Source organism: Hylobates moloch, unplaced genomic scaffold, assembly GCF_009828535.3.
Source record: "Hylobates moloch isolate HMO894 unplaced genomic scaffold, HMol_V3 SCAFFOLD_14, whole genome shotgun sequence".
In the NCBI taxonomy this organism is placed as follows: Eukaryota; Metazoa; Chordata; class Mammalia; order Primates; family Hylobatidae; genus Hylobates; species Hylobates moloch.
Window position 1 is genome coordinate 58966603 of NW_026652289.1, and position 144179 is coordinate 59110781.

General features: G+C 46.7%; 2 long non-coding RNA genes across 2 annotated transcripts in view; both read right to left on the reverse strand.

Annotated features, from left to right (window-relative positions):
* Positions 1-8292: 8292 nt before the first annotated feature.
* Positions 8293-116442, reverse strand: LOC116482490 (uncharacterized). Its single transcript, XR_009209852.1, has 6 exons — positions 116329-116442; positions 93503-93623; positions 75718-75852; positions 26206-26300; positions 19585-19730; positions 8293-8376 (listed from the first exon to the last, which is right to left on the reverse strand). It is a non-coding gene; the product is annotated as an uncharacterized LOC116482490 (long non-coding RNA).
* A 20898-nt stretch (positions 116443-137340) lies between these two features.
* The window catches only part of LOC116482489 (uncharacterized), a 7400-nt gene continuing 561 nt past the window's right edge, over positions 137341-144179 (reverse strand). Inside the window, exons 2-4 of the long non-coding RNA XR_004251879.2 lie at positions 143969-144179; positions 142242-142575; positions 137341-138037 (exon numbers count right to left, since the gene is read on the reverse strand). The exon at positions 143969-144179 is cut by the window's right edge and continues 4 nt beyond it. This is a non-coding gene — a long non-coding RNA (uncharacterized LOC116482489). The remainder of the gene's footprint in view (positions 138038-142241; positions 142576-143968) is intronic.

Here is a 144179-nt window from a genome sequence, read left to right on the forward strand (position 1 = left end):
TCAATCTCATTGTTACTCCTGCTTCAGATTGATTACAGACGCTGACTGCTCAATTTTGATTAAATACTAAATCATAAGCTGCTTACAAAATGCCTGCAAAAAGCTGACATTTATGAAGTCCAATAAACTACTTGTAAGAACAGGAGTGCTAGATTGGGAGAAAAAAATAAAATCTTCATCCAAACAAACATCGGTTGACAGCAGACAGATGGTCAGAATCCCTTACTTGTAAACTGGAAAAATTAAGATTTGGCAAGAGTTGTCTGAAAAGAACTAGCAAACATCAAAGTTTCTCCTTTCAATGCTGGTGTTTTTCTGGGCCCGACTTCAATATTTTCACAGGCTACTGCACGGAAAAGGTGTTGCAGGCCTCCGCGTTGCTGGCAAGGAAAGGCTAAGAAATACCAGCAATGATTTATAGGAAGCAAGGTTGCCAACATTCCAAAGAGTGAGCGTTTAAAAGCCAGCAACTGCACATTCCCATAAATCCCCATAACTCAGCATCAGGCCTTCCCCTTAATCTGCTGAGGTGTGAGGGAAGGGAAGGCGGAATTTTCTAACTCGATTTTCCACTCAGATCAGCTTTCACAGGGGTGACTGTTGAGTTAATCTTTCAAGGGCCGCAGAAGTCTTAATAGTAATGGAATCCACCCTTAAAAGCACAGGGCCGGGCTCTCCTCATGTTTGTTAAATGAAGGAATAAGGGTGCTAAGAGGGGCTTTGGCTCTGGCAACAAGCCCCATAGCTTCAGGAGGGGCAAAGGCTTTGACTATCCTGGCTCTCATTTTTCCCTGACTTCTGGGTGACCTTAGAAGTGTTCAGAGAGTGAGTGTGTGCAGATGAGGTGAATTTGTCTAGTTATCTGGCTATGTACAGAGTATGCCAAGGATTGGCAAGATGGCATGGCTCCAAACATGGCCCTCGTGCACCCCTTGGGGGCATTGCTTCTGCTGCTTTGATTGCTCGGGACTTACACAAGCCCATGACTTTACAAATGACAGAATTTGGGGGCCTGCAGTGTTCCACACTGGACAGATCATGGTCTTTAGGCTTGGGAACCAGACCTAGCCATCTTTGTCTCCTCTTGGCTGCAAGGGCGAGGTCCTGAGCCTCGGTTTTCCATCCCCCAAATGGAAATCATGTCTGCCTCACCTGGTTATTGAAGAGGGTGGTGACATAGACAGAACCTAGAGGAGACAAACTCATAAGCAGTTTATTGCAATATATAGTGGGTGTAATGATAAAGATATGCCTGAGACATTATGGGAACACAAAAGACATCTGGCCCAGTCTGGGGCTGGGTTGGGGTTTACAGGGAAGCCTTTCCAGAAGAAGTGACACCTGGACTGAGTCTTAAAAGTTGAATAGGATTAACTGACAAAAGGGATAGAGATGAGCCTTCCAGGAAGAGAAGACCAAGTGAGCAAATTGTTGTCGATCAGTTTCTGTTTGGATACCCCCAGTGATGGCCTGTTGACAAGCCCATTGCAGCTAAGACAGCTCACACTATTAGAAAATTCATTTATAAAGAGGAAAGTCTCCCTGTGGTCCTAGTCCCCGCACAGGGAATATATTGAAGCCAGCTCTTCTGTCTTTACTTCTCCTTGCAAGAGGGTCCCGGCCTAGCAGGCATTGCTCATGCATCAGAATGAAGTCCTACACCACACAGGCTTCCTACCTGAATCCTAGCCCAACATTCCAAGAGAACAGGGGTCAAAGCCCTGAAAATGCCCAATGGGCTCATTTGGTAAATGAGTAACCTTGGAATTGAAGCTGGATTTCAGAGTGAAGGATCTAGCACATGCTGCAGGATTAGCTCAGGATAGAGGGTCTGGCCCAGCTCTGCCTCCAAGGGTCCATCAGAACTGTAGTCTCAAGTCCTGATTGACAAACAGAGATATGAGGAAAGCCATAGCTCAATCTACCCTCAGGGAGTAGTGGGTAAGGCAGGTGTGTCCAGAGTCAATACACAACACGATTTAGAAGCAGACCTGGCACACAGTCAGGGCTCTGCAAGTGTTTGCTGGTGTTATTATTACCTCTCAGAGGTGGAGTAGGTAAACCTGTGTGACCTAAAGGGCCCAGCCCTAGACTGTCTCCTCTACCTGCCTGGCACAAGCCTGAAATTCACTAGGACTTGTCCCTTTGTACAACACAAATAATAGATGTTCCTGGCAGAGCTAATTCTGTGCCTCAGATCCCTCCTCTAGACAATGGAAGCAACAGTACTTCACTTACAGTACTTAACTCCGATGACAATTAAATGAGCTAATCAATATAAAAGCACTCAGAACAATATCTGGCATGTAGCACCACACACATATTTGTTAAGATGATGATGATGGTGATAACTATTCATTATTCCAGGTACTCAGTAAATGTGTGTAGCAAAAAAGAAAAATAACAGAAGTGTGTGATAGCTCAGAGGGAGACCTATGGTTATTTACTATGTACATGAAAAACCCAGTAAAATATCGCTCTATTAAAAGACCAGGTGTGTTCTCACCTCCCACAATTCATGACTTAGTTCCAACTTGCTGGTCATTGGAATCGGCTACCTCTTCTTTACCTCTCCTGGGAGTTGCCAAAAGCAGTGAAAGGAAAGAGCTCTGTGCTTGCTGCCAGGAGACTTCTGTTTGAGTCCCTGTCCCATCCTAGTTCTCCAAGCTCTGCCCCTCCCAGGGCCTCAGCCACCTCCTGTGTAAAGTGACAACTGGTGGCTATGGCCATAATAATATTTAAACACTTACATACTGCAATTCACCTTCCGAATCCCTCAGTAACGTCTCCTAATTAATCACCTAGTATACTGCATTCTAAATTAATTAAATTAAAAGTAATTAAATCCAGGAAATTGAAATTAGTCTAATTAGATTAGAGGCACATCCAGTGATGGTGGTGAGGGGTGCCACATAAATTGGCCAATTTTGGTGCAGAAAAGATAGACTTAGATTATATACAGGCTGTTCAGAGGGAAAGGCAAGCCTTACAAAGAATAAGTCCAGGTGGGCAGAATAATGATATGGATGATAATAATAATGGTAAACATAAATAACAGGTGCTACCTTCATCAGGGCTTTCCTGATGCGGAGCCATACTATTGAATCCCCACAAAACCCCTCCAAAGTAGGTGCTGTTGTTATCCCTGCTTGAAAGATGGGAAAACAGAGGCTGTAGGGTATGGAGGACCATGAATAGAAACCCACATGGTCTGACTCCTGAGGCCCCTCCGGCCCTCTCCGGCCAGCCTCCCGGATCTTTATGTAGAACTGATTGCCTGCATTGGACAGTGGAAAGTGGTGGATGGTGACCCCCACACCTATCATCCAGTATGGTTTGGTGATGTCAAGAGCGGCTGACTTTTATCTTCCTATGATGCACACACAATGGATGATGTTCACAGACATGCCACAGTCAAGCATGGTTCTGGCCAGACATGGTGATCAAGAACTGTGAGGTGTCTGAGATGACTTTACTTGGAGGCTAGCAGAAGACACAAGACTCCTGGGTCAGAGATCAAAGATTTCATGACTCACAGAAGTAGCAGGATCCAGAAGCAGTGCTTCTTTGCATTGACTCCCTAAGCTCCAAATCTTACAAGGCAGCACAGGAAGGGCCACAAGGCTCCTGCACACACCTGCGCTACAGGAGAGAAACCCCAAGTGAAGGGAAGATGAATCTTTCGTAAGGAACACTAAGCCTGCCTGCTCTTGGTTTCAGAGAGAGACATTATCTCTCACACTTGTAGTACAACATTCTTGGAAAGATCATCTGGAACAAAGGCAGTCAGTACCTCTACTCACAAACCATGCAGAAACTTGAAAGACCCATGGAGAACTGTCTCAAACCAACTCTAGCCCTTGTTTTTACAGCCTTAGCTTCTGGCACATCCTCCCTTGAGTGCATCACTCTATCAGCCACTCTGATTAATTTGACCAACAGAAGGTGGGACAAAATCGATTTAGTTAGTCTCCTATAGCATTTAATTAAGCTTACTACCAACAGGATCCATGCAGCGAAACAAGACTAACCCACAGCACTGGCCTCAGCCATGACCTCTCCAGGGTCCTGCATCCAGCCAGGTGAATGGATGCCATCAACAACCTGGGTCTACCTTAGAAAGCCAGGTGGATACATTTCTCTACTGACCTTTCCACCCAGCTCAAGGCAGTGATGCAGGTAGAGCAGGATGTATTTGGAATTGCAGAGACTCCATCTCGGCCTACAAGGAAAAAGTGTAGGGTAATTCTATTGTCGTCGATCACAACCCTGGTCAGTGAGAGGAGGCTGACATGAATGCTTTACAGGGCCCAGGCCAAGGTGGGGTCAGCTGAAGTCAGGATCAAATTTCATGCCTCCTTTTCTAATTGGAGGGGTCCCATTATAGGGAAAACAGTTCATAAGGTACCTACAAATAATGACTCGGTTTTCTGTCTGGGAAGGTCACTATGTTTACAGTAGGGAGACAATTTAACATCTGGCTTCCACACAATTCACAATTACAGTCCCTAGGATGCATATGGTGCCCCTAGAAAGGAAGTATTGTTCACAGTTGTTGGGGATCCCCAAATGGGACTACATCAGCCAGGGGCACAGGTTGATTGCCTCCAATATGGCCTCTCCGTGGATGGTAAGACATAGGGTTTTCAGTGCCACTAATGGAGTCCCTGTTTTCAAAGATTCTGCCTGAGGGCTGTCTGTCCCACTTGTCCTGTCTGTCTACACTCCTAGTCGGGTGACATTCTCTTGCCCCATGGAATGATTGAGCAAATAGTAGGAGAATGTGGTTGGGAAAGTTATCCAGAGGTGCTGGTAGGTGCTTTGCATGGGAAGTGCAGGAGCTAGGGTTATGGGGAGTGGGGACCAAGCCATGGTTGGAGCCAGTGGGAGGGGCCAGCAGAGCCAGCAGGCAGTTACATGAAGGCACTTGAACAGTTTGAGAGAGCAGCACCAGTGCCTCGCTCTTGGGAGGAAGACTCCAGGAGCGGTTCTGAAAGACAAATTTCATCAGTGTCCCTCCCTTCCCTGTACCTCTAAGTATAAGTACAGGCTAAGGTATTCCCTCTGTGGGTGCCACGGTCAATGCCCTTCCTCAACTGCCCTTCCAATAAATATAACATCACCTTTTTCCCAATAATCTTCTACTTATATATACATCTTTAATCCAGAAGTTTCAGTTGCAAGAGTGACAAAAGCATTTTCATAAAACATGAGAGATCCATTATATCCCCCACTTTTGTTGATGTGGGCCACAATAGGGGGCTGAATGAGCTGTGTACTAAGACAAGTGGTCACTATCCTAATGACCTAAGGTCAGGTCAATCCAACAAGAGAATCCAGGTGGCCAAACCAGAATTACATTTAACTCCTCCAGGCCTTCTTTGGGCTAGCCTGGGGTTGCTTTTAAGGGAAAGGAAGATGTGTCAAGCCTAGGAATGGTCAGGACAGAATCTTGAGTTTTCAAAAATAGGTCTGATTACCTGCCCCTTCCACTTCATCACTTTTACCTTGATCATTACTCAGGAAGCAGCCGAGGGGAGAGAATCCCTTTCTGGACAGCAGCATTCAATGACCACACTGCCTTACTAAGGTGTGTGGACCAGGAGGAGGTGAGCAGAGCACAATCAAAAACAAGGAAGGAAGGGAGAGAAGGAGACAAAAAGGAGAGACCTTGCTCTGGCATAACCATAACCACACGCAACAAATTAATCTCCCATATTCCCATCTAAAATATCAGCATTCAGACTACTGCCCAGTTGTCCCCAAGGGTCCATTCTGATAATTTCAACCACACAAAGGAAATGTCTGCCCTAAAGGTGAAAATCTCCACCTCTGTCAAGAGAGGAACCACTTGCTGTTTTGAAATGACAATTTTTCCATCTTCTACCCATCACGGGGTCAAGCACTCCCAGTTCCTCCTCTCAGGTAGCTGGCATCCTGCCAGCATGCCACTCATTCAAAAGAGCTCTACCAGGGCCCAAAACAGCACAGGCAAGCTTCCCAGATGGCTGCTTAAATTTGATACAAAGGTACATTTGAGATTTTCTAGGGACAAGAACGCATTTCATATCTTTCAAGGAAGCCTCCATGATATTAATTTTTACAACTGAGGTGATGATAAAAATGAGGCAGCAGGAAAAAATGAGGCTACACTCACTAGCAAATACCTACCCTGCTAATGTTGCAAATTAAGAACAGCATTATGGGATATCTTGGGTGTGTTTCAAGGTTTGCCACTCTTTTAGCCCGACTTGGGCAAAGGGACCATATCTTACCTGCCGGAATGCATGGCATGGTATAGGAATGCTGGTGGTTAGAACAAGGGGCCTTAGTTTGTAAAGAAAGCCCACCAAGGTGGTCGTGTTTGGAAATGCCAAAGTGACATTATGGGGAGCAGAATGGAGCAGGAGTGAGAAATATCAACACCTAGAGTGTATGCCTTGTCTCTACCACCCCTCCCACCAACAATTAGCCTGACCTTGGCCTGAGATATTATACCAATTACAACTTTCACTGTTTCTTTGCTTAATTTGCTTCACTGCTGGGGGGAAAACAAGACCTGAAGAGGAATAAAAGCAGCTGGTTTCTTTCGACCATCAAAGGCAGAACTGGATACTGCTGCATGGTGATTTTCAAGGCAATTCAAAATTCCAATTAGCCAAAGCTGACTCCCTCCCTCCTCACTCTCCTGCGCTCTCTCTATCTTTGTCTCTCTCTCTCTGCCTTTTGCACGACTTTGTTCACAAAGCAGAACTATTCCTAGCCTCCTGTGCTCCACTTTGAAGCCAGCCTATGTTTTTCCACTTCACCCCTTCATCCTTCTGGGCAGTGGTTTCTGCCTCATCCAAAGGAATCAATGAGGAGGCTCAAATGCCAATCATTTACTTTTTCCAAGAAGGGCTTCCAAGGTGCCAATGTGCTTCCCAGCCAAGATACCGCCTCTGGTGTGTGTTTGCTGGTGATAATAATACATCAGCCAGGTAGAGTGGACTCCGGAGGCCTGACTGGGCACAGCAAGGCATTCCTGAGTGCTCTCCAGCCGGGGAAGGAAATGATGGGGAAAGGAGAAGTGACAGAAGCAGAATAGTGCTGGAGGAATGAATTTCATGGCCCATTATTTCAGTGGTGTGTGTTCAGAGTCCACGGTGCACCTGGAGCCATTCCAAGTCCATCTCCTACAGGAAGCCTTTTCTCATCCCCTCTGCTCCTCAGAGATCACCTGCTCCCCTTCCTGGGCAGTCCCAGCCCTCTCTGCCTGGCCAGCCCCTTGGGTCCAGGTACACACAGCCTGCTGTGTGTTAATTGCTCTGCATGTATGGAAACCCAGACACAGCGCCTGATGCAGCATGGTGCTCCATGATGTAGTCCCTGCGCCCTTTGCCTCTGCCCTGTCTCCATTCCTAGAAGTCAGCTCCATGACAAAAGGGGCCTCTTCATACTCCAGTAGCTCCAAAGCTCAGCCCAAGTCCTTCAATGTCTTGGTCAGAGACAGAATCCAATAACTACTTGCAAATTGCATGATGGTTTCCTTCAAACATTGTAAGAGCTAGTTTTTCTTTTTTAATGACTAAAGAAAGCCTACATGTTAAAAATCTTTCTAACCTCATCTCTGTTGCTACTTGCCCCAGGCCTCTAGACCAAGTAACCAAATTTCCCTTTATTGTTCTACCAAAGGGTTAGGCAGTTTCCAGCACAATTAAAAATTCAATGGTAAAGGGCTTCTCTTCTCCACTTGGTAACTGACTAACTTGGAGGAGCTAGGCCAGATTATACCCTCCTGAGTTCCTCCAACTCAATGCCCGGTTAGGATGTACTGTAGCCAGGCCAATGAGGTCTCTAGACATCCCTGAGATCATGAAAATTGAAAGTAAGACCCCACTGCCAGGTTGAGTTGTGCAAAGGGAAATTTGAGTAGTCTGCAAAGAGCCTCTAGGCTGCAAGAGGAAGGCCTGGCCCCTGAAGCCAGGTGTAGTGATGTCTCCGGTACAAATTTAATTAGAGTGGTCCAGGGAGGCCCAACACAGCAGGTGATGTGGGAGATGAGGTTTGAATAGCAAGAAGAACCAGCCAAGGCAGGTTCTAGGGAAGGCCATTCCAGGCAGAGGGAACAACTACCACACAGGCTCTGGAGCAAGAGTAAGCTTGACATGTACAAGGAATCAAGAGAGGGCCCATGCAGCTAGAACGTGGTGGACCAGAGGAAAATGGAAGTTAGAGAAGAAGACAGGGCCAATTGTGTGGGGCCTTTCACTCCGTGGTAAGAAGTTTGAACTTTATATGCAACAAAAACAATTGAAGAGTTTTGCTTTTTAATTAAAAAGAGTGATATTTCAAGGTCCTTCTGGCAGCAGTATGGAGAGTGGCTGTCAGGGCATCCTGGGTGGAAAGAAAGAGGTGTGTTAGGAAACTGTTACAGTTGGTCATGGAGGACTTAATGGCTTGGGCCAGAGGGATGGAAACGGAAAGGAGTGGACAGATTCAGAACGTATTTTTGGAGCTAGAACCAATAATTCCTACTGACAGATTGTGAGAGGAGAAAAGGGGAGAATCAAGGAGGACTCTGGTGATTTTGTCTTGAGAAGTGGGGTTGGAGGTTAATACCACTCACTCAGATGGGGGAGGCTTGGAGAGGACCAGGTTTATGGGCAAAACAACTAGCTTGGTGTAGGTGATGGCCTGGTGGTAGCTATTGACACCCTCATCGCCATTGTAGTGGATGCAGTGGTTGGTATGCTGCCCAGATCTCCTCTTCAGAGCCAAGACCCCAATCCTCCAGCTGATGGGAAGGTCACAGTTATTACTCATTAGAAACCTGCTCTCCTTCCGAGGACATGCCTCCTCCCAAGGGGGACCATGGCCAATAAAAGGCTGATGTGTAGACACACAGCCCAGGCTTCTTACCTAAATTGGAGACTACCCTAAAGGGCCATCCTTGTTCCAGAGGTCCCCGGATCAGCCAGGGCCTCTGGTGCAGCTGTATGTCTCTCAGCTTCTTCCTCTGCCCTGTCTGCCTCCTCACCTCCTCACAGATGATTTCCCACTAACACCCACCAGCTTCTCACACCACCTCTGTCTCAGTCTGGATCCAGAGAACTTAGTGTAAGACAACTATTCTTATCACCATAATCATTATTACCAGGTCATTTCTAGACTCCCAACCAATTTGAAAACTCTGTTATGAAGCATTCTGAAATAGCCTTTCAAGCTTCTTGAACGCCTACTGTCTAAAAAGGCCTAACTCCCCATCTTTGTTCACCACAGCCCCCTCAGAAACAGCTTCTCATCCTAGATTTACTGAGAAAATTATGTGAATGTTGTCAATGCTCTGTCTATAGATGCACATTTGTACAAGTCAGACCCTGGGTCCTGATGTTGAGAAGGGGCCCATACCCAGTGAGTTGATACAGCAGGGATCACAGAGGCCTCCTGATTGATATACCATCCCAAACCCTTGCTCCCAAAGAAGAAAAGAATGTGCTTTCATGGTGTGTGTGTGTGTGTGTGTGTGTCTGTGTGATGCCCACACGTAACCAAATGCACTATAATGCTTATAGCTGGACAGATGCAGGGCCATTACATACGACTGCACTCGGTTGTACCCTGTACAAATACACCTGGTGAAAAGGATAGTTGGGGGCTAAAATCCAGCCCATATTCTCCTGCCTACCTTATGCCCAGGTATGGTGCAGCACCTTTCTCTACCCACCACACCATACACCCTGACCCAGGGCCAATTCTGCCCAGAGGGTATACTTTTTTCTAATTTGTACAAAAGCTCCAGATGAACAGGAACAAGGTGCACTGGTTATTAAACTCTTGTCCCTCAGCCCCAAATCCACCCTTCTGTTCTCTACTTTGTGCTCCCGGAGATGAAATCCTGCAAGCCACATTTCCCCTCCGCCAGTTTCTCCTTACTAGGCCCCTCCCACTGACTCTTGGAGGGACAAAGGCAGAAGGAGAGACCCCATCTATCCCATTTGCTGCTTACTCCTGGCCGCATCACTCCACCAGCAGTGAATTCCAATTCACCTGCTTTTTGCCACACCCTCAGAACCCACCTTGGCATGTCCAGCAACATCAGCACCAATCAGCCAGCACCAGCTTCTCTGAGTTTTAGGTCCTAGCATTGCAGTTTCTTCTCCAAGCTTCTAGGTTCTCATAATCCCGATCTCTTTCTTTGTTCCTCTGTCCTAAAGGTATAGCTGCCTTTTGGCAGTTACTATCTCTGTAAGTCCTCGATGGCCACTTTCTGTCTTTCTGCACCTCCAATTCTTGTTTACTCAATTCTCTACATTAAAATCTCTCTGTTCAAACAACTTATGTGAGCTCTGTTTTCCTGACTGACAGTCGTTGGGGGCATAAGTGAGAGCCTTTCACAGTCAGAGCCCCCCAGTTACTGTTAGTCACTCATTTATTCATTCAACAAACATTTGTACTATAATCCCTATGTATAGAAGAAGGAGGCTTTGGTTGTATATATACACATACCTATGTAAATACTGTTTATATATTTTGGTATACGTATAGAACATAAATGGGAGAATACACGAAAAATAGATGATGGTGATTCACTCTGGGAACTGGAGGTATTAGATGGGGAAAAGTATGTTTCATGTAGCCTTTTGAGTTTTCAACACTCCAGATATTACTGTTATATTTTGAAAAACTGATGAAAATTCATGTATTCAATGCCATCTGAGTGCCAGCAAAGGGGAAGCCCTGCACATGCAGAGGTTTTGCCCCCAGAAATCTTCTTCCTTCCTAGCCCGGGCTGACACCGCAAACCAGCAGGGCACCATATCTCGGTTTCCACTTCTCCTTGCCTTCAGATTTAGAGGAACAGTCTTGGAAGATTAGAATTTGATGGTAGACTCTCCAGACAGTGTGACTAAGCTAAAGTAAATGAGTGGAACAAAAATGTTAAGATGGGGGTATCCTTTGCAATGTCATGTATGGGAGTTCAAAACGTAGAAACAAAAAAGAGAAGGGAACTTAGAGCTAGTGGAGCACATTTTGGTTGCACCCCTGTATGCAATCCCACCCATCTGTAGTGAGCATGCAATTTGAGTAAAACTGACCTCAACCCCAGTTCTTGGAGTAGGACTAATAGTTCCAAGCCAAGTGGGGCAATCCTAAGCCTCCTGCCACGGGATTTGTTCAGGTAACTCTAGCTTAAGCCAATTAGCTTGAAATTTGGACTTTTGTGTGATGATTATTAGAAATAACACTCTTTCCAGGAATGGTGGTTAAAATATTTGCTAACCTCTCCAGATCAGGCTCTGAACCCCTGGAACCAGCGTAGGCTCAATTGGAATAGACCTGGCTCAGAGCAACCAGTTTGGGAACTGAGCTTAATGCCTGAAGTAGCTCCATCTCTCCCACTCTGGCTGTAAAGCATGTGATTGCAGATGCTGCTGGCTGCCTTTTTGTGATCATGAGATAAGCCACCCTGAAAATTAAAAGGATACCGAGAGGAGGACTGAATAAAGAGAACTGTACAGCCAGCACCCTGGGCAGACTGTGCCAAGGCCCACACTCTTTATTGTTCAGTCCTGTTTGTATCAGGTTTCAATACTTTGTGATGATGGTTTTTGCATCCTCTCAATTATCTTCTTACTTCACATTTGGTTAAGGTTAAACCGAGGTCCAGAGCAAAAAAAAGGCCTTGTCTGAACTCTTACAGAACCAGGACCTTAATCTTTTGTCTGTCAAACAAACCAGTGCTCTCCTAATAAATCATAAAACCTCTTCCACCACATTGTGGGAAGCAGCAGGGACTCCAACAGTGTTTGTTGAGTGAATTAATTACTAAATGAGAATGAGATCAGAGGGAAGTTCTGGCAAGGGCACAAGGTAATCAAGGGTTTGGAGTGAAGGAGGGACAGTGCGGAGACGGGCAATGAAAAGAAACCCTCAAGAGTTTATTCTATTTTAGTCACATGAACACATTGGCAGTACAAAAGGCTTTCTTAAACTCCAGGGAGTTTCTGTGGATAAATATCTGATTGCCACTTGTCCAGAAACAATCAATATCCAAAGCACAGAAAGCATTTGGAAGTTTATTATAAAAATAACTGGAAGGGGTCTAGAAAGATCTCAGAGTGCCAAATCCCATCAAGAACTTGTGATCCGGGTGGGGACAGTGGGTAGGTAACAGAGTCTCAGTATTGTGACATAATTCTCCTCTGAATAGGAGGAAGAAAAAGGCTGTCACTGTGCAATTAGAAAATGTCATCACTCTTCATGAAACTTCAGTTTTTCTTATATGTAAAATGGAAAAAATAATAATACAGTCTCACTGCTATGGTTTGAATGTCCCCTCCAAAATTCATGTTGAAATTTAATTGATATTAAGTGGTGGGTCTTTTAAGAGGTGGTTAGGTCATTCGGGACCTGCCCTCATGAATGGGTTAATGCCATTATGGCAGAAGTGGGTTAATTGTCATGGCAGTGGGCAGTCCCCATCCTCTCTCTGGTTCATATGCTCACTTGCCCTTCTGCCTCCCACCATGGAATGATGCAGCACGATGGCCCTCACCAGATGTCAGCACCATTCTCTTGAACTTCCAAACCTCTAGAATCATGAGCCAAATACGTTTCTATTCATTGTAAATTACTCGGTTTCAGATATTCTGTTATAGAAGCAGAAAATAGACTAAGACGCCCACTGTACTTTATCTTTGGACCAGATGTTTCAACATTCAGAAATGCTGGGTTTTAGAAAAGTTATATGGTACATAACACTATATTATGGAGCACTCAGTGGGTTCTGGGGAACACCCTGTAATCAAACGCATTAATATTTTTGTAGGGAAACTTATAGATATTTACAGTAAATGGCATAATTAAGACCATAAATAGTCTCACATCAGTTCAGTCCAGGACTTGCCACCAAGTGAGTTATAAAAATCTTTTGGTTGTCAGAGCTTTTGGAGTTATTTTTAGAGACAGGGTCTTGCTCTGTCACACAGGCTGGAGTGCAGTGGCGTGATTATGGCTCACTGCAGCCTCAAACTCTTGGGCTCAAGCAATGCTCCTGCCTCAGCCTCCCAGGACGGGGGTCTCACTTTGTTGCCCAAAGTGCCGAGATCATGAGCCACTGCGCTCTACCACTTTTTGGATTTTTGAAACTGGGGTTAAGGGATGATGAGTATATCATGCATTGGGCTGTTGGGAGAATTGGATGAGGTAAACCAATGGTTGGCTTGGAGGAGTCACTCAATGTGTTACTAGTGTTATTTTCCTTCTGCTTCTATATATGAATGTCCCACATGGGCTCCAATCTCTACCTCGAGGAAGGCCATTCTCTCGTGGCCCCCTCTGGGACTGTCCTACACCCCTGAGGCCTGTTTGCAACCTAAGGTCAAGGTGTCACAACCACCTGATGCACTCCACCACTAAAGGCCTCTCTACTCACCTCAGGGCCAACGTGAGGACCTGCTGGGTTCCAGAATTCTATGAGAACTGCCTCCACTTGGTGGTGCTCAGCCCTGTCCTCCTTTTTTTTGCCTGCAGTCTTAAAGGACCACAGGGGTGTCCACTTGACTCCACAGGCTTCTCTACAGGAAGCCAAGTAAGGCACAGGGGGCTGGCAGTAGTCAGGCTGCAAGGTTAAGGGCAAGATCACCAGGGGCTGACTTTTTATCAAACCATGCAGAAACTAGACACAGGACTGGGGCAAGGGTGAAACAAGCAAGACACCTCAGGCACAAAATTGAAGGAGGCCCTATGCACCCCCTCACCTCATCTTCATCCTGGTCCTGCTCACAAATTGAATATAAGGTCAAAAGCAAGAGAGTTTACCTAAGAAAACGCAGAACAGAGAAGACAGGATTGGCTGTATTAGTTATCTATTGCTGCATGACAAATTACCTCCAAAAATAATGATTCAAAACAACAATAATGACTTATTATCTCATGCAGGCACTAGATCAGAATCTCTCACAAGGTAGCAGTCAAGATGTTGTCCAGGGCTGCAGTCCCTGAAGCCTTGACAGGAACTGAAAGGTCCATTTCCAAGGTGGCTCACTCTCATGGCTGGCAAGTTGGTGGTGGATATTGGCAGGAGGCCCTAGTTCCTCTCATGTGGGCCTCTCCACAGGCTGCCTGAGTGTCCTCCTGACATGGTGGCTGACTTCCCCCAGAGTGAGCAATCCAAGAGACCAATGCAAAAGTTGCAATGCTTTTTATCACCTGGTCTAAGAAGTCACACACCCTGTCATTTCTGCAGAATTCTAATGGTCACAAAGCACTAATCATGTAGGAAGGAACTAACTACACAGAGAATGGATACCATGATATCAGGCTCATTGGGAACCATCTCAGATACTTGCAATCATGGTCTGCCTTCTTGCCCTCTATAATTCACATCTCTCTTAAATTAAAATTAGCAGACTCCCAAGCCTTTCAACATGCCCAAAAAGTCCTTCAATGACAACATCAGCTTGAGGTCCAGTATCTTATTACTTAAATCAGGTCCTGGCATAAATGAAGGTCCCATGATGTGGCTTCTCAAGTACAGCTCCTAGAGTATAGTTCCTCTCCATCCTAAAACTATAAACTAAAGAGATACATTATCTGCACCCCTACACACCCAACTTCCAATGTCAGGCAGGCATTACTCTAGATTCCCTTTCCTCATTCAAAAATGGGGAAAGCAAGAGGCATATGGAAGTCATTGGCCCATAGCAATTTTGAAATCCAGCAGAGCAGATGTTAATCATTTCTGATAGGGACTCACTCCTACCACTACCCAGAAATGATACTCTATGTTTCTTCAACACTTCCTGGAACTCTTGTTTGTTGGATCACCCAGTTCATTACGACCACTTGCTATTTTCCAGGTTATCACAAGTGACGGAATTTCTAAACTTTTTACCATTACATAACAAAGAACCTCTTCTCTCAAGTGTCTTACTCTTACTTTTATTTTTTTAGAGATAGAGTCTCACTTGTCACCCAGGCTGAAATGCAGTGGCATGATCATAGCTCACTGTAACATTGGACTCCTGGGCTCAAGTGCCTCAGCCTCCTGAGTAGCTAGGACTACAGATGCACACCACCATCCTCCACTAATTTTTTAAAAATTTGTTGTAGAGATGGGGTCTCACTATGTTGTCCAGGCTTGTCTTAAACTCTAAGCCCCATGTGATCCTCCCAGCTTAGCTTCCTAAAGTGTTGGGATTACAGGCATGAGTACCTGACCCTCCTCACTTTCTTTTAAGCTCTTATTACATCCTTATCGCAGCCATCAGGCTTCTCTTGAAGTGAAGTCTCCTGAAGTCCCTTTAACCTATCGTGCACCCTCTCCTCCCAGCTTCTGCCCAAATCCAGTGCCAAAGCCACTCCCACATTTCTTACGGCAGCACCACATTTCCAGGCACCTAAATCTACACTATTTCTACTGCTGTATAGTAAATACCCCAAAACTTGGTGACTTAAAACAATAGTAATCATTTATTCTCTCTTACGTATGGGTCAGGAATCCAGGAGTGGCTTGGCTGGGTAGTTCTAGTTCAGGATGTCTCATGAGATTGCAGACATATATCAGCTCAAGCTGCAGTCATCTGCAGGCTTGACCAGGGTGGAGAATCCTTTTCCAAGGTGGCTCATTCACATGGCTGGTGAGTTGGAGCTGACTAAGGGCTTATGTTCCTCTCTATGGGAGCCTTTCAATAGAGCTGTCTGATGATCCTCACAACAAGCCTCTAATGAGACAGGTAATCATCACCTTATCATACAAATACTGTAAAACTACAGTTGAGATGAGTACAACGAGAAGGATGTACTTTTGCTCATATGAGTGCAAATAAATAGTTGACCTAATCAGGAAAGTCATGGAAGACTTCCCTGGGGAGGTGATGCCTGGGCTGAGCTCTGGGGGATGAGCTCTTCTAACCAGACATAAAGAGAAGGAAGCCAAGCACAATGGCTTATGCCTGCAATCCCAGCACTTTGGGAAGCCGAGGCAGGTGGATTACCTGAGCTCAGGAGTTCGAGACCAGTCTGGACAACATGAGAAAACCCCATCTCTACCAAAAATACAAAAAAATTAACCAGGTGTGGTGGTGCACACCTGTAATCCCAGCTACCTGGGAGGCTGAGGTGGAAGAATTGCTTGAGCCCAGGAGGTAGCGGATGCAGTGAGCTGAGATTGTGCCATTGCACTCCAGCCTGGGCGACAGAGTGGATCTCATCTCAAAAATTAAATAATAATAATTTAAAAAGAGAAGAGTGTTACAGGAACAGGGAACAGCATATGTTAAGGCTCTGAGGCAGGAAAGAGGATAACTCTTTCTAGAACCTAATGAAGGCCAGTGAGGCTGAGGACAGAGTGAGGTGGAGCAGGGGAAGATTAGGCTGGAGATAGAGAGAGAAGAGCCAGACAGGAGATGAGGACATAACATCCAACCCTTTCATTTGTGTAACAGTGGAAACATCTCAGCATATCTTTTTACATACTCTTATTTTGACTTTCACATTCTAAGTAAGAATGCCAGCACGTTCCAGTGCACACACTGGAACTCAGAGTGGTTAAGCAAATAAGTACAGGTCACATTGCAAGACTGAGACCAAGGTAAGACTTATTTTCTCACTAAAATAACCACATTGTGCCACCTCCCTAAAAAGAAATGGCCCCCTTCCTAACTTTCCTTCTCCCTTAGTAGTGCATATGTGGTAATGCTTGTCTAGGAATTGCCAGTATGTCTTTACTAATCATGGTTGCACCTGGCACCCACAAAACCTCCTGGAGGTGCACATATTTCCCCGTCATAAAGAGCTTCCCTCTCCCCCTCTTCATATCTATCCTTACTCCGCACCACCCCAGCACCCCTGCCCGCACCTAGCAGCCAGGGGCTACACTTCCATCAGGAAGTAACAGGTCAGGCAAGCTCATAGTCCATGGCTATGTAGGCTATTGCAGGCTGGCTTCCTCCGTCCCAACTCCAGATGTGTTTCTAGTGGTGCCCAGAGCTTCCTGGAAACCCAGATTGGGGTATCTTCAGAGCCCATGCAAGCAGAGCAGTGTGCTCATCTGAATAGGTTCTAAGGCTGAAGTCTCCTTCTGTGCATGGCCTGCCTCAGCAGCTGCTCCTTCGAGCTCCCCCAGTGAACCTTCCAGGCAGATAAGAAGTGACTGTGAACAGGATGGAAGCGAACGCCACAGCTTTGCTATCTGCCTCTTGCTAGGTATGCGGGCATTTTGAAACACAGGGAAGAACGCATTTTCACCTCCCTCATTTATAAAGGCACTGACACTACTCTTGGCATTGTCTTCTCAGCCAATGGCGTCCAGGGTACTGAGAGATGAGACAGCACCCAGCTCTAGACCTTGCTACTGAATAATTCATGCTTCTAATTTTTTTCCTCTTTTGATTTAATTTTTTTTTCTTTTTTCTTTTCATAAAGACAGGGTCTCATTCTGTTGCCCAGGCTGATCTTAAACTCCTGGGCTCAAGCGGTCCTCCCACTTTGGCCTCCCACAGTGCTAGAATTGCAAGCATGAGCCACTGTGCCCAGCAGTTCTAACTGCTGACAATCTGATAAGTGCAAAAAGTAACTTTCTGTTCTGCTGCTTTCATTTGCACTTCTCTACTTTCTATTAAAACTGGGCAACACCTGTATGTTGATTAGCTGTTTGCCAATTGTTCTTCCTTCAAGGACTCCAGCCCCTTGGAAGTGGAGCCTCTCCAGGTGTGTTTGACGAGTTGGGGTGGAGCAGAACTCTCCCCTCCCTTGTTATGCATACTGCACTTCTGTTCACACAGCCTGACGACTGGACACTGGGCACGAAGAGCTCACAGAACAATGCCCCAAGCTGCCATTCCCCTGGGGGTGTCTGATGTTACCTGGAAATGTCATGTTGGCATAGCTAGTGGGGACCCGTTTTAAGCTTGGGACCAAAGGTCCTCCCTCCTGGCAGTAGGATAGGAATGACACAGCAGAGGGAACGCAGAGAGCCTTTGGCAGCTGCAGCCTCACATAGGCACAGTGTGAGGTGCAGGGCAGACTTGAGAGCCCTCCAGAGGAGCTACTTACTGAATGGGCTTTGAGCCAGAGCATGAGCAGAGGACAAGAGTTCTCTGCACTCAACGTTGAGGCCAACCAGGTCCACCTAGGTCAGATTTTTGAGCAGGCCAGGACTGGGGTGGGGCAAGTGAAGTACTTAGGATATAAAATTTACAAAGGCACTGACTCTCAGGGCTCAGCCTGTACTCGCACAGCCCTGAGGGTGAGTGCCTCCTTACAATTCATGCCTAGGCACCTTTGCCTCACCCTAGTCCCAGCCCGGCCTGGGAGGCAGGAACGTGGTAGGGCCCAGAGGAGTCAGGACAGTCCCCTTGTCCATGAGAATCCAGGCTTAGCTCTCAGAGAGGAGGAAGTGCTGACTGGGAAAGGAACCCACTCTACCTCTTTTGTGGCTGTTTGTGTATTGTGAACTTTCTGTTGTTCTAAATCCAGGGTATTAGTTCAATGGTTCTTAACAACTCCTCTGGTTGTCTTTATAAAGTCCTGTGTCAGTTAGTGGGAGATAGAAACCAGTGTAGCTCTTTTCTTTTTTCTTTTCTTTTCTTTTCCCTTCCTTCCTTCCTTCTTTTTTTTTTTTTTTTTTTTTTTTTTTTTTTTTTTTTTTTTTTTTTCCCCTGGGGGGTTTCTTGGGGGGGTTTTTCACTCCTTCAAACTCTGACTCCCAGGTTCAAGCAATTCTCCTGCCTCAGCCCCCTGAGCAGCTGGGATTACAGGCATGCACCACCATGCCCGGTTAATTTTTGTATTTTTATTAGAGATGGGGTTTCATCATATTGGCCAGGCTGGTCTCAAACTCCTGACCGCAGGTGATCTGCCCACCTTGGCCTCCCAAAGTGCTGAAATTACAGGCCTGAGTCACTGTACCTAGCCCACTGTACCCAACCCATTTTCAACAGGAAAGCATTTAATACAAGGATTTTTTAAAAAACGGAATACTACACAGTCATAAAAAAGAACAAGTTCATGTCCTTTGCAGGGACATGGACGAAGCTGGGAACCATCATTCTCAGCAAACTAACACAGGAACAGAAAACCAAACACCACATGTTCTCACTCATAAGTGGTAGTTGAACAATGAGAACACATGGACACAGGGAGGGGAACATTATACAAGGCCTGTCAGGGGGTGGGGGGCAAGGGGAGGGAGAGCATTAGGACAAATACCTAATGTATGCAGGGCTTAAAACGTAGATGATGAGTTGATAGGTGCAGCAAACCACCATGGCACATGTATACCTATGTAAAAAACCTGCACGTTCTGCACACGTATCCCAGAACTTTAAGTAAAATAAAATAATAAGTAAATAAATAAACAAACAAACAAAAAAGCATTGGAAGGACGGGAGCAGCAGACTCCTGCCTGGGCTTCCAGGAATGTCTCTCCAAACACCACAGAACCAACCCACTGACAGAGTTGCTCCCTGTGACACAGCCAGGACGGGGGAGAATTGGGAGATCACCACTCTCTGTTCAAGAACACGGCCCCTTAGCTGTGGTCCAGGGATCAGAAGCCAGGGACTAGGGTCATAAAGCCATCACAGCTACTTTTCTCACCTTCAACAAGGCTGGAGCTTGGATGCAGAAACACTGGGGCAGAGGTCCCCTCATCTCCCACCTCTGCTCTCTCACAGAAAACTGCGCCAAACAACAGGAAGGGAGCCTCTGCCTCACTTCCACTTCACATCTCAGCTTGATGGCATCTGATTGGCAGAACAAAGTGTACTGTCAGAGCAATAGCTGCAAGGGAGTTTGAGAAATATCATTTTTATCTTCCCTACCATTACAGTCCAGGAAGACTCCATAGAAAGTGGTGAGAATGCTGGGGACCAGCGGACAATACCCAACTCAAGTCTCAAGTTTAAAGGCTCCTGCAGGTGAGGGAAGAGAAACTAGGGGACCTCATGCTATTTACAGGCACATCTCATATTACTGAACTCACTTGATCGTGCTCAGCAGATGTTGCAATTGTACAAATTGGAGGTTGTGGCAATCCTGCATACAGCAAGTCTATCAGAGCTATTTTTCCAACAGGCTGTGCTCACTCTGTGTCTCTGTTGTCACATTTTGGTAATTCCCACAATATTTCAAAGTTAGTCATTATTACTACATCTGTTATAGTGATCTGTGATCAATGATCTTTGATGTCACTATTGTAATTATTTTGGAGTGCCATGAACCACGCCCACAGTGAACTCGATAAATGTCGTGTGTGTTCTGACTGCTCCTACTGGCCAGTCCCTGTCTCTGTCCCTCTCCTTGGGCCTTCCTATTCCTTGAAACACATAAATATGGAAATTAGGCCAATTAATAACCCTACAATGGCCTCTAAGTATTCAAGTGGAAAAAAGAGTCACAGTCTCTCACTTTCAGTCAAAAGCTGGAAAAGATGAAGCATGTGAGGAAGGCATGGCAAAAGCCAAGAGAGGCGGAAAGCTAGACCTCTCACAGCAAACAGCCAAGTTGTGAATGCAAAGGAAAAATTCTTGAAGGAAATGAAAAGTGCTACTCCAGTGAACACACGAATCATAAGAAAGTGAAACAGCCTTATTGCTGACATAAAGTCTGAGTGGTCTGGATGAAAGATCAAATCAGCCACAACATTCCCTTAAGCCAAAGCCTAATCCACAGCCTAATCCTCTTTCAATTCTATGAAGGCTGAGAGAGCTGAGGAAGCTGCAGAAGAAAAGTTGGAAGCTAGCAGAGGTTGGTTCATGAGGTTTAAGGAGAGAAGCCATCTCCAGAACATAAAAGTGCAAGGTGAAGCAGCAAGTGCTGATGGAGAAGCTGCAGCAAGTTATCTAGAAGATCTAGTTAAGATGGCTGATAAAAGTAGCTACACTAAACAACAGATTTTCAATGAAGATGAAACAGCCTACTCTTGGAAGAAGTTGCCATCCAAGACTTTCATAGATAAAGAAAAGTCGGCTGGGCGTGGTGGCTCACTCCTGTAATCCCAGCACTTTGGGAGGCTGAGGCGGGTGGATCACAAGGTCAGGAGTTCAAGACCAGCCTGACCAAAATGGTGAAACCCCGTGTCTACTAAAAATACAAAAATTAGCCGGGTGTGGTGGCATGTGCCTGTAGTCCCAGCTACTCGGGAGGCAGAGGCAGGAGAATTGCTTGAACCCAGGAGGCAGAGGTTGCAGTGAGTTGAGATCATGCCACTGCACTCCAGCCTGGGCAACAGAGTGAGGCTCCATCTCAAAATAATTAAAAAAAAAAAAAAAAAAGAAAAGAAAAGTCTATGCCTGACTTCCATGGCAAAGGACAGGTTGACTCTCTTATTAGGGGCTAATGGAGCTGGTGACTTTAAGTTGAAGCCAATGCTCCTCTTTTACCATTACCCAAATCCTAGGGCCATTAAGAACAATGCTAAATCTGCTCTCCCTGTGCTCTATCAGTGGAACAACAAAGCCTAGGTGACAGCACATTGGTTTACAACATGGTTTACTGAATATTTTAAGCCCAATTTTGAGACCTACTGCTCAGGAAAAAAGATTCCTTTCAAAATATGACTGTTCATTGCCAATGGACCAGGTGACCCCAAAACTCTGATGGAGATGTATAAAGAGATGTACACTTGATGTTGTTTTCATGCCTGCTAACACAACATCCATTCTCAGCCCTTAGGTCAAGGAGTAATTTCAACTTTCAAGTCTTATTATTTAAGAAATAATTATTTTAAAGTTTTAGTCATCATAGATAGTGATTCCTTGGAAGGATCTAGGAAAAATAAATTGAAACCTTCCTGGAAAGGATTTCCCCTTCTAGATGCCATAAGAACATTTGTGATTCATAGGACGTGGTCAAAATAGCAACATTAACAGGAGTTTGGAAGAATGGAAGAAGTGGATTCCAACTCTCATGGATGACTTTGAGGGCTTCAGACTTCAGTGCAGGAAGTAACTGGAGAAGTGGCAGAGATACAAAATGACAAGTGCAGCCTAAAGATGACATTGAATTGCTGCAATTTTATGATAAACCTTCAGCAGATGAGGAGTTGCTTCTGACAGATATGCAAAGAAAGTGGTTTCTTGAGGTGGAATCTACTGGTGCTATGAACATTGTTGAAATGACAACAAAGTATTTAGAATATCACATAAACTTAGTTGATAAAGCAGGAGCAGGGATTAAGAGGACTGACGCCAATTTTGAAAGAAGTTCTGCTGTGGATAAAATGTTGTCAAAAGCTACAGAGAAATCTTTTTTGAAAGAAAGAGTCAATTGATGCAACAAACTTCATTGTTTTTGTCCTTTAAGAAATTGCCACTGTCATCCCAATCTTCAGTAACCACCACCCAGATCAGTCAGCAGCCGTCAACACTGAAGGAAGACCCTCCACCAGCAGAATGATTATGATGACTTGAAGATTCTGATGATCGTTAGCATTTTTTATCAATAAAGTATTTCTAATTAAGGTATGTACATTGTTTTGTAGACAATGCTATTGCTCACTTAATAGACAAGAGTATCATGCAGACATAACTTTTATATGCACTGGAACACCAAAACAATTGTGTGACTTGTTTTATTGTGATATTTGCTTTATTGTGGTAGTCTGGAACCAAACCTGCAATATCTCTGTGGTGTGCCTGTGTTAGAGTAGGGACCTGGTGCTCAGGCATGGGCAAACCTGCCCACGGAGCCCCACTGCCCCCACCTCACAGACCTCTGCCTTTGCCAGGCTACTCACCATCCACAGGCCGCACGACTGATCAAGGCCCAGATGACCTTTCATTTGCAAGCACTTGAGCATGCGCAGGAGAATTCAGCAGTACAGGGCAGCCTGTGGCAAAACCATGCCTCCCTTCACCCCAACCCAGATCCCAGACTCTGGAATCTCTGGAGACTGAAACTGCAAATAAATATGTGACAAGTCTGAGGAGTTTGCCTCCTTCAAAGCATTAGTGTCATTGCTGCAAGTGTGTGGATTCTCCACTTGGTGGATTTGTGTCTGCCTCCGATTCCTTGCTTTGTTTTACCTAAGGGCTTTTCTAGTATCTTTGGCAATGAGATCTGGAAATGAGTTGGCATCTGGTCTAATCGTTTGGTGGAGTAAGTCTGGTTCCCCACCTGTTAGCTGGAGCTCCCTAGCTTCCTTAACATCTAGATCCGTGTGGCTGGAAACACTAACCCCTGCCTTATGGTTCAAGGTCTCCCCTGCGACTTCACTTGGTTAGGCCAGAGCTTAGGGCGCCAGCACGGCCTCGGCCTCCTGGGCCCTCCCTCATGCACCACGTGGAGGTATGGAGTAGGGCACAGGGGAAGAGAGGAAGAGAGGGCCCTGGAGGCTGAGTCTCTTCCCTGGGCAGCTCAAACCTGCCACATAGAGCATCAGATAGGACAGGAAAGACATCCTAATAAGGTTCTGAGCACACTGCATGACAAACATTCTAGGGCCACACTCTCATTCTTTTTTTCTCTCCCACTTAGAAAAGTGGCAAAGTAGCACCACACTCTGCTTCCTAAAGGCCTTCCCACTTCACCCCGTCCCCAAAACCCACCACACATTTCTCACGGGCTCTGCCACCCATACAGCATCCTAGTGTCTCATCATCTTTCTGGCTACTGTCTTCCTCCTTTTTCTCTGTTTTGGTTTCCTTTCTGTTTTTTTTTCCTTAATCTCCCATCTCAGGAGCAAAAGTGAGAAGGTTTCCATCTTCAGCAGCAAGCTAGCTTATTCTCTGGGAGTCCAGCTGGCGCGTTTGCCCTCCATGTCTCTCTCTCCAGTCCAGTGACTTATTCAGAAAGTGTCTCAAAGTCAGTTCCCATTCCATGTGGAATGTTAGTTCCAGCTGTTGGGACAGTAAATGTTTCACCTCATTACTAATGTGTGTATACACACACACACATTACATATAGCTGTAGCTATAAAATCACATATCTCACTATCTTCATATATAGACAAATTGTGCCTAAGCAGTCCTTATGAGCAATGTTTTAAATGATGCACTAATTGTCATATCTTCATAAAACTAACATGACTGGCCCTCCCTTCTCTGGTTCCCCTTCTCACTCCCTTCCTCCTACACCGTTACCTTTCCGCCGTTGCAACTCCCATCCCAGGTGTGCTATATAGCACACTAGGTGTAAATAGTTGTCATCCTGAGAGCTGAGCAAGGCAGCTATGCTTGACCATGTGTGTTCCCAGGGGAACCCCAGTGCCATCGAGGCTGTCCTGTAAGGACCGTGAGGGCTGGCCCCTCGCTGATCTGTGACTTGTGGTTTCTTCTAGATGAGTCAGCCAAGGTGGGGATGTGAAGTGAATCAAGCAGATGTGTGTCAATGATGCTCTGGAGAATGATGCCAGCACTCATGGCTTCACACAAATCAGCCCCAGAACTCCTGGCTCTAGATGTACATCCAGGCCAGGCTCTCCCAACCCCAGCACAGTTCAGATAATATGGACTGCCCTGTACACTGAAGGACGCTTAGCAGCATCCCAGGCCTCTACCCACTGGATGCCAGGAATACCCCCAAGCCCTCAGCTGGGACAACCAAAAATGTCTCCTGATATTGCCAAATGTCTCCCTGGAAAGTAAAAATCACCCCTCAGCTGAGAATCTGTGCCCTATAGCTGTATAGATAAATATTGTGTATACAGCAATGTATACATACATACAAACAATTAAATATTTATATGTCCTTATTTTAAGTTGGCATCTGATATAAACTTTTCATTCAATCAGCATATGCACAAAACAGAAATGTGACATATTTGCTTCCTTTTCTTTTAAAAATTAATGTCATCTGTGATAATAGTGACATTTGTGATAACTAAATAAATAGAACCATCATATATCTTTCTGTGAAATTGGCATTGAAGCAGCAGTGAGAAGGGGGTTTTGGAGTGTCAGTTGCCTTCCCCTGGACCCACCATGGCTCCTGCCTCCTGGAGCTTTGAGAACGCAGATGGACAGTATAAACCAAAAATAAAGTTCTAAGCACCCCCAGCCATCTGAATGGACCCCTCCTCTTGGCCAAGGGCATTCCAAAGTTAACCTGAAAAACCAGTTCAGGACATCATGGGAACAGAGAGCTGGACATGCCTCATTATACCATCCTCCCTTTTGGAATTACTGATAGAGGACTCTTTAAATCTGATAAGAAACATTTACAGTCTATTCTTGGCTGGGGGCAGTGGCTCACACCTGTAATCCCAGCATTTTGGGAGCTGAGGCAGGTGAATCATTTGAGGTCAGGAGTTCCAGACCAGCCTAGTCAACATGGTGAAACCCCATCTGTACTAAAAATACAAAAATTAGCCAGGCGTGATGGCAGACACCTGTAATCCCAGCTACTCAGGAGACTGAAGCACAAGAATTGCTTGAACCCAGGAGGTGGAGGTTGCAGTGAGCCGAGATTGCACCACTGCATTCCAGCCTGAGCAACAGAGCAAAACTTTATCTCAAAAAAAAAAAAAAAAAAGAAAGAAAAGAAACATTTACAATCTATTCTCTCTGAAGCCTCCTACCTGGAGGCTTAATCTGCATGGTAAAACTTTGGTCTCCACAACCCCTTATCGTAAACCCAGATATTCTTTTCTATTGATTCTAAGTCTTTAGATAATAATTCTTTCAACCAATTACCAATGAGAAAATCTTTGAATCAGGTTGTCCCACCTTTCTCGACTGAACCAATGTACATTTTACACATATTAATTGACGACTTATGTCCTCCTAAAATGTATAAAATCAAGTTGTAGCCTGACCACCTTGGGCACATGTTCTCAGAATCTCCTGAGAGCTGTGTCACAGTCCATTGATCACTCACATTTGGCTCAGAATAAACCCCTCCAAAGATATTACAGAGTTTGACTCTTTTCGTTGACAACAGTTAGGGGTCCTAGTCACTTGGCATTTGTATTCTCTAGCCAAGACACCTCAGAGATCCCTGTGCAAACCAATTCAAAGGGGAAAGGAAAGATGAGCTGATCTTCAGTTACACAGGATTGCTATCTACATCAGCCCCAATATAATACATTCTCAAGATAGGATATATTATGGTGCAATAAAACATAATCCAAAAAACTGCAGTGGTGTAAGGCATTCCAGGTCTGTTTCTCTCTCATCTTCATGGCAATTACAGGTCATGCTCTGTGTTGCTGTTATCTCATTCTGGGGCCCAGGCTGGCTAAGCAACCACACTGGGGAACATGAGGAAGTACATACTCACTCGGAAAGTGCCTGCCTCAAAGTGGATGTCACTTCTCTCACATTTCATTGACCAAATCAAGTCACATGCCCATGCCTGAGTTCAACAGGTGCCTCCTGCAGAAGGAGGACAGGGAATTGATGGACAGTCATAGAGCTCAGCACACTTGCTTAACTTCTCTACTCAGAGGTTCCTTCAGTGCCTCCCAGCACACTAGGGCCCCACCCTATCCTGTCTGATGCTAACCCTCTTCTCTTCTTCAGCTGGACATTTTCCAAAGTCTCTCTCCTCTCCCACCCCTAGCTAGTAATAATTTTCAGAATCTTCATCATTAGCCACCATATCTCCACCCCCTTCCATTCATCAAAGATAATCAAGACATCATTTTTAAACCCAAAGTCTAAGGTTGCCTTCCAATTCTGGACTCACAGGACTTATTTCTCAGGACTGTTTAAAAAGAGAGCTTACAGCACGGTTTCTAGGCAATGGCACTCTTGACATTCTAGACTGGATAATTGTTTGTTGCAGGGGGTTGTCCTGGTCATTGTAGGATGTTTAGCAGCATCCCTGGCTTCTACCCACTAGATATCTGTAGCACTCCCCAAGTTATGACAACCAAAAACATCTCCCGATTGCCAAATACTCCCTGGGAGGAAGGGGACAAAATTGCTCCCAGTTGAAAACCACTAGTCTACAGAAGTTCCAGCCCATTGCTGCTCCTGGCTAATTATTTATTTATATTACATGAATCTACTGAGTACTTGCTAAGTGTCCACCCCTTCATCAACAAACACATACTGGGCACCTACTTCAGACACTGGCTGAAGGCAAGAGGTGCCAAGATCACATAGGTGTGGTCCCTGCCCTCCAAGCACTCATATTCAGTGCAAGAAGCCAGCAGACATGTTAAAACATAAGTTCGGCACAATATAATACGTTCATGGCTCTGTGAGCAAATTGCCATGTGAGCTCAAAACAGAAGTTTTTGGCAGGGAAAACTACACAAAGAAGTTAAGACCACTGCAAAGTAATGATGCTTCATGTTTATACCATACTTTGTGATTTGCAAAGCACTTTCGCATATGTTAACTGCCTTGATCCTGAAACAACCTTGAGAGGTGGTTGTTGCTCTCCCCATTTTGCAGATAAGCAAAGTGAGGTTCAAAAGGATTCAGCGACTTCCCTAGATCGCGCAACAATTGAGTGGCAGAAGTGGGACTAGTTCTGCCACTAGTTGGGTGCCCCAACTCCAAAATTGTTTTCTCCTGTTCCCCTGCAGAACTTAGGAAGGCTGCAGGGAGCTGAAGGGCCATTGATGCCACAGCAGGACAATCATACTTCCCACACCCATGTACCCAAGGCGAAGGTGCCTGGCCTCGAGCAAGATTAGGACTGTTAGATCAGGAACATGGAATGTAAGGAGAAGAGAAACAGTCAACTCTTTCCATTTCAAAATAGAACTTCGGTACTCATAGCAGAGGCAAGTTCTTGAAAGATAAGGCTTTTGATCTGCAAAAACTGTTTTTTTTTTTTTTTTTTTTTTTTTTCAGTTCTAAAAGCCTAGTTTTAGCATCATCAGAAGCAAAGCTCTGAAGGAATTGGGGCATAAAGTCTAGATTAGAAAAAGGAGAGCTGGAGAACCAGACTGCCATGCTGCCGAGATTAGACATGGATAACTAAGAGGGGTGGGGTGGGCGGAGGCAGAGGTGAGAGCAGCAGAAGGAGCTACTGATATGTGAGGCGGGGACAAGGAATCACATGCTTGACTCCTCCTGTGGTCCAATCTCAGTGGGACAGGAAGTATCAGACCCAGAAATCTCAGGCCAGTTTGGGAAACAAGAAAGGAGGGGCCTTGGGATGATAGCAAACCTTAGAGGGAGCTCCCTGTCCAGTGGAGAAGCCCAGACATATGGACCCAGAGAGTGCCACTCCCTCAGCCTGGTGCAGAGGGAATAGATGGCTTCTCCATGCCCACAAGGAGCGGGGCAGAGGGGTTACCTGAAAGGCAGAGCCTCGCAGGGGACTCACAACAACGGGAGAGGATGTCCTGTGAGATCAGATGAGGACACTGTCATGTCCCAGCTGATGCCAGCCAGGAGGGGAACAACTGTCTGAACACCACACTGGATGGCAGATCTCAGCAGATGTTGACAAGTGAGTCTCATTGGAATGAGATGGAGAACAACACAGTCCAACAAATATCCAGAGACTCACTCCGATTGGAAAAGGGCATGTCACAGGTCCAAGCCCACTGAACCAATCACTGTGGTCAGAAAAGTGAGTGTTTCAATTGGAGGGAGGCTCTTCTTGCTCCACGTATCTTCTTTCTCAGTTTCTCCCCCCAAAGGCAACCACTGTTTATGGTTTCTTGTGTATCTTTTCAGAATGAGAAGTTCTCCATTTACACTAACTCATCTATGTGTATGTGGTCCCTCACTTTCTTTACTCAGTGTCAGCCTACCATACACACCCCATTACACTTAGGTTTTTGACCTAACCCATTCTACAGACTTTATATCTGCTCTTATGAAAGCTGCCAATGACCTCCATGTCATCAAATACTCTCTACTACTCCACAGCTGAGTAGGGGAGCCAGGTGGTGCCAGGAGAATCCATTTCTCCTGACTCATGGTCCTGTGTTCTGTCCCATGCCCATGCCTGCCCAGCACCCCCTGGCCACCATCCTGTATGAGCCAATCACGTCCATCTAAGGCACAATCTGGAGACAGATGTGAAACCACATCCCCCCAAACCCCATCACAGCACCTGAGCCCAGTAACCTGAATACAAGCCTTCCTGGAAACAGGGACCTAGCCAACACCCTCACCACTCAAAGTGGGGTCCAAGGACCAGCATGAGCAGCAGTATTGTCTGGGCACTTTTAGAAATGCAACATCTTAGGCCCTATGCAGAATCCTGGTCTTTATTTAAACAAGATTCCCCAGGGGGATTCTTGGGCATATTTAAGTTTGAGAAATGCTGGTCTACCTACCTTCTTCTGAGCACTTGGTCTTTTCCAGCCCAAGAGGCTTCCAGTTCACAGGCTGTTCCTGCACTTTGCTGCTGATATAAATACTCTCATCGCTGCTGTATTGGGTTTACATTTAAGGATTCCCAAAATACACCTGGCCCTTGTGTACACAAAGATGCTAGTGGCTCTGCAGGTTGCAAGGAGGTGAATTAGGGAAACCCTGATCCTTTTTTGCCATCAATGGCCAGAAAAGGTCTGCAGGGGCCTCTTAGATATTCCTGCTCCTGTGCTTCCCTCACCTCCTGGCGCGTGATGCCTGCTTGCCTTTCCCCTGAAATACTGTGTTTATAAACAAAGCCACATATGAACCCATAAAGGGAAGTCTAAGTGGGATCCCTGCACTACAGGGCCCAGCATCTCCTACGGAGGCAGCTGATTCTCAGGAAGTGATGAAGGAGCCATCCAGAATGGTCAGCCCTCTCCCTTGGGGCATTTTGGATGAAAAGCCACCCTCCTGGAGTACAGCAGAAAAGCCTCCCAGCTTTTACTGTGGTTCTTGGTTCCTATCCTCCAGCGCAATGTAATTTTTTAAATAGATGTCAGTCCCTATTTTTTTGATAAATGGCTGAGTTTTTAACACGTGGACATGTTATAGAAAAGAGCAGGTATGGTTCATGCGAAAGCTTGGTGAAAAAAAGAAAGAAAATAGGAAAGCTTTTATCTTCTCACTATTTAGCACAAAATTATAATGGTAGGAATACTTTCTAATTCCACAGCAAGGCAATGTCTACCCACACCATATGAGTCCATGAGAATGTGTGTTGACATTACTTAAAGGGGGTGTGGGAATGGGAGATGGGGTTGGGGTGTGTGGGAGGAGGTAGGCAGATTTGACCATTCGTGTTATTACTAAAAAGTTCAAATTAAAAACGAAGCAAAACAATGTACTATACCACTTCCTTATTTCTTTATTTTTTTGTTTTGATGGGATTTAACATAAAATAATGCTGACCTAGCTGAAATCTTCAGAATGTGAAGTCGACATCAGATCTCCATGCACCATATTTTTGACTTGCAAATGCCTTCCAAGAATAGCTGGAGTGTCCTTATTAAGCCCGGCTTGTGATGCATCCTTACTTAGCACCGTCTGCTCCAGCACTGTATAATTCATGGACTTGCCTTATGAAGTTAGGGAGGGATGGAAACCGTGACCAGCCCATGAACCCAAGCTGACACTTCAATTATTTTAAAAGGAACACAGAGAAAGCTGAAATCTGACCTGCCTCTCAGCCCCATCCTTGGGGACGCCCAGCCGGCCTTTCTTTAGCCAGGTTCCAGGTCCATCTGCATCAATGCTGGGGGCATCATATTCGGCCAAGGGAAACTGTCATCTTAGTTCCAGCCTTATACTCAGCGGTGACCCGGCATCTCTGGTGAGGATGGGGCAGCTCAAGAAACAAGCCTGAGGGTCCATGGTATTTAGAGTTGAGTTTCACTAATTTTAGCAAACAAGGATGAGCCTGATCATGGCAATAATAATCACTATAGTTACCATATATGAGCTCTTCCAGGCTGCCAAGCCCGGTACCAAGCACCGTTTAAGTATTACCTCATTTAAAGCATAGAGCAAAGTAGGAATTATTGTCCCGTTTTACAGAGGAAGAGACTGTGTCCCAGAAGCTGCCCTAAAGCCACGGATAATGACAAGAAAGTCCTGGATTCAAACACAGGTCTGTTGGGCCCCAAAGCACATGTTCTTAATGAGTGCTCTGCAAAGGGAGTGCCCTAAGGCCCAGGGCTGGGCACCATTGTCATATGGGAAGAAAATAACAGAAATGTTACATATGCTTTAAAATCTCATTTCAAAATTTCTATTTTTGCACATTTTCATACATATTGTTACAACTGAATGTACATAGTGAATGAACAAAGATATATTATGTTTTATATTGACTGACCTTATGCAGGGCACCCTTTCTCATCAAGACCACCCCGCTCATGGGGGCTTCCATTCCCCAGGGCAGGTGACCCTCTTATATGACCTTCATGGCCCATAACTCCATTGGTAATTACCCTTATTAGATTGTTTCTTGCTTTTTTTTTGTCCCCCCACTGCAATGGAAACTCCCCAGGAGTTTGGATGCTTCATGACTGCTGAGACCCAGTGCCTTGCACTGACGGTGCTCAGGCACATATATTGATGACGGTGTGGTCTGATTTTTTTTCTTAATTGTAAAGTTTTGAGGCCACTGCTCTTCACTCCTCCCTTGTAGTGATCCCTGACCAGGTTTTCCACCAATGGGCTCTAGGCAATCTGGCCCTCTCTCCTCAGGATCCTTTTTGAGATCCTCCTCTGAGACCTCTTTAGCCCCATGTGGACATCGGCAAGCTTGACTTCCCCAACGGCCTGGCATACGAAGAAACAGATGCATCTACAATCTGAAGACTACTTCTAATTTGTGGTGGGAGCTCTGATCAGCCATGCACCTCCCTCGGTCTCAGCTTCCTTGTTTGCAAGCAGGAGGGGCTTTACCGTAGGGGCCTTGGCCCCATCAGGACCTGTGAAGCTGAGACTCCATGTCCAGGCGAAAACGTGCCCTCCTTATGTTTAGTTTCATAAGCCTGCAGCTTTGGGAAGGGGCCACACTCCTGCTGCTGCCCCTCCAGCCAGGTGTGTCACCTTCATGGTGATCCCGCCCCTCTCCAGGTCTCAGTACTTTCACCTGTTCTGAGTGAAGGAGGGGTTGTGGATTATCCTGGAATCTAATGAGCTAGGTATCGTGCATACCCTTGGAAAATTCACAAGAACTCTCTAGATGAACCTCACATTCCTCGGCTTCTGTCATCATAGATCCAATTTAGCAGATGGCAGGGGCTTCTGATTGTATTTCCTGAGCACCGTCAGTGCAAGGCACTGGGTCTCAGCAGAGATGAAGCATCCAAACTCCTGGGGAGTTTCCATTGCAGTGGGAGGACAAAAAAAAAAGCAAGAAACAATCTAATAAGGATAATTACCAATGGAGTTATGGGCCATGAAGGTCATATAAGAGGGTCACCTGCCCTGGGGAATGGAGGCCCCCATGAGCGGGGTGGTCTTGATGAGAAAGGGTGCCCTGCATAAGGTCAGAAGAAGAGCTGTCTGAGAGGAGGAAACAGTCAAAGCAAAGGCCTGGGGAAAGAATGTGTTTGGTTTAGTCAAGGGACAGAAGAAAGTGCAGAGTGGTTGGGGCTAAAGGAGCAAGGTCGGGATGTAGGCAGGGCTGTATGTACAGCTAGGTGATAACTCAGTGCAGAGAAAACACCACCCATGGGTACCAGCACTCCTGCCCCAGACAGGTCCAAACTCCCCTTCGAGATACCTGCTTGATTTGAGCATCCAAGGGAGCCCTTGCCACTTAATACTAAAGACTGGGAGAACTAAACTGGAAGCCCAGATCGTGCAGATGGCTCACCCCATCCCACCCCTGGCTCCCTGACTTGGGAGGCTCTCTTCTCCCCACCTCCACGTCTCTCTTCCATCAAAAGAGGGTCTGGCAGCTACTGCTTTGGTGGTGATTGAGATGTGCCTGGCAGCATGTCTGCAGCGACCATCTCCTGGGCTGTGCTCTGCCCCTGTAGTCAGCCACCCACCCTCGCTGGGCTTTGAAGCCGGGAGCTCATCTTGAAGGGTTTCTCCCTAGCTCGAGGCAGGCTAACCAGGGGAAACCGGTGTCTCAGCTGAGGTCCTCTCCTCCTTCTGGGTGTCTGGAAGCACCAACAAACCCTCAGCTCTCAGGGTTAACAAAGTCTGGAGGCAGGGCAGGGACACACAGACTGCAGTGTTCACAGCCACCACCCAAAGTGAGTGACACAGAAACACAGTCCCCTGTGTGCCTATCAGCCAGATCCAGCCCCTACACACACAGGGCCCAGGGAGAGGCAGGCTTCCTCCAGGAAAGGAAGGCTGGGTCATAGTTGCTGGGGGTGAGAGGGCACCCCAGAGATGCCCCACAAAATGAGCAGGCTGACAAGAGTAATCCCAGTTCATATTACGTACCCACTATGTGCCAGGCTTCACACTGGGCTCTTGACACTCAAAGTTCCTTACCTTACCGCACCTTCACTCAGTGAGCCTGAGACTCCATGGTTAGTACCACCCCATTTTATAGATGAAGAAACTGAGGTTCTGAGAAATAAACTAACAGCCCTAACTGCGCTAGGAAGTGGCTGAGGGGAGTTGGAGCCGGCCTGCTGCCTCTGCCCCGTCTCTGCCTCCTCAAGGCCTAGAGTCTGTGCTGACCCTTTGCAGAGGTCAAGCCTAGGTCAGCTGCATGGGGTGCAAGCAAGGACATGATCTCTATGATTGATGAGCTTACAGTCAAATTGCAGAGACAAGAAAGCACTCAGGAAATGATTCTAGAGGAGGAGAATGTGGGGCTGAATAAGGGAGAAAAGCGCATTGAACTTGGGAGTCATACAGACACGGGTGGGGACCTGAGCCCTCTGAACCTCAGTTTCCTCACCTGTAAAATGAGCGTCATCCTGAGTCCTGCTCAAGGTGGTCCTAGGTCCCCATGAGTGCTGGCACAGTACTCAGCGTGCCATGAGAATTGTACAAATGTTTCCTTGCTTCTTTCTTAGCATTATTTTTCTATTCCTCAAAATAAGTGTAGTAAGACTTTGGAGAAGGAAGGACTCCATGTGGCCTAGAATAGTCAGGACAGGTTTCCTAGAGGAGCTGGGACCTGGGCCTCCCCTGGACTTGCTGCATCTGATCTCAAGCAGAGCTGAAGGTGTCATTATTTGCCAAGTATGCCATTGTTCTGAGATTCAGTTTCCTCATCTGTAAACGGAGATAAGCGTAACTAATTTATCAACAGATCACACACACAGAGCTGTCCAGCAAGATGGAAGGAAGCAAGGAACCCAGAGATTTGGGTCCAGCCAGAGTTCTGCCACTATGGTGTTAGCCTAGGCAGGTCACATTTTGTCTATATGATTTTGTCTCCTCATCTGTGAAATGAGAATTTTTTATTTTGAAGTCACTAGGTGAGTCACTTCACCTCCCTAGAAGCTGCTTCCTCATTGGTAAAATGACCTAGTTGTAGTTCTCTACATTTTTTCCTCTTGAGTTTAAAGCCCCTGTGGCTTGGATTCTAAGCTAGTGCCCACCCTGTCCCCATACCCTCTCCACCCACCATGCCAGCCAAGATGATACACCCTTGGGGAACTCTGTTCAGGTCTGGAGAGAGAACAGAAATTCTTCTGGGCCGTATCCTCTTTCCAGATGGCCTTTAAGAGAAACAAGAGGGACAGGTAACAAGGAGGAAGAAACTGACCTTGAAAACACTATGAAACGTAAGCCAAACTCTCCCAGATAGCTGCCGGCAGGGTCCCCCACCACAGCGGCCCCCATCAGCTACAGAGGCACTTCAGAGCACTTCCTGTCTCATTTGGGGCAGGGCTGGCCAGGATGCTCGTGCAGCCCAACCCCAGCCTGGGTAGGGTGCTCTGACCACAGGCCGGTCACACGTAAGGGCAAACAGAGGACTGTTTTTGATCAATGGTTAGGAGCCAGTGGCAGGTGACAAAACCTGGTGAGCGTGAGCAGCCACAAGTGGGCCCTGGGCTCCTGGGCATGGAACTCTCCCCACTCTTGGCTTCCCACTTCCTGGGGTGCATTTCTCTCTTACAGCCCCACCCCACACCACCACCCTCACTCAGTGGCAAACTAAACACTGTCCCTCCTAGCCGGACAGGGGTCTACACCTGGGACACCGTCAGTGGGGTATTAGGGTTAGGTCGTTTGCCAAGTTCAGGATTGGGACACTCAGCTTTGAGCACCCCCTGGTATATGGAGGGCTCCTCAGAAAGGGAGGTCTGGAGACTTATGGCCCAATTTCCCTAGTCTCTAGAACAGAGCTCCACTTCCTAGGGAGCTTTCTCCAGTGCCCTCCCCTCCAGCACTATCTTCTTCTCAGGAGGAGGGGAAAAGGCCACAGGAGGAAGTAGAGGAGGGTGGGCAGGAGCCAGCTGGGGGGTCAAGAGGGATCAGATGGGCACAGAGCCAGCTGATGGGGCTGCACACACCAGCCTCACCCTCTTTCTGCCTCTTCCCTCCCCCTCCTTTCTTCCCTTCATAGACGTTAACTGAGCAGCTGCTATGTGCCAGCCCTGTCTGAGTTCCTGCATATGCACATCTGCCTCACACTCAGACTCTGCACTCTGGCCTGCTCTCCTGCTGAGGCAGAGGGACCCTGTGGCGAGGGAGAGCAGAAAGAGCTCCTCAGCCTATGAACCTGGCCACTACCACAATTTTAGAAATGTGGTCACTGAGAGTCACTGAGGGCCTGAAAAAAAGCCTTGCCCAAAGGCAACCCTCTTGGGACCAAGGCTCCTGCCTGCTGAGGCTGACAAGGTCCTGGCCAGGCAGCACAAATTCCATGCAGGGATGTCCCTGGGGCCCCTGCTGTGCACCCAGCACTGTGTTGGACTGTGGGGACACGGGGTGAGTCAGGCCTGATCTGGGGATGGGGACACAAACACACACAGAGTCAACTCACTCCTTGGTGCCTGAGGGGAAGCCCTGGCGCTGGAGGCACTGAAGAAATGCCCAATGACCTTTCATACCACAGAGGACACAAGCCCCCTGAGGTCCAGGGTACCATTGGCTTGTTCTGCTCTGTACCTGCATGTCACCATGGAGCCAGGAGCTGACCTCTGTTTTTGAATCATTAGCTCCTGAGTCAAGAGAATGTGGAGGAGGTGTCTGGGGGTGGGAGTCCAGACACTCATTCAGCGGCTGAGTGGCCCCTGTTCCACTCGGCAGCCCTACCTGCCCCCTCCCCAGCTTCCCCCTTTCCCAGCTCCCTCCCACCAGCACCGTCCTGGGCTCCCATTACTCAGGGTTCAAAAGACTGGAACATGAGCGACGGAATGTCAGGACAGCAGGGCAGAAGAGGGATTCAGGATAGACTAGGTCTTGCAGGGCCCCCACCCCCACCATGTGGCAGCCCAAGGGTATTGAGAAGCCTTATGGTGAGCATCCCAGTGCTGAGGTCCAGAGAGGTGCAGTGCCTTGCCCAAAATCACACAGCAAGAAGGGACAGCAGTAGGCCCAGAGCCCCCAGTCTCTGCTCTCATCTCAGACTCCACCCACTCTTGCACGCAGGTGGCTTCCCCAGCTGGTTCCACACGCTGGGTGGATGTCCAGGCCTAGCGTTCCTACAGCTCAGAGAGTGCCTGGTGGGGGTGGGGAATGGGAGGGTGCAGAGGGGGAGCAGGAGAAAACAGAAAGTGCCAGTGATTCACATTTCAAAATGTCGTGTTATTCCAGGCGCTTTCTCGCTTTGCCACCACCTTCATCCACCCCCCACTTGCCATCTTGAGAACCGGCTGCAGGGTGGCTGGGGCGGGGGGAGGAGGAGGCTGAGACCATCATCTAAGGAAGCTGTGTTTCCACCCTGCCCACTGAGAAGCCCGAGGGTGAATGAGCAGTCGGATGAGCACCGAGCTGGGAACCAAGGGGCCTGGGTGCCAGCCCTGGCTTTGGAATTGGTTGCTGGGAGACCCTGAGCAAGTCCCTAAGCCTCTCTGTACTTCCTTTACATACTTCCCCAGCACCTAAAATGGGGAAGTGGGAAGAGCTTGTGGCTCCCACGACTAGTTGCATATCAAAGCAAAACAAAACAGATTCTTGGACTGTATCCCCAGAGATTCTGATTCTATATGTTAGAGATGAGGCCTGGGAGTCTAATTTTAAAGCACACCCCTAAACCCCACCCAACCTGGTGATTCAATGCAACCAGTCTACTGAGGCGTGGTTAGAGAGCTCCTGGCTATATGCTTCCATGCGGTTTCCAATCATCTCCAGGACTTATTTACCTCCTCCAAAATGCCCTCCTGGATTTACCCAGCCCTACCTGCCACGTCTAACCCTCCTCACTTCTGGCCTTGCCTCCCTGCCCATACTCTCCTACGGCTCCTTAAAAGCATTTAGTCATTTGTGCCTATGTGTGCACGTGTGTGTGTGTGTGTGTGTGTGTTCTATGTGAGCTACATGAGCAAGACGAACCTCCCACACAGCACAGAGAAAGTTGCTCAGCACTGGAGCCAGCTAGCCCCACATTTGGAACTGGACTCTGCTGTGCAAGGTTGGGTGACCCTAAGGAAGAGCCCCAGCCTCCCTGGGCCTCCGTTTCCACATCCCTTAGAGGGCCTAGCCAGACCCTGCCTCACAGGGCCACATGTGAGCCCTCCACTAAGGTGGTGTACAAAGTACTTGCGGTGGCTTGGGGAGGGGTGTCAGTGGCCAGGAAAGCAAGCCGGGTGAATGGTGGACTCTCCCAGAGGGATGCATGCTACCCTGGGAGGTCTGGACTCCTTCCTTCAAGTGTGTGCCTTTAGGCAGATGGCTGCCAGCGTAGGTCCTCAATAAAGAACGGGTCCACCCCGTATCATTCGGGGTCCCCATAGGAAACAGAATTCCCCCCAGGTGGCTCAAATGAAGAGACACAGAGGGAGGGGCTGGTGACTGAGGTGGGCAGGGGTAAGGAAATCCAAAAGGGGTGGGGAGACTCCTGGACTAGAACAGCTGACAGCTGTCCGCAGCCCGCATCTACAGGGCAGGGCAGGATGTCATGGCCAGAGACCAGCAGGAGTGGGGGCCGTGGAGGAGGGGCCGCCCCACAGGAGCGCAGTCACAGAGGGAGGCAGCTCTTCCCAGAGACGCGCATCCCAGAGGGAGCAGCAGAGGAAAAATAGCCCAGCCCCTCTCTCCTCCCACCGCTGCTTCTCATTCTGGTATTTCCCGCTGGCCAAGCCCAGGCAGTGGTCAGAGGCATGGGCAGCCCTTAGAGGTCCCCTCCTGGGGCACAGAGCAGGGCAGAGAAGCAGAGACAGTTTGCCTGGCAGGTTGCCGGGAATAGCAGGGCAAACAAGCAGCTCCTCGGGCAGCCTCTGCTGCCTGGGCGTGGGAGGTGGGGCCTGGCTCATCAACCAGAAGATGGGTTTGAGCCTCACCACTGCCACAGACACAAAGGGCGACATCAGGAAGTCGCTTCTCTCCAGATCTCTGTTTCCTCATCCTTAAACTATAAGGGTTAAACTATCTGTCCTGAGCCACCTCTTCCAGGCCCGACCTGCACTTCTCCTCCCCTGCCTTTTCAAGAGAGGAGAGAGCCCTGCTGGACAGGAAAATGGGCTTGGAGAGGAGGGAAGCGTAGCAAATGGAAAATTAATTCTGGGCGGTAAAGAGCAGAGGCTGTTGTTTGTGATGTATAACTTACTCTTTGTGTCAAACTGTGTACTGTGTATATCAGTGGGATGGCAAGAAAACCGAGATCTATTACTTAGAGTTTAATCTGTTCTCCTTGTTGGAGAAGAGAGAGGGAGGGGGAAAGAAGACTACAACTTTAATCACAGGCCCGACTCGATGTGTCAAGCTGCTCTCGGGTGTGTTAGTAAAATGATGTCAGATCACAGGCTTCCCAGACAGCTCTGCACACTGCGGCTTTATCTGCCGAGCCGTAAATTAGCACACCTACTTTACGCTCTTCAGGTAAAACCAGTAATTTAGCTGAAAAATACACACACGCACACATGCACACAGAGCATGTCGGGGAGAGCTCAGGAGAGGGGGCTGCCCCCTTGAGCAAGAAATAGCTAAAAATGAGCAAACCGGGATGAAAATGACACCATGGCTGCGCCTCCTGTCATTAGCGCCTGGGCTCCTGGTGCCAGCCCCACAGCCAGCCCACCTTCCTTTCTACCTGCCTCAGTGCCTCCCCTACCCCCACCACCCCTTTTCGCCATGAACCGTAAATTACATGCTGACACCTTTAATTTGTGCAAAGTATGCCTGGCTGCGCCTGGCACCAGCAGCCGGCTGCTATAATAAGGTCAATCTATATTCATTGTCGCAGCACTTGATGTGCCAGATAACACAGGGAGGCAGCGCGGTGGTGGCTTCTCCGGGCTGGGGGGTGAGGTGGGGGTGCCCACTGCCTCTCTTCGCGGCCTGGCACCAGTTGGCTCATCACTTATGCATGGCATGAGCGATGTTATGATTTAGCTAATCACCATCAGTTATTCATCCGATGGCTGCCTAGAGACGACAGTAGCACACTCCTGCCTGCCCAAGCCAGAGAGGGAGGCCCCTGTCCACTCGATGCCACAGAAAGACCACCCAGGAGGTCTGATTGTCCTTTCTGGGGAGTGGCCCCAGAAAGGGAATAGCCCAGGATTATAGACTCTTAGGCTTGAGGAGGAGAAGCTGCTGAAGGTGCCCTGTGGGCAGGCAGGGTCACTGATGTGATGTCTCTAGATCCTAGGGCCCAGCCAGGAATGGGCATCTCACTGATATGTCACATGGCAGGAGCCCAGGCTTTGAAGTCACAGAGTTCCGGGTTCTAATCCCCACTCTTCCACTTCCAAGTCGTGAGAGCTTAGTCAAGTCACTTAACCTTTCTGGGCTGCAGTTTGTCAACAGCACAACAGGGAAACAACTCCATTCCTGGCAGGAAGAGTGTACAGATGCAAAATATGGAATGTGTCTGACATAGTAGGCACTCAGTCAATGGCAGCTGCTAGTATCACAGCCCTAGCGCATCTATCACATGCATGATTGGGTGAATGTCTGCTTTCAGTGGGGAATGCAGATTCAAAAGGCTCATAAGGAATAGGGCTGGGACCAACAGGTGAGCCCATTTGAGACAATACCCCCTGGCATGAGGTTATGTTGAGACAGGTCTCAGCTTCTGACATGTTTGAGTAAGAGGAGACCCAAGAAGCATCGAATCCATGGCTGAGGAAGGCCAGAGGCAGGCACAAACCAAGTTCTCAGCCTCGAGCAGGGTGGAGGCAAAAAATGAAGTTTAGTGGCCCCAGCTTATAGAGCTGAACGGACTTGGAGATTGTTCAGCACAACCCTTCATGCTAGAGATTGGGCAACAGAGGCAGAGAGGGAATTGGCTGGTCCAAGGTGGTCCAGCCAGTAAGGGGCAGGGCTGGAGTCCTGGCCTGGGCTTCTGACTTCATAGCTCTTCCTGTTGCTCTACAAGACAGCCCCAAAGAGGGGCAGAGGACCATCAGACTTTGAGGGGATGCCCTTGGGATTATCTGAGTCTTCTCTCTTCCTGGATGCCCAGTCAGGAGTGCACAACGTATGCTCCTAGCTCTGTCCACAGCCCTGTAGGCAGTGGGAGGGATGGGTCAAACCCTCAGCCTTCAGTGGATCCTCAGCTTCCTTAGCTGCACAATGGAGCCAAGAGCATCTGCTCCTAGGAGCTAATGAGAAGATTAAGTGAGACCACCTGGGCAGACCAGATGAACCGTCTTTTCCTTTCCAGCCAAAGAGCTTAGAGTCTAAAGAAGGTAGTCGGGCTGACAGCAGCCTAAGAGGTTACCTAAATCCAGCTGTGCAAAAGCAGCCAAGTCGAACAGTTAATTCTGCAGCCTGAAAACAGACTCAGCAAACACCTCACTGTCCCAGCACCATGCTGACTGTTCCACTGCCACACTTTTGTCCACTCTATTCCCTCCCCCAGGAAAACCCTGCCTATCCTCACAGCTCCCCATATCCAGCTCATCCGCCCAGGTCCCGCTCAGATCCGCTTCCTCCAGGAAGCCTCTTCTCTCTCCCGGGAATCAGTGATGCCCGCCCCTACCTGCAGCCCCCACCCCTTCCTGACTGAACGTGGGGCTCCCTCTCTAATCACAAGTGATTAGGCCCCACATTCGAAGCACTGGGTGAGTGAGCCATTATTTCAGAGCTAAGCAGCCTTAGGCCTCTCCAGGTCTGTACTGCTGAGCTGCAAAATGGACAGGCAAAGGTGGCGTGGTGTGTTCCCGGCGGCCCCAGGCATCACATTCCTGGGCAATTTTCCAGCAATGTTTGGGCTCTGAAGGGACCATAAGGGCCAGGCCAATGGGCATCTCTATGGAAACTGGTGCCACTAGGCTGAATTTCCCCCATCTCTCTGGCATTTGTTTAAAGAAATGCAAATGTTCTCACCAATCTGGGCTTGTGCCCTGAGGTGTCTTCCCATTGCAAGAAGGTAATGTCCCGGTCCCACCTCTGCCCAGCCCCTCTCTGCTCCTGCCCCCCGCAAGCCAGCCCAGGGCTGGTGGTTTTGTGCATCTTCCCATGTAACACAATTACACACACACCTGTGCTGCGGGTGCCTGCCAAGCCACAGCACGGTGTCCAGTGCTCAATCGCCCTCGAAATGTGTTTCTTCTCTTACCTGCAAAACTTGGACAGCGTGGAGGGCGGGGCCTCCCACCACAAGTGAGGCCATCAGCCTCCTACTACCAACTGGTGAGTCTGCCTGGCTGGGCACTCCACGCCCATCAGCCCAGGCACAGCTAGAAAGCTCCTGCAAGTCCAGGGCTGAGCCCACACCCCTCATCCCATAGCATCCTATCACCCACTCAAAAGTGACCATGACACCATTTTGCTTCTGAGGAACTTGAAACCACAGAGATGTGGAATCTAAGCCTCCCACAGAAACTGAGACCTCCAGCCTCCAGGAACAGCACCCTCTCTCGGTGCTGGGGACACAGACCCTATCATCACAAGCCGCCCATACCCTTAGCCTCTGTTTTCAACTCTCCCTAACTGACACCTGGCTGCCCCCAACACACCAGTTTCCCCTGTTTCCTCTCCCATGCCCCGACAGACCCTGGGATTGCCTTTTCCAAAACATTTGCCCTCCCTTTCCCTTTCAAAGGGCCATCCTCTCTGAATCCATGTCCATAGACTTTTCCTCTCACCACTGCCCCACCGGGTTGCACCTCACGTTCATCACAGACTTAACTGGCACATCTGCCCTGTCTTCCTCCCCACCCTCATCCTTTCATCAGTTTTGGTGACTTCAACATCCACTTTGCAGATCTACCCAGCACTGGGGCCTCTCGCTTCCTCTACCAGGTCAGACCAACCATCTGTCACCCTCCTCCCCACCTACTCCCACGGGCATCACATCTTGTACCATCATGAACACGGCACCATCCACACAATCTCCACTTCAAACATCCCACCAGGAGACCACCTGTCATCCTTCCAGATGACAAGTGATTCCTCCGTTTCACCAAGCCCTCCCACCCCTCACCCTCCTCTGTCACCACCATCAGCCCTCTGCCATCACATCCATCTTTCATCTTCTTTTCTCCCCTTACTTCTTCATACTTAAAGACCATGCTCAGCCTGGGTTAAATCCAACTACCCACCTACACAATGCCTGCACCCACACAGCAAAACAAAGGTAGAGAAAAAACAAACTGGCTTCCTCTAAATTCATAGCCTGCAATCTCATTTGGGCCCTGGTGTTGTTCCACAGCACTGCTACAGTTGTCTTGCACGATCCCATTCTCCAGAGCAACTGTCTCAGCCTTTCTCCTCTCCCCACACCCCTCACTACCCCCAGCCTCGCTTGCCTCATGCTTTTCTCAGGAAATAGCATAAATCAGAAAAGTCATCTTCCCATCGTGAAACCTGGCAGCCTCCCTCCTGCTCCTGTGGATGAAGGCCACTGCTCTGCCCAAGGCCATTCCCTCCATGTGGGTCTTGGATCCCACTTCTGTTATCTGAACCGTAGATACCTCCTCTTTCTGCACATCGCTTCCTCTTTCTCCATTAGGTCATCCACAGCAGGCTGCTCTAGGATCTCCTGTGATAAACGAACAGCTCCATTGGGCTCCACTTCTCTCTCCAGCTTCCATCTCAATGTTCTGCTCCCCTTCACTGCAAAAAGTGTTTAGAAAATCGTCTGCACCTCCTGCCTCCACTTTCTTTTTTTTTTTTTTTTTTTTTTTTGAGACGGAGTCTCGCTCTGTCGCCCAGGCTGGAGTGCAGTAGCACAATCTCGGCTCACTGTAAGCTCCGCCTCCCGAGTTCACACCATTCTCCTGCCTCAGCCTCTCCGAGTAGCTGGGACTACAGGCACCCGCCACCACGCCTGGCTAATTTTTTTGTATTTTTAGTAGAGACGGGGTTTCACCATGGTCTCAATCTCCTGACCTCGTGATCCGCCCGCCTCGGCCTCCCAAAGTGCTGCGATTACAAGCGTGAGCCACCGCGCCCGGCCTGCCTCCACTTTCTTAGTGGGCATTCTGTCCCCATAGCTTAGCTGATTCAGCATTCATCATGTCACCACTGACCCCTAAGTGTCCAGTTCACTTTCTTTTCCTTTCACTTGACCTTTAAGCAGTGATTGATTCAGGACCTCTTCCCACTTCCTATAATGCTTTGTACTTGGCCTCCACTGCTCCCTCTCCTGGGTTTCTTCCTACTCCCTGTCTGCTCCTTCTCAGTCTATTCGGCCAACTCTGCCACATGTCCCAGCCTCTATGTGCAGGATAATCTCAGGGCGAATCCCTGGGCCTCTTTCTTTTTCTTCTTTCCCAGTGGTCCCAAGATAACTTCATCCCATCCAATTGCATCAAATACCAGGTCTCTGTCATTGACTCCACGCCTCCATCTCCAGTCCTGGTCGCTCCTTGGAACTCCCAGGATGTGTATTCAACTGCAGAAGAATGACTAGGAGCCATCTCAAAATTAATACATATGGCTAAAACCAAACTCTTAGCTTTTCCTGCAAACTTGCTCCTCCTCCCTGCTCCCTAGACTTCCCACCTCTGTCAATGACACCACCACACACTCAGGTGCTTAAGCAAAATATCCCAGAGTTAGCTCGAATTCCCCTCTTCATCCCCCACACCCAAGCAATCAGCAAGTACCTGACCATCCCACCCCCAGCGCACATCCCAGTCTATCCACATTCCTCCTTCTCCCCATGGCCACCCCAATCTGGGCCAGCACCGCCTCACTGCTGGACTAAAGTCTGTCTCCTGGGCATCAGTGATGCCCTCCCCTACCTGCAGCCCACACCCCTTCATGACCGAACGTGGGGCTCCCTCTCTAACCACAAGTGATTAGGCCCCACATTAGAAGCACTGGGTGAGTGAGCCATTATCTTAGAGCTAAGCAGCCTTAGGCCTCTCCGGGTCTGTACTGCTCATCTGCAAAATGGACAGGCAAAGGTGGCTTGGTGTGTTCTCAGCAGCCCCAGGTATCACATTCCTGGGCAAAGTTTCCAGCAATGTTTGGGCTCTGAAGGGACCATAAGGGCCAGGCCAGTGGGCATCTCCATGGAAACTGGTGCCTCTAGGCTGAAGGAGGGTGGACCCCCCCAGGCCAGGCCCCTGCCTTCACTCTTGCCCTCCCAATGCACTCACCATGAGTCAGCCAGGGTCAGCTTTGTACATTGGAAATCAGGCCATGCCACTTCCCTGCTTAAAACCCTCCAGTGGCTTTCACCACCTTTTGAATGGAATGGAAACTTCTCATCCCACACAGGGCCCCCAGCTCCTACTCCCCTCCTGCTCCATCATCCATGTTGTGGCTTCTTCCCTCCTGCTCACAGGGCAGCATTCCAGACAGGAAGACTGGGAAGGGAAAAGGGCAAAATGGGGCCTGCCGGGGAGTTTGTCCGTTTTCATCACAATAATAATAACTGTTCTGGGATCCCCATCCAGGAGACATCTGCTTATAGCTCACTGGTGAGACCACATCACATGGACACCCATGGCTTTAGGAGAATTTGGGAAATAGAGTTTGTTTGTTCGTTCATTTTAGAGATGTGGTCTCTCTCTGTTGCCCAGGTTGGAGTGCAGTGGCACAATGATAGCTCACTGCAGTCTTGAACTCCTGGGCTCAATCGATTCTCCTGCCTCAGCCTTCTCAGTAGCTGGGACTAGAGGCATGCATCACCACACCTGGCTAACTGTTTTAAATTTTTCATAGAGACAGGGTCTCGCTATGTTGCCCAGGCTGGTCTCAAACCCCTGGTCTCAAGCAATTCTCTTGCTTGGCCTCCCAAAGCTCTGGAATATGTGTTTCTTTTCTTTAAGAGCTGCCTGTTGCTGCCCTAAATAAAAGTGGAGTCACCTAGTAAGGCAGAAATGGAGAATAGAGTGGCTGGTCCACCAGTGCCACCCAGACAGACTGAAAGTTCCATGAGTTGGGGCCGTGCCTTCTCTTCTGGGACAGGGTCAGATTTTGGAATCCTGTGTTCAGTAAACAGCTACCGAGGAGTTTTCCTTGCCAAACCCCTTGCATGGCCCAGCATTAAACAGATGAACCAGACATCTTTCTTTCCCCATAGAGGCTCACTAAGGCTGGGAGAGAGGCTGCCCAGCAAACTGTGGCATGTCAGGCTCCGCAAAGGTGGACACAGAAGGAGCCCTAAAGGCACAGAAATGCATCCTGCATCCTCCCAGATCCATACATCCTTCTTGAGAGAGAGGAGGCAGCTCCACAGAGAGGGGCCTTGACGTGTAAGCAGGAAACAGAGAAGGCAGAAGGAGCAATATGGTGATGAGGGCAGCATGGCCCAAGGTGTGGAGATGCACACACACATGCCCTGTTCGGGATCTCATGAGCAGTGGGGCAGAGCTGCAGTCTAAGAGGAGGAGAGGTGAGGAGGGGAGGTCAGCTTAGGTAGGAAAGAAGAAAACCTAACTGTGAAGGGCCTCAGCACCAAGAAGTTGACATTTTCCTGTAGCAGTCATCAAAGGGTTGTCAGCTGAAGGGCAATAATATCAGATTTGTGAGCTTTTTTGTTTTTGCTTTGTTTTGTTTTGTTTTTGAGGCAGGGTCTTGTCGTGTCACCCAAGCTGGAATGCAGTGTCACAATCACAGCTCACTGCAACCTCAACCTCCCAGGCTCAAGCAATCCTCCCACCTCAGCCTCCCAAGCAGCTAGGACTACAGACACATGCCACCGTGCCCAGCTAATGTTTTGCTATTTTTTGTAAAGATAGAGTCTCACTATGTTGCCCAGGCTGGCTGATTTGGGTTTTAGAAAGGACATTCTGGCAGCAATGGGTGAAGTGGGTCAAGAGATGGAGGCAGAGAGATCATGTAGGAGGACATTAAAGCAATCCTGGTGAGAAATCAAGAAAGCCTGAATTAATGGAGAGGGAGAAGAGATGGGTCTTGAAGGCAGAGCGAGAGAGTACAGAACCACCAGGAAAGATCAGGCACTGGCCTTTCCCTTTCCTTGGAGCTCTAACCCCGCCCCCGAGTCCTACCCCTTCTATGCTCCTCTGTCACCAGGTTCTTTTTCGTTATGCAATGGACCAGACTGAGTGATGCTACATTTTTTGGGTGACTATCTCTCTCCCCTCCGGCTGTGAGGCCAGAGCATGTCTGATTTCTCATCACTGCACCCAGTTCCAGTTCCAGCACCCTGCCTATCATTGTTGATGCGTGGTAGAAACGCAGCACATGTTCACAGGAAGGATGGACCATGCAATGGTGACGATGCGGCAGGAGGAGGAGTAAATGCCATTCTCAGAGTTCAGATTGTATCCTACAGGGGCCAGGAAGACATGGGGAGTTTTAAGTATAGAGGGGACATGGTCAGCCCTGTGTTTGAGGTGAATCCATCTGGTAGCTGTGGAAGATGTATTTGAATAGGGCAAGACTAGAGAGAGGGGGACCAGTCCACAGCTAGTTCTAACACTCCAGGCAAGGGAGGATGAGACCTGAATTTGGAATGAGGAAAAGGAATAGAAAAGAGGGATCAGCCTGAGAAGCAGCAAGGAGGTGGGACAGGTGAGGTCTGAAGATAAACTGGAAGACGGTCAATTGGTTGGTGGCTTAGGCAACTGGGTCTGTGATGTCATTTGCTGAGATTGGGCAGTGGGTCAGAGGGAGGTGCCAAAATGAGCTCCACTTGGGACACGTTAAGGCTAAGATAACTGTGGAGCATTCTAGAGAGAAATGCAATAGGCTGGATATGTGAGACTGAAGGTCAGGGTGGAGCCTAAAAGACTAGTGGTAGAGATTTGGAAGTCATTGGCTCCAACAGGCAGTGACTACAGTGACATGGAAGACCTGGAGTCATCTGGAAGGGCAGTGTCAAGTGAGAAAAACAGCAACTCAAGGTTTAACAGCTATTAAAAGTGCCCACCTTTGAGGGTCTGCAGAGGGAAAGGACCCTTCGAAGAGACAGAGGAGAAAAGGAAACAGGGGGAAGTGGTGGTGTCCCAGGTGCCGGTGAAGAAGTTCAAGAAGGATGAATAGTCAACAGGGTCAAAATCAGTAGCAAGTAAGAGACCTAAAGGTCTCTGCTGGATTTGGCAACATGAAGGTCACTGGTGAACTCTGCCAAAACAGTTTCCATGGTGCTGGGGGTGGAGTCATGTTGCTTCAGGCTGAGGAATATGTCAGGAGTAAGAAAGTAGAGGCAGCTTAGTTAGTTAATGGCTTTGTTACAACTGATATTCCACCTTCTTCCAAAAAAGAGCAATTGCCCAACTGTAAAATATACATTACAATGATCAAAGAACTAGAACAGTGCCAGGCATACAGTGCTACTCATTACAGGTTAGATATATTTGCTTCTTTTTATTTTTATTTTTATGGTTTTTTTTTTTGACAAAGTCTTTCTCTGTCACCCAGGCTGGAGGGCAGTGTGTGATCTCGCCTCATTGCAACCTCAGTCTCCTGGGTTCAAGCAATTTTTCTGCCTCAGCCTCCCAAGTAGCAGGGATTAGAGGCACCCACCACCGCACCCACCTAATTTTTGTATTTTTAGTAGAGATGGGGTTTCACCATCTTGGCCAGGCTGGTCTCGAGCTCCTGACCTCATGATCCACCTGCCTCAGCCTCCCAAAGTGCTGGGATTACAGGCTTGAGCCACCGCACCTAGCCAGGTATATTTACTTCTTATATTAATAGGCACACATCCAATAAAGCTGTTAAAACAGAAAATTAAAAACCATGTACAGATACAGACCCAAAAGAATCTGAAGTCGGGATTTGAACACCCATAGTCCCAGAAGAATTATTCACAATAGCCAAGAGGTGAAAGTAACCCAGATGTCTATTGATGGATCAATGGATAAAGAAAATGTGGTATATACATACAATGAAATATTATTTAGCCTTTCAAAGGAAAGGAGGAGCCGGGCGCAGTGGCTCATGCCTGTAATCCCAGCACTTTGGGAGGCCAAGGTGGGTGGATCACTTGAAGTCAGGAATTTGAGACCAGCCTGGCCAACTCCTGACCATGGTGAAACCCCATCTCTACTAAAAATACAAAAAATAAATTAGCCAAGAGTGGTGGTGCGTGCCTGTAATCCCAGCTACTCAGGTGGCTGAGGCAGGAGAATCGCTCAAGCCCGGGCGTAGGCGGGAGGTTGCAGTGAGCTGAGATCACATCACTGCACTCAAGCCTCAGCGACAGAGTGAGACTCTGTCTCAAATAAATAAATAAATAAATAAATAAATAAATAAATAAATAAATAAATGGAAGGGAATTCTGGCACATGCTACCACTTGGTGAACCTTAAGGATGTTATGCTAAGTGTAATTAGCCAGTCACAAAAGGACAAACACTGTAGGGTTCCATGTACAGAGGTGCCTAGAGAAGTCAAATTCACAGAGACAGAAAGCAGAATGGTGATTGCCAGGGGCTGAGGGGAGAAGGTAATGGGAAATTATTGTTTAATGGGTCTAGGGTTTCAGTTTGGGAAGATTAAAAAAAATGTTCTGAAGATGGATGGTGGTGATGCTGCTCAGCAATATAAATGCATTTAACATTGCTGAACTATACACTTAAAATAGTTTTTAAAAAGTTTTATGCTATGTATATTTTACCACAATAAAAAATATACAAAGAAAAATAAAAATATATATTACAATGTGGGCTAATACAATTGCTAGGATGGAGCACTTCATTTTGTCTGAGCTTTCTGGTAACCAGGCTATGAAGAGAAATGTTTGAGTCTGGATCTTTAATAAAAGAAAAAATATTGCAGATGGATGGTGGTGATGGCTGCACAGCAATATGAATGCATTTAATGGTGCTGAACTGTACACTTAAAAATAGTTAAAAATAAATAAATAAGTTTTAGTCCGGGCACGGTGGCTCACGCCTGTAATCCTAGCACTTTGGGAGACAGAGGTGGGCGGATCACCTGAAGTCAGGAGTTTGAGACCAACCTGGCCAACATGGTGAAACCCTATCTCTACTAAAAATACAAAAATTAGCTGGGAGTGGTGGCAGGCACCTGTAATCCCAGCTACTTGGGAGGTTGAGGCAGGAGAATCCCTTGAACCCAGGAGGCAGAGGTTGCAGTGAGCTGAGATCGTGCCCTTGCACTCCATCGTGGCAACAGAGCGAGACTCCGTCTCAAAATAAATAAATAAACAAACAAATAAATAAATAAATAAATAAATAAATATAAAATAAATAAATAAATATAAAATAAGCTTTATGCTATGCATATTTTACCACAATAAAAAATTGACATGTACAAAGAAAAAGAAAAATATATATTACAATGTGGGCTAATACAATTGCTAGGATGGAGCATTTCATTTTGTCTGAGCTTTCTGGTAATCAAGCTATGAAGGGAAATGTTTGAGTCTGGATGTTTAATAAAAGGAAAAATATTGCTGTTTCCAGAGATCTCAGTGTCCAGCCCATCCCCAACCCTGGCCAGGACTCAATTATAGCAGGCATTTGCCTTAGTGATCCTTATACAAGAGGCACTGGATAGCATGCAGGACAATGCAAAAATCAATAGTTGTCTCACAGAATGCAAAGGCACATTCATGACATAACCATTTGTGGTGGTGGTTCTGGAAGAAATGTGAGAGAAAATCAGTGAAACCTAACTTGAGAGCCTTTCTGGTGGGAAGGAAGTTAATGAGGGCTCGAGATGAAGATTTCCAGGAAGGAACCTGGAATTCCCAAAACACATATTCACTTAGTGGTGCCTGTAGGGTTTCCCAAGAGAGGTGTCCTACAGATTGGGTTAAAGATGAGGGTCCAGATATCATCAGTACAGAGATGGTCACTGTAGCCAGAGGTGAGAGTGCACTGTCCAGGGAGAGTGTAGAGCCCCGGGGGTGCTGCTTCATAGACACCCCCATTTCCCAGGGCCCACCCAAGGACTGCAGAGCAGGCAGTAGCTGGGTATTTTTAGTGGCCATGCAGGAGTGAGAACTCACATCTTCTGACTCGCTGTCAAGTGTACTGGCCATTGTCCTGGGCACTTCTCTGTTCAGGAGAAAGAACACGATGCCGGTCATCAGAAGGCCTGGTGGGAACCTCATGGACACCACCTCCAGCTTTGTGGCTTTGGATAAGTTATACAGTCTCTTGCAAACTCAGGTTCTTCATCTATGGGTGGTAATAACAATTTAACAGTTCCTTCCCTGCTCTCCTTACAAGCTTATTGGGAGCAGAAGGGTGGCTTGAGAGGACTTTAGTCTGTGCTCACCTCCTGTCTCCCTTACAATTTCTTTTTTTTTTTTTTTTTTGAGACGGAGTCTCGTTCTGTCACCCAGGCTGGAGTGCAGTGGCGCGATCTCGGCTCACTGCAAGCTCCGCCTCCCGGGTTCACGCCATTCTCCTGCCTCAGCCTCTCCAAGTAGCTGGGACTACAGGTGCCCGCCACCACGCCCGGCTAATTTTTTGTATTTTTAGTAGAGACGGGGTTTCACCGTGGTCTCGATATCCTGACCTCGTCATCCACCCGCCTCGGCCTCCCAAAGTGCTAGGATTACAAGCATGAGCCACCGCGCCCGGCCTTCCCTTACAATTTCAAACATATATCAGTCCAAGTGCAAACACTGGGCTCACTGTACAAGAGCTGCTCCAGAAAGCCCCCAGCCTCCTTTCCTATTCACTGACCTCAGATCCACTAGTGGATATTCTCAACCTGCCCCTTGTTGGGAGATCAACTATCATGAGCCCTGTGATAGCAGAATGCCACCTTCAAACTGCTGACACACATGGGCGATTGTCACTCTGTGCCTCAGAGTCTGTTCCAGCTCTCAGGGCAGCAGGGATGCCCTTTGCCAAGCCAGGAAGCTTGGGAGAATGTTGTCTACAGTTCAAACATGCTGCATTTGATGAACCTATGGGCATTTCAGGTGAAGAGACCTGGGTGGTGGTTGCATGTAGAGGCCTGCAATCCCCACTAAGTCTAGGAAAGAGAGAAATTTGATAAGCATCAATACAGAGGTGGAAGTGGGAGTCATCAGTGGGACCCTTTCCAAAGAAGTTTGGAACTAAAAGTGCAAATGACTTTAATAATGAGATAGCTATTGGGCATCAAGAAGGAGCTGGGGGAAAATTCAGACTTAGAGTTTTCTATGAAAGCTAGAATTGGCACCACACCCAGTCACCCAAGCCTGGCCTGGGTTGCACCCTCACCACGCGTGGCTCAGGGTGCTTGACATAGGAGAGTCTGCAGAGAGCAGCCTTGCATTAGGTTGGAGTGACTTGCTGGCCAGACTCTTTCAGACATGTTGTCTCTTAAAACCTCAGCCTGGATGGCTATGCTCAGCAATCATGTGTTTAAAAAGCAATAAGACTAAATGCTTTCCAGTTTCCCCTTTGAGAGACCATGTATGATAAATGATAGGCAATTTCATGGTTGGAGTTTCAATTTCCGAAAATATTAGTGCTATTCCCCAAGCTCCACTTCCGAGATAAATTCTTTTTGGCAGCCTCCTCCGTTGTCTCCTAATTCCCTGATTCTGAATATATTTGGAGGTTTGGTGCAAATTTCATCAGCTCAGTCCCAGCATCTACCTGTCTGGTCTGCTTTGGAAAGGGTGTCACCCACCTTCTACTCTTTCAGGTTCTTTTTATATTTGTTACAAGTCCATGGTTATTTATTAGGTACCTCCTGTGTGCTCCCACCTCCATGCTAAGTATTATGGTGGGTGTAGGGAGCTATAATCAATCATTCAATCAACAAGCATTTATCATGCATCCAGGCCCTTCAAGCTCAAAACCGCAATTCTACAGAGCCTCTCTAATGCTTCCTGCTTGCTTCACACTGTCTCCATTTCACAATGGGGAGAAGTGAGGTTCAGAGCTAACCTAGTAACATCAGGGTGGACTAGAGTGATCAGTGGCAAGGTAGGAGAGGGTGAACATTGTGTGGGCACCTACAATAGGTCAGGCACTGGGCTGAATGCTTGTCAACCCTCTGCACAGGAGTCTAAGCTATTTATCTTCACAAAACTCAAGGTAGGTGTTATTATGACCATTTTACAGATGTGGGAACTGAGGCTCAGAAAGGCTAAGCAGCCTGCCCAGAGATTCCCATTCCACTGGACAACACTGCCACTCCTGAAGTCCTTATGGCAGCAGGCTGGATGGTGTCCCGACAGTCATTTCCAAACCATGGAAGTGTCCTTCTTCGAAAACATCAAAGCACCAGTCAACCACAGAAGGAGAAAAACCTACCTTTGCACCTTGATCTCCCATTACTTTGTACTCTCTGCCTGCCCCAGCCCCAGGCTCCCGCTTAAGTTTCCCAAGCTGAAGTCCTCAGAGCCTCATCCACACTCCAGGGCCCATTCCCTGCTTCCTCTCATGCCATTGCCTTCTCTTCCTAACCAAGCACGCCCCATCATAGGTCAGGGAAGACCCCGATGTCAATCTCTCCCCTCTCGCCATTCACTTACCCTTTAGAGAGGTCATCTCAGACCCAGGATGATGTTTCTTTCTCTCATAATCTCATGGATCCATTGAAGAAGACTGGGCACAAAGCAGGTATTCCAAAAAGCTTGAGCAAAGTACCAGGATGAAATGTGCTGGAGTGAGACTAAATGAGATGAAGTCAATGAGAATTGAGCAAACAGTGTGGATTGGGGCAGGATGTGATGGAATAGAAGCAAGAACAGTATGATACAGACAGAAAGAAGTAGGACGAAAAAAGCAAACTAGAATGGAACAGAATAGGAGAGCATGGAACAGACGAAGCGAGTTGAACCAGACTGGAACAGGTTGGAATACAGTAGAACAAGACGGGACAGGATAAAACAGGACAGAGTAGGCTAGACCAGGTCAGAACAGAATGGAACAGGACAGAATAGACTAGAACAGGATGCAGCAGAATAGAATAGGATTCAACAGACCAGCACAGGGCAGAACAGGCGCAAACAGGTCTGAACAGAATAGAGTGCAATAGGATAACAGGGCTGGAGCCAAATGGTGCATAACTGGATGAAATGAAATTTACTTCATTCATTCAACAAATGTTTGTCAGGTGCTACTCTGCACTAGGTAAGGAAAACAGAATAGTCCTTGCCCTCGTAGAACACACTGTCTTGTAAAAGGAACCAAAAAGACATAAATAATTATTAACACATGTATAGTTAAAAATTATGAGTGTCTGTGGAAGAATAAACAGATTGCCATGATCAGAAATTATAGGATGAAAGAAATAATATGATAACAAGGAAGTCAGGAAACTCCAACCTAAAGGATAAGGAGGAGCCAAAGACACTTGAAGGCACCTTGGGAGGCTGAGGCGGGCAGATCACGAGGTCAGGAGATCGAGACCATCCTGGCTAACATGGTGAAACCCCATCTCTACTAAAAATACAAAAAATTAGCCGGGCGTGGTGGTGGGCGCCTGTAGTCCCAGCTCCTCGGGAGGCTGAGGCAGGAGAATGGTGTGAACCCGGGAGGCAGAGCTTGCAGTGAGCCGAGATCGCGCCACTGCACTCCAGCCTGGGCGACACAGTGAGACTCTGTCTCAAAAAATTAATAAATAAATAAAATAAAAAATAAATAAATAAAAATAAATAAAAACACTTGAAGAACCAGGGAAGAGCATTCTGGGCAGAAGGAACAGCATGTACAGAAGCCCTGAGGCAGGAAAGTGTTTGGCCCATTCAGGGAACAGAAAGAAGTTTAACATGGACGGTACCCAAGAAGCAAGGCACAGAGTGACAACAGAGGAGGTGGAGAGGTGGGCGGCAGCCAGACGGCACAGGGCCTGGGGAGTTCATTCTAAGTGCGATGAGAAGCCACTAAAGGGAGCAACAGGGGCTGCTGTGTGTTTCATACTTCCTCCTTAGCTGGTGCAGAAGAATAAGTTAGGGCAGGAGACCATTTAGGCACCCACTGCAGACATCCGGGCAGCGATAAAGGTGGCTTGGAGCAGAGTGGCAGTGGTACCAGAGGAAGGAAATGCAGCCAGGTAGAAAAGTGTTCTGAAGGTGAACACTGCTGGCAGGATTTGTTAATGTTTTGGACATAGGACTGGCAGAATGGGAAGTCTGGAGGATCTGCTGGGGGTTGGTGCTTTCATTACCGGGGATGGGACTAAGGAAACATGGTTTGGGGAGGAAAATCAAGAGTTTCCTTCTGGAGATGCTCAGGCTCAGATGCTTGGGTGGTATCCAAATGGAGACATAAAGTAGATTTGGAGATACAAGGCTGGAGCTGGAGATGTGAAATGGGGAGTTGTCAGCAGGTAAATACTCAGCAATGCCTTGGGACTGGATGGGCTTAATCATGCAGCAGTGCAGTGCAGTGCAGTGCAGAACTTTCTTGGAATCTTTGGGGTGCTTGTTGAACATGCAAATTTCTGGGCCCCCAGGCTCCCCAGAAGAGATGTCTAGAGACAGAGCTAAGGAGTCCATATGTTTGACAATCACCCCAGAGTGTTTGGATGCTATCTGACATGTGTAGAACACTGGTCTAAGAAAAGATTAGAGGAGGGCAGGGGCCCCATCACTGAGAAATCTGCACATTTGCAGATCAGTGAGGAAAAACCAGCAAAGGAGAAAGAAAGGAAATAGGCAGAGATGTAAGACAGAAATCAGGAGAGGGTGGTACCTCAGAGGCCAACAGAGTAGGGGCACATCAGGACCAGGTGATCAACAGAGTCTGTCTGTTAAGCATGACGAGCGCAGGAGCCATGAGATGCAGCCATGTGCACGCTTCCAGGGGAATGCTGGGGTGAGTCAGAGAGGAGTAAGGCAGGACTGAGTGCGACAGAGGAGGATACTCTGGCGACAAAGTCGGGGAGGGATTGGGGATTTCAGAATGGACAGAAGCAAGGACGTCATCCCAAATCAGTGGAAAACTTGGGAACAGACCCTCAAACGTATTTCACATGTGATTTTATTCTGTCTTTTACCAGCTCCCAGAGTTCTCGGGCGGGCCAAGGCGAGCAGGAATGCTGGCAATCCGCATCCCTCTGCACACACCAGGAGGGCTTCCTTTTCCTGCCTTCCTACCTCCCAGCTCAGCATCCTCAGGTGACCCTCTCCTCCAGAGAGATCTCACTGCTGTGGTCTTCCCAATGCCCCATTTTCCTCCCCAGGCATGCCCCAGCCTGTGCCTCTCTCCTCCTCTGCCAGAGCAGTTTGCAGGCTGTGGCCAATGTGTATTACCTGTGCATTCAAGCCTTCCCTCCAAAAAGGGAATTGCTGAGGGTGCAATTTTTTGCACACAGCAGGTTAGAGAGGCAAGGTTATCCTGCCCACCCTGTAAGCAGCTGCCTGGGGGCCACGAAGAGCCCTGATTCTCACTGTGGGTAAGGAGATGAGTTGAGCACATTTTAAAAGACACATTCAACTTTATCCTAGACTTTCATATTCATAAAAGGGAAACCAAAAACCTATTGCTTTCATAATACAAACCTCAAAAAGCAAGCCTGACAACATCTTCTTGTTGGTGGGGCTATCAGAAACAAACAGGGATTTCCAACCAAGGACAACCCCCCAGAGCGTCTTTCAGAATCAAAGTTGATAGATGTTGATGTTTTTCAAAAGGTTAAATAAGATCGAGACACAGTAACAGAAGGAAATACCACCCTTGCTTCGCCTAGACTGGAATCTGATTCTGTTACAAGTGTGCTTCCCCACTCCCAATGCCCCTCGAGGGGCCACGGACACCTTGAAAGACCTGAGGAGCCCCTGCCATCCATCCAGAGCCAAATTCCTGGCAAAGAGCAGCCCAGAGAGATTTCACAGACATCCCCGAACCTCTCAAGAAGAGTCTGTGGCAGCAGAGGGATTTTCCCCAGGAGAGATAGCGCCTGTTTGTTTTCGAGGCAGGAAGGAGCCGGGAACATCTGCTCCGAGAAGCCACTTGAAAGATAATCAGGCAATGATGTTGGCAAAACAGCTGTGTGGCAGGCGGAGAAGGGGGCGGCCGGGAGCTGGGAGGGTAGGAGGGTGGGAGGAGGGAAGCTCAGCTCTGTGCTATGAGCAGCACCCAAGAACAGTGCCTGGAAAGCCCCCGGAGCCCTGGCCCACGCCCACTAGAGCAGGGAGGAAGCTTCTCTCCAGGTGAGAGCAGCTCCCACGGGGATCTCGTCCTCATGGAGAAATGCTGGGTCTAGTTTATTTCCTGCAGGGTGCAACTCAACTCCCAGGATGGGACTGACAATGTTGAATTTTATCTGAGCTCTGTGATTCTGGAAAATAATGATGGTTAAAGAAATCCTTCCACCCCTTTGTGTTCCAGGAAAAGGCTTACTGCAATGAAGCATCCTTTCTATATGACTTGGATAGGACTCTCAGAGGACTCTCAGATGCCCCCTTGCTTACCCATGACAAGACCAGACCCAGACCCTTTAAATTCCCCTTCTTTGTCTCATAAATCGTTAACTATTTTGCTCCCACTAATTAATTGGAACAAAAGGCACGTTAACAAAACCTGGGTTAAGTTTCTCTCCTTCACCTAGGCCCCTGAATTTTAACCTACCCTCAGCATGAGCCAGCAGGCCACCTATCCTAATGCCCTTCCAGAGACAGGCTGGCCTCAGGGTAAAACATTCGCCCATCTACTGTCCCAGGGTCACCCCCTCTCACCTCCCTTCCCCATGCCTGTTCTTTCTAGCCTGGTTTACTCCCTTTTTATACAAGAAAATCCTCTTTCTATCTTACCTGTGATGCCTGCAGATCTCACAGTCAGAACACTTTCTCTATTGCAACAGTTCCTTCCTAAATCTCTCCCTAACAAAGTCTGTTTGTTTTTTTATTGATCAGACATCAAGATTCTCTGAAGTCGCCTCTTGTGGGACAGCTTGCTCTCAAAGCCTGAGATTCCACCACAAGAGCCACTCTTTGGGATTAAGAACAGAGAGGAAATCTCAGAAGACTCAGGAATCTGCCTGCTCCTCACCTACAGGACAAAAGAGCAAAGGCTGAATCAACAAGCTGACCTGGGGAGGAGCTCTGCGGAGTGCGGTGGGACAATCTCCAGGACCAGGCAAGGTTGGGGTCCCTCATTTTCCTGCTTCAGCCTCAGAGCAGGGCAGTGGGGATTCCTGATTGCAGGGTGTGCCTGTGAGCCCACCAACAACAAAGAAAAACCTCAGCAGGGAGCCAGGGGTCAAGATCCAAGACAGAAAAGCAGCCCGCAGCACTGGAAAACTTTTCTTCAATCACAGCTTTGAGAACAGGTACTTTCAGAGTAAACCAAAACAAAAGACAACAAAAACACGAAAGCCCCCTTGGCAAAGATCCCCGAACCGAGATTTCACTGTCTGTTCTAGCCAGCGTGATCTCAGAGGCAGGCTGTGGGGGTGGGAGGACACTGCTCTGCACAGCAGGCCTGGGTCCCAGAGCGCTGCCGGCGCCGGTAGCAACACAGTTGGGTCTGAAATGATGACAAGAAATGCACTCAGAGGATGGTGCCATGGAGACAGATTGGTCTTATTTGTCATTTCCAAGTCAGCTCACCACCAACATTCTCACACACAGCACTGATTACGTTGATTAAATCTGTATGCTTCTAAGTTTGGCTCCCCCCAGAAGTAGACCCTGAGACAAGGATTTGAGGGAAAGTAGTTCGTTTGAGAGGTAACCGCGGGACGCGCCAGTCAGGGAGCGTGGACGTGAGAAAGGGAAGAGAAGGAAGCCAATTCAGGGCATGCTAAAGAGCAGATGAGGCCGGGCGCGCCGTGGCTCACGCCTGTAATCCCAGCACTTTGGGAGGAGGCCGAGGCGGATGGATCACTTGAAGTCAGGCGTTCAAGACCAGTGTGGCCAACAAGGCAAAACCCCGTCTCTACTAAAAATACAAAAATTAGCCGGGCATAATGGTGCACACCTGTAATCCCAGCTACTTGGGAGGCTGAGGCAGGAGAATCGCTTGAACCTGGGAGGCAGAGGTTGCAGTGAGCCCAGATCACACCACTGCACTCCAGCCTGAGTGACAGAGTGAGACTCTGTCTCTAAATAAATAAATAAAAGAGTAGATGACTCCTGTGGGCAAAAAAGGTCCACTTGGGAAGTAGCCAGGCAGTTCCTGCTGGCCCAAATTTACCCCTATGCCCAAGTCCTCATTCAGTCTCTTTTCGTGGCTGTGTCCCACATTGTAGGAAAAGAAAATGTCATTTAACACTCTGGTTTTCAACCTGCATTCTCCATGGAACCCCAAGACTTCTGGGAAGTACTTCAAAGGGCCACTGGGGGTAGAAGACTAGTGGTCAGGGTTGCAGTCCACACTACCACTTCAACTGGAACAACATTTTTCTACCTAAAATTTTGGGCTTCCACTTACAAGATTTGTTGAATGGCTCAGCAGATTAAAAGTAAAGGCCAGATCTACTTCTGCTTCCATCAAGATGGAGTAGATGTACTTTTCCCTATTCCTGCTGCTATGTACAACTAAAAGCCCTTGATATTACATACAAAATGAACATAAGGTAGATAGAAAGCAGGTAGGCTAGGGACCTTAAGACTCAAGGAACTGCACAATGATGAAGTCCTTGGATTTTCTTTGTGCATGGCACATCCTAGACTTAGTGTTAAAGAAGCCAACAACCTAGAAACTGCAACTGGTGCAGATAAGAAAAGTTCCAAATAAAGCCTACTCTCTCTAGCCAAAGGACAAGTAAAGGGACAGCCTAGTGAGACAGAAAACATTCAAGTGATAACTGCTTCACTCTAGAAAAACATCATGGCCCCACCATCTCCCATGCCAGCAAAGGTCAAGTGGGGAGCCTAACTTCTATCCCGCTTGGCAGGAAGGAGGCATTCCATCCCACTGAGGTGGTGTTAGGGGAGGCCTAGTGGAGAGCCAGGGCTTTTACCATTGCTCAGCAGTAACAAGGTCACCCACACCTCATTATCAGTGGGCTGCTGGAGCTCCCATCCCTACCCAGCAGTAATGACAGACCCCTTCTCACATATCAATGAGGACTGTGTGGAGAACCTGGACTCCTACCTCCACCTTGCAGGGACAAAGCAGTAGTCTCCCCACTGTTCAATCCCCACTCAGCTAAAGCAATGTCAAAAAAAAAAAAAAAAAAAAAAGCCAGCTAAACCAGATGGTTTAAGATAAGACTCAGAGTCTCATAATATAATGAAAAATATCCAGATATAAATTTAAAAATCACTCATCATACCAAGAAGGAAGATCTCAAACTGAATGAAAAAAGACAATAGATTTCAACACTGAAATGACAGAGATTGAAAGTTATCTCACAAAGAATTTAAAGCAGTCATCATAAAAATGCTTCAATAGCAATTATGAACATGCTTGAAACAAATGACAAAAGAGAAAGCCTCAGTCAATAAATAAAAGATGTAAACATGAAACAAATAGAAATTGAAGAATTAAAAAATACAATAACCAAAATTAAAAACTCAGCGATTGAGCTCAACAGCAGAATGGAGGGAAGAGAGGAAGGGATCCATGAACTGGAAGATAGAATAATAGAAATTACCCAATCTGAAAATCAAAGAGAAAATAAACACACACACACACACACACACACACACACACACACACACACACATTTTCAGAGATCTGTGAGACTATAGCAAAATATATTTGATTTCCTGTCATCAGAGTCCCAGAAGAAGTGAGAGCAGGACTGACAAAGTACTAGAAGAAATAATGGCTGAAAATTTCCTAAATTTTAGCGAACCTCAAACAGGATAAAGCCAATGAAATCTATGACAAGGCTTCTGGAAACGAAAGACAAGGAAAAAATCTTGAAAGTAGCCAGAGAAAAATGACACCTTACCTACAGAAGAAAAACTAAATGACAGTGGATCTCTCATCAGAAACCATAAAAGCCAGAAGAAACAGCACAATATTTTTCCAGTGCTCGGGGAAAAGAAGTGTCAATCCAGAATCCTACACTCAGCAAAACTGTCCTTTGAAAATGAAGGATATTCACAGAAATCAAGATATTCACAGATAAAGGAAAACTGAGAGAATTTGTTTACAACACACCTACCTTAAAAGAATAACTAAAGAAATTTCTCTGAACAGAAAGGAAACTATTGAAGAAGAAACCCTGGAATATCAGGATGAAATAAAGAACATATTAAGCACAAATATGAGTTAAAACAATAGACTTTCCTTTTGTTATTTAGTTTTATAACTTATGTTTGATGGTTGAAGCAACAGGTATTCAAAATGTGGTTTTGAATGGATAAGAGATATAAAGGGATATGAAGTTTTCCACACTTCATCTGGATGGTAAGCTGATCATACCAGTAGTCTGTAAAAAGTTATGAATATATAATATAATACCTAGAACAACCACTAAAATCCTATACAAATAGATATACTTAAGAACACTGTAGAAAAATCAAAGTAAAATCCTCAAAAATGTCCAAGTAACTCATAGGAAGGCAAAATAACAAACAGAAGCAGAAAACAAACAAGAAACAAATAATAAAATATTAACTTAAACTCTGACATATCAATAGTCAAATTAAATAGTTTAAATACACCAATTAGAAGATAGAGACTGGCAGAATAGATACAAAGTATTACCCAACTAAATACTGCTACAACACACTCACTTCAAATATAATGACTGATATAGTTCAGATCTGTGTCCCTACCCAAATTTCATGTTCGATTTTAATCCCCGTTATTGGAGGTGGGGCCTGGTGGGAAGTGATTGGCTCATGAGGGTGGATTCTTCATGAATGGTTTAGCACCATCCCTTTGGTGCTCTTCTCATGACAGAGCTCTCACAAGATCTGGTTGTTTAAAAGTGTGTAGCACCTCCCTTGCCCCACCTTGGTCCTGCTCCTGCCATGTAAGATGCCTGCTCCCACTTTGCCTTCTACCATGAGTAAAAGCTCCCTGAGGCCTCCCTAGAAGCAGATGCTGCCATGCTTCCTGTAGAGCCTGTGGAACCATGGGCCAATTAAACCTCTTTTCTTTATGAATTACCCAGTCTCAGGTATTTCTTTATAGCAGTAGGAGAACAAACTAATACAATGACAAAAGCAAGTTGACAGTTTTTTAACAAATGAAATATATATATATATATATATATATATATATATATATTCAAAAGAAAGCAAGAGTGGCTATATCAATAATCAGATAAAGTAGACTTTGGAGTAAATAAAATCACCAGAGAGAGAGAAAGACATTATTTAACGATAAAAGTGTTGGCCAGACGCAATGGTTCACACCTGTAATCCCAACACTTTGGGAGGCCGAGACAGTGTATCACCTGAGGTCAGGAGTTTGAGACCAGCCTGGCCAACGTGGCAAAACCCCGTCTCTACTAAAAATACAAAAATTAGCTGGGCATGGTGGTGCGTGCCTGTAATCCTAGATACTTGGGAGGCTGAGGCAGGAGAATCACTTGAACCCAAGAGGCAGAGGTTGCAGTGAGCCGAGATTGCACCACCGCACTCCAGCCTGGGCTACAGAGCAAGACTCTACCTCAAAAAAAAAAAAAAAAAAAAAAAAGAATAGTGGAGATGGCTAGCATTCAAAACATCCAAAAAACCAGGCTTGCACACAGAACTGTTGTGTCAAAGCATTAATTGCAGCCGGGCATGGTGGCTCATGCCTGTAATCCCAGCACTTTGGGAGGCCAAGGTGGGCGGATCACGAGGTCAGCAGTTCAAGACCAGCCTGATCAACATGGTGAAACCCCATCTCTAGTAAAAATACAAAAATTAGCCAGGCATGGTGGCGGGTGCCTGTAATCCCAGCTACTCAGGAGGCTGAGGCAGGAGAATCGCTTGAACCCGGGAGGCAGAGGTTGCAGTGAGCCAAGATCGTGCCACTGCACTCCAGCCTGGGCAACAGAGCAAGATTTCTTCTCAAAAAAAAAAAAGAGTCAACCTACCAAGAACACCTAACAATACTAAATGTGAATTCACCAAATAAAAAGATGCAAAATATGTGAAACAGAACAAATATAACTAAAAGAAGAAATTATCAATAAAATTTGAGACTTAACTATCCCTCTGTCAACAATTTACAGAATGACCAGACAGAAAACCAGCAAGGATATAGAAGAAGTCATCACCATTAACAATGGATTCTCATCAACATTTATAGAGCACCTCACCCAATAACAGCAGAATACACATTGTTTTCAAGTGCCCACAGAACATAAACCAAGATAGACTATATCCTAGGCCATAAAACAACTCTCAAAGTTATAACAATAGTAATCACACAGAGTATTTTCACCAACCAAAATGGAATCAAACTAGAAATCACTAACAGAAAGATAACAGAAAAATTTCCAAACACTTGGAAACTAAAAAACATGCTTTCAAATAATCCACAGATCATAGAGGAAGTCTCAAAGGAAGCTTTAAAAAGACATAGAGCTGAATTAAAATGAAAATAGAACATATAAAAATTTGTGGGACACAGCTAAAATGCTGAGGAGAAAATTTATAACACTAAGTACATACGTTAGAGAAAAAGGAAAAGTCTGAAGTTAGTAATCTAAGCTCCCACCTAAGAGTCTCAAAAAGGATGAGTAAAATAAAATCAAAGCAAGTAGAAGAGAGATAATAATAAAAATAAGAGCAAAACTGATGACACTGAAAACAGAAAAACAATCGTGAAATCAACAAAACAAACATTTGGTTCTTTGAAAAAATCAATACAATTAGCTAATTTCTAGAAAAAAGCTCACAAAGAGAGAAACCACAAATTATCAATATCAGAAATAAAGCAGGTGATATAATTACAGACCCTGCAGACATCCAAAAACCTGATAAGAGAATACCACAACAAATCTACACACATAAATTTGACAACTTAGATGAAATGGACTAAATCCTTAAAAAACACAAACTGCCACAATTCACCTAATGAAAATAGATCATTAAAATAGTCCTATATCTATAACTACAACCTACAATTATTCAAGGAAAGTGAATGACTTTTCTTCACAAAAACAACTCTCCAGGCCTGAATGGTTTCACAGGTGAATTCTACCAGATAGTTAAAGAAGAATTGACACCAATTCTACGTAATCTATTCCAGAAACTAGAAGAGAAAGGAACACTCCCAATTCTTTTATAAAGCTAGTATTACCCTGATACCAAAACCAGACAAAGATACAGTTCATTATCTCTCATGAATATAGATGCAAAAATCCTTAACAAAATATTAGCAATATATAAAAAGAATAATATACCATGACCAAATGGAGTTTATTCCAGAGATGGCCACTGGTTCAATATTTGAAACGTAATTAATGTAATCAACCATATTAACAGGTGAAATATGAAAAATCATACGATCATATCAATTGATGCAAAAAAAAAGCATTTGATCAAATTCAGCAACAATTCACAATAAAAATTCTCAGAAAGAGAATAGGAATAGAGGAATAGCTTTCTCAACTTGATAAAAAGCATCTACCAAATACCTTCAGGTAACATTATACTTAACAGTAAACAACTGAATGCTTTCCATCTAAGACTAAAAACAGGCAAGGATGTCCATTCTCACCACTCTTATTTAACACAGTGCTAGACGTGTTAGCCAATGTAATAAGGCAAGAAAGAGAACTAAAAAGCATACAAATCAGAAAAGAAAAACTGTCTCTGTGCAGATATAGCATGATTGTCTACAAAGAAAATTTCAAGGATGCTACAAAAATACAAAATACAAGCAAACAACCTCCTAGAACTAACCAGTGATGTTCTATCACAAGGTAAAAGACAAATACATAAAAGTCAGTTGTATTTCTATATACTAGCAAGGAATACATGGACACCAACATAAAAAATACAATATCATTTATAATTGTCCAAAAAAAGAAAAACTTTGGACATAAATCCAATAACATATATATATAGGAGTTGTATACTGAAGACCATACAATAGCTGATGAAAGAAATCAAAGATCTAAATAAATGGAGAGACATATTGGGTTTTTGGATAGGAAAACTCAACAAAGTAAAAATGTCATTTTTTCCAAAATAATATACAGGTTTAGCAGAATTGTTATCAAAATCCCAGCAAGATTTTTTGTATATACAAACAAGAGTATTCTAAAATTTAAATGGAAAGGCAAAGAACTAAAATAGCTAAAAACAATTTCAAAAAGGAGGTATAAAGTGGGAGAAATCAGTCTACCAGATTTCAAGACTTATATAGCCACTCTAATAAGGACTGTGTAGTAATGGCAGAGTAATCAACACATAAATCAATAGAATAGAAAAGAGAAACCAGGAATAGACCCACATAAATATGCCCAATCAATTTTTGACAAAAGTACAAAAACAATTCAGTGGAGTATAGATAGCTTTTCCAACAAATGGTGCTGGAGCAGTTGCACAGCATTCAGAGCCAAAAAAAAAAAAAGAACCTTGACCTAAGTCTCATGCTTGATAATTATATAAAAATTAATTCAAAATGGAAAATGCAAAACCAAAGCTTTTAGAAAAAAATAAAAGAAAATGTTTGGGATCTAAGACTAGGCAAAAAGTTCTTAGACTCAACACCCAAAGCATAATCCATGAAAAGAAAATTGATAAATTGAACTTTATCAAAACTAAATTTGTTTTCTTTTCCAAAGAAAAAAAAATCTTCCCTGTTAGAAGAACAAAAAGACAAGTTACAAAATGGGAGAAAATATTTGCTAACCACATATTCAACAAAGGATTAGTATCTAAAACATATAAAGAACTCTCACAAGTCAGCAATAAAAGACAAATAATGCAAGTTAAAAATGAACAAAATGAATAAAGAAGCATTTCACCAAAGAGCATATATAGATCACAAATAAGCACATGAAAAGATGTTCAACACCATTAGCCATCAGGGAAATGAAAATTAAAATCATAATGAAATATCACTAAACACCTATCAGAATGGCTAAAATAAAGAGTAATGACAACGATAAATGCTGGTGAGGCTGCAGAGGAACTGGATAACTCATACATTGCTGGTGAGAGTGTAAAATGGTAGAGCCACCATGGAAAACACTTTGGCAGTTTCTTTAAAAAGGAAATATGCATCTACCACATGCTCCAGCAATTGCACTCCTGGGCATTTATCCCAAAGAAATGAAGACATGTTCACACAAAAGCCTGTGCACAAATGTTTACAGTAGCTCTGTTTGTATTCACCAAAACTAGAAACAGCCCAGAGGTCCATCAGTGGTGAATGGTTAAACAAACAATCGTACATCCATACCATGAAATACTACGTAGCAATAAAAAGGAATGAAGTATTGATGCATGCAACAACCTGAATGAATCCCCAGAGAATTATGCTGAGTGAAAGAAGGCAATCACAGAGGTTCTATACTGTGTGATTCCATTTATATAGCATTCTTGAAGTGGCAAAATACTTCAAGTGGAGAATAGATTCATGGTTTCTAGGGGTCAGGGATGAGGGTGGAGGGTGAGGGGAACATAGAGATGTTGATAATAGGGCAAGATTAGTGATCTTCATGGTGATGGACTCATTTTGTATCTTGACTGTATTTTTTTGTGTGTGTGTGTGAGATGGAGTCTCACTCTGTCACCCAGGCTGGAGTGCGGTAGAGTGATCTCAGTTCACTGCAACCTCCACCTCCTGGGTTCAAGCAATTCTCCTGCCTCAGTCTCCCTAGTAGCTGGGACCACAGGTGTGCGCCACCATGCTTGGCTAATTTTTGTATTTTTTAGTGGAGATGGGGGTTTCACCATGTTGGCCAGGCTGGTCTCAAACTCCTGACCTCAAGTGATCTGCCACCTTGGCCTCCCAAAGTGCTGGGATTACAGGCATGACCTACCACCATGCCTGGCCTGTATCTTGACTGTATTAATATCAATATCGTAGTTGTTATACTGTAGTTCTGCAAGATGATACCATTGGAGAAAAAATAGGTGAAGGGTACATGGGATCTCTCTCTATTATTTCCTACACTTGCATGTGAATCTGTAATTATCCGGAACTAACATGCTTAAGGGTTTTTTTTTTTTTCCTTTTTAAGTGCAGGTCATAGATCTCATCAATCTTTTCAATCCACATATGAGGAAACTCAGGCCTGGAGCGATAAAGAGGAGTTTGCTCAGGAGCCAGGCCAGGGCCACTGTGCCTCATCACGAGGCCTCATCTTGGTCCCTCTTTCCTTTCAGGACTCACACTACTGCTAGTTTACATTTGTTCATTCGGAAGGGCTTTATTCTAGCCCTACTGTGAGGGTTACAGAGAAATAGAATACACGACCCCTGCCCTCAGAGAGCTTAGGGTCTCGCTGGGGAGATGCAACACACTGTGGCCAAGTCAGTGAGAGACATAATCAGCATAACAAGAGGAGAGAAGGCTCCACAGAGGAGAAACTTAAGTGAAGCCTTGAAATGGGGTAGAATGTAGACAGGAAGCAATGGGGGGACAGAGCACCCTAATAAAGGCTAAGCACTAGAGAGAGGCAGGCAGGGGAAGCTGGCTGCAGTAAATGGGGTATCAGTAAAGGGGGAGCAATGAGAGATAGGACAGGAATGGAACATATAGGCCAGGCTGTCAGGGGCCCTGAATGCCAAGGCAAGGAGTTCAGCCTTGACCTTGCAAGGGCCTGAGAGCCCTTTTAGCAGCAGCAGCAGCCAACCCAGAGCATGTGCCAGGCTCTACATAGAAGCGGCGCCCCTGTTCACACCTCCATTCAGTCTCATTCTTGAGCCAATTGCCCAGTCCCCACTTTTCTTCTGAAACTGTCTCTTTTGAACTTTCTTGACTACTCGGTTTGCTACCTATTTTCTTGTCAGACCTTCACCTTGATTCCCAGTTGTAGTACTCATGGGCCAGGGGCGAAAGTGATTCACATGTAATAGGAAATAAAATCACTAGTGTATAATCCATCCTCAGCTTCTAAGAAGAAATGGTTCTTGCTTGGTGAGTCAGTTTCCAGACTCTGCTTTTAAAGGGTCTAGATAATGGGTGAGGCAAACAGAAGTTGATAAGAAGCCCAAAGAGGCTAAGTTGCTCTACGAATCTGATAGATCTAAATGTGGAGAGAATAACGAGACAAGATGCCCCTGTGGACCAGGGCATTAGAGACTGGCAACACCTTTCATTGCAATGGGGAAGCCAGAAGGGAGACCAGGGGTAGAGTGAATGACCACAGTTAGAGGTTTCTGAGCTTGTGGTGCTGTTGGGCAGTCTGAGCAAAGATGTTCAGAGCTCAGGTGGACATGGTGGGTGAGGGGATGAAGACGCAGTTTTGAGACTCTTCCCACCCAGGTGACCTCTGCAACAATGGAGGCAGAATGAGAAAGGTTGTGGCTGACCACAAAAACCTCTTTGCTGTCTGTGGAGGGAGAAAGAATTTTCATATCCCATTCCCTTCGGGCAACCCCACCTACTCCCACAGCCCTTCTAGCCTCCAGGAGAGCCAGGCCTCCACCAAGGCTAAATAAAAGGACCCGAATCTCCAACAACACCTGCGCTTCACTCCAGAGCTGGGTGCTTCCCTACTCTCTCCTGCTGCTCTCTGTTTACACCACAACTTTGCCTTGATTCTTCTGGTTCCTTCTCTTCTTCTCCCTTGAATCTTCTCTTCCTCCTGTTTTTCACTCTTTCTTCTCTGCCATCTTTATCTCCCCCCCTCGCCCACGTCTTTTCTCTTATTTTCTCTTCCCATTCATTTCCTCTCCAATCTTTCTTGCTCTCTTCCCTTTCTTTTCCCATCTCTTCCTTTTCTTTTCCTTCTCGTCTTTCTGTCTCTCTATTCTCCTCTTTTCTTCATCTTTCAGTCTCTGTTCCTGCCTCCTTCTCTTATGCTCTCTCCCAAGGCACACACAAACTCACATGAATTTTTAAGAGGCCAAGAACTCAGGGAGACTCACAGAAAGGGCTCCAGCCGACTAGCATCAGCAGGCCTCCTTGATCACCATCAGTGGGTGATGTATTACGGAAATACATTAAGGGGCTGTCCCACTGACAGCAAGCTACGGTAATATGTCAAGGTACCAGCCCTGAGATGATGAACATCCCTATAGATCAGGACACCATCACTCTGATTACATTCCAGCGCTGCATGTCACAGTGCTGCGGGGGCGTGATGGACGGTGGGGATCCGTCACCATGCTGATGGCCCATTCCCAGCACAGCACTCACATTGAGGCTATGATTTAGGGGCAGAGCCCGTACTCCTCCCAAGATGCACACACAGCAAAAGTGGGGTCTTTCTTTTCAACAAAAGGGAGAAGTTTAAGGAGAGCAACACTTGTAGAGTGTAACTTCAAGGTCAATGGCTTGCAAATCAGAAACACCTGGGATCAAATCCCAACTCCTCTACTAAAAAGCTGTGTGACCTTGGGGCAAATTTTCCTCCCTTCCTGAGGCCATTGTTTTATATGTAAATGAGGATAATAATACTACCCTCCTTGGATTAAGTGAGCTCCAAATAATATAATGCATGTAAAACATGTAGCACAGGATGAGGCTCAGGCTCCCGGGACCATGACTTTTGATTTGTTCAGCACGCACACAGTGAGAGATGCAAACTCCAGCCTCCACCAGGCTGTCCAAGGAAGACAAAGATGATTCAGGAGGTCTCTCTCCTCCTGCATCACCTTTACCTTCACCTCTCTCCTTCCCTCCTTAATGGCTCCAAGGCCAGTCAAGGAGGTCCTGAGGACACTATCTCAAGTCAGCCACACAGCCTGTCTTGCAGGCAGTCTATCCATCAGTCCATCTTTCCATTCATTCTTCATTCAGTCAGTGAGTGCTGAGTATTCATCAGAAGCCAGACCCAGCTCTGGGCACTGGCGACACATAAGTGGACAAAACAGAAGAAGACCCCTGCTGCCATGTATGAGCATAATTACTCCATCCTTCCACTGGTCAATCCATCTGTCCATGGGCAGTAGCCCAGCCTGAGAGCCCTGCGAGGCCATCCCTGACCCAGACAAACTATGAGATGTCTGTGACTTTTAACTGTGAGGTTAAAAGAGAATCACATCCTGTTAGCTCTTGAAGGGAGCATAGCCATTTTCTCATCTGATCCCAAGGAGCTGGAGCCCATGGGCAGATGGTGAGTTGCCTAAAGTCACGCAAGAAGCATGAGATAGTGTCAAGGCTGCAACTCAACATGGTCCCAGAACTTTAAAGCTTAACTTTAGATCCTAATGAACACCCAGTACAACACTTTCTCTCACAGGTCAAGGAGTCACACAGTTCCTGCCCTTAGGAAAAGCCAACTTCCTTGAATAGGGAAGACACAGATGCATGAAAGATTAGACCTACATCCTGTTCATATAAGCGGTCTCATTTCATTCTCACACAGCCCTGAGAGTCGAGCATTATGATCCCATTTCACAGGTGAGGAGACTGAGAGCATGGAGGTAAATAACAGATCATATTAACTCTGGCTCTCCTCACTACCTACAGAAGAGTAGAAAATTGAGATTCAGCACACATACATATGAACACAGAAACACACACACACACACACACACAGAGAGCTTTGATTATGTTTTTTTAAAAGTTTAACAATCCATTGCAAGCACATTCCCATGTTATTAAGTATTTTTTGAATATATGCTTTAAAAATGTTTTCTACAACATAAATATACTCTATTTTATCAATCCTCATTTGTTACATATATAACAATTATTTCCAATATTTAAGTCTGATAAATAATGCTCTCATGAACATCCTGATCTCATTGCTAGTGTTTTCTTAGTATGGGTTCCTAGAAGTAGGAACATGGAGTCCAAAAATATGAAAACTGTTTAAATTCTTCCAGACAGGTTGTGCCAATTTATGTTCCAATATCATCACCTAGTTGCTAACACATATCATCATCATCATCATCACCAATCTTAACAACTGGACAAGTGAAAATGGGATTTTATTATTGTTCTATTTTGCATTTCTTTGGCTAATGGTAAAATTAAACATTTTCTCATATGTTAGCCATCTGTATGTCTTATTTTGTGAATGTTCTCTGCCAGTTTTTTTTGCTAGGATGTTAGTCTTTTTTTTCTTCAGACTTTGTTAGAATTCTTTGTATTCTTAAGGCTATTAGCCTTTTGCCATACCTGTTGCAAACATTTTTCCCAGTTTGTCATTTACCTTTTTATTTTTGTAGTTTCTTTTTTAAAAATTTACATTTAGAGCTTTGTGTAGGCAATTCTACTGACAATTTCCTTCATGATTTCTCCAATTGTTCTTAAGTTAGATAGGTATTACCCACTTTAAGGTCATTTAAATACTCACTTAAACTTTCATATTTTGCTATGCGGTTTTTAAATACTTAATGCTATAATTTGCTTGGAATTTGCTTAAGAAGAAGATTAAGATCTAAAAAGATTGGCTTCCAAGTAGTCAATTTTATCAACAGCATTTGTTAATCCAACCCTTTCTCATGGGTTTGCAATGCTTCTTTTTATTTCATTTTGCTTTTGTATCCATAGTAAGGTTGGTTTCAGAGATCAGTTATGTGGCACTGATGCTGACTTGTTCTTGAGCCAGTACCTTGCTGGACAGTTGCTGTAGCTTTAAAATATATTCTAATCTATGTTAAAGGAAATCCTGTCTTCGTGTTCTTTCAAAAATGTCTTAGCTATTTTTAACTTGTCATTCTTCCAGATTCATTGTAAAGTTGTTCTGATGAATTATGAAAAGTTTCCTTTGGGGTTTTGCTAGACTTATGTATTAATTCAGGAAAAACTATCATCTTTTGTTGTTCCTTTTCCCCAACCAAGAACCTGTCATATTTCTCCACTTATTCAGGTCTTCTCTTACACAAAACTCATAAAATTTGTCACTTTCTTTATGAAAGCTTTACACATTTCTCACTGATAATTGTTCAGAGGTAGATTATGTTTTTGTTTGCTTCTCTTTTCACACTAGTTATTGTGGGTCCATAAGAAAGTTATTGATTTTTGTGTATTTATCTTGTGTATCAGAGAGGAGAATATATTCACTAGCAATGTTCCCAGTGATAATTCACAAGAAAATTGGTCAAAGAGAGGCTGGGTGCAGTGGCTCATACCTGTAATTCCAGCACTTTGGGAAGCTGAGGCTGGTGGATCACCTGAGGTCAGGAGTTCGAGACCAGCCTGGCCAACATGTTGAAACCCCATATCTACAAAAAAAAAACAAAAATTAGCCAGGCGTGGTGGAGGGCACCTGTAATCCCAGCTACTTGGGAGGCTGAGGCAGGAGAATTGCTTGAACCCAGGAGGTGGAGGTTGTAGTGAGCCAAAATCGTTTCATTGCACTCCAGCCTGGGCGACAAGAGCGAAAGTCTGTCTTCAAAACAAAACAAAACACAAACAAAAAAAAAATTGGTCAAAGAGAGACAGAAAGAGAAAGAAAAGCTACGGTCCCCAAGGGTTCAGTCCTTTCCTCAGTGTGGGTGGGGAGCCAATCAGAAGGTCACAAGGATGTCTGATTGGATTCAGGACAGTAGGATCCACCAGCGAAGGAGAAAATGTAGGTGGGAGGGGAGATGGCGGCAATGGAAGAACTACCTGAACAGAGAAGTGACCACATACTAGCCTCTGCCCTGAGTGTGTAGCTTTGGAGAGAGAAAAGAATATCTAGAGAGAATTTCTGGAAAACTTTCTGTGTCCTGGGATATGTAAAACCTCTGGGCATGACAAGCCTCTTTAAGAAAGCCTGCCCTAAAAGTCCACGTGACCCTTCCAGGTTTCTGGAGTCCAACTTGGGTTTCCTTTTAGTACAACTCTGTGCTGAGACTAAACCATATGGGACCCTGAGATTTTTAGGGTTACCATTTATTTAGTCATGATATCAAGCTCTATTATAAATTCTAAGGGTTTTTCTAGTGATTCATCTTGTTTTCTGCATATGTGATTATATAACCTAAAACCAATAATAGTTTTCTCTTATTTTCAGTAGTTAAGGTCCTTTTTTCCCCTGACTTGATGAAATTTTGCATTGGCTAGAATTTTCAGGAAAATGTTTAAAAAGAGATTGTTGGTAGAAGATATCTTTGTCTTATTCCTATTTTAAAATAGGTTTTCTTTATCAGGTTAGACAAATACCTTCTATCTCAAGTTTTTTGAGAGGTGTGTGTGTGTGTGTGTGTGTGTGATGTTGTTTTCTTAAGAATGGTCATGTCAGTGGGAAGACAGAGAGAGGCATTTCTATGACAACTGCTGCCATCACCACCTATGACACTGCTGCTAGGGAGAGAGCCTGTGAGAGGTTCTGATCCACATGGAGATGGTGCACATGGCAACGCACAGCCACAGGAGGCTGAGGAGAGAGGGGACCCCAGGCAGCCACTCCTTTTCCTCCCTGCAGTTGCGGAAACAGCCATCTGGAAAGGCAGTTTATTGTGTAATTAACCCTGTAAAGTTGGTCCTCCAGGACATTCGGGTTCTGAGGAATCCAGGTATTTATCCCAAGTATTTTTGGAAAAAAAAAAAAAAATAAGCCAAAGCTCTAGAGAGAATTGAGACACTGCCATTGGCCTTTCTTATTCTTTCTATTCATCTGTTTTCTCTTCTAGTCCCCTTTTTTCTCTTCCCTCTCTTCCTTTTGCTCTTTCCTCTCTCTTTTTCTTCCCCTCTTCTCTCCCCTCCAGCCTCTCTTTAACTCCATCTCTTCTCTAACCATTTCCTTTTCTTTCTTTTTTAACTTTTATCTTTCTTTATCATTCCTTACCATTCTACCACCTTTTTCCTCCTTTCTCTCACCTCTCTCTTTCTCTTCTCTCTACCTTTTCCTTCCTTCTCTTTTTCCACTCACGGTTCATTGTTTTCTCCCTCTCACTTCCCTATAAGAAAAATCAGTTAAAAAGGAGAGAGAGAAAAAGATTATTTTCTTATGCTTGTATGGCCAAAAGCTGAAAGAGGCAAAGGCCGTCTTATCACCCACACAACGAGCAAAGCCCATATTTCTTGTTAAAGCTAGAGGGAAATTTGCTGAGAGCAGCTGCCCCTTCACACATCAGATGCAACTGACACAAAGCCAAATAGTCATAGGCAAAAGGACCAGAGGCAGGTGCTTCCACAGCCTCCTGCACATAAACCTCTCCCTCCTCAGCCCACAACCCTCCTCTTTGCCCTGCTCCCATGCTCACCTCCCCCCACCACACACACGCATGCATACACACACACATGCATGCACACACAGGCATGCACACATGCACACACATGCACATAAATGAACATGCATACATGCACACATGCATGCACATGCATGCATTCACACACATGCATGCACACATGCAGTCATGCATGCACACATGCAGTCATGCATACACACATGCACGCACACATGTGTGCATGCACACACAGACCCGGCCTGGCTGCCTATCCAGAGCTGCTGAACATGCACGGGCCTTCACTCCTGCCCCTCCTGCCATCCTGGGCCTCTGCTCCTCTCCTCTTTCTGTTCACAAATCCCCCACAACCTCCCAAGCTGAGTTCAACTCCCACCTCTTCCATGAACCCTTCCCTGCCCACCTCAACTATCAGTACCCTCCTTTCTCTATGCTCCTAAAGAGCCATGGAATTCCAGCACTGCAGGCACCTAAAACTCACCTAGCCCAGCATTTTCCCAACCAGAACATATCTGGGACTCTGGAAAGCCATACAATAAGCAATATCTATTAGCATTCAATGGTAAGAACAAATAAAACTGGATCCTCTGTGACTGAGCAACCATGCAGGACACCCCTTTCCATTGTTCCTTAACAAGAGTGTGACAAGCTTCTCAAAGTCAGGAATCTTGACTCAGCATTCTTTGTGTTGCCTGATGCCCACCATCAGCTGAGCACATAGTAGCCATTCAACAAGGACTTGAATGAATGAATAAATGAGTGAACAAATGGCTACATGTGTGGGGTGAGCAACTAAATAAATGAGGTAAGTGTATAAACAAGTGATTCAGAGAGTGAGTGGATAAATGAATGACCACAGGAACAAAGCCTTAAACTGTCATTTTAATAACTGAAGCTGGGTAAGAAATGCCAAGGAAACATCTTTAGTAATGCTTCCCTTCTTAATGATGGAGAAGTAAAAAATGAAGCCAAGGACAGAGGCTGAGTTGGGAGGTGCCATAGTGGAGAGCAAAGAGTGCTGGCCTTAGAGCCCAATGTTTCCACCCCACATGTGCATCTCACATGGCATCACAGTGTCCCCTGCTGTGCCTCCCTCTCAGATTTGTGTGAGGCCAAATGAGATCGTGGTTAGGAGAGTGTTGGGCGTACTCTGAAGTGCTGCACATACACATTGTATTTAATCTTTGAATGAGGTCAAAGGAAGTCAATAGCAGGCCAGACTTGCATCTGCACATGTGTAGGGACCAGGGCCATCTTGGCCGGCAGAGCAGCCCTCTCTTAACACTGGGGCCACCACGCAAGCCTTGGCTGCTTCAAATCTCAGACGCTCAGGACAAAGAGACACTTAAGAGCCCCAGAGCACATAAGCTGACGAAGGAGTGGACCCTCAGAAGGGCTGCAGGTGGGACAGGGTGTTCACCCTCAGGGTACCACCCACAGTGGAAATGCCCGGTGCCCACCTGGGCCCAGCCCTCTGCTCTCTCCCACACCCTCTTTGGACGCGTGGAACTTTCAGCACCTGCATTTTGCTGAAGCACACACTTACACGCTCTTCTGAAAGAGCAATGGGCAGAGGAAATGGAAAATCTGGGGCCTGATTCACACTTACCAATACTCAGAAAGTCCCCAAACAGCCTCCACAATGGGGACCCGCCCGCCCGCCTGCCCGCCCAGCTGTCCCCAGTGCCTCGTGATGGATGTTCCCACTTGCTCATAAGTGGCGCCACGTGGAAGGCGCAGCTGTGTGGAGTCTTGCAGGGACAGCCTGCTTTGCCTCAGCCATGAGGCTCCTAGGTCACTAGAGCTGTGGACCCCAAATGTCAGCTAGACCAGAGGTTTTTAAGTACTTTGTAAGCAATAGAAATCTTAATTTGATTGGAAGCTCTTATGAACCCCCGTCATTAGAACAGATGTAAGGAGAGCTGTCTCTGACTGTAGTAGGGGCTGAATCCCTACTCCCCCAGCCCCACACACAGGCTTGGATCATGTGCACCACCCCTTGAAGGCTCCTGAAACAGTTCTGCAAGTTGCTAGGACAATGTCAAAAACAGGCCTCTTTTTAACAGTGGGTAAACTGAGCCCCAAAGAGAAGACAATTCATAGCCAAGATCGAGCTGCATGTTGATGGTAAAAGTAGAGCTGGAATCCCGGCTGGCTGTTGCCCCAAGACCTGTGCAGAGGCAGAAGGACTATGCTTATGAGAATTAACTTCTGAGTCAGGGTGAGGTGATGAAGAAATGCCAACAGGTGTCATTGGATAGCCCAAGTGGACAATATGGTCTTGCCCCAAAGCCTTGCTACATATGTAAGAGGGCTTTGGTAGCCTGAGTTACTCCTGGAATCAATTAATCAAGAGGAGCCCTAGCATGACAGCCAGGGACCTATGTTCTAGCTTCCACTCTGCCTCGCACCTGCCAGAGACTGGGCCTGTGACTGTTTCAGTGGAGTTTGACTTACGATCTCCGGGATCCCTTCCAGCTTCAACACTCCACATCCAGGTAATGAGGTGAAGCGTTCTCACCTACGGATAGTACAAGGATTCCTCTAGGGAGGAAATGGTCTCTATCTGGAGAGAGATCTTCATGAGGAGATGGAGAGGCATGGAGGCATGTGATGCGTGCTGCAGCCAAGGCCGTGGGGCAAAGGCCAGCCTCCTCTGCAGGGAACAAGGAAAGAAACGGGAGAGAGAATTAGAGAAGGCAGGGACTGAGGAGCAGCAAGATGGTGCAAAGCTGTAGCTGCCTAGAGCAAAAGGCCAGAGAGAGGCACCCAGCAGTGGAGTGGCCAGAAGGGCATTTTAAGAATGGGAACATCTCATGTTCAACTTGAAGTTGTTTGCATTGCAATGATGTAAATCCTTCCTTCATCCCCACCCCCGCCCCACCCCGTATCTTCAAATAAATCTGCCTCACCCACGAATGCTTTGCGCCAGCAGATTGTTATGTGGAAAATGAGAAGCGGCTGAGCTTCCCATCTGGGTCCGTGAGGTGTGGGATGAAGATAGTAAGTGTGAAAGCAAGAGTCTGAGGCAGCCAGAGCCAATTGAATGTGTAGCTTCTGGAGAGGCTCAGAAATCTTGGGGTCCTTGGATCTCCATGGAGGAGGAATTTGGGGATCTGAGCCAATCTTACCTGAATCTCAAGGGACAGGGAAGACCCCCTGTGACTTATAAGCTGAAATATTTATGTTGTCCAGTCTTGAGCTGTGGTATATGAAAACTCAGAGAAACAGGAGGCAGTGGTCGTGAAATTTTAGTGCGTCTAAGCAGGACCTTGGAAGCTTGTTAAAGGTGAAGGTTCCTAGGTCCCATGCCATAGATTCTGATGCAATGGGACTTGGACAAACACTGGGATGAGGTGGTGACATGCACCCAGCCTTTGAAGAGCCTGAAATGCCGCTGGCTGCTTTAGTAACAGGATTCACCTGCAGGCCTCTGGCCACTGCCCATTCCTATTGGTCAAGAGCACGCAGGCCCAGCGTGGAGCAACCAATTCTTGCTGTGAGCCGCCATCTTTGCCTTAGGATCTGCGTTCCTGACAGCCATGGTCATTGGCTCAGCAGTCCTTTTCTGCCAATGCTAGCCCTTAGGGAACACTGCACCTTCTGGGTGGAAAATATCTCTGACTTGAGCTCTAAAGCCTGTGGTATGTGCCTGAGAGCACGTTCCCTGCCCCCTATCCAAGCACATCTCCAGGACCTGACTTTTTTCCTCCCTGGACCCATGATTTTGCCTGTCTCCACCCCAGGTGGCCCCCCTGGACATGACCTGGGCCAGCGTGCCATATATCCCCTCATGTAGGACTTCCCTTGGACATAGTTTAGATGGGAGAAAATAAGGCAAATAGTGTCAGAAGACAGAGAGAAAGATTTCCTCAAGATAGCCAATCATAGCCTGGGATGCTGGGCCAGATGATGACCAAAGAGTCAAGAGGCACCCAATGAGCAGGTCGGCCCAATGAGCAGAAGAGAGCGCCACAGGCTGTGGGGTTTCTGAGAAGGGCCCAAAAACCTGGAGGGGCTGGGGGGAGAAATCAGAGTTTCATTCATTCATTTATTCATTCATGGTACAGACATGTGCTGAACCCTTCTACATAGGGATATGTGCATAAATGAGCCCAACCCTTTTTCTTAAGAAGTGCACCCTCTAGGAGGGGGTGAAATTGGTCCTTGAAAGGTGACAAGATTCTAAGCAGTAAAAAGGAGGTGGAAAGGTGTTTTAGGTAGAGGGAACAACCCTAACTAAAGTGCAGAGGCAAAACGTAGGCTCAAGAGCCGAGGAGTTGACCAACCTGAGTGAAATATAAATATATGGAAATACATGGTAATTTGACAGACCTTTCCTGTGCTCTGTGCTGGACCTGGGCTAGGTGCTGGGGATATGAAGGTGAATAAGGAAATCTCTGCCCTCAATCACTGAAGCCTTTATTGTCATTCCAGAAGGTGTGCAAGAGCCAAAGGGCAGGCAACTCCTCTCACAAAGCATTGCAGGCAGTAAGTGTGAGTATAGATAGAGCTGACCCAGCCAGCCTCATTTCCAAGCAGAGGGACAGGAGGCAAGGTCTGAACTATTATTAAGACAGCTGCGGGGGTTGGCTCCAGCTGCCTGACATGAGATGAAATTTAGTTTGGGGAGATAACCTTTGGGTGCCGTAATTAAGTCCCTGGGAGGCCACAGCCTTAATGAAAACAGCCTGAGAAAAACAAATAGCATGGTTGGTGCTCTTGAAGACATTCTAGTGTAAACGTGCAGACATACAGCACCTACAAACACACAGGGTGGGGTACAATCCCCAAACATGCCACTTTCCCTTGCAAAATGACCCTGGTCAGAGCAGGCTGTGGGGAAACCTCACCACTGATTTGTGCAATGAAGGTGTTTTGGGTCAGGGCTGGGGAACGGTGGAGCGTTTTATTACTTTTTGTTCTTGTTGCTTTTTTTTCCTTTCATGCTTTTTTGTTGTTATTGTTCTCGATGACGTCTGAAAAGTCAAGGCAGCTCTTGGTGGTGATGTTTGGAGCTGTGAAGGTGCCTGGGGTCACTGAAGAATAACTCGTGGTTGGGTGAGGAGCCCTTGAGGAAAGTGCCCCGGCCTGGGAGTCAGAGGAGGTCTGTCCAGCTCTGCTGAAAGCTCTGTGACCTTGGGTGAATGAATTTCTTCCTCTCTCTGGGCCTGCTTTTCAGTCAGCCTCTGGGCCCTCCACACTGGGCCAGAGCCCATATCTCTAAGAATAAGAAATTATTACATTAACAACATAGAGACCAAGGGAGAGGGGCAAGAGCTGAGGCCTTAGATGAAGCAGGAGCTTTCAGAAGTAGATTCTGGCCTTTGGCCAACATAACTGGAGGTTGTTGGAAAATAGGGTGCTGATAAAAGAAAATTTTAGGCCAGAAATGGTGACTCACTCCTGTAATCTCAGCACTGTAGGAGGTCAAGGCAGGAGGATTGCTTGAAGTCAGGAGTTTGAGACGAGCCTGGGCAACACAGTGAGAGCCAGCCTCTATCAAAAAAAAAGAAAGAAGAAAGGAAGAAGGAAGGGAGGGATGGAGGGAGAGAGAGGAAGGAAGGAAGGAAGAAAGGAAGGAAGGAGAAAGAAAGAAGAAAGAAAGAAAGAAAGAAAGAAAGAGAAAGAAAGGGAAAGAAAGAAGGCATAAAGGTTTTTCTTTGGAAACAAACCATATGATGGTGACGTGGGGTGTGTATTTCATTCTGCTTTGGGTAGGACTTGGTTTCTAGTTTCCATCAGCATGACCTGAGGCTGGAATAACACCCTCTGTGTGTGCTGGCCACTCAGCTTAGTACCTCCTAAGGACCCAGGAGACAGTATTGGAAACTAGAGCAGGACAAATGGCCCAGCTTTTCCTCAATTCAGGAAGAGAGGAGAGACAGGGAAATCCCAGAACTTTCTCTCCTCCCATGTGCTGGTAGATGGTTAAAAACACTCGTTTTCATGTTCCCACAGTCATTTCAGAGCTGGAAGAACAGAGTCTCCTACCAGGCTCACTCTCTGGTATTTACTGAGCTCCTCAACCTGCCTTTGCAGCCCCCCTCCCCAAGCCCCCTCTGTGAATCAGATTTTTCTCAAGACAAAATGTTTCCAAAGTCTGGACAAGGGACAAGAATACTTGCTTTTTAGGTCCCTGTTTTGTTCCTCTCCATTGCTTTGTTTCATGCCCTTGATGGAGCCCGAAGCATTGATCTCCTGGTCCAAGGGGATCTGGGTGGTGGCCAAGCCTGGTGGTGACCCACTGTCCACCTGGGTCCAGAGTTAGGCCACTCCTTCAGGAGTGGCTTATCACAAGGTCTCTTCCCATGGTGAATGTAGGGCTGTGGTCCAGGGCTCCAGAATCAGGTGGGTGGGAACCCAACTGGCCACAAGGGCAGCATCTGATTCTGCGGAAGAAGGGAGCTCCTCTGTGAGAACTGCTTCTCTTCCCTTGGGAGAACAGAGTTGGTCTGGACCCAAGGAGCATGTCCCAGATGGAGGCTGGAAAGCACTTCAAGTAGGTGTCTTTGAACTCAAAAATATATTAAAAGATGATCATGTAGGTGAAACTAGCAGGCACTTAAAACATGTTTGGAAGAAAGAGTGGGAATGATCAAGAATGAGAGAAGAGGGAGGGAAGATGGCAGAAAGGTAGGAAGGCAGGCAGGCAGGAAGGGAGGGAGGGAGAGAGGGAGGGAGGAAGAAAAGCAGGAAGGGAGGAAGGAAGGAGGGAGGGAAGGAAGGAAAGAAGGAAGGAAGGAAGGAAGGAAGGAAAGAAGGAAGGAAAGAAAGAAGGAAAGAAGGAGGGAGGGAAAGAAGGAAGAAATTACTTCACTTCTTGAAGGCTCAGTTTTTCATCATCTGTGAGATAGGAATAACATCCCTTACATTGGGCTGGTTGTGAGAATTAGAAGACATAACTCCTGTGAAAACCCCAATACAAAGCTGCTGTTCCAAAAATATCACAGAGGTGAAGTAACTGCCCAGTGAGGCACAGCTTCCACGTGATTGAGCTAAGGCTGGAACCCAGGGGAATCTGACTCTAAAATTAGTAATTTCCATACCACACCCCAACCTTCTTGGACATGAGGTCACTGAGTCTAACACTTAGTCACATGGTGTCCTCAGACAACATGGTGACTCCTACCCAGGGGTGCTCAGAATCCCCCCCTCCACCAAGCCCCAAATAACAACCCAAGGAGAGACTAGCTCATGCTGGAATTCACCAGAGGAAACAACAGAAATGTCTCCCCATGGAAATGGACAACAACCTGCTGAGAAATTGACATAGGGGGTGGCTGGGAAAGGGTGGTGAGCCCCAGTTTCTTTTCAGATTGATGCCACCTAATAACCTCAGGTTGCAGAACTACCATGAGTCACTGCCTTTGGTGCCTCTCAGCCCTATCACCTCTCCCACATCCCAATATTACACAGGTTCTCACATGTTTTTTTATTTAAACCATCTCAGTTCCAGCCCAGGAATCCCCTAGGCCCCCCTCATATCTTCATCCAGGACCTGGTAAGCAGACCTGATGGGCACTAGGGCCACCCATGTCAGGCAGGGAGGTAGGGATCCCAGAGCCCAGTGCTGGGGGAGGCTAGAAGGTGACTTCAGCATCTCCCCATCCCTCTGCAGTTCTAGTTAATCTATGTGCTGTATACCAATCAAGGTAAAAATTAACATAATCAGCATAATTTCCTGGACACACAGTTTTAGTTTCTTTAAATATGTGTGGTTCAGACAATAAGAGATCCTTCCCTTTCACCAGAGAGATCAGAATGACCTGGAAGCTTTCTGGGGTGGGGACAAGAGTATGTTTGCTGAGAGCATCTGTGATCCAGGAACTGGGTCAAGTTTTATAGAGCCATTCGGTCTTTAAGACCATCCCCAGGAGAAGTAGGACATTGTCTCTTTCAGGTAAATAAACTGAAATTCCAAGAGTATAAATAACTTAACCAAAGGCACACTAGATTCCAACTTAAGGCTGCTTACAGTCAAAGCCAGGCAGTGTTCCATTATTTCTTTCTGTTTCTAGAGTCCCCCAAACAGGAACCAGCCTTTTCCTTCTACACCTAAGAGCATGGTGGTTCTAAAATCTCCAGGATCTAAAGTCTTCTGCAAGCAATGCACCAAATTAAAGATGGAAATTGAACACTCTTGGATTAGTTGTCAAGACCCTCATTGGTGAGTATGCACTTAAATATTAAAGTCAATAATCAGCACTGAAGAAAGTTTAAATATTTTGTGGAGCCAAGATGGCCAAATAGGAACAGCTCCAGTCTACAGCTCTGAGCGTGAGCGACACAGAAGACAAATGATTTCTGCATTTCCAACCAAGATACCAGGTTCATCTCACTGGGGATTGTCAGACAGTGGGTGCAGGATAGTGGGTGCAGCACACCAAGGGTGAGCTGAAGCAGGGTGAGGCATCGCCTCACCCGGGAAGTACAAGGGGTCAGGGAATTCCCTTTCCTAGCCAAAGAAAGGGGTGACAGATGGCACCTGGAAAATCGGGTCACTCCCACCCTAATACTGCACTTTTCTGGCAATCTTAGCAAACGGCACACCAGGAGATTGTATCCCGCGCCTGGCTCAGAGTGTCCTATGCCCATGGAGCCTCACTCATTGCTAGCACAGCAGTCTGAGATCAAACTGCAAGGCAGCAGCGAGGCTGGGGGAGGGGCATCCACCATTGCTGAGGCTTGAGTAGGTAAACAAAGTGGTGGGAAGCTCAAACTGGGTGGAGCCCACTGCAGCTCAAGGAGGCCTGCCTGCCTCTGTAGACTCCACCTCTGGGGGCAGGGCATAGCTGAACAAAAGGCAGCAGAAACCTCTGCTGACTTAAATGTCCCTGTCTGACAGCTTTGAAGAGAGTAGTGGTTCTCCCAGCACAGAGTTTGAGATCTGAGAACAGACAGACTGCCTCCTCAAGTGGGTCCCTGACCTCCGAGTAGCCTAACTGGGAGGCACCCCCCAGTAGGGGCAAACTGACACCTCACATGGCTGGGCACTCCTCCGAGACAAAACTTCCAGAGGAATGATCAGGCAGCAACATTTGCTGTTCACCAATATCCGCTGTTCTGCAGCCTCTGCTGCTAATACCCAGGCAAAAAGGGTCTGGAGTGGACCTCCAGCAAACTCCAACAGACCTGCAGCTGAGGGTCCTGACTATTAGAAGGAAAACTAACAAACAGAAAAGACATCCACACCAAAACCCCATCTGTATGTCACCATCATCAAAGACCAAAGGTAGATAAAACCACAAAGATGGGGAAAAAACAAAGCAGAAAAACTGAAACTTCTAAAAATCAGAGTGTCTCTCCTCCTCCAAAGGAACACAGCTCCTCACCAGCAATGGAACAAAGCTGGATGGGGAATGACTTTGATGAGTTGAGAGAAGAAGGCTTTAGACAATCAAACTACTCTGAGCTAAAGGAGGAAGTTCGAACCCATGGCAAAGAAGTTAAAAACCTTGAAGAAAGATTAGACGAATGGCTAACTAGAATAACCAATGCAGAGAAGTCCTTAAAGGACCTGATGGAGCTGAAAAACATGGCATGAGAACTACGTGACGAACGCACAAGCCTCAGTAGCTGATTCGATCAACTGGAGGAAAGGGTATCAGTGATGGAAGATCAAATGAATGAAATGAAGTGAGAAGAGAAGTTTAGAGAAAAAAGAATAAAGAGAAATGAACAAAGCCTCCAAGAAATATGATACTATGTGAAAAGACCAAATCTATGTCTGATTGGTGTACCTGAAAGTGATGGGGAGAATGGAACCAAGTTGGAAACACTCTGCAGGATATTATCCAGGAGAACTTCCCCAATCTAGCAAGTCAGGCCAACATTCAGATTCAGGAAATACAGAGAATGCCACAAAACTACTCCTTGAGAAGAGCAGCTCCAAGACACATAATTGTCAGATTCACCAAAGTTGAAATGAAGGAAAAAATGTTAAGGGCAGCCAGAGAGAAAGGTCGTGTTACCCACAAAGGGAAGCCCATCAGACTAACAGCTGATCTCTCGGCAGAAACTCTACAAGCCAGAAAACAGTGGGGGCCAATATTCAACATTCTTAAAGAAAAGAATTTTCAACCCAGAATTTCATATCCAGCCAAACTAAGCTTCATAAGTAAAGGAGAAATAAAATACTTTACAGACAAGCAAACGCTGAGAGATTTTGTCACCATGAGGCCTTCCCCTAAAAGAGCTCCTGAAGGAAGCACTAAACATGGAAAGGAACAACCGGTACCAGCCACTGCAAAAACATGCCAAATTGTAAAGACCATCGAGGCTAGGAAGAAACTGCATCAACTAACGAGCAAAATAACCAGCTAACATCATAATGACAGGATCAAATTCACACATAACAATATTAACCTTAAATGTAAATGGGCTAAATGCTCCAATTAAAAGACACAGACTGGCAAGTTGGATAAAGAGTCAAGACCCATCAATGTGCTGTATTCAGGAAACCCATTTCACTTGCAGAGACACACATAGGCTCAAAATAAAGCGATGGAGGAAGATCTACCAAGCAAATGGAAAACAAAAAAGGCAGGGGTTGCAATCCTAGTCTCTGATAAAACAGACTTTAAATCAATAAAGATCAAAAGAGACAAAGAAGGCCATTACATAATGGTAAAGGGATCAATTCAACAAGAAGAGCTAACTATCCTAAATATATATGCGCCCAATACAGGAGCACCCAGATTCATAAAGCAAGTCCTTAGAGACCTACAAAGAGACTTAGACTCCCACACAATAATAATGGGAGACTTTAACACCCCACTGTCAACATTAGACAGATCAATGAGACAGAAAGTTAACAAGGATATCCAGGAATTGAACTCAGCTCTGCACCAAGTGGACCTAATAGACATCTACAGAACTCTCCACCCCAAATCAACAGAATATACATTCTTCTCAGCACCACATCGCACTTATCCCAAAATTGACCACATAGTGGGAAGTAAAGCTCTCCTCAGCAAACGTAAAAGAACAGAAATTATAACAAACTGTCTCTCAGACCACAGTGCAATCAAACTAGAACTCAGGATTAAGAAACTCACTCAAAACCGCTCAACTACATGGAAACTGAACAACCTGCTCCTGAGTGACTACTGGGTACATAACAAAATGAAGGCAGCAATAAAGATGTTCTTTGAAGCCAATGAGAACAAAGACACAACATACCAGAATCTCTGGGACACATTTAAAGCAGTGTGTAGAGGGAAATTTATAGCACTAAATGCCCACAAGAGAAAGCAGGAAAGATCTAAAATTGACACCCTAACATCACAATTAAAAGAACTAGAGAAGCAAGAGCAAACATTCAAAAGCTGGCAGAAGGCAAGAAATAACTAAGATCAGAGCAGAACTGAAGGAGATAGAGACACATAAAACCCTTCAAAAAATCAATGAATCCAGGAGCTGTTTTTTTTTAAAGGATCAACAAAATTGATAGACCTCTAGCAAGACTAATAAAGAAGAAAAGAGAGAAGAATCAAATAGATGCAATAAAAAATGATAAAGGGGATATCACCACCAATCCCACAGAAATACAAACTACCATCAGAGAATACTATAAACACCTCTATGCAAATATACTAGAAAATCTAGAAGAAATGGATAAATTCCTCGACACATACACCCTCCCAAGACTAAACCAGGAAGAAGTTGAATCTCTGAATAGACCAATAACAGACTCTGAAATTGAGGCAATAATTAATAGCTTACCAACCAAAAAAAGTCCAGGACCAGATGGATTCACAGCCAAATTCTACCAGAGGTACAAGGAGGAGCTGGTACCATTCCTTCTGAAACTATTCCAATGAATAGAAAAAGAGAGAATCCTCCCTAACTCATTTATTGAGGCCAGCATCATCCTGATACCAAAGCCTGGCAGAGACACAACAAAAAAAGAGAATTTTAGACCAATATCCTTGATGAACATTGATGCAAAAATCCTCAATAAATTACTGGCAAACCGAATCCAGCAGCACATCAAAAAGCTTATCCACGATGATCAAGTGGGCTTCATCCCTGGGATGCAAGGCTGGTTCAACATACACAAATCAATAAACGTAATCCAGCATATAAACAGAACCAAAGACAAAAACCACATGATTATCTCAATAGATGCAGAAAAGGCCTTTGACAAAATTCAACAACCCTTCATGCTAAAAACTCTCAATAAATTAGGTATTGATGGGACGTATCTCAAAATAATAAAAGCTATCTATGACAAACCCACAGCAAATATCATACTAAATGGGCAAAAAGTGGAAGCATTGCCTTTGAAAACTGGCAGAAGACAGGGATGCCCTCTCTCACCACTCCTATTCAACATAGTGTTGGAAGTTCTGGCCAGGGCAATCAGGCAGGAGAGGGAAATAAAGGGTATTCAATTAGGAAAAGAGGAAGTCAAATTGTCCCTGTTTGCAGATGACATGATTGTATATCTAGAAAACCCCATCGTCTCAGCCCCAAATCTCCTTAAGCTGATAAGCAACTTCAGCAAAGTCTCAGGATACAAAATCAATGTGCAAAAATCACAAGCATTCTTACACACCAATAACAGACAAATAGAGAGCCAAATCATGAGTGAACTCCCATTCACAATTGCTTCAAAGAGAATAAAATACCTAGGAATCCAACTTACAAGAGATTTGAAGGACCTCTTCAAGGAGAACTACAAACCACTGCTCAATGAAATAAAAGAGGATACAAACAAATGGAAGAACATTCCATGCTCATAGGTTGGAAGAATCAATATCGTGAAAATGGCCATACTGCCCAAGGTAATTTAGAGATTCAATGCCATCCCCATCAAGCTACCAATGACTTTCTTCACAGAATTGGAAAAAACTACTTTAAAGTTCATATGGAACCAAAAAAGAGCCGGCATTGCCAAGTCAATCCTAAGCCAAAAGAACAAAGCCAGAGGCATCATGCTACCTGACTTCAAACTACACTACAAGGCTACAGTAACCAAAACAGCATGGTACTGATACCAAAACAGAGATATAGACCAATGGAACAGAACAGAGCCCTCAGAAATGATGCCGCATAGCTACAACTATCTGATCTTTGACAAACCTGACAAAAACAAGAAATGGGGAAACAACTCCCTATTTAATAAGTGGTGCTGGGAAAACTGGCTAACTATCTGCAGAAAGCTGAAAGTGGATCCCTTCCTTACACCTTATATAAAAATTAATTCAAGATGGATTAAAGACTTAAATGTTAGACCTAAAACCATAAAAACCCTAGAAGAAAACCTAGGCAATATGATTCAGGCCATAGGCATGGACAAGGACTTCATGTCTAAAACACCAAAAGCAATGGCAACAAAAGCCAAAATTGACAAATAGGATCTAATTAAACTAAAGAGCTTCTGCAGGGAAAAAGAAACTACCATCAGAGTGAACAGGCAATGTACAAAATGGGAGAACATTTTTGCAATCTACTCATCTGACAAAGGGATAATATCCAGAATCTACAATGAACTCAAACAAATTTACAAGAAAAAAACAAACAACACCATCAACAAGTGGGCAAAGGATACGAACAGACACTTCTCAAAAGAAGACATTTATATAGCCAAAAGACACATGAAAAAAATGCTCATCATCACTGGCTGTCAGAGAAATGCAAATCAAAACCACAATGAGATACCATCTCACACCAGTTAGAATGGCGATCATTAAAAAATCAGGAAACAACAGGTGCTGGAGAGGATGTGGAGAAATAGGAACACTTTTACACTGTTGGTGGGACTGTAAACTAGTTCAACCATTGTGGAAGTCAGTGTGGCGATTCCTCAGGGATCTAGAACTAGAAATATCATTTGACCCAGCCATCCCATTACTGGGTATATACCCAAAGGACTATAAATCATGCTGCTATAAAGACACATGCACACGTATGTTTATTGTGGCACTATTCACAATAGCAAAGACTTGGAACCAACCCAAATGTCCAACAATGTTAGACTGGATTAAGAAAATGTGGCACATATACACCATGGAATACTATGCAGCCATAAAAAATGATAAGTTCATGTCCTTTGTAGGGACATGGATGAAGCTGGAAACCATCATTCTCAGCAAACTATCGCAAGGACAAAAAAACAAACACTGCATGTTCTCACTCATAGGTGGGAACTGAACAATGAGAACACATGGACACAGGAAGGGGAAAATCACACACCAGGGACTGTTGTGGGGTTGGGGAGGGGGAGGGATAGCATTAGGAGATATACCTAATGTTAAATGACGAGTTAATGGGTGCAGCACACCAACGTGGCACATGCATACATATGAAACAAACCTGCACGTTGTGCACATGTACCCTAAAACTTAAAGTATAATTAAAAAATAAAAGAGAGAAAGTTTAAATATTTTGTTAAAATTTATCAAAACTGATGTGCCAATTAGCAACTGAGCATCAGTCCAGTCCTGTGCCAGGCATATTGCAAGGTTCAAATGAAGCCTAAGATGTTCTTAATGGTCTAAATGGGAAGACAAGATATTACAGGAAACAGCAGAGAACAATGTTTGACAGTTTTTAATCAAATATAAAGAAACTTGGCTCCACCACTATGTGACATTGAGCAACAGTTTTAATCTTATTGCAGCTTCATTGCCTTATCTGCAAAATGGGAACAGTGATACTATCTCCCTACAGAATTACTATGAGAATTGCATAAGACAATCACTGTTCAGCTCAGTGCCAGCTGAACAAGCTCTCAGTAAGTGCTGGTTCGTATCCTTGTTGTGGTCGTCAGGAGGTTGGGAACTAATATTTGAGAGCTCCTCCTTTGTATCTATGGCCATTAAAGACAACTTCAAATCCTCAATTCAATTAGTCCTTTGTCATCCGCCTCATTTTCTAGAAGACAAAGCTGAGGTTTGGGGACTCATCACACAATTATTCACCAGCAAAGTGAAAGCTAGGTCTATTTGATATTGAGACAGATAAGACCAGGTCAAATCAAACAAACAGGTATGTTTTTAGCATTGTTAGGACCCTAAGATCTCTAGGATGTTCTGAACCAGGCTGTACAGTAGGAGGTTCTGCATTGGTGGAAATGCCTGCATCCACATTTGCCAACACAGTAGAGCACTTGAAATGTGGCTAGTGTGCCTGAGAAACTGAATTTTTCATTTTACGTAATTTTAGTTAATTTAAATTTAAATAGCCACACGTAGCTAGTGGATGACATATTGGACAGTACAGGGCTAGACTACGGTTGGCACCCTGTTTAACTTTGCATCCGAGCCCCTCCCCATCAGTTCCAATGTCTCATTAGTGTTAACTCACTTGCCCGGGTCCCCTGGCCCTGTACTCCCAACTGACATCCCATGTCAGTCTCTGTCTCCCTCCTCTTTTGCTTTGGTGACACTTTCTGCCCACCTCACCCAGCTCCTCCTGGGTCTGGCCCTCGGCTTCCCTCTGTTTGACCCTGTGCTCTGGCTTCCTATTGCATCTGCTGAAAACTCCCCAAACCAGGGCCAGACCTCCTGGCTTCTTCACCCTTATCTCAATACCCACCCTCCTACCAAGAATAATCTACCAGGCACAGGTCCTGATGCCCCAGAAGTGTGTGTTTGGGTTGGGGGTGGGGTGGAGTGGCAGCAAAGGAACAATATGTTCCAAACTGACACAAGCAAGACATTCCAGGGTATTTACGTGTTTCCATATGAGAAATACAAAGAGAATAAGTGAAGACCCCTGCTTCAAGGAGCTTCCATAGTCAGTGGGGAGCATGAGGCAAACTGAAAATGCAAGAGAGCAATGACCTTGCAGCACAGCATGAAGACACATCACAGCTACTCAGGCCAAGTGCGCATTCAAACCAGAAGTGCTCTGGGCTTCAGAGGAGAGAGGTCTCTCTGGGCTGGATTCATCAGGGTGCTCCTGGGAGAAGGCAGAGGGGTCCCCTCCCAATCCAGGCTCTGTCTCTCTCCACCCTGCTGTGGCTGGGAAGCTGACCTATAAGGGCCACGCAAGGGTCTTCTTGTCCTCCCTCTCTGAGTTGGGTTTGGCCAAAGTTGATGGGCAGCAGGGGATGCACAACAAGAGGAAAGAGTAGCGTTTGCACTCCTCTGGCTTCCTCTCTGCCACGCTGAGGGTTAGCAATGACCAGTTTCCTCCAGCGAAGGCCATGACTTCCACCAGGCAGTCGTCACTTACGGCTGTGGGCCTTCTGTGGTTTCCCTCCCTCACCTCACCTCTTCCAGCCTAGGGACAGTAGCAGCTCCCCACTGTAGTCGTCCCAGAGTTCTACAACATCTCATGTTGCTCTTGCTGTGCCCTGGCCATTCCCTTATAAAGCATCCCTCCTTAACTCTCTTCAAACGCCTTTCTGATGCATCAGCTGTTTCTTGCAAGGACCCTGATTGATACAGGGTCTACGCTGGGTCTTAAAGGATGAGCAGGATTGATACAGGCAGAGGAGCAGAGAAAACCTGAAAAGCAGGCACAAGGCTGCAGGAGCAGTGGCAGAAGACAGACGCCTTGCTCAGGAGGGCCAGCACAGTGGGGCTGGGGAGGGGCTTTGTTAGGTGGGGATCTGGGCTGAAGCTGGGGTCAGGCTGTGGAGGCCTTGATCACCCGGTTGATCATTGTGAAAGTGGGAAACTAAGGAATCCATGTCAAGCTGGGATGGTGCACTGTTTCAGGGCCATGGGTTACTAGGAGCCCTTGAGAGTTTAAAGCTTCTATGGTACTAGCTGTGGTTATCATGTAGGCAACTGATTTTCAAATCTACATGACACCATTGGAGTACAAATAAAAACTGCACTTGAATAGAATTCCACTCTGGCTTCCATGACAATCAAATGAGAATATCATTAATATTCAAGTACATCTCTTCTGTAGCCAATGGCCTATGGAGAACTATTAATAAATACATACTCTGTCTGTTAGACAGGAACTTTCAAATCCCACCTCTTAGTACCCTATTAGCTAAGCAAATACAAGGACATACTACATATACTTAAGTGTAGACACACTGTACTTGTCAGTTTTCCCCCTGCATAATTCAGATCTTCTCAATTTTGGGAAGAAGCAGTTTCTAATACATATTTTACACCAGATGCCATTTGAACAGAGTATGGCATGCCTGAAATGTGATATGCAATGAGATTGGGATTATTCCTTGGCAATACTTGATGACTCCTAGGAAAGCATATTGACCTCTACTGCCTTTATAGCCAAGAGAATGTGGGCGCTTGGCTGGCATTCGCAAAGTCAGAGCTGTCAGAGCGGCTGTTGCTCCCTTAGCTGAAGCAATGCAGAATTCTTTAATAGAATTATGCATTTATACATATAGAACTATGCTAATATCTTAAAAGATAGGTGAAAAAATCTGACTATATTTTCCAAATTAAAAAAAAAGAGACTGCTTTGGCTAAAATTTTGCCAAGATACCACAATAATGAAAAGATTTTTGCATCATCTACATCATCTGCCTCCACCTGTTGATTTGCTGAGTATCAGTACGGCAGTACTTTGAGCTCCAGCAGATTTTTTTTTTAAAGAAGGATTTTATATATTGCTTACCTTTTTTCATGGATAATTGATAACGTTGATTACCTAAATAGGCCTAAGATTTCAGGGTTAAATACAACTGCTGATTTGATTGCATTTCTTTCCACCATCCTAATTAATTCATGTGGATGAAAAGTCCGCTGTGAAGAATGCACAGGAGGTGAAAACGAAAGATTCCAGGGATCCACTACCAATTAACTTACTCCTCTGTGAAAATCATTAACATGTGAAACTGACAAAATTAAAAGCATCCATACATTTGCCAAGGGAGTATACAATGACACAGCATGTCTCCAAGTTTTTCCGTAGAACGTTATCTGTTAATTTTATTTTTGACAATTCCTGCCCCTGTATCTTCAGCAGAACGCTTTTTCTCCAAATTAAACCAATTAAAAACTATTTAAGGAACACTCTGTGACAACAACGTTTAACAGAATTAACACCACTCGCTGCAGAAACAAGGCAGCAGAAGTTGCGAAACTTATCGGTGATTTTGCTAATGCCAAATCACAACGGAGACATTTTAAGTTTGCTTCTAATTTTCAAATTTGTCTGTGTTGCCTGCATAGTTTTTGGTGCTGACATGTTTTAGAGTATAAGTTTTGAAGTTTGTTTAAATCGTTTTTTGTGTGTTATATCATGAAAGAATGATATTTGGTAATGAATACGGTTTTCTATTTTATTGTGTACGGGAAGGCACTACATAAAGGTTGAACCCATTATTGTGGAGTACACCACTGTACCAAGAAGAATCTAAGATAGTTACACTGTATTTGTGCAGTGAATAGCAACACTAAGGAATTACAGTTCTTCTGAAGGGCAAAGGGGAGAAACGGAATGTTCCATCTTTGCTATGCACTGTGCCATGCATTTTACTACATTGTTTATCTTCATCTTCCCAACAACTCTGAAAGGCAAGAATGTGCCTTTTTTTTTTTTTTTTTTTTTTTTAATGGAGTCTCCCTCTGTCGCCAAGGCTGGAGTGCAATGGTGCGATCTTAGCTCACTGCAACCTCCGCCTCCTGGCTTCAAGCAATTCTCCTGCCTCAGCCACCCGAGTAGCTGGGATTACAGGTGTGCACCACTATGCCCGGCTAATTTTTGTATTTTTAGTAGTAGAGACGGGGTTTCACCATGTTGGTCAGGCTGGTCTAAAACTCCTGACCATATGATCTGCCTGCCTCAGCCTCCCAAAGTGCTGGGATTACAGGTGTGAGCCACTGCGCCCAGCCAAGAATGTGCCTTTTTACAGGTGAAGGGACTTTAATTTGGGAGATTAAGTAACTTGCTCAAGGTCAAATGACATAGAAAGATTCTGATCCAGGTCTATCTGGCTCTAAAACCCTCATAAGAACAAAGAAGGCTCCCATGAACCCAGGACTGTAAGATGTCTACCTGCCTTAATGACTGGCTGGAATGGTGGAGCTGGGGGTCACAAGGCAAGCTTAGGCTTCTGACGTGATCTGAAGGCATATTTAACATCAGTACAATCCCTTGGCACTGCTCCAAGAGCTGCCCCATTTGAGCTGAGGGCACTCACAACATTACCTCTATAATTAGGCCTGCTAGTTAGGTGCTCAAAGGGCCACCTGGGGAAGGGCAAAGACTTAAATGTGAGTCCCAGCTCTGCCATTTATAGCCCTTGGGCTAGCCACTTAAACCTGCTGCACCTGAAAAGCACCTTTAGGAAAAAAAGTGGGTGATGGGGATGGGAAATAATCTATCAAACATTAAAAGGCTGTCTGGAGGAATCACTTAAATGACCTGCGGAAAAAAATCTTTGGAAAGTAGCATATATACAGGTTCTTCTGCAGGCTATGAGCCTGCAATGAAGGGGCACTGGCCCAGGTTCAGGAAGCTGCCTTAGGTCTTTGTTGCTCAAAGTGTGGCCCACAGACCAGCAGCATCGATATCACCTGGGAACTCATTAGAAATTGAGGCTATTGGGACTTAGCCCAGACCTCTGATTCAGAATCTGCATTTTGACAAGATTCAAGTGTACACATTCAGTTGGAAAAGCACTGCCATAGGCCTCTCAGTCTGGCTTTCCAGGTCTCAACCTCCAGGGCATTTAAATAAGAAGATTAGCTTCATTCACTTCTCAATTATTCTTATTACAAAAATAGAATTGAAAAGGCTCTTGAAGACATCCAATCCAGGAATGGTGAATACCTGCAAGGGTGCAGCCATCCTTCCCAGAGACCAGAGCAGACATTGCTAATCAATCAGGAAACTCTTCCATGGTGCTCAAGAGCAGCTGCACCATCCCCTCCACAATGCAGTCCAGAAAGCCTGATCGCTCTTTCGTAATTACCATGGGTATGAAAACTACTTACCACCCCTGACCCCCGCTATGTGGCCTAATCCCTTCTTTATTCATAGGTCGACCTTATCTCCAGTTTAAGCCCATTTTCCCAACATGTTATCCAATTTAATATTCACCCCTTCAAAAGTGTTCAACAAATTATATGGTTACACTGCTTAAACAGAAACTGAGTGTTTCCAAAATTAAATGACGTCCCCAAAGATGGAGAATCCTATTCCTCTGGCTCAACTCTCATCTTCATGTCACCTGTCTGTTCCACCACCCACTTCAATATTTTAGACCAAGGGAGGGAAGACTTTAAACCTCACAAAGAAGTTTAGAACATTACCCTGGTGCTCCCAAAATCCAAGGTAGAAAGACAACAGAGGTTTTTTAAAATGCTCTGAGACCTCGAACCCCACTCCCATGTCCCCTGGCCACCCAGCCTTGTCACCTGCTTGGAGCTGGAGCTGGCATCTTCACGACCAGGAAAGGGTAGCATGCTGAACCTGCCTCCCCCAGGCTCTTCATTCAGTGTCCCAGCTGCCTACCTCAAGTGCTACGTGCAAAGCGCTCTGAAATAGGATGATATTCTCAATTTAATTTTTGTTCACATGTAATAGGAGATCGATACCCTCATTAAGCTGTTGTGCCAATCAGCCAGTGGGAAGCAGCCTATGTTTTTGGAAGGCAAATCGTTAAGAACTAGAATACGGTGGAGGCATGTATACCGGCTGCATCCAATTTCAAGTGAAAATTAATGGCAAATTCTTGTAACCACATTAAGAGCCATTGTCGTTCATTTGAAATCAGTTAAACATGAAAACAATATGAAAACCATCTTGAGTTCATGGAACATAAATATTTGTCTATTTTTTGCCAGTGCCCCAGAGAGACTAGGAGATGTTGGCAGATCGGTGTTCTAAAAACATGCTCACGAAGGGGGAAAAATAAGGAACCTGACTCTTGTTGGGTTGAACTATTTGTCAGCTTTTCCATTTCCTCAGTCAAAAGATAATTAAACAGTAAGCAGATGTCAGAATCTAATTGATGCAAGGAAAGATTGCTCAATGTCTTATGGTGCTTTGTCATTGTTATGTACTGTCTGCAAATAGCCCCTTGGCTGGTACAAGTAGCAGAAAGTCAACCAGTTAGCTTCTCTTCCCATGGAGGCAGAGGCTCTCCCAACAAATATACCTGTGTTCAGTCACTCTGGGTGTCAAGAAGCACCTAAGAAAGTTCCTGGGACAATGTCTTAGGCATATTAGAACAGAGAGAAGCTGTGGCTTTTCAGAAGAGTGGGGAGAGGGGAAAAGGAGAAAGAGAGAAATAGAGAGGATGGGGGAGATGGAGGTGAAGAAGAGAAGGGTTGAGAGATGAGAGAGAAAAAGAATAGGAAAAGAATCAGAAAAAGGAACTGTTGGCAGAAGGAGAGAGTCCCAATATGGTAAAATCAAAACGGCATGGTCTTCAGAGTCAAGCCTACTGCTTGGTCGTCCCTTTCCAGCTGTGGGAACTTAGACCATGAATTTGACTTCCCTGAGTGCATTCCTTCCACTGACCATTGGATATCATATTCCCTGCCCGGGCCTTCCCACAGCTTGATCTGAGATGCAAGGAGTCATAAGTATCAGTGTCTGAACATTGCAAAAAACTGCACAACTGCTTCAATTTTTTTAAAAAAGAGTAGAAGGAAATCGGGTGAAAGAGAATTAAAACAAAGAGGGGTGCCAGGCATGGTGGCTCACACCTGTAATCCCAACACTTTGGGAGACTGAGGTGGGCGGATCACCGGAGGTCAGGAGTTGAAGACCAGCCTGGCCAACATGGTGAAACCCTGTCTTTACTAAAATACAAAAATTAGCCGGGCGTGGTTGTGGGCGCCTGTAATCCCAGCTACTCAGGAGGCTGAGGCAGGAGAACCACTTGAACCCAGGAGGTAGAGGTTGCAGTGAGCCGAGATTGCACCACTGCACTCCAGCCCAAGCGACAGAGTGAGACTCCATCTCAAATAATAATAATAATAATAAATACAGTGGGGTGTGGGAGAGCTGTCTCTGTTATGCTCCCTTATGGGGAACCCACAGCAGTGCTGCTTGGAATTCAGTGTGACTCAGAGATGGGTGAAAGAGCTCTTTCAGATTCTACTGTAGATTCCTCCCCTTAAAACACACACACACACACACATGCACACACACACACATACACACGCTCTGCTCTCTGTGGGAGAGCATTCAAATGGTGTCCAGAACCCAGGTGGACAACAGACTTGAAAAACAACTGCCAGCTGGGCACAGTGGCTCACGCCTGTAATCCCAGCACTTTGGGAGGCTGAGCGGGTGGATCACCTGAGGTCAGAAGTTTGAGACCAGCCCTGGAACACAGCGAGACTTCGTCTCTACAAAAAAATTTTTTAAAAACATATTAGCCAGGTATGATGGTACGTGCCTGTAGTCCCAGCCGCTTGGGAGGTTAAAGTGGTAGGATTGCTTGAGCCCAGGAGGTCGAGGCTGCAGTGAACTGTGATTGCACCACTGCATTCCAGCTTAGGAAATAGAGCGAGACCCTGTCTCAAAAACACAAACAAACAAACAAACAACTGCTGTGATATGTCCATAATGTCAGTCCACAGACCACTGGGTAAAATCATCATCCATGGCTTCCCCCTTCAGGATGCACCTCTTCCATGGAGGGCTGTTAGCCACCACTTGCAAAAAGACTCCCATCAGGCCATCTCACCAGTTACCAAACACAGCCAGCATGGCCAGCAAGACTAAAACTCAGATTCTTATTGTGTAACTTATTAGATGCTCTGTTCCAAAGAAAACAATTGACTAATGAACTGGGGGGTTCACACTTCCTCCTGTCTCATCTCTGATATTACCTTACTGTGTGGTCTCAGATCAGCATGAACACCCTCTGGGCTTCCACTTTCCTATGTGGGAAATGAGGTTGAACAGCTTGAGCCTAAGAATCTTTCTACTTGTGACATTCAAAGTCTTCGCAATTTACCCATCTGACATCTAAGGTAAAAGCAAGAATCCTCTTCCTCTTTATGTCCCTCCAGATTCCTCTCCACACTCCTTCACTCCTCTGCCCACACAGGCAGGCTGACCTGCAGAGACTTTTTTTTTTTTTTTTTTTTTTTGAGATGGAGTCTCGCTTTGTCACCCAGGCTGGAGTACAATGGTGTGATCTTGGCTCACTGCAACCTCTGCCTCTCAGGTTCAAGCAATTCTCCTGCCTCAGCCTCCCGCGTAGCTGGGACTACAGGCGCCTGCCACCACGCCTGGCTAATTTTTGTATTTTTAGTAGAGACGGGGTTTCACCATACTGGCCAGGCTGGTCTCAAACTCCTGACCAGGCTGGTCTCAAACTCCTGACCATGAGCCACCACGCCCGGCCCCTGCAGAGACTTTCTAAGGGGCTCCCTTGTGCTCTGGCTTCCAACTGGTCTCAGTCAAGGGGTGCTCATTCTCCTGACTCACCAGAGAGCTCTCCACAAGCTGACTACATCTCTGTGGAAGGTCACAGCCCTGTGGTCTTCTCTGCAGGCCTTCCTCCTTCCAGGTTTTGTTAACAGTTTCCTCCCCTCACTTCTTCAGGCCTAGAAGTGGTAATAGCTCTCCTGCTACTGGGAGTACCTGTTGGTGGTAACAGCCCTGGGTACTGTCCCTTGTGGTTCTCCCACTCCCTGCCCACACCTAGGTAAGTAGTCACAAGAGGGCCTCTGTGTGATCACATGGAATCAGGGGGCAAATGAAAGGAGGGATCAAGGAAGACATCCAAGGAGAGGAGGCCTTGGCAAAGTTGGCCTCAAATCTGTTTGGAAGAACAGGAAGAAGTTTATACAGACAACAAAGGGGGACAGCATTTTAACGAAGAGAATGGTGTGGATGCAGCCAGGAGGCCAGGCATTCTGGGAAAGGAGAGTAGACCTGACTGTCTGGAGGGAAGACCTTGGGTAGAGAAGGAATTAGGGGCATGGTTGGAAAAGCAAATGAAGGCCAGATGGTAGCAACCTCGAATGTGAGACGAAAGCCTGGGACTTCATTCTACGGGCAATGGAAGACTCTGGATGGTTCTTGAGCAACGGAATGGCCCAATCACACTGAGCTATTTTAGGAATGTTAAGCTGGCGGTGGAGAGCAGATTGTAGTGTTACCAACTGGGTAGCCCTACGCAAAGGGAACAAAGGAGGATGCCAAAAGTGACTCACTCACCCGCCATTGCTCCTGAGCAGTGGGGCAGAGGCAGTACAGACGTTCCCCCCCCCAAGCAACTCTCATGCTTATGCCAGCCTCAAAAGAGCAGAGCGGGAAGTGCATGGCATCCTGAAGATGTAAGGGAAAACACATTCTTGGAAGAGATCTCCTCTCAAAGCCATCCACCCACAGCCCCCAGAATAAGGGGTAGGCAATCTGTTTCTCCTGGCATCTGATTCAAAATGCTCCCGAGGCCAAGAGGACCTAAAAGAATTCCTCTGCTCGTGTGTGTGAGAACAGCCCAACAGGGGACCATCTGTCTCAGAACAAGCCCCCCAGTGTGGAGGCAGAAACAGTAGCCCCCAAAGGGGTGCTATTTCAGATTTCAGGAAAGCATTCTGCAAATGTTCCCAGCCATTAACTGGAGATCTCTCTATAGCACTCTGTTAGTTCTCTGCTAAATAGAAACCAAGTGGCAGCCACTGTCCCTGACATCTCAGTGTGGACATGTTTAGGGTGGGAAGATTCTGAGGGCTCTGATCATCTGAGATAGTAGAGACCCAGCAAGCAACAGAAAGCTGAAAGGGATGCAGATTCAGGAGGCAGAGACTTCACAAACTACCTGCGAAAAATTCTGCTCGGGATTGACCCTATATCTCCTCCTTGAAGAGAGTGCTGTTAGTTCCAGATGGGCCCAGGAAGGGACCCTTCTTCCCCAGGGGGTGCTCCATGGCCCACTCTAAGGTCCACTTCCCTGACCGTGCCCTAGTGATGTGGAGTTTCTATAGTATTTCAAGGGAGGCACGATGGTTGTTTGGACTAGGGAGGAAGCAGCTAGAGAGCCTGTTTGAAGAAAGTTCTGCAAGACTCAAATATTTAGGGATCTAGTAGATTAGACAGAGCTAGCAAAGGAGGGTGGGGATCGGTGAGCTGGAAGGGAATCCAGACAGCGACTGTCACAAAGCCAAGAGGAGGAAGTGGTCAGAGGCACTGAATGTTCTTGGAGGCTGAGTATAACGACAACAATTATAGAGGTCATTGATGATTTTGAAAAGAGCAGTTTTGGTGGAGTGGAGGAAATGGGAGACCTACTTCAGCACCTCTCCTAACCTCTGGGGTAGACATACTTATCCTCATTTCACAGATAAGGAAGCTGAAGCTGAGAGAGATGATCTGATATGTCCTGCTGCCTGTAATCACAGGACCATTGATAGTGAAGCTGACGGTGATGTTGGTGATGGTGACGATGATGTTGACAGTGACAGTGATGGTGGTGATGGTGATCGTGATGGTGATGGTGACAGTGACGGTAATGGTGATGGTGACCGTGATAGTGATTGTGATGTTAATGGTGATGGTGATGTTGGTAATGTTGATGGTGAGGTTGAGGATGATAGCGACATTGGCAGCTGTTCAGATAAATTTTCTGTTCCATCGGAAATTGATCATGATTATAAAGTAAAAATTACCTGGTCTGTAAAATCAGACAGATCCAAAGCTATATCCAAGCCAGTCAGCAACACATAAGCTTTACAACCTTTGAGCCTCAGTTTCTCTAAATGCGAAATAGAGATGCTATTGCCTGCTTCAGAGGACAGTTGGGAGAATGACATGGTTGGGGAAGCACTGGGTTCCTAGTAGGCCCTCAATAAATGTTTGTGTAGTGCATTTGTCTCCAGGCAAAGTTAGGGAGTGCAGTGAGCATCAGTGGATGAGTCTTATCTTCCCTAACTGTTCTAGCCCTCCCCACCCTAACTCTACTCCCCAACCTGAGTGAACTCCAAACGTAAGAGAAGTCATGGGCATCTTGGTGACTGCCTGCTCCCCAGGATCCCTACTTTATGCCCACACATTGCTCTGGCAACGGTGCCCTGCTGGGATCCCCACCCCCCACCCTCTTGTCTGTCTCCCCGGTTGATGCATGCCCAAGATACTCTAAAAGGAAGAGGGATGGGATAAGCACTAATACTTACCAAGTACTACCATGTGTCCAGCTTTCTGCTGGTATTCAACTGGGAGAGAGGTGGTGTAGGCTTAAGAGCATGGGCTTTGGAATCAGACATTTCTGGAATTAAGTACTTTCCCTCCTTAAGTTGTTATCCAAATATCACCTTCTTCAAGAGGCCTACCCTGACCATCCTAATTATACTGCACCCTCACCCATGAACAACACCTTCCCAATCACACTAAACCTGTTCCACTTTTTTTTTTAAGAGACGGAGTCTCACTCTGTCACCCAGGCTGGAGTGCAATGGCGTGATCTTAGCTCACTGCAACCTCCGGCTCCTGGGTTCAAGAGATTCTTGTGCCTCAGCCTCCGGAGTAGCTAGGATTACAGGCACCTGCCACCACACCCGGCTAATTTTTATATTTTTAGTAGAGACAGGATTTCACCATGTTGGCCAGGCTGGTCTTGAACTCTTGACTTCAGGCGATCCACCCGCTTAGGCCTCCCAAAGTGCTGGAATTACAGGTGTGAACCACTGCACCCGGCCCTCTTCCACTTTTTTTGATCCCTGTCTAACTTGCTACATGTTTTTCTTATGTCTTATGTTTGCCTGGCTTTTTTCCACTGGATTGTAAACTCCAAAGGGTAGAAATTATTACTTGTTTTGTTCACCGGTGCATCACAACACTTAAAATAGGGATGACACCTGGGAAGTGCTCACTAAACATTCACAGAATGAATGAAGCAACAGCTCTATCCTTAGCAACACACACATAAAAAGTAGTTCACCTATAATTGAATTTGAACCAGATCTGTCTGGCTTCAAAAATCAGGGCCATTTTTACCCCAATAAATTTCAAGTTTCTCCCTGGTCATAGCCCCCTACTTATTCCCACCCCTAATCTCTAGAATATTTTCATCTTGAAGTCTCACTCTTAGATCAATCCATTCAAGTATTACAGGACTCGGTTGCTATTTGAGGAAGACTGAATATTTCCTGGACTCAAGAGAAGCTCACTTCCAGTTCAGGCACCGTGCATGATAAGAGGAATCCGGGCTCTGTGATAAACCAAAGAGAACAGCTCCATCCACCCAGCTTGGCTTATGGGAAGCAATTTCCGTTTTAAATGCTCCCCAGTCAAGTCAACTCCAGGTCCAAGGGGCAGGAAGCCCAAGGTCTAGTCCGTGTTTGCTCCAAGGGGTCCACCTGCTGGGAAAATGCAGGTAAGTCAAACAAACCTGTTTGTCTTCCCAGTACAGCAAACAGGAAACAGGGCTTATTCTTCTGCAAGGCCTCCCTGCTGGACCCATGAGGCATGATTAAAATAATGGGAAGGCAAATATTTTCCTGGAGAAAATGATAAAACTGGAGGCAGGGAAAGCAAACAGTGGCTTTCAAAAGGGCAGCTGGCATGGAGCTGCCCCAGGAGGAGTTAGGGAAGATTCCGGAAGGGGAAGCATGTGGTCATGAGCTCCTGGCTTGGAGGAATGTGAGGGCTTTGCTCAAAGCCACAAGCACTTCAGGCTCAGGGGGAAGCTATGTTATTCACTCTTCTTACCATTAGAATTATAGTTGTTGTTTTTGAGGTGGAGAGAATTCAGGCAACAAGGTATAGGACAGGACAGAGCTCAAGCTAAAAGCCAGGTGTGCTTGGGCTTGAATTCCATTACTCACTCATTGATTCATTCATTCATTCATTCATGCAGTCAGCCAGCCCCTTCGGACATATATATTGAGCACCTACTGTGCAAGCCTGTGGCTGGTGCTATGTGGTCTTGAGCAAGTCCTTTATCCATTCTGAGCCTCAATGCTCTCATCTGTAAAATGGGGCTGCTACAGGATTGTTGGGAAGATAAAAAGTAATGTTCAAAACAACACTTAGCACAGCGTCTGGCCCATAACTGACTTTCAGGTACAGTCACCTTGGGAACCTCCTTCAGCTGACCAGTCCCTCCCTCCTCTTTCTCCACACTCCAGCCAGGTGTCCTCATTGTCCCACTACCTATGGTCCATCATTCAGTCTGGCCTCTTGGCCTTTTCGTGCTGTTCCTTCCACTTCAGATGCCCTTCCCACTAAGCAATTTCCACTCAGGGATCCCACAAGGACTCTAAATCAAGATCAGCCTCTTTACCCTCTTGTCCCTCCAAACCTAGTCCTCCTGTGCATCCCCCACTCCTGCCTTTCCAGAGACCTGGGAGGCCTCCAAGGAGACCCCTTCCCACTCAGCCAGTGCAGCACCCATCAGCAAGGGTCATGCAGCCTCAGCTCAGTCATTCTGCAGTGCCCGGCATGGCTTACTCGCTCAGGGCTCTAGTTGAACACAAACTTTTCTTTCCCTTCTTGACGTGCTATCCCCCACTGAGACCTTAAAGCTCTATTTAAGCACTTGTTCCACCAGGAAGCCCCCCCTGACTCCCTCAGTCTGGATTATCTGTGTTCCTTGTGTGGTTTTCCCCAGAGCACCTGAGCTTAACTTGGCTAACACATACTCCATGCTATTCTGAAGAGCTCCTCCAGGCCTAGGAACATGGTTCATTTATCTCTGCATCCTCGTGGTCTGGTCAAGTCTTCTTGGCACCTGGAGGACTCAAGAAAACTTGTACTGCTGGCTCAAGTCTAGGTCCTAGAGGTGGGGGCTTTGATGACATGAGACTCACTCTGTCGTCTGGGGTAAGGATGGAGGAAAAGGGGTGTTCAAAAGACAGCTTCCAGGAAAAGGAAATGCACAGGCTTGGAAGGGGAAGACAAAGTCAGCAGAGAGAGAGGGCGGAGAGGGTCCCGGGCTGAGGGAAAGGCACATACAAAGGCCTGCCAGAGGCTTTGGGGGCCCTGAGAGGGACTGGGTGACTGGCGGAGAGACCTCTGAAGGTCTCTTAGCACCTTTTCCTACAGATGGAAAGGCTCTGAGGGTCCTGGGCTGGGGCGAGGCATGAGCACATTGTATTTTGGGAAGACCCACAGAGTGCTGTGTGGATGGACAATCGAGAGAGGTCACACACTCAGTTAGATCGCCAATGCCAGGCTCAACAGGAGAGCTGCTGGTGGCCTGGAGAGAAGCAGATAGAAGGATGCCAGGGCAGGTGGGGTGGGATCAACACCACGTGGTGACAGATCATGTGTGAGAGACAAGGGAGAGAGGGGTCAGGATGGCCCTGTGAACTAAGGAATTCTTTCCTCAAAGGCCCGCGGGCCCCCAGGCGACCCCTGCATGATGACTCCTCCCTCCTCCAGACCAAGACAGGGGTTCCGCCACCAACAGCTGACCAGCCAGGCTCTGCTCTCCTCTTCCAAGAACAGAGGGCTCTCTCTGAGGACTCAAAACTGTCAGGAAGTTGCTCCCTTGACCGTATTGAAAGTGAATCTCCTCTACTTCTACCTTTCTGTCCTAGCTCTGCTCTGAGGCGAGGGAAAAATTAAAGGTGGAGAGGCAGCTGGGGAGAGAGATAGCACTGGTAACAGGCACTTTATCAGCAAGTTGCCATTCTCTTGTGCAATAATCTATGAGGTGACATATTTATTATGCCCAGTGGCTAAGGGTGGAGCAGACAGCATGGGTTCAAATGCCAGCTCTGCACTCTTTACTTTTGTGACCTTGAGCAAACTAACTATTCTGAATTTCAGATTTTTTCATCTAAAAAATGGAAATATTTATTATCCCTAATTCACTGGGTTGAGATTATGGGCAAAAAGCATGGAGCACATTTTACAGTACGGATTCAATACATTAACCTGTTTTCATTGTCTCTATTTTACAAATGAGGGAACAGCACACGGTCACATGCGAGAGCTGATTCAGACCCAGGTCTCTCAGCTCCATGGCCAGTGCTCTTTCCTTCACTCCGCCATCTTGCCTGCCACCAATACTGTAAGAAGCCACTCCACGGGAGCATTCCAGATGGGGGTGCTCCATATAGTACAGTCAGGGAGAGTGGTGCTGACAAGAGCTGAAGCTGAGGCTGAGGAGGGCAGGATTAGGGGATTGAGAGTCTTTTTCCTCAGTCAGGCAATAGCAATGCTTGTGGAATACCTACTGTTTGCAGACCCTTGTGCCAGACCCTGTAGGCAATGCGGAGGAGGGAAAGCATACCCTCTGCCCTCAAGGAACTGAAAATCTACTTGGAAATATGAGGCACACAAATGTTAATTCACTGATGGCCAATCAATGGTCATATAGAGAAATCAACACCTATTGCATTTCTTTTTGTTGTAGTGTTAGCCCAAACTATGAAAACCACAGTCCTAACAAATGTCAAGGCCTGCATTTGGGATCAAAATGATTAACTGCCCCAGGAGCATCCTGGCTTGGCAACAGGCCACGTGAAAAAGACTCGGGGGTTTTAGGTAACCCCAAAGCTTCATATGAGCCCACGTAAGGACTGTGGCTGTTTCAAAAGCTAATGCGATCCTGGGATAGGAGGTGGAGGTGTAATGTTCAGGTCATCGGAGGTAACTGGCACAGAGCTCTTTTGGAAAGCTACCAGCCCTGGGTGCTATATTTCACTGGGAAGGCAGACCAAGAATGTCACCCAAGAGGTAAGAGTTCAGGAGCCATGCCCCTTGAAGTGTCATCTAAAGAAAATGTGATCACAGGCCTGGACAGGGAAAGGGCTTGGTTGAGTGTGGGTGTCATCCTCAAATACCTGTCACGTGTAGGCAGCCTGGCAAGGCAACAGACCAGCGCCTAAGCTCCACCACTTACTGCGTGGGGTGACCTTGGCAGGTGACTTAACTCCCTTGAGCCCCAGAGTCCTCATTGGAAAGATGGGAAAAATCACTCTCTGTGGTGTTGTGAGGATTAAATGAGACAGCAGAGTTGTATACAAAGCAGTGCTCAGGAAAACTTCATCTCCTTCCTTCTCTAAGATATCGAAGGCCTATTTTGAAATGGAAGAACATCATCAACTGCAAAGGAGGAGACAGGGGATAGATACATGCCCTCATTAGCATGGCTGAAGAAGGCAGAGTCCCAGTGAAATGGCCCACCAGGGTCCAGAGATCCTAGAAGGAGGTTCTGCAGAGGGGCCTCAGGGAACCAGGGTCATGAGATAAGCACTGGGGAATGCAGGCTGCCAAGGAGGAGAGGTGCACCCAGAACAGGCTGGGGTTCACTGAAGACAGCCTTTCCCTGCCTCACGGCTCCTTCCAGAGATCATTGCCCCCCTCCCACCCCTCTGCCTGCTGCCCTCAGCTCATCCCCATGACTCCATGGGAACAGACATCTCCAAGGTCCTGGTTTTGGTTCTCCCAGAAGCAGACCCTAAGACAAGGTCCTGGGTGCATGTAGTATAATTGAAAAGTGATTCCAGAGAATGAGAATTGGAGGGACAGGGACAGAGTGAGACAGGGAAAGGAGAGAAGCTAACCAAGTGTAATTAATAAGCAGGACACCACTGTGGGCAACGAAGGCTCAAGCCCTCTGAGCCCTCTCTGAGAAATTGAGTGGACTGAGCTCTTGGAGCTGGGAGGCTGGACCAGCAGTCCACCAGCTTGCATGACCCACTGGTGAGGGTTGTCCTGGGTCATTCACACTCCTGAATTTTCAGGTCGTGCCTGCCTGCAGCCAAGCTGTGCTGGGGAAAGCCCTCAGGCAGAGAGGCAGACAGGCAGAGAGATACAGGCACCATCACCGTGTCCTGGGTACCGCCCAGACTGGAGGAGAACTCCAATGAACAAGAATGCTGTGGGGTCTCCACAAATCTGCCACAGTCGCCACTGACTCCACATTTTAACTTATGGCCTCTTACAGCTTCTTGCTGCACTGATGCTCATCCTCAAAACACCTGCATGAGGCCACCAGGGCTGGTTTTCCTCTTGCTGCTCTATCCGGTCCTTCTCAGGCCGGTGTGCTGGCTTCTTCCTTCCCTTGCCCTTCAGTGCTGAGGTTCCTGGGGTCTCCTCCCAAGCCCTCTTCCTTCCTCACTCTCCTTCAGTGTCTCACAGGTCTAACTGCCTGAGAGTCTCCCAAGGAGCGTGTTAAAATACAGATTCCAAAGCCTCTCCGCAGACCAACAGAACCAGAATCCCTGGGAACGCAGCCCACAAAGGTGCCTTGCTTTTAACATGCTCCCAAGGTAGAGACACCAGGCAAAATGCAGGATGCCCGGTTAAATCTGAATTTCAGATAAACAAGGAGAGGCAGGGCAAGCGAGGTGCGCGCCATATGTGAGACATACTAAAAACGTATTTGTTGTTTATCTGAAATTCAAATTGTACAGGGTCTCCTGTACTTTCACTTGCTAAACCTGCCAACTCTATGCCAAGGCTATTCTGATGTACCATAAAGTTCAAAAACTTCTTTTCTGTATGCTCCCTGAGTTACCATTACCCACACCCCAGTTTCGATTACCAACTGAACATGGCTGACTCAGATTTCTTTCTCACCCAGACCTCTTCCCTGAATTCCACGTATCTGATGACCTACTGGACATCTCAAATTCACCATGTTCAAAACTGAGCACATTATTCCACACCTCCCCGTATACCTGCTTTCCAACTCTGCTCTTCCTCCTTCTTTCTTTTAGTTGGTAGCGCCACCATTCACTTGCTGCCCAAACCAGTATCCACAGGGGTTTTCTCTCCCATTATCACCTCCATTCTCCCTAGTCAGTTACCAAATTGTATTGGTTACAGTTCCCAAAGTCTTTTGCATCCAGTTGCTGGCTAAATAATGGCCTTCCAAATATATCCATGTCCTAACCCCTAGGACCTGTGAATGTTAACTCGCATGGCAAAGAGAAATTTGCCAATGTGATTAAGAACCTTGAGATGAGGAGATTTTCCAGCTGGGCCCTGAATATCCACAACAGTCCTTAGAAGAGGGATGCAGGAAAGTCAGAATCAGATAGACGGTGATGTGATGATGGTAGCTGACACTGGAAGAATGCGGATTGAGGATGACAGAAGGGGCCATGAGCCAAGACATGCAGGTGGCCTCTAGAAGCTGGAAAAGGCAATCTGGGAATAGCGTCTACCCTAGAGCCTCCAAAAGGAACCAGCCAGACTGACACCTTGGCTTTAGCCCAGTAGATTGATTTTGAACTTCTGGTCTCCAGAACTGTAAGAAAATTAAGTTGTGTTGCTTTACGTTTAAAATTTGTTGCAGCAGCAAAAAGGAAACTGATACAATCCATCCACTTTCTCCCTTCTCATTAGCCCTACCTGGCTTCTATCCCCATCCACTACAACTTCCTCATAAGGGGGGTCCTGATTCCAGCCTTGCCTTCTCTGGTGCATCTGCCACTGGTCCACCAAAGTGGTCTTTCTCCTGCTTCACACCTTTGATGGCTCCTGATCATGGAGGAAAAGTCCAGACCTATCCTCAGCTCAGATTTCAGGACCTGCTCCCTGCCCACCCCTCTCTCTTCATCTCCCTCCACTTTACACCTTCAGACTGCTGGATTTCTGAACTCACCTCATGTATTAACAAGACTATGTTCTTCTTCATTCTGACAAGAATGCCTTTCTCCAACTTTTTTTCCTGCCAAGCTCCTACTCATACAACAAAACCCAACTCAGATATAACTTCCTCCAGAAAGCTTTCTCTGGCTCTTTTACCCCCCACAATGAGTTAGTGACAGCCTGCCCTAATCTCATACCACCTTTATTCCTTGATCAAATTCCTATTGTTGACCCTACCAAACTCTGAGCTCCTTGAGGACTGGAACAGTTTCTTGCATGCTTTTGAATTTCCAGAACCAAGAAGTTACTTAATACATATTTGTTGAATTAAAGCAAACAAAGGTTTCAGCTTCAACATTCTGTGATTTTATGCTACTGTTTCTTAAGGTTTTCTCCAAATCAGCTATTCTCTATGAATGAGTAGAATGACAATTATTTTTTTCCCATTGCTGGTCCCTATTAATTCACTCAAGATAAATAAAAATTAATAAGCACTCATTTGTCATGTGGACTTAATAATCCAAAATTACATTTGTCTTGGCCCAGAGTACTAACACATCTCACAATATTTGCAGTTTACTGAGAATTTAGAATCCAGTGTCTCTCTCACTTCAATGAATTATACACACACACACACACACATGCACACGCACACGCACACAAATACTGGCCTGGGGTCTGCAGAACTAGGGAAGCAAGACAAAGCAAAACTATGAACTCCAAGGACCCTAAGGAAGGCCCCATCCAGCCTAGGATGCTGCTCGTAACAGAGTCCCCCCAGCATCCCCTGCTAAAGCCACTCTGGGAAAAGATGGTGAGACCCATGGAAAACTGCAGCCAAAGGGACACAGATTTCTGTTTAGTTCCATTCCCAGATGTTAATCCTGAAGGCCCTATTTCTTCCCAAAAAGTCTGGTCATTGAACCATAAAAGCCACATTCGAGAGTGGCAGGAAGTAGAGAAAGGCCTCCTCTTTGATGCTCCACTCCCACAATTCTCTAACTTGCCAATGTTTTCCGGGCTGAGAGGAAGCTCCTTTTCCTCCTCTGTCTAGTGTCCTCCAGAACCTGATGTCCCCCAATCCTGCCCAGGGCAGACAGAAGAGGGGCGCTCAGCATGGAGGCTAGTGACCTTCGGTACCCACTGCGTACGGTGGGGTTCTGTGTAACATTTGAACAAAGAATTCTGCTTTTAAAAGAGCTTCAAAATCACAGGTTGGAGACCAATATCTTGAGTGTTTGATCCTAGATCAAACAAGAAGTATTATTTGAGAAGAAGGAAAGTTCATGAAGGTTTAGTCCACAGTGAGTGGCCTATTGTCTTCCAAATTCGTTGATGGTTGAAGGAATTTCAGACAATTCTACAGAGCAGTGAGGCAAAAACAAAGTCCTTTAAGAGAAAGTTCAATGGGGGTCAGTGTGGCTTGGGAAATGGAGTGGAGGCTTGGAGCCTGCAGATCTGGGTTCTGACCCAGCTTTGCCCAGTGGCACTCGTGCTGGACTGTCTGTCATCACTTTGAATCCTTACCGTCCTCATCCACTGTCTCCTCCAGGACCTGGAGTTCCCAGATTCCCCTTCTCTACAGGGCCCCAGGCTGGATCCTGCCAGGGAGACACTCACATGATATTTGGAAGGTGAAAGAGAGGAGAGGCCATTCTTCTCCTAAGGCAGTTGGGGCAGACATGAGGTTTGCAGCCTCTTCTGGGCCTGTGCCTGCCATCTCCCACCCATAGCTGTGGCTCATAGTCAGCACGAGCTTCCTGGAGGTTCCATACAGCTTCCAGGCCAGCCCTGGAGAGATATCCACTTTGAAGCCTGCACACTGACCTTCCACGATGCCTTCCTGACCTCTGCTCCCCAAGCCCTTCCGGAGGCTGGGGCAGCCTCTAATCCCCTGAATGAACACCCTGTGCATATAGAACACTTGGAATGGGTTGTTTTTAACTGACTGGCTGACACAGCAGTTCTGCAGCCTTAAATGGCTGCACCTCCCAAAGCCAAAACAGGATGATCACACCCGTTCAATGAAGTTGTGAGGATTAAACAAGAGAACGTGTGGAAGGCGCCCAGCCCATTCCCCTTCTCACCCCCCTGCCATGCCTCATATTTCTCTGCCTTTTTAAATCCCTCCCTCTATGGCCATCTGATGGCTGGTTCTTCGTGAATAGTGTTGTCACTGGGACTTACCTGCATTAATTTCAGCAAACAGTTAATATTATCACTAATAAGGCAGGAGAGATTGAGCTGAAAGGGATGAAGCAATAGATATGAAGAGATTGAACCTTTCAGGAGGTGTCTAATCTGTGAAGTTCCTGGCAGGGGAAAGGGGGATCACAAGTATAGAGGAGGGGGATGACCACATAAAGCAGAAAGATCTCCCTTCCAGCAAGAATGAGGGAAGGAGAGCAGGTGGCTGCGGTGCCCCAGATGTGCAGATGGAGCAGGGGCTGGCTACTGAAGGTGCTTCCCACCTGTGGGGATCACTTTCCCTGTGACCTTGCCCTTATCTTTCTGCATGATCAAGAGCACTGATCATTATTGCTGGTCCTTTTTCCACATTGGACTGTAAGCTCCATGAGGACGGGGCCCATGTCTAACTTGCTCAGCTCTGAATCTCTTGCTGGGCACGTAGTAGGTGCACAAGGTGGTGGGTGCTGGGATAGAAGACTGAAGAAAGCAGTGGAAACTTGGAATGGTTGTGGAGGGGATTGGGAGACGGAGCTGACAACTCAGGAGAGGATTGCCAGGTATCCCAAAGAATCCGAGTGAGTGTAGGCTCCTCGCGTTTGCATGCAGCGATCCCAGGGATATCAGAAACAAACTGGGGGCAGGAGTGCAGAAGGCTGACCTCTGGTTTTATCAGACAGGTAAAGCAGGGACTAGGGAAGAGGGTATGTGTTGCTCACCTAGTCTAGGCTACGGGGGAGGAGGGCACAGACAAACACAGGAGGAAGCTGATGGACAGGAAAAAAAAAATAGACAGTCAAAAGCCTGGATGGCTTGACGAGGGGAAAACAAGGCACAGGCAGTGATAGGTCTGGGGGTAATTGATTGTGGTGGTGGGCTACTGTCAGGTTGAATTCCAGAGAACCATAATAGAGGATGACAAGATCCAGTGGTTGCTGATGTGGCTGATCATCAGAAGGTCAGATCCAGTTTCTGGATCCATTTCTGGAGTTTCTGATTGAATAGGTCTGAGACCTGGAAATCTATATTTTAAAGCTCCCCAAATGGTGCTGATGAGTGGCCATCCTTTGGGAAATGCTAAATCCCCAGCATTTAGGGTGGAACTGAGGGTGTGAGTGAAAGCTTGGAGTGGCAGTGATGCCAACGTGCCTGAAAAGGTTTAGGAAGCATGTGGGGCATGGATGGCGGATGGGTTATTCACAAGGATGCCAAAGTCCCCTGGGATGGTAGCAAGTCTTTGCAAGGTGGGGAAGATCATGATTCAGGTGGTGCCAAAGTCCTACCGAATGGAGGGGCGTATTCACCATCACAGGGATGACGGTGAGAGGGTATACTTGCAGCCTGGATCTCAGGTCATGACAGAGCAACTGCATCTGTGTGAAAGGATGAAGCTGAGAAAAGAGGCAAAGCTCATTCTCTGGAGCTACCTCCATTCCTACAGAGCTACAAACCAATCCAAAAGCACTCACCAGGTTTATACTCTGTGCCCACCCCTTTGCAAGATGCCACGGGACTCTAGGATGAGAGAAACACATCTGCCACCATCAAGAACTCAGTATCTTGTGAGGAAGAGATGGTGTTTGTGTCCTGCCCAGCTCTCAGACTGTGTTTTAGCCCCATTAAAGAGGAGCTCTTAGCATGAGACACCTTGCAATGCTTTGTGTAGTTTTGGTGTCCAGTGGCAAAAGTGACACCAAGCTGCAGAGAGCTGCAGCCCATATTCTACATCAGACCTATCCCCATCTGATACCCATATCATGGTAACTTTCAGAAGCCTCCAGAGGAAGTGCCCTCAATATGGACAAGAGTGCTCTAGGTTGGGTATGGCCGACAGCTGCCAAGGGAGGCCCCCTGAAGCAGCCTTAGGTGCACAGCGCATGGACAGGTGGGAGATAGGGCAGGAGAGAGAGAACTGGACAGGCCCATGTGGTGACTGCAGCATGAGGCGGCATTTTGGGGGAATCTCAGAGGCAATCGAGAAGACTTTCCTGGTGGTCTTGCTTGAGCTGCTGGAGAGACAGATAGGGTGTGTTTGTGCTATGTGGGGGCCTCCCCTGCAGACACGGTCTGGAGAGCACCCAGGACACTGGGATCACACACTGTATATTTTTTCTTGGTGGGCTGCCTGCATCCCAGCCACCTGCTGGCTAATTTAAAAAGCAGATTCCTGGGCTCCACCCCAGACCAACTGCATCAGAAGCTCCGAGTAGTGAATATAAGCAACCCGCACTTTAAACAAATCCCAAAGGGGGCTTCAAAACTAGACCCACATTTCTGAAGCACTGCCTTCTCCTGACTTACTGGCACCTCGGAGGAAAGTATCATCAGGCCCATTATACAGATGAGGAAACCAAAGTTCAGAGAGGTTAAGTCACTGGCCTGATGCCTTACAGCTACTAAGTTGCTGAGTCAGCATTTAAAGCCAGGTCTTTTGAGTCTACCACAGGTGTTCTTTCTATCACTCTCCTCTCAAAGAGGGCAGAGATCACTGGGGGGCTTGAGAAGCAAGGTCCCAAGGGACCACCTGGCGGCGCCTCAACCCGGGCTGGCCTGGGAAGCTGAGCAGGATCTAGAGGGGAAGGCAAAGGAATCAGGGGCTTCCATTTCCCAAGTGTCTATGGCATTGAGCATGGCACTGCCACCACACACACATGCGGTCTCATTTTATCTTTGCTTCAGCCCTAGAGGCTGAATGTTACTGTTCCCATCTTGCGGGTGGGACAACCGACACTCAGAAGCGCGACATCCCCTTCTGTGAATGTGTCCGGTAAGTGAAAGAACAGGGGTGGGAACTCAGTTACCCCTGGCTTGAAAGTCACATTGTTTTCTACTATAGCTGCAACTTTTCTTTTTTTAAGAGCAGAAGCCACTCTTCAAATGAAGTCTGACACAGGATCCCAGGATGCCAGAGAGGTGAGACCGAAGCCAGCTGATGGACCTCCCCGTCCCCACTGCTAACACCAAGGCTTCTTTCTCCACAACCATGGCCCACATCACCCATCTTCCAAATAGAAAGGAAAATACACCTGCAGGGAGCTGGGAAGCGGGCCACCAGGATAAGGAAACAGCAGGGGGGCTCCAGCTGGGGTGGGCCAGACCCTGAGGCCCTCCCCGACACTCCAAATGCAGAATCAGCTTGGAGAGAGCGAACCCTGTTTCCCCAGGTGGCCCCAAAATCAGGATGACTGCTTCAGGAATGCTTCCATCTTTGGGGCTTGAGTCTAATCATGCCAACCTGCCCCCTGCCAAGTCTGTAAAGAAATCAGGCAATGGTTCTGACAAGTTTTGAAAGTCTTCCATTGCTCTGTGAAACATTCTTGTGCAAGTACCTTTAGGAAGGAGTCACATGTGGTAGGTTTCTCAAATGTCTTTTCCTCCTCTGTCAAAGGAAGGAGGGAAGGAGAGAGGCCAAATAGAGTGGTGCATAAAGTGTGTGCTAACTTTGAAAAAAAGGAAAAAAAAATCACAGCTTTCCACCTTCCTGCAGCTGCTTCACACCGAGGCTGTCCAGTTCTCTTCTGCCTGCCTGTTCTTTCCTTCTCAACATCCGGAGCTCCACGAGTTTTCCTTCCTCCCTAGATGCCACTTTCTGAAGCCAAGGCCAATGGTATGGCAATCATGACCCCCACATCATCACAGCTGCCTAAGTACAGGCTCCCCTTCTGCTCCCACCACAACCAAAAGGATCAACATTCAAAAAGAAGCAGTGTCTAATGCTCATTTATTGCTAGTGTCATTCTTTTCATTCCTAATCCACCCCAACCTGGGAGCTGTGGCAGCCTGGCCTGGAGGAGAAGTTTCCAGGTGTCAAGATGTGGCCAGAGCCCCTCAGCACAGCCTCTCTGGGCGTCTTTCTGCTCCAGCTATGGCCCAGCAATGAGGACTGGTGACTATGGCACAGACAGCCCCTGAGACAGCCCTGGCCTTCACCAGGCTATAAACACTCTCTCTATCGCCCTCCCAGTAGCGGACCAAAGGTGAACCTGAATGTGACCCTGCAGAGCTTGAGGGAGAACCGAGCTGGTGCAGTCTGTCCCCATGGAGGCCCTCTGGCCAGCGTGCCTGGCTCCCCTCCCTGCCCCATGCCCTCCCACAGGCCCAGCCTTGGCCACTTGCAGCACTCAAGAATGCATGAGCCAATCCCTTGTGGCAAAGGGGAGGAAGTAGAGCCAGGGACAGATTGTTATAAATAGGCATGTCTGACTGAGAAGGTCACTGGCCAGGGCAAAACATGCCAGAAATTCTACAAGAGAGAGACAGACATAAATTATCTGAGCATCTCACAACCTCTCTCTTTCTCAGGGTGGAGAACAGGAGTGAGTTCCAAGACAGGGCAAGGGTAAGGAGGTGGCCACGGACATCCAGCCAGCAGCTGAAAAGGCTCTTCTATCGAAGAGGCACTCGTATATTGCATCTAGTTCTTAAAGAGGCTGGCTTTTCTTGGCACTCATGAGAGACTGGAGAGAGCCCCAGCTGGAGAGCAGGAGGGTCAAAGAGGCATAGTGGGCCCCTCCTAGCCCTTCTCTCTTTTCTAGCCCATCTGCTCCTCAGCCTTGTCCTGCACCTAGCCTAGTGTGTCTCAGCTGGGGGGGGGGTTTGCCCTCTGTCCTTTCCCAGGGAACATTTTGCAATGTCAAGAGACATTTTGGTTTCTCTGGACAATCAGGAGTGGGTGCTACTGGCATTACAGGGCAGAGGCCAGATCTGCTGCTAAACATCCTACCATGCAGAGGATATTCCCCCACAACAAAGAACTATCTGGCCCCAATTGTTAACAATGCCAAGGTGAGAAACCCTGGTCTAGCCCCTCTCAGGAACCCACTCCACCTCCAGACACCCTCCTCCTTCCCCTTCATTTCCAAGGGCCCTGTCGAGGCAGCCGGAGCACACAAGTACTCATAGCTACGCAAATAGCAACTCCTTATTTGCTGTGTTTGCTCAGCCAATATTGACTTTGCAGCCTAACACTGGTGCTATTGAGCCGGGGTTATTCTCAATATTGTTTGAGCAGCATTAGAACAGCCTGTGATAACCGGCAGCAGAACAGGAAGCTGCGCCTCCCTCCTCAGTTCCCCCTGCCCCCCACCGCACCCCCTCCGTGGGACGCTCCTGTAAAGACAGAGGAACCTGTGTGCTCATGGAGTCAAGCGAACCTAATGCCCGCTCCTCCGCTGAGCAAACACGCCGAGGTTAGAGAGGGAGCGTGCTCTCTGGCTAAGTCAACACTCCAGGGAAGTTGGAGCAACTGAAAAAGGTTACTTGGGGAGGCTGTCCTTTGGGGTGGGGCCGGTGAAAAGTGATGGTGAGGCAGTTCCAGGCTATCAGCCAAACCCCGCGGTTGGGCTCTGCAGGGAAAGGCCTGCAGGGACTGGAGCTCAGGGGCTCCAGGTGCCCAAGCAGAGAGATGGTGACTCCATCTATCAATCAAGTACCCAGTAGGTGGGGGTCTAGTAGGGGCCAGTCGCTTACTGATTGGGACCAGAAGCTTAGAGTAGGAGGGCCCTGTGGATAAGCTAATGCAGCCACCACGTGTTCACGAGGAAGACCTAGAAAACTAGCCTCTGCCTTGGAGCTTGTCTTACCAGCGCTGGGTGTGAGTTCACAAATGAGCACAACCCGCTCTGCAGGAAAGCACTCTCCCTGCCCACTGGGCTGAGGTCCCTTTAACAGATGACAACATTGACTCTGCCACCGTGAAATACAGTGGGCCCTAAAGTGTAGCCCAGGAGAGGGACTGCAGTGACCTCCATTCACATCCGGTGTGAGGATGGGTGGCAGGGTCTTTCTGAGTGTCTTCTCGGAGGGACAGAGGGAACAGGGGAGAGAAACGAGTGGCCAGGCCTGCACAAGCCCCTTGGACAAGCAATAGAAGAGGAATTCGCATCTCTTGCATCCCAGAGCTCACAGTCCAGAGGGAGAACCTGGAGGCACAGAAATGAAACCGTGCAACCAGCGTGGAATCAAGGCTCCCGTGTGAGTCTAAGGGGAGTCATGAGCACAGTTGTGCACAACCTGCCCAACCACACCCCGCAGTTCTGCAGTGAGACCAGACAAGCCACAGAGTATTCAGAGACGAGAAATCCACATGGAGTAATCGGGGCGGCTTTTCCTTGCCCACAAGTACAGCAAATGTAGGCTTAGCAGTACATTTGGATCTGGGCCCATGCCGTGTCTCCAGGTCAATATTAAACAAGTTGCCAGGATCATCAAGGGGGCATTCTAAAAATTAGCTCTAGCCAGCCCTAGTGGCCTGGGAGTACCAAAATGGTCATTTGCTAAAATTGGCCATTAACATTTTCTACTAACTGCTCTCTCCAAAGACTTAGAAAACGGGTTGGAAACTCCTTGGAAATCAAGTATTATGTAGATCCTTATGGCAACCTGGACTCCAACCTTCAGAAGCTATTCATTTTTAAAAATACATGGTGGGAATTTTCTACATGTGGTTGAGTGTTTTATCCAAAAGCCAAGTCATTCCAGTTTTCCCCACAGCAGACATGTTAGCCAATGTGCTGCCTGCTCAGTCAGTGCCTCCTTTTCTGACCACCCACAGGCATGGTCCCTGCTGCCATGTTTATCCACATTCATGTACCTCTCCCTGGCTGCGGCTGTTGGAACAGCGATGGACTCCTGACTGAGGGGAGGCACCCCACTGGCTAGCCATTGACCAATCAGATTCTGTCTCCTGGGTCTCTGGACTTAGATTCTTGGTACTGGGCCCATAACCTGAGAGATCATGTCCAGGTTTAAGTGAACAAGTTAAAACCTAGAAAAGGCAGAACAGCCGGGTGTGGTGGCTCATGCCTGCAATCCCAGCACTTTGGGAGGCCCAGGCGGGTGGATCACCTGAGGTTGGGAGTTCGAGACCAGCCTTACCAGCATGGAGAAACCCCATCTCTACTAAAAATACAAAATTAGCCGGGAATGGTGGCGCATGCCTGTAATCCCAGCTACTCGGGAGGCTGAGGCAGGAGAATCGCTTGGAACCCACGAGGCAGAGGTTATGCTGAGCCAAGATTGCACCATTGCACTCCAGCCTGGGCAACAAAAGCAAAACTCTGTCAAAAAAAAAAAAAGAAAGAGAGAGAGACAGAGAGAAGGAAGGAAGGAAGGAAGGAGGGAGGGAGGGAGGGAGGGAGGAAGGAAGGAAGGAAAGGAAGGAAGGAGAAAAAGAAAAGGCAGAACAGAGAAAGCCAGTCTGCAGAGAAAAGAATGAAACAAAGCTACTGAGATAGGCTGAGATGGGAAAAAAAAAAAAAAAAAAAACACCACCACCACCCAGAGAAACAAAGGCAAGAAGCTAGGAGAGTCTCTGATAACTTTCCAGTAGTTCCACCTTGAGCCTCTCACGGGTCTGTTTGTCATCCCTGCCCTTGAATTCGGTGAGATTCCTCATAGCCTTCCAACAAAATCATTGTTATTACTGAGAGTTAAATTTATAATACTTCTATTTCTTGCAACCAAACAATTATTGACCAAGACCCCTATTAAGACATCACCTATGTGCTGCACTGTACTTGTTCAATACTGAGGATCTCACCTCTTCTTCTTCTTCTTGCCCACCTTTAGGTCTAACTGGACCTCCTTTCTCTCCTGGTATTCCTGTGTCTTCGTTTTTTTAGTGCTACCTTTCAGGGTCTCAGGTAATAATAACCAGCAGCGTGCCCCAGTGATCAGCAGATGAGTGAGCTGTGTAACCTAGACACCATGTTCCACTTAATGGTTTGTTTGCTCAGCCTACTTCAAAGGAGGCTGTTAGCCTATAAGTCAATAATTAGTCATTCAACAAATATCCATCAAGCTATGGCCCAACCCCAGCAAAGATATGTTGAAAAAAAAAAAAAAAAAACTTTTGAAGAGCAAATATAAGCCTTTATATACGGTTGACTTAGCCGTTTCTATTTTCCTTTCACAACAGAGAGGCAATGTTGATGTGCTACCAGTCCTAATGCAGCTAGAAGTTATCTGTTACACCAATGACCCCATCAAAAAGAGAACTGTTAACACAGGCCCAGCTTTTACTTTGCTTGCAGTGGTGGGGTATTAGCTAATTATTGCCCATTAAGAGAAACAAATAATCCCCAATGAGTCCCAAAAAGAAGTGGAAGTGGAGCTGAACCACCTGTAAGATCAGGGCTTCTCTTAGCTGCTCACAGCTGCCTAACCCAGTCACAGAAGAAGACATAGAGGGGATTCATTCCATTTTACTTTTATTGGGTTTTCTTTTACTATGTGAAATGAATCTCAAGAAAACATCTCTCCTCCCCCCAAACTCTATCATTGTTCTACTCCTCAATTTTAGTATTACTACTGTAATGATAATATTATAGCTACTACATAATAAGATTAAACATTTAAACCATCTAACAAATCACCCATAAGCTTACCCACATCATGCAATCAACAGTCTTCTCTCTTTACTCTCTTTTTGTTTTTTTTTGTTTGTTTGTTTGTTTGCACATTACCTCCCAAAGGTAGAATTTTCACAGACATGACCCTAGCATGCATGTCAGGTTGCAATTTGCTGTTTGATCTTGCCTGCCATTTTTTCATGTGTAAGCAATATTTTCTAGGCTCACGTTTCCCACTCATGACCTTCAACCCCTTCCAAAGCTCTACCCAATTATGACTCAAGGAATTCCCATTTTTCCCTCCTCTATTCTCCAGCTCTCCTTTGGAGTGCCACTTGCAGAGCTGCCTGGGGGGTGCCTCACTGCTGTCCACAGGGCCCACTGACAAACCAGGCAGTCGCCTTTCCCCAGGCATGGCCACCCCTGTGGCCACCCCTGTGGCACCCTGCCACTTCTGTGTGAGTGTTCCGCCCATGCCCATCACCCATCACACACTCTGCTGGGCACCACACACTGCCTCCCCAGGTACTGACGTTTCCTCAGAGTGCTCTTGGCCTTTCCAAGGACCACAGCTCTCATTTACCTCCTTGAACACCCAGCACATAACACGGAACATAACACATAGCAGATGCTAAAAAATATTGGATGAACAAATGAGTGAATAAATAAACTAATGCTTTGTGGATGGACAAAGGAGCCATAAGTTCCCCTGGCCTCCTCTTTCTGCACATGCTTCTTCCCCCACAGCGCTCTGCCACCCTTGCCAGTGTATATGCTTTGAGGACTCATTCCCTAAACATCCACCTCAGGGCCTACCACCTGCACACACAAGAAGGGCCAGGCTGTAGGGACTGGGAGTTGGTTCAGTTTATGTTGTCTTGAATCAGAGAAAGGAGCATCCCAGGACTTTTCCCACCGTCAGCTGTTCCCTCCCACTCTTTCCTGTCTGAGCTCTGGCTCTCCTCCCCATCTTGCCATGAATTCTTCCCATCACATCAGGGCATCTCCCTTCTCTTGCTCACTTAAAATAAGTAGTGAGCACCTGCTGTGTCTCAGATGCAGACACATCAGAGGAATCACTGTCCTCAAGGAGCTCACAGTCTGGCAGGTCACTGAGATGAAAATAAATGCAGTAATATGATCTTATGGAGGAGAAGGCTGAGGAGCCTCGCCACAGAGCATAAATGGCATCTCCAGCTGTGCACATGAGTAGTTTACATGCCATGTGGGCTGAGGTCCCTCAGTGGCCTGCAGTGGGGTCTGATGTTCTAGTTTCAAGGTGTCCCTTTGGGTTAAGCATTGCCCTCTTCTTGCTACTGCTTTCAAAGGTGAATCCCCACCTTCACATCCCTCAGACTCTGGGATATGAAGCTTTCCACCCTCTCCGGAAGGGTTAGGGTTGCACTAGAGCATAAGCTTGCTGGCAGCTGGGGAAGGAGTATTATTGTGAGGCAGACATAGGAAGACAGCTTGGAGGCTCCAATGACCCACTTCCCCATGGTGAAGGTCAGCTTTTCAGAGGGTGAACCAGAGGCAATGGCTGACAAACTCAGGTCGCCTTATGACTTTATGCCCTGAAAGATGTCAGAAGCCTCATTCCTGAACCATCAGCAGAACTTTGAACCTGTAAGGGAACCTAGAGCTCTCTCTGTTTGGACCTGCTCACTTTTACAGCTAGGGAAACTGAGCCCAAAGAAAAGAAAAAATGAGGGTCTCTCCCTTAAGATTCCCTTAATCGTGCATTGACTCCTGTTTTGCAAAATGACACTGGAACATGTATACCTCCCTTGATCAAATCATTCCACTTTGAGAATCTATCTAAGGAAATAATTCTGAGCACAGAAAAAGCTTTGGGCACCAAGAGAGGTTCATGATAGCATCATTCAAACAAAAAGCGCAAAATGAAGAGGGAACGGGCCAAGTAATTCTCCTCGATGGGAAACAAGTTGCAGTCTCTCCACTAAAAATTATAACTCAGTCCAGCTTTTTAATAAGTGGGAAAATTCTAGTATGATATTAGAGTGGGGGTTGATGCAAATTTTTAGGTGAGCCTATGTGAAAAAAGCAACTGCATAGAACCGAGAGTGAAAAGAAAAAAGTTGGTTTTCCTGTGTGTTCTACTTGTTCTTTGTGTATTTTTAAGCAGTTATTATAGGTAGGGAGGTTATAAAAGAATATCCTGAAAGAGACTTTCATATTGGAAAAAACTAAAATTCTGTTTTTCATTTTTATTTTATTTTTTGTGTGTGACAGGGTCTCTCTCTCTCTCTCTGTTGCCCAGATTGGAGGGCAGTGGCACAATCACAGCTCACAATAGCTTCCAACTCCTGGGTTCAAGCAATCCTACCACCTCAGCCTCCCAAGTAGCTGGGACTACAGACACATGCCACCATGCCCAGCTAATTTTTTTTTTAATAAGATACAAGGTCTCACTATGTTGCCCAGGCTGGTCTCAAACTCCTGGCCTCAAGTGATCCTTTGACCTCAGCTTCCCAAAGTGTTGAGATTATAGGCATGAGCCACAACACTCCGTCAAAAATTTGATTTTTAAATGATGATATTGAGGAGCCAACTCACCAGGAAAGGAAAGGTAGTTGCTAGCAGCTGGGGCAGCCTGTCACAATTAGTACAAAGGCCACTATCAGAGCCACTCTTTCCTCAAATGATCCCTTAGGACTTCTGCTAGACCACCAAGTATTCCCTGGGATATAATCACCCCAAAAGATTTACCAAGCATTTACTGGCACTAACAGTGGTAGGCACTGTTTTGGTTGCTGGGGATACAGAAGTAAACAAGGCAGATGGGGTCCCTGCTGTCACGGAGCACACCGTTTAGTGAGGGAGGCATTAAATGATTCTGACCATAATTATTATGAACTATGACAGAATTACAAGGAGTCCCCTATCAACTGGGATTGGGTTTGGTTGCCAGTAACAGAAATCCACTATAGTGATGAAAACAAATGAAGGCTTTATCTCTTTCATAAAACAAGTCTAGAAAAGGGCAGCCCAGGGTGGGAACGATGGCTCCCACAAAGTCCTCAGGGTTTCCTGTCTTTCTGCATTCATATGCTTAGCGCACAAGCCCAAAATAGGTGCTGTAGCTCCAGCCATCACATTTGTGTTCTGGGTAAAATGAAGGAAAGGTCTAAAGAACAAAATGCAAAGAGAAAAAAAGGAGTTGACTCCTTCTCAATTTCCTGGAAGGCTTACTCAGCAACTTCCTAGCTGCCAGGAAGGCTGTGAAATGTGGTCTTTTAACTGTACATGTTTCTTCCTCGTTAAATCAGGAGTTGTTATGAAAGAAGAAGGTAATCATGGATGTCAGGAAGGAACCAGAAATCTCTGCCCCAGATGATGTAAGAATGAAGCACAGGGGGATTGATTCAACCAAGTCAAGGTTGGGAGTCATGGCTGTGAGAGCTCAGCTGAGGCCCGAAGGCTACATGAGATCCAGACAAGCAGAGGGGTTGGGAAGAATTCTAGGCAGAAGACAACTCTGATGTGAGCTCAACAGGGCAGCAGAGAGAGCCATGGAGTGGGTCAGGAGACCTGGCTATAAGTCCGGGCTCTGCAGGAACATCATGTTCCTTTCAGAGCTTCTCCAGCTGTAAAGTGAGAACTCTGCACTCAGATCCTGTGAAATATTTATTAGGACCTCTGCTAGGCTATGCTGGGGCAGGGAGAGGGCACAGCACTTTATGCCACAGCCCCATTCTCTTAGGGCTTACAGACAAGATGGAGAGAGGAAACTCATACTGTTTGGAAGCTGTAAGGAGAGAACTGGATCAGGCACAGAAACCAAGCCCCCATGGAGGGTTCAGAGTTCATATCTGGACACCATCAGGGTCAGACATGGCCTTGTATCCACCTAGGATGTTCCACTGCTGGGCCAGCATTCTCCCTGCGGGCACAGAGGAAATGGTTGCACACATCCCTGAAGGCCTCTTCTTGGATGTGATTCTTGATGAAGCCGCATTGTGGGGCTGCAATGGTGGTGGGGGAATGGGGGGAACCATCACTTACCAAGCACGCTCTGCATGTTCATTTTCACAACTGCTCCGTCAGATAGGCAGTCATTATTCCCATTTCACAAATGAGGAAGCCGAGGCTCAGGGAGCTAAAGCGACTTGTCCGCATGATGATTCTGAGTGACTGTGAAATATTTATTAGGACCTCTGCTAGGCTATGCTGGGGCAGGGAGAGGGCACGGCACTTTATGCCACAGCCTCATTCTCTTAGGGCTTACAGACAAGATGGAGAGAGGAAACTCATACTGTTTGGAAGCTGCATGGAGTCCTCGGAAAGCCCCAAAGCCTGTGACTACGGAACTTCAGCCAAGCATCCCCTTGGGGCTGTTTCCTCACTGTAAAATGAAGTCACCTTATCTGTGCTAATGACAGTTGTCACAGCTCCCATGCATCCAGCACCTACCACGTGCAGGTGCCTTCCCCTCCGCATTGTTTCATCTCCACGACAACCCGGTACAGTCAGTCCCAAGTTTACAGACAAGGATTGGACCCAAGTCCCTCTGTGGCTCTGACCACCACCAGGGCCTGCCTCTTGAAGATTCAGAGAAGACCATTCCCTGTGCCAGGGTGGACATCGCCCCCACTTCCCCTTGTCCTGGCCGGGCATCCAGAGCAGGGCGGGCATGCAGACGTGCCCCTGGCTAGTGGACCAGCCGCGGGAAGTCACCAAAGGAAGCCTGTCACATTATTACTATTCAGGTCAAAACACCTCCCTGTGTTTAGACAAATTACAATCCGTAATTAGTTGCCATCACAGTGGAACAAGCCCACTGTGGTTTCAAAATCACAGTGACTGCTTTATTTAGCTACAGCGGTTGCAGCCAGGGACCACTGGGTTCTGCATCAAAGAAAATGTCTGGGCTTTGGCTTTCTAAACTTCTCTTAGCGAGTCCCCTCCCAGCTCCACATGCACACCCCTGGCCTCCACTCTATGCCACAGTCTTAAGCCAGGGTCCCCACACCCATCCTTAAACTCTGAGTTCTAGAGTTTGTCCTTCCCTCTCTGTGCTTCCAAACCTATCCATCCTTTAAAGCCTAGCCTGGGGTCTCCTCCTCCAGGAAGGCCTCCCTGACTATCCCAGACCCACCAGCCTCTCTCACTTCTCCACCCACTTTGCTTTTCCATGCATTGGCTCACTAGCTCTCATATGGGGGCTGGAAAGAGAGAAGGAAGGGAAGGTAGACTGTGGAATAGGAGAGAGAAAGATGTGCCACAACGCCAGCCTTGGCGCTGCATTCCCGTGCTCTAGGGAAGAGGGAACCGGGGGAAGGGGAGGGAGGGCTGATAGAGCCAGGCCAGAGGATGCTGCCGGCTCTGGTGTGGGAGGGTCTTGGCAGAGCTGGAGCTCTACATTCCGGATGATTGTGGAGGAGAGGCTGGAGGTGTGGCATTGGGCAAAACCAGGTTCTTTCATGCGAATCTGAGCTAAGAGTGATTGGCTATCAAAGACCCCTGATTGGCTTTGCAAAGCCAGGACTTCCAGAACACGGAGGGGCAAGGACACAGGGTTCACAAGGTGCTAGGACACACTCAGCAGCTCCCTCACCAAACATTAGAAGAAATGTTGGATTTTTCTTAAGAAAGCACAACTCCATGTATTTCCACTCAACAGACATTTTAAACAGGAATCTAGTGATGACATTGAATATGCAGAGCTTAGGATCCTTGCTACTCTGAGAGATGGGTCCACAGTCAGCCTGGCCCACAGAGGCTAGGGACAGGCAGCCCAGAGCGGAGCGTCCCAAGAGAAGCTGATGCTTCCAAGAGATGTTTCCTTCTCTCCCCGTTGCCTAGAGAGTGGCCTCTCCCACACTGCCGTCTCTCAGGCTTTCAGGCCCAGGACTCCCAGCCCAGGCTCCAGGACAGACACCCCTAGAATGATGGGGTGATTTCGGAAATCAGGCATTCTGTTTTAGTCTGCTGGGGCTGCCATAACAAAATACTGCAGAATACTGGGCAGCTGAAACAACAGAAATTTGTTTTTTCCCAATTCTGAAAGCTGGAAGTCCAAAATCAAGGTTCCAGTGGATTCCATTTCTGGGGAGGTGCCTTTTCCTGGCCTGTATACAGCTGCCTCCTCCCTGTGTTCTCACACGGCCTCTCCTTGCCATGAGCACACATGGATAGAGGGAGAGATTGCTACTTACAAAGGCACCAGTTCCATCAGGTCAGGGCCTGACCCTTATGGCTTTATTTAATGTTAATTATTCCCTTAAAGGCCCCATCTCCAATTACAGTCACACTGAGGGTTAGGGCTTCAACATATGAATTTTGAGGGGACATAAACATTCAACCCATAACATTCCAACCTCTATCTTATCATAAACCCCTTCACAACCTTCCTGGTAGAGTAGCAGTCCAGGGACAAGATTATTATCCCATGCAACAGATGAGAAAACTGAGACACCCGAGGAATGGGCCACTTTGCACCCACTTTGCAGATGAAGACATTGAGTCTCAGTTAAATTAGTTAACTTGCCAGAGGTCATCTGCAGAGTTTTCTGTTCAAGAGACCATGGTGGTCTGATGAAAAAGTTAATAAGAAAAATAATTAACATTTACTAGGTACAACTATATGAATAGGTGCAGATGTAAGTGAAGACTACTAAGAGGGAAAATCTAGAAATTAAAAAAAGTACCACACATTCCAAAGCATATGAAAACATTTGGCATCAGTCTGCTTTTCTGAATTGCCTGTTCATGGATAGGTATAGGCGTAAGGTTAGGTAGATAGACATAGAGATAGAAATAAATAAGAAATGTAGGGAAATCAAGGGTTAAAATAACTCAAGATCTTAAACTACTGGTTTGGAGTGACTACACATTTTATCCACCTATGTGCCGGCTATAAGATGCTTCTAAACTAAGCTTCAGAGTCTAAAATCTAATAAACAAATAAATAGATCTCTTCACCTAGAAATGCTATTTCAATGTCTATTACAACTTAAATTAAAATGATAAATAATAACAATAAGTAGATATAAGTCCTAGATCACAAACTCAGGTTTGCAAGAAATGTCCCTTTCTTTCATTCCACTAATCACCCCAGTGCATGGTCTTGAACCCCCTTAGGACTAAGTTCTGGGCCTCCACTCCATCAAAAATCTACTATCATTGCTGATGTCTGTTCATAAGAAAACACAGGGCCAGGTTTGAAAAAAACAAATTTTGAGAAGATAGAAACTGCATCTGAAAGCCTTACTTAAAAAGTAGAGAAGAGGCAGATTCAGGGGCAGAGGCTGAGAGATGGGGCAAGTCTATCCTTTCTATATAAAATACTGAGTGCTGGAGTTGGGCTCAGCATCTGAACTTTGACACTCATGCAAAACTCTATAACCAGAACTTCTGTGCAAAGCCACAGGGAAACCGAAATTTAGAAAACAAATCCTTAGTCTTATGGCAAATTAGTCATTCAGTGAATTGATCGTTTGGCAAATTGGCTGTTAGCAAATTGATTTTGGGTGTTTAGGCCTGCTCCCGGAAGGCTATCCACTAGCCAGTGAAGTGTGAGGAGCCTGATGGGTGGAAACACTTCCCAGAGCAGGCCTCTCTCCGTTGCCAGTCAGGAGGGGGGCCTCCAGGCTCAGTGGAGCCTCAGGAGGGTTCATAGGAAGCACCCTTTGCCCACAGTCAGTTGTCAGGAAGTCCTACAGAGTGTGACTTCCACAGCTGTGCAGAAGCAGAGCTAACACATGCTCTATTCCAGGGGCTACGTTAGGATCTTTACATTTAAGAATTTGTACCAAAAACTGAAGCTCAGAAGCAAAAGACAGCTCCCCTCTGATCCATACAAGTAGAGGGTAGCAGGCCATAATCTGCCTGACTGCAGAGGTCATGAAACGTCCCCCCATCATGTTGCCTCGAGCACACACCAATAGCTGCTGTTTCTATTAGGCTCTATGGTTGGCTATGCCCAGGAGGTGTCCCTTTGGGGTTTAACAAACATCCTGAATATGAGATTATAAAGCCAACTGTACAAGTGAGGAAACGGAGCTCAGGGAGTTGATGCGCAGATTCTGCAGGTAGCCCTCATCAACAGATTCCTGTGTATCTTCCCAGAATAAAAAAATGGAGCCTCTCCTGAGATAAATGTGCATAAGCTTTTAAAAGAAATTCATAAATGGATTTGGATTCATACTAACACATTCTTCTCTGCACCTTGCTTTTTTCGTTTATTAAACCATCACTTAAATTTTTTTAACAACTGTAATACATTCTATAGTATGAAAGTACCATAATATATTTAGTACATATCGGTAATATGCTTAATTGCTATTAATATAAACATTATGTATTGATCCTATTGTATAACCACTTTTACTGAGGAATATTTCAGTTGTTTCTAGATTTTTGCTATTGTGTTAGGTTTTCTATAACGTTTCCAAAGAATATATCCCAAAGATTTTGTGAATCTCTAAATTTACTAATACCAGCATGGTGTAGTTTGAAAGTCCCTCCAGAACTCTCATTGAAATTTAAATGCCATCATGACAGTATTAAAAGGTGGGATAATTAAGAGGTGATTAATTCAGGAGGCCTTCACCCTCATGAGTGGATTAATGTTATTATCGTGAGAAAGGGTTCATTGCTGCAAGCGTGGGTTGTTATAAAAGTGAGTTCAGCTCTCTTTTGCTCTCCTGGGCTTTTGTGCCCTTCTGCCTTCTACCACGAGACGACACAGCAAGAAGGCCCTTGCAAGATGCCAACCCCTCAACCTTGGCCTTCCCAGACTCCTGAACTGTAATGAATAAATTTATTTTCTTTATAAATTACCCAGTCTGTGGTATTCTGTCATAGCAGCAGCAAATGGACTAAGACATAGTATCACACATAACTTATCTCATATGGTAACATATATATATTTTATTTCAGATATATATATATACCTGAAAATTATGACCAGGCATAGTGGCTCACACCTGTAATCCCAGCACCTTGGGAGGCCAAGGCAGGTAGATCACCTGAGTTCAGGAGTTCAAGACCAGCCTGGCCAACATGGTGAAACCCCATCTCTACTAAAAATACAAAAATTAGTCAGGGTTGTGTTGTGCACCTGTAATCCCAGCTACTCAGGAAGCTGAGGCAGGAGAAGTTGCTTGAACCTGGGAGATGGAGGCTGCAGTGAGCTGAGGCTGCCCCACTACACTCCAGCCTGGATGACAGAGTGAGACTCCACCTCAAAAAAAAAAAAAAAGAAAAAGAAAAAGAAAAGAAAAAGAAAAGTTTAAGTTACTTCAAGTTTCTATTTTCTGGCTTAAAATCTTCACTTTTTTATTCTCCATGGCCTCCTCCTCCATACTGCTACCCAAACCCCAGCAGTTGGCTTTCTTGGTTATTATTTCATGAGTTTGAACATTTGAGGGCAAATTGGGATGAGATAATGGTCAATGGACAAGATCCTTCCCAGGCCAAATCTCATTCCCTTTTATGAGCCTCAAACACCAACAATTCACATTCCACTTCAGCCAGTTTACAAATGGTGGTATGCAATAGACCTTGAAGTCATTTATGGGTAGTTAAACCTCAAAGCTTAATCTGAAAAATCCAACCATCGCCTGCACCCCAAAATCTTCTGCCAGGCTGCCTAAATCTGAACATCTGCAGATGCCTGCTGACAGATGGCGTGCACCTGTACAGGAACTTGCACTAGAACCATGCCCACCTTAGCGCTCCATGTTGGCTGTGGCCCAGAAGGCTAGTGGGATCACTGACAAAGACACTCATGTTTGAGGAGGGACCATCCCATTTTTTATCCACTTATTTTTTTTCAGACAGACCACATACTCTCCAAGGCTTCCTCCTATACTGATGCTTTGTGGTCCTGAAACTCAGAGTCGTTTGGGCTACAACCTTTATGAGGTGTAATAGAATAGAGTTAAGACAAGAAATTGGCAAATTCTTACCGGGATAAACCACTCAGCAGGCCGTTCAATGGAAGGAAGGATAAGCTAGGAATGCACTTTGATGGCTATCCCTCTGAGTGTACCTGTCACACCCCAGAAGCATGCTTTAGAAGAAGGAGAGAGTAGGACAGAGCCCAGCAAGGTGAGCACCATCTGAGTAACTGCATGGACCCCAGAAACACCCCCACTGTGAGCCAATGACCCAGGCAACTACTACTCACACCTGAGGCCAAACTTCTCCATCCCCTTCTTGGAAACATATGATAGCTCTGAGGACACAGGAAGGAAGAAAACACCTTTCTTCTTCCCTTCAAGGAGCCCACAGTTCAGAGACAGGCAAAGACAAAGTAGAGATCCAGACAATGCTGGGATAGAGGGGCTAGTGTTGGGGTGGGCAAAGGGGATGGAGTGAGTGGTTGATTGGTCTGGAAGTCCCCTGAAACTGCAAGTGTGATGATAGAGCAGATCAAAGCTGCTAGCTCCTGTCCTCTTCATCCAGCCTGGCACAGAAAGAATAAGTCCAGTAGGGCCTCTATGTGTGAGGGCCTGCGGCATCAGGGATTTGTAGATTTCTGGAAACTTTGCCTTTCTCTGTGCTTACTGTTTTGTTGCCTGGTGTGTTCACCTTCTCTGATTAGTCATAAGGCCCCCATTATGCAAACGGCCGGAATGCTTGTCTTTGGGAACAGTGAGGGGGGTGGTGGCATGCTGAGAGGCTTCTTTCCATCCCCCAGCCAGGCTCAGGGACAGAACCCCACCATGAGCACCATGATGGGTGAAAGGGTTAATGAGGAAGTTGCAACAGGCTGAATCCCCAGAACCTTTAGGGAGGGAAGAAGAGCAGTCGGGGACTCCCGCCTGGACATGGGGTTTAAGCAGACTCCTGGGCTTCTCCCCAACTCTCCTCCAGACCAGAGCTGTCTTATTTTATTAACAACTTAGAAACAGTGGCTACAACAGACACTCTTCACATCACCAGAAGCCTGGTACCTAATAACTGAGGGGCGTATGAATGGCACAGAAGTCACGGTACCTGCTAGATCTGATACACCTGAGTCAGATAACTGCCCGATGAGGTCAGTGATCATGAATTGACGTCAATGGAAGAAGAGGAAGAGGACATTCTCTCATGACTCTCACTTTATCTTCACCAAGCATAAAGGGTAGGTATTAAGAGTCCCCTATTACAGATAGGGAAGTTGAGTCTCGGTAAGGTTAAGCACCTTGTCCAAGTTCACCCACTCGAGTTGAATCCAAATCTTTTATACTCAGAAGGCAGCTGCATCCACTGAGCTGTCTCTGATGATGGTCTGCTAAAGCTGCCCCATGATTCTGTTGCACTCACATCTCAGGACAGTGACCTTTGTCCATGTCAATGGCCAGTGTGCCGTTGCTGCCAGACAACAGATGAGGCAGCCTCTGGAATCAACACTACAAAGCAGAAAACAACCCTTGACCCTACTCATTGTAAACTCTTCCCTACCAGAACAAAGAGGGTAGAAAATTCCTCCCATCACAGAATCCCACGCACAGAGTCTACTGATTGCAGTGCAAAATCAGGGCTAGTGATGACCCCCAGCCTAGGGCACAGATGCCCACTGACCCATCAGCTCTACCCTTCTCTTTCTTCTGCAGACAGTGGGGGCAGGGATAAAATAGTCAAAAGCAGGCTTTTGTTATGAAGTCTGTCCACTTGCTCTGCCCTGACACTTAGCATTTTGCAATTATAGCATCTAATGGATGCTTCATCATTTTTTGCTAAATTAGTACATGCGTGAATGAGAGTGAATGAAGATAACTGGCACATGTAAAGCACTTCCTACTTTTCACATCACCTCTGCATCTATTATCTCATCTTATCCTTCAGATACTCCTGTGAATGTAGTGTTGGAATTCTTGCTTTGCAGATGGAAACACTGAAGCTCAGAGAGATGATTGTTTCACACATGATAATGGCAGAGCTTGGACTAGGATCCTAGCCCAGCACTCCTACTCTGGTCCTTCTTCCCTGCGATGGCTGCTGACTTGAGAAAGCTCTCCAGCCGCCCAGTCTTGCAAAAACAGCAGCTTAGCACCAAAAGGCACGGCTTCCCTAAATGCCCAGCTCACCATCTGGAGGTGACCGGTGAGGCTGGGGCTACTGGAAAGGCCCCAGAGAAAAGGAGCTCTCTCGCCCCCAGGGAGCACTCATGTCTTTCTAAACAGACCTCAACATTTTTCCTGGGTTTGATCAGAATTTCCAGATCTGGATAAGAACTGGAAACTTCCTATCCATTACCTTTCTGATTCTGACTCACTTTGGGGGCTGGGAGGTGGGAGAGGTGAGATGCTCAAGTCCCACCTATCTTAAAAACAAAAAAGTCGCTTCAGCCCCCAAAGTGGGTCATTCTAGAAATGTTTACTGCACATGTGTTATCCCGAGCATTGAACACCCAGCACCGAGCTCAAAACCGTGCCGTCGGGAGTGGATGCAGCAGCCTGCCTCTCCTGCGTCAGTTTCACAGCCTACACCCTCTTCTGCCACTCTGCCATTGAACTCGGGCCAAGGGCACCAACGGCCTTCCTGCCAGTGGTCAGACCAAGTCCTGTCTGACTCAGTCTGTGCAGCACTCAAGCATGTTACCTGCTCCTTCTCCACAGTGCTCCTCTCAGCCTCCATCATACCCTGCCCTCCTAGCCCCTCCTATGCCAGTACCAAGGTCTTGCATAGTCCTTCTTCCTGTCTCTACGCACTGCCCTTTAATCACGTTATCTACATCACAGAGGTCCAAATGCTGCCTAATGCCGATGGTGCCCAAGTCAATTCTCCAGAAGAGATCTCTTTGCCAAACTTGACACCAAATGCTTGTTGGACGTCCTTTCCTGAGCAGCCTCGGGCATCCAAACCTTAGCATCACCAAAAGTGGATTCACATCTGCACCCTACACCATATCTGCTCCTCCTCTGCTCACAGGATTGGTGAGCAGCGAGTGGCCCCGAGCCATCAGCCACCTGAGTAGGAGACCTGGAGTCGGCCTCGCCTCCCCACTCCTCCTCTCCTCCCCCCCCTCGCCTCCTCCTCATCTCCCCCTCCTCCTCACCTCCCCCTCCTCCTCGCCTCCCCCTCCTCCTCGCCTCCCCCTCCTCCTCGCCTCCCCCCCCTCGCCTCCTCATCTCCCCCTCCTCCTCGTCTCCCCCTCCTCCTCGCCTCCCCCTCCTCCTCACCTCCCCCTCCTCCTCACCTCCCCTTCCTCCTCACCTCCCCCTCCTCCTCGCCTTGCCCTCATGGCCATCGAGTTGGGTGTCTTCCACCTGCCCGAGGTCCCTCAGAGGGCTGCCTTTACTTCTGTCACCCACCTCCTCTTCTCTTCCTGAACTAGTGCAACAGCCTCCTCTCTGGTCTCCACACCACCTACAGGATAAAGACTCCAAGGACCTCCATGACCAAAGTCTTGCCTTCTCCCCAGCCTTGTCTCCAGTCTCCTGCACTCACTCCAGTGGCCCCAAACAGTCCTGATCCCAGAAAGGACTCTGTCCTCTCACCTGCCAGCCTGCATGTGGGTGTTTCCTCAAACTGATGTGCCCTTTCCAGAAAGTCCTCTCCCAGCCCTCCACCCCCATCTAGGGAACACTTACTGTTTTTCCCCCAACTCAGCTCAAACATCGCCTCCTCTGAGAAGCGGCCCCATGCACCTCCCACAATGTTCCCATACGAGCCAGTGCAACCATCATCACGGCACTTGCCACCGTGAATTGGCAGGCCTCGGGCGCATCTCACACCTACAAAACCCAGAGCCCTGCAAGGACCATGTTCTGTGCTCACACCCCTCTGTGTGTCTAGGCCCTGGTGATCTTATGGCCAATGGTGAGCCTCAGTGAATGACTAAGTGAATGGGTAGTACAGGTAGTGGGCTTGCTGGAATAAAAAGACGTCCATCCACCAGGGACTGGAGGTGACAGCATCAACAAGTCAGGGGGAAGGAAAACAACAAAACCCATCCATCAGGCCCAGAGGTTTACAGGCAGCTAGAGAGAGACGAGTCTCTCAAGACCAATAAGCCAGGGCAGCTTGCAATGAGCTCCGCAGCGCCCTGGTGACCTCCAGAGCTCAGAGGAACAGGGTCACTGGGGCGGGGGGCGGGGGGCGGGAGGCTTAGGAAGTGGCCTCCTCCCATGCTACAACCCGACCTTCCATGAACTGAGCAGAATGGAGGTTGAAGGACTGAAGGAGATGCTTTGCTTATCCAACCAAACCCCACCCAGAAGGTGCCTCCAGAGCTCCTGGGGTTCTTGCTGGGAAGAACCTGGTGCCGCCTTTTAACCATGGAGCCCGAGTGCTGGCAGTGGTGAGGGAAAAGGGTAACAAAGGCAGCAGAAAGAGGCATCCCCACCCAGCGAACAGTCAGGTGCCAGGCAAGCGTTCCCCTCCCCACCCTAAGGTGGCTGCCTGCAGTGTCTACGTGCTTGTCTTTCTGGAAGACAGGCCCTACTAGGGCTTCAGAGTCAGGCCTGACCTCCTGCCCCCACAGGAAGGGGCCAGAGCCAAGAGCACCTAGAGAAGGCAGGAAGGGCAGAGATGCAGGTGCACAGGCAAGCTCTTCTGTTTGACTTTGGGCCAACTAGGGTTAGGAGTAATAACTTAACCTGACCTTGGTCTTCTATGATCCAGAGAAATGTAAATACTGAAACACAGGCCAAAAGTAAAGCAGCAGGTGCAGGGAATCCAGCCACTCCTGGAAAAGTGTCATGGTCCAGCTAGGGACTCCCAGTGACCCAAGCTTCCCCCACCTGTCTCCTTTACCTTACAGGTAGCGCCCTCCTCCTCCTTCCTATCCCTACCCCAGGGCCAGGCTGTCTCTGTCTTCCTGACCAGCAAAACCTGAATCTTAGGTTACAAACTCTGGAAGGGGCTCAGAGCTCGGCTGCCCCAAAACCTACTTTTGCAGAGGAGGAAACTGAGGCCCAAGGAAGCAAAAGACCTACTGCAGATCATCTGGCTTCCAGGCTCCTAGCACAAAGCTCTTTGTACTGACGAAGCTCTCAAATCCTGAAAACATCTGCTGTTAGTCCCGCCCTCTCCAGCCTCCATCCTTTCCCTTTCCCCCAAAAAACAGGGGCTGCATTTTCACAGAGTTGAAAGAGGGTGCTAAATGGGCAAAAGTATAGTGGTGGGATTTGAGGCATGGAAGAGGAAAAGCCACAGGGGATGGCCTGAAAACACTGCTGTGTGCTGAGTCAGGCTGCCTGTGCCTGTTCTCCTGTATTTTGGCTCCTAGCTTTCCTCCCCACCCCTAGGCCTGACAGATGACAATTGAAGGCGGGGCCAGCCCAAGAGAGAAAGGGCCAGAGGAAATTGTGGTGGGTGCCACGACCCTGGTCCCTAGATATGGTCTGAAGCCTACTGAGGGGTGAGTCTGCATCTTACAAACACTTGCCCACAACCACAGTGACACATAAGAGGAGCGGGCCCAGAGATCTCTGCTGTAGGTCCAAATGCTACCCTCCTACAATACCAGCAATACTGATGCCACCAACCCCCATGATGGCACCAGGATGGGGAAGGCAGAGACAGGCCTCTGGTGCCCTCTGCTGTTCAGCACTCCCATGCCACAGCCTGAAGGTTGGCACTGCGGCTGGCAGGGGGACCCAGGGAATGTCTCCAGCCCCTGTGGTTGCCCCAGCTTGTAGCAGCCCTCCATCTACTTCCCAGAAGGATCCAGGAAATGTGTGGTGCTGAAGTCCTGGCTAAGGCAATGCACCGGCCAGATCACCCAGGGTGTGGTGTAGTAACAAACAATCCCCAGCGCGAAATGGCTCCAAACAAGGCAGGTTTATTTAGCTGGACAAGCTCTGTGTCCATTATCTAAGATCCAGGTTGAGGCAGCAGCCACCACCATCTGGACTGATGCTGGCTACAGTGACTGAGAGCAAGAGACTGAGGGCCTCACACAGACAGTGAAAAACTTCCACTCACAGTTCACTGGTGGGATCTATCACACAGCCCTACCCAAGCAAAAGAGGCAGAAAGTGCAATCCCACCAGGTGCCCAGAAGTCAGGAGCTAGGGACACTGAGAGGGCACATTCCTCACTACTGATGGCTTCTGGCTCATTCTCCCTCCTGCAAGCAAAGTACCTCATCCCTCCCCAGGGAACGCAGCCCTAGATCCCCCCCAGGGGCAGCATCGTCCTCAGGTGCAGGGTCTCGGGGTGGTATGTTGGCATCCCATATCAGCAGTGAGGGGCAGTAATCCCTGCTTCACACATAGATGTGGTGCCTCTCGATCCAGTAACCTGCAACCTAAGAATCCCAGTTTTCTGCTTCCTGCTAAAATTCAGTCCTCAGTAGTACAGCCAGGGCTAGAGAGTGGCAAAAAACACACCCAGTAGGAAAGCAGGAAAATGAGAGCCACATCTCAGGGGATACTGCTCCATGGCAGCCCTGCCATCCCTGGCCAGACTTTAAGGGTCTCTGCCCTGGAGGTGGACATCGTCCTTGATTAGGCAGCTCTGGCCGCTCCCCTGGGTATCTCTCCTCATTGGTTCTTTCTGTGCCCTGCCCCCTTCCCCGTCTGCCTGGCTGCCTCAGTTTCTCCTGACTTAACACCTTGTGCTGTGTGTGGCTCTGTAATGGCCACCTCACTCTTGAGTCTCCCAGACTTCTGAGTGGCCCCAACTTAGAGTCTCAGTTCAAATTCCAGACACACAGATAGACTCCCATTTCACTGGCCTAATTGATTATTCAGAGCCAGGCACACAAGTCACAGTTATGTCCAGTTTCTGAACGGGCCGCCTGAACAGGGGACGCTGGAAAGACCCCACGCTGCCTGCACATCTGGTGGTGTGGGAGGAGAGCGTGGGCACAGCCATGAAGGATTGTTTTCTCTGAAACAGAGAGCGTGGAGTTGCCCTTGAACATACTCTGAAGACACGATTTGGGAGGAGGAAGTGAGGTTTGGCTTTCCCCAACCTCAGACTGCTCACTGCTTTCTTTACTCCTCTGAGTCTCTGTTTCCTCATCCATACAGTGGGAACAGTAATCACTGTCCTCATCTTTCTCCCTCGCTCACTCCTGTGGGCCCTCATGCCCCTGATGGAACCAGTCCTGGGTCCTGGCTGCCTGAGCTGGGTTGACAGTCTGGGCTGACCTGTGGCCTGCCTCTCCAGAAACATTTGCGTTTGTATAGAGAACTGTTGGAGACTGACAAGCCAAAAGGATCAACCTGCAATGGCAAAATATAAGGCAGAGAGATGCCAAAAGAGAGAATACTTTGGTAGGAGGGAGGGAAGCACTCAAGATCTGCCTGGATAAGAATTCTAATCTCTGCTGCTGACTGTTCAGTTCCTCCTTCATGGGAGAAATGAGTCAGGCCTATCTTGAATGACAACTCGTTACCAGAATCGTTGGGTCATTTCTAGGGTAACTCTCCTTTAAGGGATGTGTGTGGAGGCAGTGGTTCGTAGGTACACACACCCTGCCTCCCTGCCCTACGTGCTCTACATTCTCCCCAGAGCTGACTCGGGCACAGTTCTGATGATACGGAAATTAGTGCAGCCCACATTTCTCAATCTCGGGGACGGATGTGCTGCCTTGTTGTACTTTTGTTCTTTGAAAACCTCTGCTTTTTCTTCTACTCATCCACCTCTTTAGCTGCTAATCGGGTAGTCTGAAGACCCACGTCGTGTGTTTATTTTGTCATGTTTCCAAAGCTGCAGTCATATCTCAGCAGGAAGCTGCACCATCCACATGCCTTTGAATTCAGAAACCCTCACGTGGGTTTTGGTAACCAGGGCCAGCATATCCCCACTTGACAGCACTGTGTCCTTAGCCCACTGCCCACCTGGCTCCCCCTACCTCGCTGCCCCTGCCCTAGTACCCTCCTGCAGGGTTCCTCCAGGGTCTCATCATGGTCCAGTCTCTGGGCACTAGCACAGTCCCCCTCATTCCCTACCCACCCTCACTGCCCAACGCAAACCCTGCCTCCTGCCCTCTGTGACTTAGAGCTGACTGCTTAAACTCTCTGGACTATGGCCTCACCATAACAAGAAAGGATTTGAGAAAGCAGAATTTCCCAGCTCTGGATCCTTTCTTTCCCCCATCTCCTTTAAAGCATATCAAGAAAGAATGGCAGTGAATGTTGGTCGAGTGCTTTAGTCTACAGAAAATGAGCACATTCATGACTTTGTGTGAAGTCACTGATAGCCCCTGGGGGTAGTTATTCTTACTATTTCTGTTTTACAGATGCAGAGGCACAAACTGAGACTCAGAGGGGTTCAGTAACGTATCTAAGGTCACACAGCTAGTTTAAAGAAGAAAAAAAGGAATGGCCAGGTGTGGTGGCTCACACCTGTAATCCCAGCACTTTGGGACGCTGGGGCAGGCAGATCACCTGAGGTCAGGAGTTCAAGACCAGCCTGGCCAACATGGTGAAACCCTGTGCCTGCTAAAAATACAAAATAGCTGGGCATGGTGGTGTATGCCTGTAATCCCAGCTACTTGGGAGGCTGAGGCAGGAGAATCACTTGAACCCGGGAGACAGAGATTGCAGTGAGCCAAGATTCTGCCACTGCACTCCAGCCTGGGCCACACAGCAAGACTCCATCTAAAAAAAAAAAAAAAAAAAAAAAAAAAAAAGGATTGGGATTAAAATTCAGGTATTCAGACCACACGCCCTTCCTAATTTAGCAGATGATGTCTCTCCCACCCACTCCGGCTAATGGCTGCAACTGCAATCCTTATCGCCCACAGTAAGAAGAGACTTAGGGTGCAGCTCTTCCCCACATCCCTGGGATAGGGAGCCAGAGGGTCACAGAGCATCACTACCAAACAGGTTGTCTTGGACCTCAGGGAACTGTCAGAGGGAAGAATTATGACTTTAAAGCTTGCCCACATGTGGACCCCTCACTGGCCTGGGTGTCTTTGGAGCAGCAGAGCTGGTTCTAATTGGCAAGGCCAGCCTAGGTGGTGCCCTGTCCTCTCGCAGTGACAAAGCAGGGCTTTCCTGGGGCCAATGCCTGTGGCAACTCCTCCTGACACACCTTTCCCAGTTTGCCAGGGTGTAGCCTAGGATCAGAAGCTAGTTCCACCCTCCTCTGCACCTTGGTTTCTCTTTCTATAAAATGTGGAATAATCTCCACTTTTCTGTCCCTACTATCCAGTAGGAGTCGGGGAGGACAAGAGGGCATGAGCTGGTGTTTCTCACGGGACTTTGACGCCTTAATAGAGGTGATATTTGGATGAAAATATAAGAGCAAGCATGGACTCCGGTGCTTCCTAAGAAAACGACTCTAGAGGAGAAACTAACTCTCAGGCACATTCTGGGGAATTAAATTTTCTAGATTTCTAGAAGCCCCTTTGATATCAGCTCTTATGGCTACAAACCCTTCTACCATTCCAGAGAGAGGTTCTCTGAGACCACACCTGGAAATGACTTTGCCAATCTGCAGGAACAATCTGCCTGGGGGCTAGGGCTGGACGAGGGTGATTGCAGGGGGCAATGTGAGGTGGACCTGGAGCCCCCATAGCTCAGGAGTGGCATTTGCAGATCCGTCCCCAAGAGTTGTTTGGTTTAGCTCCTTTGGTTCTTTCTCAAAAGAGTCAAGTTTGGTAAAAATCCTGGAATTCATTTAACATGATCACAGGAAAGTGCATTAGAATAAAATGTATATGAACAGCTGCTATTACTCCTTTGGGTACATATTCCTGCTTACCATGATCCAGTACCTCTGTCACTTTAATAGAAAGCTCTCAGAGACTTGGTTTCCCAATCTGTAAAATGTAAGAGTTGCATTTCATTGTTGGGAGGTGAGGTCCCTTCTAGGCTAATACTTGCTTGGAGTAATACAACAAACAACAGATCCTTCAGGACATAGGGGCTTGCATCCGTTGAAGTACAGAAATAAGATATTTTTAAAAGACTAAAGGGAAAAGAGACTCTCCAGGTTTAGTGTGGGTAGGTGGTGGGGCCTGGCTGAACCTACTTCATGTCTGTTTCCCTTGCTCTTGACTTTCCCTTGGCAGTCTCTAACTTGTTGCCCTCTGTCACCACTACTCACAAGGACATTGGCCACCGTATTACCCTAGTCCCCTTTCTGTAATTGTTGACTTCTGTACTGATTGTTCCCCAGTAATTGCAAGCTTTCTGAAGAGAATACATCTTCAGCTGTATTAGGCAGAGTTCTACAGAGAAACAGAACCAATAAGCAATATGAGATTAGATATAAATATATAGATGCATACATATATATGTATATATGCATACATGTGTGTATACAGACAGAGAGAAACAGACAGAGACAGAGAGATTTATTTTAAGGAATTGTGTGGCTGGCAAGTCCGAAATCCACAGGGCAGGCTGGCAGGCTGAAAAGTTAAGTGAGGGTTAATGCCATAGACTGGAGTCCTGAGTTCGAATTCCACAGGGCAGCAGGCTGGAAACTCAGATAGGGTTTCTATGTTGTAGTCTCAAGGAGAATTCCATCTTCTTTAGGAAACCTCAATCTTTGCTCTTAATGCCTTCAACTGATCGGACAAGGCCCACCTGTAGTATGGTGGGTAACCTGCTTTACTGATTTAAGCGTCAATTTCATCTAAAAAAATACCTTTACCACCATGACCAGACTAGTGTTTGACCAAACAATGAGTCGGCATACTCCACGCAAGGTGACATGCAAAATGAACCATCACAGCACTTCTTGTGTCTTCATGTGCCCACCTGGTATATGGGGGTACGACTGTCTGGCCCAAAGGGGTGGTCAATCCTGAGTGGATAAATAATAGGAATTTAGTCCTATGATGTGTCTTGATTTTTCTTTTCTTACCTTCCTGTTTTTATTAACCCGGGTCTTCTGTGCCCAAAGACTCAGCGTCATTCAGGACCATATCATGTTCATACCTCGGCTGCGTCCAAGGAGTGCTGACGAAAAAGTGGGGCCTTGGAGGGGTAGGGGCCAAGGGAGAGTTTCCCCTCTGCCCTTTGAAGTTCACTGAAAATGAATTTACAATAGGCAGATTAATAAGAGGAAAAGGCATACAAATTTATTTAATGTGCATAAGCACACAGGAATTGCAAGAACATGATGACCTAAACCCAATGAGGTCCGGATGCTCATACGCCCTTCTTCATCAGGGAAGAGGAGATGGAGGAGACAGTGGCTGTTTTGAGGGGTAGAAAATAATTTTTTTTTTTTTTTTGAGATGGAATCTCACTCTTTCGCCAGGCTGGAGTGCAGTGGCATGATCTCGGCTCACTGCAACCTCCACCTCCCAGGTTCAAGCAATTCTCCTGCTTCAGCCTTCCAAATAGCTGGGACTACAGGCATGTGCCATTACACCCAGCTAATTTTTGTATTTTTAGTAGAGACAGGGTTTCACCATGTTGGCCAGGATGGTCTTGATCTCCTGACCTCATGATCCTCCCGCTTCGGCCTCCCAGTGCTGGGATTACAGGCGTAAGCCACCGCTCCTGGCCCAGCAAATGATTTTTTTTTTTTTCTTGAGATGGAGTCTCGCTGTCGCCCAGGCTGGAGTGCAGTGGCGCGATCTTGGCTCACTGCAGGCTCTGCCCCCCGGGTTCACGCCATTCTCCTGCCTCAGCCTCCCGAGTAGCTGGGACTATAGGCACCCACCACCTCATCCGGCTAATTTTTTGTATTTCTAGTAGAGACGGGGTTTCACTGTGTTAGCCAGGATGGTCTTGATCTCCTGACCTGGTGATCCGCCCGCCTCGGCCTCCCAAAGTGCTGGGATTACAGGTGTGAGCCACCGCGCCCGGCCCCAGCAAATGATTTTTAAGAGGAATGAATGGGCCCAATGCTCCAGACAATGGTTAGTAAAATAATTATCTTTGGAAATGGAATGGGACCTAAAAACAGACAATTTGGGTCAATGCTCCGAAGTATGGGTTGTGGATGTGGTGTTTAATTTTCAATCTCTTCCTCTGTGATATGGGTTTTAATCCTCTAGATAATGAAATTTTAGGGAGGGGATGGAAGGCAATTGTGTTCCTCTTTGGCCATCTGGTTTCTAGGTGGATGAGGGAACTTCAGAGAACAGCCTTGTCCTGTGTTTTGGGAGAGACAAGGGATTGAGAAACAGGAAGGTAGGAGGGGTAGGGAAGGTCAAGAGACCTTGAGGCTTCTTCTTTAGTCCAGCATGTCAAAGCACCATATTGGGGAGTTACATTTTCTGAGCCCCAACAGAGGTTGACAGGCCTGGGCTTAAGTCCCAGCTCCCCCGTTCATTAGCAAGGAGTTGAATCCCTCAGAACGTGAGTTCTGTCTGTGCAGTGAAGGCATGGGGCACCCACATGGCGAGTGTAGTGAGGCTGAGTGAGATAAGGCCCAGCACAGTGCCTGCCGTGAAGGAGGCACCCCATCATTTTCATAATGATGATTTTATTGCTCTTTTACACGCAATTAAAACTCACTAATTCAGACCTATCAGAGAGGGCAGTCAATGGCTGGAAAGTCCACATTAAAAAATAATTTAAAAATAATGTAGTTTTATTGCTTTAAAATATATTACTCGGTCCAGGCTAATAAAGTGTTGCATAGTGAGCCCTTGGGGGACTTGCGTTAATGAACAAATAAGAACAATTTGAGGTTAGTCCATCCATTATTAGCATGGAACAGGGTGTCTCGGAAAGTATTTGCAAATGCCTCAAAACAAGGTATTATCTTCCATAGATTAAGTGTTTCCCCTGCAATCATCATGATGCATTTTCTTCATTCACCAGTTTCTCTCTACCCGGAAAGTGCTCCAGGCAAGTTCAGCACAGGACTGACCAGATTTTAACAGATTATCACTTAGGCGTGATTGAGCATAAGACATTTCATTGAGTTAGGTCAAGGCCCTTATTTTATGTTCTTTCATTTCAGAGAAACCTGTTTCAGGGTGCACATCTTGGCCTGCACCTCCCAGAGCTGGAACTGTTTCCATCAAACAGCAAAGAGGCTGTGCTTAGGAGCTTGGGCTGTTAATGCAGACAGAACTGGGTTCAAATCCCAGTCATCCCTAAGATAACTTCCCTCACAGGGTTGCTATAGGATTAAATTAGGTATACAGCTCAAGTGCCTGAGAGACACGAAAGTCATGAATGGCAGTGAAAGAGCAAAAGCTCTCCTGCAGCACAGGGACCACCATATCTAGAGGTGAGTCAGAAAGGCACATACACGGACCTAGTGAACCTCTGAGGCATAAGGAATGCTGAAATTATTATTCCTGGTGCTGGGCCAGTCCTTGGGTGATGATGAAATTTGCCTCCAGATAGGCTATGATTCCAAGGCAGAAGCCTAGGAATTACTGTCATTACTTTTATTAAAAACAAAAATGACAGTTTATATTTTATAAGAGCTATCCAGCTTCTCTCAAAAACTCCACTGAGACAGTGTATATTTAAGGAAGGTTGTACGAGGGCCACGGTATTTGTTCCTCTGGGAATTCCAAACGTGGACTGGGTTCACTCATCAGAGAACCACATCTCCAGAATTAGCTCAGCACCTGCAGAAAGGCCTTTTCTGAGTGAAGGTCTGAGTTAAGCCCCTGATTCTACTCTGTGTCAGGGCAGAGAACCACCAGCGAAGGGGAAGTTCCTGGGAGACCCTGAGAACCTGCCATCAGTCACCGTTTATTAAGCACTTAACTCTGGATGGGGACTGGCGCTCTGTGATTGCCTGACTTTATCCTCACTACGTTCAGCCCATAATGTCAATGTCAGACCATTGGCCCTCCCACCCCGCTTCGTCAGAGGAGGGAGCTGTGTCCCAGAAGGCAGGGGGGACTTGCTGAAAGTCACAGAGCTGGTATAAATAAACACAGCATGCCGGTCTTCATTTTTTTTTTTTTTTTGAGACAGGATCTTGCTCTGTTGCCCAGGCTGGAGTGCAGTGGCGTGATCTCAGCTCACTGCAGCCTCCACCTCCCGGGTTCAAATTATTCTGCTGCCTCAGCCTCCCAAGTAGCTGGGACTACAGGTGTGTGCCACCATGCCCGGCTGAATTCTGTATTTTTAGTAGAGTTGGGGTTTCCCTACATTGGCCAGGCTGGTATCGAACTCCTGGCCTCAAGTCATCCACCTGCCTCGGACTCCCAAAGTGCTGGGATTAAAAATGTGAGCCACTGTGCCCAGCCAAGCATGCCATTCTTTAGAAGATGTTCTCTCCTGGCACATCTCAGTTTCTACAAAGGCCCCCAGCCCTTCCTGGAGACCCCTGGGGCGAAGTTCTCTCACCCTTCTTCACATGCCCATAACAACTCACCTGCCTCTCTCTTAGAGCCCTCCTCCCACCCTTTCTTGAATTCTGGCCATGCTCATGTGTGCCATAGCTCCCCCAGGAAGACAGCCTTTGAGTCTGGTCTGACATTGTCTGTCCTTAAAGAAGGCACTTAACACATATTTGTCAATTGAATTAATAAGAATTTCCCACAGGGCCTTGGAAGAAACTTTGTGCCTGTTTGCCTCTGCTGGATGACGCACTCTGAACACAGCTACCTAAAAGTGGAAAGAAGGAGGCCGGGCGGGGTGGCTCACGCCCGTAATCCCAACACCTTGGGAGACTGAGTCAGGTGGATCACTTGAGCTCCGGAGTTCGAGACCAGCCCAGGCAACATGGCGAAATTCTGTCTCTACAAAAAAAATTTAAAACTTAGCCAGGCATCGTGGCACATGCCTGTAGTCCCAGCTACTCAGGAGTCTGAGGTGGGAGGATTGCTTGAGCCTAGGAGGTGGAGGTTGCAGTGAGCTGAGATCACATCACTGCACTCCAGCCTGAGCAACAGAGCAAGATCCAATCTCAAAAAAAAAAAAAAATAGCTGAAAGGAAGGACTGTTTTGAGCTGAGGCAACCCCAAGGACTGGTGACATTCCCTGGGTCTCCCCTGCCAGCCTCATGTCATAACCCAAGAGAGGCTGGGACACGTCTGTGAAACAGGATGCTGAACAGCTGAACACAGTTGACTTGAGCCAGCCTAAGTGGGTTTCTGCTCCTTGCAACAAGAGGCCTGAATAGAAGCCCCTTCTTCAAGGGAGTGGGCATCAGCTCAGAAAGAGGATCCCATGGGAACTGACTTTGCTGGTGACCAAGGCCCTACCACCAGGGCGCCCTGCCCATGTATCCCAAGCAGCGGGGGCAGAAGCAGCGGTGTAACTGCTGTGCTTGACAGCCAGCGCAGGTCTTTTTTTTAACTCACCAATCTTCCATGCAACAAAATTGTTTTCTGTGAAAAGCAGGAAATGAATAACAATAGTATAGGTGCATTGGCTATGTCTGGTGGCATTTCTTCAGAATTTTCATTAATGACACCTGATTTTGGAGGCATTGTATATTTTTAAATACATCTAGATGTTGTTTCAGTTGCTTCCTCTTTGGTTCTTTTTGCTTTTCGTTGTTGAGCTTCACTGAAATTTGTGTCATTTCACATTGGTACAGGTACTCCACTTCAAATTTCCCAAGAAATTCAGAAGAATTGTGAACAAGCTGTTGGTTTCACAATACTGCAAGACGCTGCAAGTTATTCCAAGTTCCTACAGGACAACAAGGCACAATTATTTACTTAATTATGTTTAAATATACCTAACAGTTTGAACTTTGATCCTTTGGTGACATTCTAATATAATAATTTATGTAAATAATTATTCGGAGACCAATGAGAGGATTTTAATAAGTGCAAAATGTTAGCAAATGGTAAAACATTGATAAATCTATGGTCTGGATTTTGTTCTGCCATTTTAAAATAATTAAAAAGTAAGTTTCAATTTTAAAAACATTATTGAAATTCAGCAAAATATTTCAAGCATGAACTAAAATATACACTTACTAAACACAAATATTATACCTCACATTTCACACTGTTTCATTGTTTTAAATTTTAAACAGAAATAAGTCCACTGGCCACCTAGAATGATCAAGTCAGGCAACTCAAGTTACTTTGTTTCATCTTCACAATCACTGTGCTATCATTGTTCATTTTGAATCTACTTTTTAAATGCAAGAATATTTGATACCAGATACCAGACACAAATTATACCTGAAAAGGATGTCATTTTAGGTTTTGTGTTCCACCTAAAGGATACAATTCTGTACTCTGACAACGTTATTCTAGAAATAAATGCCTATGAGTGAGTCTGTTTCAGGAGCCAACTCTATAACTAGGAGTTCCCCCAAAGTAACTTCCATGTGCAATAAAGTGTTTATTAAAGGATAAGTATTAAAATTGTCCTAAGCAGAAAATCAAACACCGCATGTTCTCACTCATAGGTGGGAATTGAACAATGAGAACACTTGGACACAGGGTGGGGAACATCACATACCAGGTGGGCCTGTCGTGGGCTGGGGGAGGTCTGAGGGATAGCATTAGGAAATATACCTAATGTAAATGACGAGTTAATGGGTGCAGCACACCAACATGGCACATGAATACGTATGTAACAAACCTGCACATTGTGCACATGTACCCTAGAACTTAAAGTATAATAAATAAATAAATAAATAAATATTTTTTAAAATCTAAAAAAAAAATTAAATTAAATTGGATAAATAAAATTGTCCTAAGGCCAGGAACGGTAGCTTACACCTGTAATCCCAGGACTTCCGGAGGCAGTGAATTGCTTGAGCCCAGGAGTTTGAGACCAGCCTGGGCAACATGGTGAAACCCTGCCTCTATAAAAAAATACAAAAATTAGCCAAGTATGGCGGCACGCACCTGTAGTCCCAGCTACTCGGTAGACTGAGGTAAGAGGATTGCTTAAGCCTGGGAGGTCAAGGCTGCCGTGAGCCATGATGGTGCCACTGCACTCCAGCTTGGGTGACAGAGTGAGACTCTGTCTCAAAAAAACAAAAACAAAAACTGTCCTAACGTGAAGCTTATATACTTATCATCATCATCAATATCATCAGCATTATGAAACTCCACAGTACCTCAGCAAGTGTTTACACATTGGCCCAAGGACAGATTTTTCCTGGAGGAGGATTTTACCGCTGCCACCATCTTGAAATTCTTCATCGTTTTGGAACACATGGCCATAGATTTTCATTTCTGCACTCAGCTCTGCTCTGACCCCGGGGCCATAGGGGTTCTTGGAGAGACAGGGCAGATGGAAGAAGCGGAAGGCATTCGCACACTGTAGAG